The sequence below is a fragment of the Haemaphysalis longicornis genome, unplaced genomic scaffold, assembly GCF_048455015.1.
Source record: "Haemaphysalis longicornis isolate Haplotype H1 unplaced genomic scaffold, Haemaphysalis longicornis Haplotype H1 scaffold_6, whole genome shotgun sequence".
In the NCBI taxonomy this organism is placed as follows: Eukaryota; Metazoa; Arthropoda; class Arachnida; order Ixodida; family Ixodidae; genus Haemaphysalis; species Haemaphysalis longicornis.
In genome coordinates, this window is record NW_027526407.1 from 70619227 (window position 1) to 70763405 (window position 144179).

General features: G+C 46.5%; 1 long non-coding RNA gene across 3 annotated transcripts; it reads left to right on the forward strand.

The window, feature by feature from the left end:
• The first annotated feature begins 74592 nt into the window (after positions 1-74592).
• LOC144141632 (uncharacterized) lies at positions 74593-113846 on the forward strand. Of its 3 annotated transcripts, XR_013316662.1 has the most exons (8): positions 74593-74635; positions 81555-81681; positions 82884-83026; positions 83092-83174; positions 88654-88787; positions 97183-97224; positions 109584-109694; positions 113640-113846. It is a non-coding gene; the product is annotated as an uncharacterized LOC144141632 (long non-coding RNA). The 3 variants fall into 3 exon arrangements; XR_013316660.1 differs by lacking the exon at positions 88654-88787; XR_013316661.1 differs by lacking the exons at positions 88654-88787; positions 109584-109694; positions 113640-113846 and adding an exon at positions 97606-97784.
• Positions 113847-144179: the final 30333 nt, after the last annotated feature.

Below are 144179 nucleotides of genomic sequence, written 5' to 3' on the forward strand. Positions count from 1 at the left end.
GACTACGGCCAGGGTCTCGCGCCGATGCTCTGTGTACGGGCGACTTTTGTGTGCCACTGGTTTCTAAAAGTTCCGACCGTGGCCCGTGGGAGTTCGCGGTGCGGCAACGACTACGGCCAGGGTCTCGCGCCGATGCGCTGTGTACGGGCGACTGTTGTGTGCCACTGGTTTCTAAAAGTTCCGACCGTGATACACCGTGAAGCGACCGAAAGAAATCATTGCGGTGGAACGTTGTATGTGATGTGCTGCCGTGATGCTGTTCACCGCATTGACCGCGACAATTCGTGTAAGCGCGCGCACGATTTTAAATTTTATTGCAGTAAGCTAGACATCCACAAAGATTGTTGCAGACAGCAGCCGGCAGCATTTATTTACGCCGACAGCGTCATGTACACTGCGCAACAGTGCTCAATAGCACGCTTGCGCCGAAGTTTGTTTTGCGTGCGGGTGCTGGTGGTGTAATCCTATGGACAGTGCTTTTCATAGGCAGGGATATGCTTTGTAGCAACACCATGCAGTTGTATAAGTACACGCAAAACCTCTCTTAACAGCTGACAATAGGAGTTTCAAGAGCTGTGTATTGAAACATTAGTGAGTGACCCAGTCTACTCATTTGTCTGGGTTGGGTGTGTGCTAGGCTGATTGAGTGTGCTCTTGTTTGTGTCAGGAGTGTTCAAGCAGTCAGAGTGCACGCTCGTTGGGGCAAAGCAGATATACTGTTCTGTGTTGCTTCTGGGGTACACCCATTGTATACAATAGGCTCGTCACCTGCTGAGTATACTGGTGTTTGTGTGAAACTGACTCATTCTTTGAAATCAATCGGTAACCATTCCACATGGCCGAATGTGTACTGTCGGGAGCTAAAGTCTGAATTCCACGCAAGCACCAACCAAAACACACTGCAGTGCCACCTTGGGGAAGGGCGACTGCTGCCGAGATAAAGGCTGTGTCGCTTATTTTAACTGCACACATCATAGTTTGCACCTATGCGTTGATGCAGTGTTGGTAAGCAGAGTGACTGAATGGTGTTGCTTCAGCTGCACATGTGCCTCTTTTCAAAGGTGGCCCCAGTGAGTGGCTGAATTTGCAGTTGCTATATGTGTGCGCATTAATTGTCATCTGTGTTTTTGTTCTTTATTGTTACTCCGTCTTCTTCAGTCATCGTTGCACTTCCAATACAATCTGGGACTCAAGAGTAAAATAATGCATACTCTGGCCTTGTTTGAATGAAGCATGTCGTGTGCTTGAGTTCGTGATAAGGAGTAACAAGAGCGGCCCACTGGTTCAGCATATCATTCTACGCTAATTACATCGTTCATCATTGCTCAGCGAGAACACTTAGGGAAGGTGTGACACATGGGCAACCGAAGCGAAACAGCTCAGTCCTTTTTCGTACTAAAAGCGTATCAACTCAGGCGATCCAACGAAGGTGCATGCAGTTAAAATGGGACGCACAACCAGTGTGTCGACAGCAGAAGCTCTTTCGCATGATGGCCCTGCAATACATTTTGGCCACCACTTGTGTGGACTCCATACGTTTGCTCCCGACATTAATGAAATGGAAAAAGTTGGCTTGTTGCCATTTAGGAATCGTCATAGCACAGCTGCAACCTCGTGTAGTCTTCAGTGTTCCAGCTTTGTGTCTGCCTTGGAATTGCTGTGCTTAATTGAAGGAGTGGGCACTTTGGCTTCTTTCTGTGACTTCAAATTAAGGGAACGGCCGTTGTATACACAAAGGAGCCATGAAGACAGAATACAAGTTTGTTTTATTCGAAAGATTTCACGTTTTATAGTGCCCCCAGCGCTTGTCCGGCATCAAATGATGCCGTATTCACTGAAAAATTGATCAATTTAGGTTAAAATTTTGATTCTCCCGCCAAATCGTAGGTTTTCGTAATTTCAGCAATGATGTCATGAGCGCGTGTATTCAAGCGAAATTCCACTGCGTCATTCGGGTTTGCGGCCTTGCTGTCCGTCAGCTCTCCTCCCAGGTGGTACTACTATAGTCATCCACGAACCGTTGTCCGCCGTTGCTTTGTTTTTGAGCGTATTTGCACCTGGCTTGTTTTCGTTACTGTAAAAATTGATCACCTCGTGAAACCTGGGGTATCCTCGACAAACAGGGTCACGTAAGACAACGCCGCTTACGCCAACGGGCCAGTGTCCTGTAAGACCACTTCAAAGCGGCGGAGTGCTGTGCACCTAAAACAAGCATAGTGCGCCCAGTATCAACAGCAGTGCGCATCGGTACTTCTATGCTTACGTGTGTTTTCGTAACTTTCATTGTTTACTGCACCATTCTTACTGATGTAAAATGAATATGCATTACACTTAAGCGCAAATAGTTCGTTCCTAAAGCCTATAAGTTGTGCCTAATTTGCGTTTGCTTTTTCCGTCCTCGGCCAATCGCGCAGCTGGGCTCATATGACATCATAGGTTCTGTTGCGAGAAATGAGCTAGTGGGTCGCATGGCCATTCCGTTTTTTCCTAATTATGTAGCGTATTTAAGTGAAGTGTGCGTTAACAGTGGTGGCGTTACGATTCTAACGAGGCAATCTCTCGAATAAATCGAACTTGTGTTTTGTCCTCATGACTCCTTTCACTAGGATCGTGATTGCTCGGCTGCCTTCTGGCCGTCATGTGTTAACACACTCCTACTGAGAAACATTTTTCGGCAAAAGTGGTTTCCTCCTCGGTTGCCACCTGGACAATAATGAGCGTTACAAGTGTGTAAGCAGTGCCGACAACCTGATAAAAGCAGACTTGAATTTTGAGTTGTAAACTTTCCATGTGATGTGAGTGGTGGTGGCACAATGCACTTCTGACAGATGTAACAGCAATAGCTATGCTGATGTAACAGCAATAGCTATACCGTCGCTCATAAATATAAAGCTCTGGTTTAGGTTTGTCAATCAAACACTGCTGATTGCACTTGGCAGTTGCATGGTCAATTGCGATAATGTAGCTTTATGCCGTATTTATTGTTTAAACTCGGTGACTGGTATGTTGAGGATGGCCCTCACACCCACTGTTGTACCCAGCTGTTTGAGGTGAAACAATTATCGTTTTTAGCATAACTGTTAAGAGTGGAATGCTGTCTCGGCTAGTGCTTGGTGCGAAGCTGGATCATTCTTGCTTGCCCAAGACCACTTGTCAAAGCCTGCTTAGCCACCACGATATCATTACAGTGAAAAACTCATTTATTTACGAAGGGGTGGCGAGCCAAGATGGCGGACTGTGCTACCAGCCAGCTTCATCGTCTTCCTCCTCAGTATTGTAAAGTGACATCTTTCTCGCTAGTGTCAAAATTTAAGGCAGCCAATATCGCAAGGCCCTGGAGGCCATAACATTTCCCCCATCGAAGATGCAGCCCTCTCTGCAAGTCAGTGAGTGTCACGTGGTTCAAAGCGTTTCAAGCAAGGTATGCGAGCCACTTGAATTCTGCGACTACGCTGTCCTCAAGCAGTAAGCTGAACATGACATAGTTCGGACAACTAAGTCAGTCAAGGACCACGAATGGGCTGACTTAATGTGACGGTAGCTTTTTGCACAGTCGATGCTGTCGCTGAGGTGTCCAGAGCCAAACCAGGTCTCCCCACGAGTACGAATTTCCTGATGTCAGCTGTTGTAGCGGAGTTTCGAGCGGTCTTGTGACGGCAGTATGTGGAGACTAGTGAGTTTCCGAGCTTCTTCAGCAACGCAGAGGGTGTTTGATAGGCTGGCCTCATCATGAAAAAAGGGGAAGATGGTGTTGAGGTAGTTAAGGGAACACGTGCGTCAACTGGGTAGAATGGGCTATAACCCATTGTCTCATGCTTGGCAGTGTGGTAAGCAAGGGTAATAAACGGCAAGATGTAGTCCCAGTTGTGGTCAGAAGCAACAGGCATGACATTCATGCTAGTGAGTGTCCGGATAGTCCGCTCAGTGAGACCGTTTGTTTGTTTGTGATATGGCACTGAATGGCAGAATTGAGAATCACAGATGAAGTAGCTCTTTAACGACGTCAGCAGTGAACTGGCGCCCACGGTCACTGATGAGGACATGAGGTGGGCCATGTTGAAGTATACCATACCAGCCAGGTTTCCCGAATTGTCCGGGAGACTCCTGAAATTTGGTGGTTTTGTACGATTGTACGGCCGAAACGAAAATCTCCCGAATACACACCCGTGTCAGGGCAAACCTTTCTCCCAGTTTGGACACATTGCACCGGAGCTACCCGACAGTCTAATACAATCCTACAGCGATTGACATCGTGATAAGTGAGGAGGTTAAAAAGCGTAGTCGGCCATGCGTGCAAGTTAAGCTGCTTAGTTAACACAGAAACGCGAAATGTGAGAGACAGTTCAGTATGGTAAAGAAAAATTGCACCCAGTTCCGAGCACCCATCCTACCGGCGAGCGGTCGTAACACGTTCCACTCTGCGCAATGAACGTTTTTTCATCATCATCATGTCTAACACAACCCTCAGCCACGTTCTTTTGGCGAGGAGTCACAGGTACGAACATTGTTACGCTCTACAGTATTACCAGGACTTCCTGAAAAAGGTGGCGTCAGCCCCGCCAAAAATTTAGCATCTGACAAGTGGTGCATACCTCATTAGTTGTTTGGACGAAGCAGTGTAAATAATTGCACTCTGCTGCTACTAATCCCTTAGCCTCCTCTCCTTCCCCTGTCAGAGCTCCCTAATGCAACCTCGGAGAACCTGGCAGGTATGAGTATACGGCGACTGAGAATGAAGTTCGGCACTTTGGCAGCTGTTGTAGATGACAATGCAGCTGTCTTATTATGGCTTGAAAGGTAGTCGATGCCCACGATCATCCAATGGTTCCCATTCTTTGACCGAGGTAAAGGGACCATCAAATTTATGCTCACTTTTTAAACTGGTAAAGGGGGAGGGAAATTCGCAGGGTGGAGTCTTCCCGGCTGAGCAGTCGTGGGGCATTTGTTGCGTTAACACTGGGGGCAACTCGCCACGTACAGCTCGGTCGACTGTCAAATTTTCGGGCAAAAATAATGCTGTTGTGTGCGGTGAAGAGTGCATGCACAGTACCGATGCCCAGCTGTGGTGTAGTCGTGCATAGCATGAATTACAGAAGAACAATTTTTCTCGCACCACTAGGAGGTGCCAGGATCCCGTCGGCGAGTAGCTTTTCTTGTGTTGCAGGCCATTGTGAACACAAGAGGATTGGGTCTGACCGTACAGCAGTAAACACTGCTTTCACTGAACCCAACCCAAACGTTTTCCAGCATGTCGAACCTGAACTGTAACTAAACAAAAAAGAGAATAGCATTTACTGGCTCACGACAAAGGAGTCAGAACATTTGTTGTTGGTAATCCGCAGTAAATGTCATTTGATGCCCTCAATCTGGCAATCACCCATACACTTTTCCCCCGCAGACCAATCACAACACTACAAGCCCGCTATCTATGGTCGCTAATTGTCACATTTGTGGTCTTAGTTCTTGTGTGTCACTTAAACATGAAGCCGAATGAAGTCTTGAATAGCCATACGTACATTTGCTTCTCTTAAAAGAGTGCAGTATATTTTTCCCCCATTGCTTAAGTTTTTGTTGTTGATCTGTGGTAAAGAATGTAACAGGTTATCTGCTGTTCCACTGCGTACTTTTTTAGCTTGCCTAGATCAGTCCTGAGAATTGGTTATATCTTGTGAGGAAAATAAGGTATACAAAGAAGGTAGCACTAGCAGGAAAATATCTCCGGTTTGCCTGCAGTGTATACTGCACATCCCATTCCGGCTTTCCTGTGGGCAAAACATGTAGAAAGCAAGCTTCTACTGTTGGCATCACTGTGCGACAGATATAAACACGAAGCTGCCTCCCCATACTGAATTCAGATGTCATTCAAATAGCTTCAACTTCCACAACTGAGCTAATTATCAAGTGTTTTCATCATAAGAGATTCTGTCAGAGAAGAGAGCTACAGTTGTGTCCAGTGATAAGCTAAAACAGCTTCTGCATTGAAATTATTTGCCCCCAAAGTTATGAAACTAGGCCATCAGTTTGAATGGTTTGATTGTCAGCTGTACACCACAACATATAGGCCTGTGATTTTCCCCAAAAATAGTACCCTGGGGTAAACTTGTATGTTCACATAGCACTGTTACTAGTAGTGATGCCACAGGTTACCTCCACTTTGCCCTGTAAGTGTATGTCAATGGACAAAAATTTTGTTTCGCTTAAATGTGTTAAAGTGTGCACCCCTATATGTTGTGTAAGTGACAGGGGAAGAAGTTCGAGAACACTGAAGCATTTCTTATGGGTTTGGAATGCAAAAGCACTAGTGTCCCATTGCAGGCATGGTTTTCTCGACAAACAGCTGTTGGAACTTCTTGCCGAGACTGGCCTATACACTATTCTGTAGGTCATGAAGCCGCTTGCATCCCCCCACTTTCCTTTTTTTATCCCTCTGTTACTTTGATGCCCTTTGGCAAAATTGTGCAATAAATAAATAAGAAGAATGCCACAGAGTGTTCCTTCAAGTGGGTATGTTCACATCACAGCCAATAGAAACTGGTGAATTCACTGTAAATTTTAACAGCACCTTTCATCATCAGTCGCCAGTCCCACACTGTCGGTATGTGAGAATTTGGTTTGTTATAAGAGTAAGGGAATTGGCCATGGGCTTCTAACAGCGGTCATTGTCATTGTCACCTTTTGAGAGAGAGAGAGAGAGAGTAAATGTTTATTGAAAGGGAGAAGAGGCCGGCCTGAGAAACTGTACTTGGGCCTGCTATTTCCCATTGGGGGAATGAAACTGGGGACAAAAAGAGAACGGAATGAATATAGAAGGTATGAGGAATGACAGTGAAATCGACAAATGAACTGTGTACAAGCAGTACAACCAATAAACGTCTCATGTACAATGGGACGCTGAATCAGATTATTACAGTCCACTTTTCACCATAAAATTATCCTTCATAAAAAAATGAAACGTTATTCTGCAGTCAAATTTTGTAGCAACCTTAAGCCGAGAATCCACAGAGGAGTCGCTAAGAAATATAAGCAGGGCTTTAACGGCTAGGCTTTGTTTCCTGTTCCCAGCCCACGTGCCCAAAATCTTTTGTTCGGACAGAGGGCGCGTGACCGCTGCCTGAAGGATCTTTCGCTCACTAGAGTACTTTGGACAAGCGCTACGCAAATGTTCGATAGTTTCAGGACAACCACACAGAAGGCAGTCCGGGCAGTCGTCGCGTCCGATTGTGTGGAGACTTTTAGGTCAATGCTACTCGAAAACTCAGCCGGTGTAGCAATGTCTCTTGACTTCTGCGAAGCCGAGGAGCGTGAGCGAGCTAGAACTTTTGCTCTGGATCGAGCCTGTGAAGCCGTTCATGTCGATTCTGCAGGCCAAACGAATGAAAGGCTGTAGCTTGTTTACGTGCTCGGTAGAGTATCGTATTAGCATCTTGCCGTGTGGTGGGTATAGCCAAGAGAGTTCCATTGTGGTGTGTCTGCTGGGCTTCTGCATCTGCCAATGGGTTTGTGAGAACTATGGGTGGGTATGTGAAGTTGCAGCCAAATGCGATTTGGTGAAACAGCCAATTGGTTCTGATGACAGCTGTAGTCGTTGCTGGCTAATCCACCTGAGTTGGTATGTCGTCATGCCAATATTCATTTTACCCTGTCGTTACTACCGTAATGTCGACCCTCTTTACGTGCCAAGCAATGTCGAAATCACTGTACATTGAGCTCATGCACCAGTTGTCCATGTTTTCTAAGTAGAAAGCCACAACGCATTTACAAGGCCCACCTTCACCTGTAATCATAAAACACACTGGCGGCGGGGATGCGTAGTGGGGTCGCATTTTAGACGTGTGTATTATTCCCATCCAATCTCGGATTTTAATAAAAAAAATCTGAGAGCTGACACTATAGCTGATTAGCGATCGCAGTGACATAGTTTGTCTCGGGTGATAGATAGAAGTCAATCTGGCATAAAGCATGTACAGACCTACAGATGTGCGTTTAATGTTGAGTTTAAGTGCAAGGAAAATCAACCTTTGTCAGCCTGCAACCTTCAGTTAAAATTTTGGGAAATATGAAAGCCTAAAATTGTTAAGTTGAATGAAAAGGAGTAGAGCTTACACTAATTGTTGTCTTGAAAAGTGTTTTTGCTCCTCCTGCTAGTTTCTACCTCTAATTTTATGCGTGGTGAACAAAACTTCATGTAAAATTCATTTCAATAGCCAACACAACACGCCCCTTCACCATGTGTGTAATCATTTCCTTAGCCGGTGCAGTATTGCATTCTGGGTCAATTTTTCTTCTTGGAACTTCTGATTACGCTAGGTGGCAAGTTGAAGGTGAACGTGTGTGAGTTTGTGTTGTGGGTGCCCAAGAGTTTTTGTGAGGGCGTAAAGGTGGGCAGGTGAAGGGCCGTTCCACACTGGTTCCAAACACACTGGTTCCAAAAACATCTTTTTTTTTGCTTTCGAACCAATTATGATGAAACTTCACATGCTTGTTCAGTTTTTTAGCTGATTTCAAATATCTAATTAGTTTTGATGTGAGGCAAATAGTTTCTGTGTTAATTAAACAAATTTCTTGATTGTTTTTGAGAACAGTAGAAAAAAAACTATTCAACAAAAGATTGCCAGCAAGACATGAATAGATACCAGAAGTTGTGGAGAATGAAACATGGGAAGCAGTTTTTTTGTTTTGCAATCACATACAAGTTTACACCAATTCTAACTTCTAGGTTTGAACTACTACTGCTAACCAATTAAAAATAATGCTAATTAAACAACTACTGAAACACAAAATGCAAAATCTGCTTCCCATATCGCATGGTTTACACATTCAGCTTCACAGTGCGAAAGAAATTATCATTTCTAGCTGCACTACATGCTGGGATGTACTATTGGCGTCAAATGAAACTCGAACATGAAAATATGAACCAGAACGTGCAAAATTGAAAAGTACTGTTCGTAGAGTTCATATAATGGCTTGCTATTGGTATGCTTGGAAATCCACTTTTTCCAACTTTGTTTTTGTAACTAAGCGACGCGTCATTTTATCTTGCATGGAAAGAAATCGCGCTATTTGTGTGTTCAGGTTCATATTTGTTCGCGTTTCATTTGACGCCGATAGTACCTCTCGAGAATTTTGTATCTGCGATGCCAATCGAGGCGAAAAAATGTGGAATTATGGGAAAATAATTACTTCTTGATTAAAATCCAGCCTCTATGGCTTTTATAAGCCGGTGGCACTGTTCCACATATGGAATTCTTGGAGGAAAAACTGCAATTCAAGAGAAAAGTGATACCTAAAAAAATTCTTTTTTGGGGAATTTTTTGGTCCCAAAGACCCATGTGCCCCCTTAACATCAAATTTTCTTAATTCAGACGGTTTGACTGGAGTACAAGTCATCCTGTATGTGATGCGACTAAGCAGCAGGGCCTGTTTGAGCTTGCTTGCAAGATTCATCCTCTCTGAGTACTGCGTGTTGGTGTCTTAGACGTTGAGTGAGACAAGTAAGTTGCGAACGTGCTTTAGTGAGTTGGAGGCTAAGGGCAGCACTCGGGCCATCATGATGCAAAGGAACGCCAAGATTACACAAAACAGAAACTGGGGGATAGGAGGGTCTTGAATCGCCAGAGCAGAATTTGATGTGGTTTCGGCAGGTCTTTCTCGCGTGCGTAAGCGAAGCATCAGTAGTGCAGACTTCTCGGCTTGGCAGCGTAGCCCTTTTGGTATAAGATACGTGTTGATTGTATCTATAGCTTGCTGTAGGGTGTCGTGTCGGCCTCCAACTGACATTGAATTGTCCACAGTATGATGTCGGCATAGAGAGTGTAATGAAGGTCTGCGATTTGGTGAAGTCTTATGGGTGACTGGAGTAATTAGCATTGCAAAAGAGAGGTGATGTAACGGAGCCTCCAGAATTTTTTCTTCGCCTTTTTTGGCTGTAACAGCGCGCGTTGGGCGAACAGTCCAGTACAAAAGCCACATATGGCATAGGGATACTGTCCGCTTGTTCAAGGTGCGTGATTTGTGTACATACCAAGTGTTGAAATGTTTTGCCAACAGAAGAGGTACAGGCGTAGTCCTTGGAGGTTTGTGGATCTTCGGTATGAGGGTGATATCTGCTCGTCCACTGTGCAGGCAATTCAAACAGTGCTTGTGCGGGCCGTTGAGTTAAATAACAAAGCTGTTTTTCTTTGTAATGAATTCCTTGCTCTGGCTTGTATTTTTTTTGTGCACTTTCATCCTTTCATGCTCTTCCATTACCTTTTTTGGCCCCAATCCTCCCCCGAAATGAAATCCTGGATACGTAACTGGTGGGTGAATGATGTTGCACTAAGAAATGTTTTTTTTTGCACCCCCATGCTCACATGTCTTTCCCTTTGTGCTTCCATACCACTATAAACTTGTAGTCCCTGTTTCGCAAACAATGCTGGGTGCATTTCTGGAATTCCGACCTTCAAAGGCCGTCATCAGTGGTACAACTGACAGCTGGGCATTTGGGCACATGTGGACATTAAATTCGGGTTTTGCTGAATTTATTTCGAGTGTTTTATTATCCTTCTCTGTCACTGAAGTTCTCTGAAATATGCCCAATTAGCAATTAGCTCATGATATTTTGCAGCACTAAATTCACTTCAAGTAAATCCTATGGCTAGTTTAGAAAATTTAGAACTCCGATTGGTCTGTAGGAGGAGAAAATAACTTTATTCGATCCAAAGGGGAAGCCTATTGAGGCCTGTGGTGTTCTAGGCGACAGCCAAGATGCCTTGGCTCCTGGCGATGTCTTCCTTTGGATGGCCCACTGTTGGATTTCAGGCTTTTCGCTGTGCGGCACTGTTTCCCATTGCTCCTTACTAGTGATAATAAATGTTCCTTTCGAATTTTCGAACCCATGTCTCTGTATACTGGGGCGTTCCCATAGCATGCGAGCCAAGGTCGCAGGCTTAGGGCAGTTTTTACATCCAGCGTTGTGTATTTCCAAATGGAAGGGCCAGTAGAGCCTTGGGTTAGGATAAGTGATCATCTAAACACGTCTACACGCCACTTCTTGCTTCTTGGTGAGCGACGGGTCAGCAACCGGGTGGCTTCGTCTTTCCCTTTGTAGTGAACAAGCACGTCTCGATAAGTACAGACGCGATCCTTCGAGTTTTCTGTGGAATGTGCGCTGGGGCTTTTGGTGGGTGAGATCTCGAGCAGCCTCGTTGGCCCGTTCGTTGCCTTGTAGTGCCACATGTGTGGGGGTCTGGTGTTTTGGTTCGTCTCGTGGCGGGTAAAGATCCTGCGCCTTCCGCTGGAAATTCTTCCTATTGCAGATCGCTTGATGGGAATCGCTAATCATTTTCCGCACTTGGGTAGCTGCTACATAGGGCTAGGGCAAAGGCCAGTCCTTCGTCCTCCTTCGGGTGTTTGGGTGGAGCAGGGGTCAAGAACTTTGCTCGAGCAGTCGGTAGCGGCTGAAACCATAGCTCCACGTGGCTGTGTCAATACAAACCACGTGCGGATTTCCTCAAGTTCCTGGACTCACAGCTCTCTCCGCAGGGGTGGAGATGTTGTCGCCGACTGTCTTCTCATATAAAATGCGCAGGCTGTCTAATAGGTGTCTGCTCGCGGCTATCTTGGTGAGGTGCTCTAGGTGCGCAGTGTGTTGCACGGCTTGCACCTTGATTTGTTCTTCGAAAGTGTTGCGCGCACCCAACGCGTCATATTTTTCGTTTGGAGCGTACATGGGTATTCCTAGGGCTTAGTCATGCTCATTTCTTGATGAGGCTGCTTGGTTTGCAGTCATTTTAAAATATTTACGGAATTGTGGAGTTGTTAGGGGTTTGTGTGAGGGAGAGGCTGCAAGATGGGTACTTGTTGTTAAGGGGGGGATATGGCGATCCACCCGCCCCAGTTGACTGAATATTGCTTCACTACAGTTCGCAAACTGGGGTCACTTCAAATCTAAGCTGAATAAACTTGCGCAAGCGCTGTTGGGTAATGAAATTGTAGGTTTAAAACTGTATTATGACCCTTGATCTAAATTCCTGCGGAGGCTAAATAAATGATGGGAAGCGGCAGCGTCCCGCGGTGTCCTACGGCTACGGGTCGAATATGACAAGCGTGAGGTCGGCGGGGGAGCGCGGGCGATGCTACGATATGAACTAGACACTTCTAGCTTCACTGTACTATCAGATCCGTTCGCCCCTAACGAGATCCGCGGGTTGTTTGGTTTTAATAAACAGTATCCTGGAGTAGCTACCTAGCGTTGATAAATAAGGATATCTAAACAAATGGCGTAAACATGCACAAGCAAACCGCGGTATGTACGTGCGTTGCTTAAAATCAGCTGCCGACAGTTTTTACCTACGATTGCCTTTGTGCAGTCGCGCGGGCGCCGGCTGGCAGCTTGTTATGTAGCTTTGTGCTTTACACAAATATTGACGCCCAGGTGCAACATACGACGCGGGGCGCTGCGCGTTTCTCGCGCAAGCACGACCATTGCCCAGGTCAGGTTAGTTTTTCCAGACTGCTCTCACACTACTGAAGTTCGCGGAAATCCATATCGCGGCCTCTCAACGCCGAAAGTACACAAGAAACGTCTTCGAATCGAGCACGCATTAATAAAAAAAAAGTAAAAGCATTGCACGCACGTCATTGGACTCGCCGGCCAATAAGATGGCTCTAGCGGCGCCGGAGTGCGCGGTGTGCCGGAGAGACCGTTTAAACCCCTTCCGCCATCTGCCGGGCGTTGCGGCCGCCGGAATGATTTTGGCCGGAACGGAACGACCTCGCCGGAGGTACCGTTTATAGGCCTTTAGTGTTTGCTCAACGAGCTCGAACCGGTGACCTGTTTTATTGCTTTTTAAAACCGCGCTCAAACCTCCTTACAAGTAATACATCTCGTAACAAAACCGAAAAGTGGATTCATTGCACGGTTTAATAAAATACATGGCAAAAAAAATAACGCCATATCCACGGAATGAATGATGATAAGTGGGGCGAAGCTCGAGAGGGGGAGATCATCGGTAACCGTAACTCTCCCGTGAAAGTTCGTCCATTACATCATTAAGAAAGACGTAAGACTGTTTGCGTACATTGTACAAATCAACTTTTATTTTGTTCTTTTATTTTGTTCTTGTTCGTTTGTTGTTGTAGGGTTCGTGAGGCTGCAAGCAAGCGCTCGTATCGGCAGGCAAACCCCGATGAAGTGAGAGCTCGCGCGGCGGCTGCAAAACGCATCAGGCGAGCTCAGCCCGAAGCTGCCGACGCGCGGTTTAAGCGCGACTTTGTAGACGAGATGCTTCGGCCTCTGTTTCGCGCACGGCGGGATCCTGTCGGCGAGCGCGCGCTGCCGCCGCCCTGCGCAGCCTTGTCAACAACCACCTCCTCCATCCGGTGACTCGTTGCGAAAGAGGAAGCGCGTCAACAGCGATGGCCTTTTATAGTGTCAGTCACGTGCGAGTGACGTCATCATGACGTCACTCACACCAGCGCCACCTTCGAGTGAGTCATCGAACTAGGCGGTCACGTAGCGCCACCTGCGAGTGAGTCATCGAACTAGGCGGTCACGTAGCGCCACCTGCGAGTGAGTCATCGAACTAGGCGGTCACGTACCACGAGACACAAGGGATGGACATATCCATGGCTTTAGGAGCTTCGCCCCTAAAACTAAAAACGCACACGTAACGCCGCTATGCAGCTTATAAAGAAAAGGGACGCTTGAAAATATGAAAATTGTGCTGCTACTTGCATACAACATAGCTTGCGTATTGTAGCCTTCTGGGGCCGTACATCAGCTAAAACTGAAAATGTGTTTAGTTGTGGAAGTTTGCAATGTCAAGCGCATGTTCTCGGGGTCCACCTCGTCAGGAAATACTCGTTTAGTAACCGCTTAAGGTATTAAGTTTTCCCAACCGACTAGTTATTTATGCAACAGAATTGCTAATGTGAGATTACACTGTTTGTTTAATTATATTGTCACGTGGCGGCAAAACTAATAAGCCGATCCATGGTTGAAGAGAAAATGGTCTATTTAGAATGAGATGAGATGGACGTGTTTACAGTATGAACAAGGCGCCATGACACAGCCCGCGCTGGCTGTATTACTCCTGAGGTAGAGCACGACCATCCTGGCCGAGACCGCAGTAAACGGCTGGGTGCGACGAGGAGAAGAATGAGTGGAAACTTCTTACCGGCAGAGATGACGATTGGGAGTTCGGTGAGAAGTGCTTCCAAAACAGTGATGCTCGTCAACACAACAAAGAAACGTCCAAAGACCTATGACTCACGCCTAACAAATAAGCAGGGGATCGGCATCGTCGTCTTGTTGGGTGCAACTGGTCACGTCGGCAGGGCTCGGCGGGCCATTGGATGGGGATACCGAGGGGATACAGGGCTGGGGATGGCAACCTCCATGGCTCATCGGGGCTGGGGCGGAGCGGCGTGATCCAAAAGGCTCGGACTGATCTCTGCAGCAGGGTAGAATGGGCGAGTCTGGGGCCTGGGTCGGGATACCCCGCCATGACACCAAAGTCTCACGTGGCGACAAAAGTGATGAGGCGATTCATGATGGTTGAGAAAGGGGTCTATTTACAAGGAGATAAGATTGACATACTTAGAGAATGAACATGGCAGCCATGACAAAGCACGCGCAGGCTTGATGTCAGCCACTCTCTCGTTGCTGTCGTTATTGTCGATTGTGCGCCATGCCGCCATGGGGCATTGTCCTTCATGTTACGTAACACTATTTACGGCATTTTGCGGAAGTTTCTGTACAGAGCAAAAAACTCTGCTGGCGAAGACATTGTTCTCAAAAATGGTCTATATATTTCTTACTGGGGAAAGATGGCGCTTTTCGAAAAAAACGCCTTGATTCGCAGTTCACATGATTCCTAGTCTTCTTTGTAATCTGTACGAAACAAAATTATTCCTTTAGCGTAAGTGCCATGTCCCTTATGTTCGTCACAAATCTTAGTATTTAAAGTATCAAATAAATACCGGTCACCAGTTAGAACACCCGAAGCGTTTGCGTTATATAAGCGGTTTAGCAAGTGTATGCTGTGATTCTAATATTTTTAGTAAAACAATTCGGATAAGTCTTAAGGGAATAGTTTCTGATATGTCAATAGATGTTCAAGCCGTTCGGCAAGAACCCTGGTTTTAGCCGAGGTAAAATGACTTTTTTTAAGTACAGCATGCAGAGCATACAAAGTAGGATAAAAACGTTACTAAAGTTAAGTTCTCTAGCTTTGTAGATGACTCGTTATTGCCAACGTATATCTATTTTGGGTAGTGCAAGTATTGCAGAGTGCGCTATGTAGATTTATTTTCTTCACAAGAGCGTGACACATTGGTTAAAACATTGTACGACCTGTTTCTGTTTCTTATTGTGTAATGAAAAATAACTAGGACATCAGCGTGTCAAACGTTTGGCCACATTATCCATTCATATTGAAAATGAATTGTGAACTGCGGCTACGACGCACCAAGTAGACAAAGGTCAAGCTTTGGCAAGGAAACTGTAAATTTGAATCTTCCTACGCTCTGCGTGTTGGGAGGCTGAAACATTTTTGCAGTTTGATATTAAGTTGAGTCTGCGTGTAGGTGACGCTTTAAAGTTGTTGTGGCAAAGTTTCTATTAAAATGCCCCATGTGTGAAAATAAAATAAAGCCTCTTCAGCGCTTTGAATTTGTATGAAATGCAATTGAATTTCCGGTATTATAAAAAATTATTTTAACGACAAGCTGGATGCTCTCTTGTAAACTGCTAAATGTTATAAGGCGGCAAACAGTTTCTGTATACTATTTAAATAGTACGAGCGTGTGTCTTGCGCTCCAAAGCAGCAATGATGTTGAAAACCACGAAATATTGTTATGAAGCACTGCTCTAAACAGTTATGTAGAAGGAGAGTACAATTCACGAAAAGCCTAAGGGAACAATAAACTTGCATTTGTTTTCTCAGTGACGTCGGGGTAACGCAAAACATTACGTGGAGTGTGTAACACATTCACAGATTTTTTGTCAGCTGTTAGAGGGCCAGTGATTGTTGGTGCGATGTTCTAAATCAGTTGCTTTTAAAACAAATGCATAACATTAACGCACCATGAGTTTTACTATTTTGTGTAGAGATTATACCTTTAAAATAATAAACCACGTAAGGTTTCTTTATTTGTACAAATAATTTTGCGAAAAAAAAGTACAGAGAAATTTTATTTTTCTTCTGAATGATAATGATGATGATGATGGTGTAAGTTTATTGGCGCAAGGCCGACAAGGGCAAAGCTTGCCAGAGAGGAAGTTATTTAATGGTTGATGAGACAGTAAATACTAAAACTTGTGAGTAGAAGTAAAAGTGTCGCAAAACAAAAGACAATGGAGATGGCTGGTGTATAGGGCCAGGATAACTACATGTGATATGACAAGAGCTGCAGAAATTTTAACTCAGCCAAAAACATAAGAACACGTTGACTCGAAAACATTGGTTCATTGGCTAAAAAGTACGATGGGTGCAGTGGAATGTGTCGTCTGTATAATTCAGGGAAATTTTTGTGTCGTGTTGTGTCAAGTGCCTTCCGTGTGATTAGTATGTGGACTACGAATAGGCCTTTCCACACCTGCTACACATGGGTCCCGAAGTTCCAATGAGCAGGTGGGAGTGTGTTACATGTGTGTTGCCTATTCGAAGCCTAGCCAGGGCGGCTTCAGTGTATCTGTTGTGTGAGTCAGTTGTATATGTGTGAGTCAGTTGAGTCAGTTGCTTCGATGCTGTGCCGTGCGACCACTCTGGACAGAATAGCACGGCGAAATTTTTCCGCTTCCCAGCGCACGGCAGGTCAGCACTCTTTTTATTCAGTCAAAGTTATGAAGAAGCAAGCGCTATCCTTATCAAAAAAGCTGCAGAGCGAACCGAAAAATCTTCTGGTGTTCCTTTACAGTGAATTTCTTTTTCTTTAGTACAACGCATTTGTCAGTAATGTAAGCATGTGAGGCTACTTGTCGACAGTTTCTCATGAGCCTATTGATGCCAACGGAAAGCAGACGGAAATTTCGCTTCGGTATCGGTTTTTCGAGCGGTTGCTCTTCATTTTCTTCCTCCAGAGAACACCCTGGAAATTATGTTCGCCTAATGTGCTTACATGCTTCATCGACGGACTGGTTTGGATTGAAAGCGTTCCGACTATCAGTTTCTTATAGTGACATTGCCACTATTGAAGGCTTATTAACACAAACGAAGCCTCCAAAAATATTTACGTGGCAGCTGACCGCTTGCATTCCGTGTTTACGAGAAGTTCGAGTTACCTGCGCGATGGTCGAGCTGCGCTTCGCTTTTCAACCTGTACTAGGACACATTTTTTTACCTTGTTTGCACTCTCAGTATTTGTTTCGCTTTTACGTGTTGTTTATTGATATCCATGGTGGTATTTGTTCCATTTACTAGGTGTGACATTTACATTTACTAGGTGTAAAAGGTTTTTTGGGCTAGCAAGTATACGAGAATAAGAATATGGCGCGGTTGTTAATGGTTGCGAAATGAGTTGGTGATCTCACTTCATAATCATTTTGTTATTCAGAAACGCGTGTTTTTATAAAACATCGTTTCTGTAGAATTGTATTGTGTACAGCAAATGAACGTGGTGACCTCTGCAGCAATTTTCTGTACGCGATGTCTTCTGTATAAGATGTCTCTTATGTTTGTGTAACTGTCACAGAATGCGGACATTTATACTTAGTATACAAGATACACTTCTCTGTGCTATTGTGGCATGTGTGGAACTTCCCTTGCGATACGTTGCTAATAAAATCAGTGAATAAAACACATTTTCCGCCTACTACTTTTTTTGCCCCAAACAAAATTGTCACGCTTCAGGGCGGCCTAGCTCGTGCGTATTCAAAGAAGAAAGATCCCAAACAAATTTTTTGTGCACGTGCTGAGAGTCCAGGCAAATTAGCAACTGAAGGCTATCGAAAACAGTATGTGCAGCAGCAACACAATCTGAAAAACAAAATGCAAGCGGTGTTTGTTCCCGCTTGCGGCACGCTAAGACCGTCGCGCTCGTTCAGCCCACAGCAGACGATAAGCGGAACGGCGTTTCCTCCTCGCGCACCAAATAAAGCGTGGCCATAGTAGCATCAGTGCTTGTTTGTTGTTTTTGTTTTACAATTTTACCTACCAAACACCAGGGGACAAATTGGCGCTAGTGGCACAAGTATCGGTTACCTTGAGGGTATACCAACTGACCTAGCCGTGTTAGTACGTCGAGAATAGGGCCCCCGGCGGCGAAATCTAAAGCGCGGTACGCACATTGTACTCGCAATACATTGAAAAATATTTGTACATTGTAATTGAATTGGAATTAGAAAATAATTGACAAGTACATTGTACATTGAAAAATAATAACACGGCACAAGCAATGACGCAGCAAGGGCCGCGCGCCCAGTACCGGTGCAGCCAACAGCGCTCCTGGCGGTGCAAGAAGTCTACCTTACGGAGGCGGCCAAATAGGTGAAGAACGATGGGTAATCATGTCAGGGTGACCAAACACGCACAGATGTAAGCTCTCCCGAACTAGGGCCGTCCGACTACCGTCGCATGTGCAGCCCGAAAACTGCCGCTCGAATGCAAGTCTGTCCCGTCTGAACGGCGCGAGTGAAACTTGTGCGAAACGGACATGTTTTTAAACGGAGAAAACCTGAGACTACCGCCGTACATTACTTAAGATCGACCCAAAAAATAAACTGAGAAATTTGCTTTAGCTTCTAAAGAATTGTAGCGAGTGTATCTATTCAAAAAAAGCCAGAAAGAAGGGAATGCTCGGAACATATATTAAGCTGTTGCGTGAATATTTCTAATGTCGCGGTCAGAAAAGGGCAAATTTTGATTACCTACCTACATACAAACATTCATACTTTTTATTCCATTGGCAAGAAAAACAGATACAAGTGCAAGCGCGCGCAAGCAAATTCTGCTGATGACGTGGTCGGTCATATTTGTGACTCATCGGCAAAAGATCATGGCCCTCGCTAAAAAATGTGCAACTATTCCGGCTTTTCGCACAGCAAAGAAAGTCGCAAAAATATTACTAAGCTGTACGCAATATTAGACAAGCTAGGGCTCTTCAACGATTGAATATATTATGTGGGGCTGACATCAGTCAGGACTCTTGTTTCATCGCGTGACAGAAGACCTAGAAAAGGTGCGACAGCCAAACCAAGGTTTCTTGGTTTAGCTCTTATTTCGTATTCACCCACGCCTCGCTATCAACACGCCGCGTCAAAGCGATCTTTTGCAGTTGTACTGTCTTGTCATCATGCGCAGGCGGTACACGAGGGCCCGACGGTCAATGTTGCGATGATGACGTCCGCCTCTTTACTTTCGACGTAATGTTTGATAAACAAGTGTGGAAAATCCGGGAATTTCAAAGGCTGATTATCATGCGGCAAGTGTTACTCATGGCCCCCACTACCCGCCGTGAGCCGAAAAGCTGAACCTGAAAACCAAGAAAATGCTGAGCGCTTTTGCGTGCGTGTCTCGCGCCGACCACCCAACGTTCGCAGCGCAACGTTCCTAGCACACCCAATAAGGGAGATTGGCAGAGATTGTCCAAAAAAAGTCCAGCGTTTGCCGTAATCGTGGCAAGCCTTGCTCCGAACCCGAAATACACGTCCTGGCGTACGCCCCTCCAAGGTGACGTTCAATGATTATCGCTACCAAAAAAAAAAAAAAAGAAGGATGCTCACACTTAGAGCAACAATGGGCAATTAAAGTTTCTTCTAGCTGCTTAGAAGAAGAAATCGACTGCGATCGTGGGCCTAAACCATCGCGAAGTTCGTGCACGTTGCATACTGCTTAGCCGCCGTCAAGTATTTCGCCTTAGTGTAAGCTTCCTTATTTTGTTATCTCAGTGTCAGCGATTCAAGAAACACGCGCGTGGAGAGAAATCAGCCGTGCGAGAGGAGGGTGAGAAGTGGTCTTTAAGAAAGATCGACGCAGCACGCGCAAAAAAAAATTCGCGCCAATCCACCGTGTGAATGTGGTTGCAAAGCAACGCTGTAAACGGCACCCACAACTATTACCCATGTGACGTCACTTAAATTCACTCACGTCGCTCTACAAATAGTAAAACCAAAAAGAAATGAAATGTACTTAACCACGCCATGTATTACTTCAAAGAGATAATATTCGTTAGGTTAATCAATGCATGATGCATGAACGGCGGTTGGTTAAGTTGAATTGGTGTATAGCACACGAGTGGAAACTTTTTTTATAAACTTAAAGGAAGCTCAAACCCGGTGTTGGACGATCTCACTTCTCCGTCTCTGCCGCTGCGGACGGAGGCGACGACATCGGTGGCAGAGACGAAGGAGGAAGAAGTATTTCTTTTCAGATTTCTGAACTGCCCAGAGTGCGGCCCAGGGGAGTGGTTTCTTCTTCACTGCAGTCCATATGAGCTCTGTCGCTGCCTGTGCTCTGTCCACGAGCTGAAGCTGAGAAGGGTGAGAGGGGCTGGACAGTAGCATCTCCCATTGCCCTTGTTGGGTAGCTGACGGAAAGAGAGGAGGGTGCTCAGGGCTAAAGTCGCACACCCCGATTATGAGGTGGAGTGTTCCTACTTCTGAGCGAAATTTACATTCAGCGACGTAGCGATTCGGGTGCATTAAGTAAAGACACGTCGCGTGTGGGAAGGAGACGGATTGTATGAGCCGTAGGGTAGTTGGCTGTTCGATGAAAAGGTCAGGGTAGGGTAAAGGTAGGGTCTTTCTCAGCAGGCGATAATGATGGGTTTCCCTGAACAAGACAAGCGGATGAATATCCTCGTGCAGCTCCATAGCACGGGGGTTACAGCGCATGCTTGTAGGTGGGCGTATACGTTGCGCTTCATGGAAGCGTTACTGGGTGTCCAGATGAGCTGAGTGGAACACTTTGGGGAGTAGGCTTTCGATTAGGCTTTCGGGAGTTAGGCTTTCGGGCTTTAGATTAGGCTTTCGATTAGGCTTTCGGGAGTAGGCTTGCACACGCAGTGCACGTCGGGACACCCAATCCGACTGGTAATTCCGTAGCCGTGTTGGGAATCGGTGACTCACTTCCGAACCCTTGGTTGAGTGAGAGCCAAGGCGATGACTGCCTCTTCTGCTGCCGTCATGTCTTCGGTCTTGAGTGAGTCACACGCACGAAGGTTGGTTCTTGAGGTAGCCACGATGATGGCGTACTGCTGCCCTCGATGTTGGGAGGCGTCTTTGTAGATAACTGCATGATTCCGACCGAGGGTGGTGTTGAGTGCTTGAGCCCGTGCTTCTCAGCGACCCTCGTCGTGTCAGGGGTTCATATTTCTAAGAAAAGGGAGCATTTTTAGTTCTTGTCGCCAAGAGTCAGGGAGTACAAGCTGAGTGACATTCTGCACTGCCCAGCCAATCTGGTGAACGATGCGGCCACCCGCGCAGTCCTGCTCATTCGGAGCTTCTAGTTATAAAGATTGCCATCTACTAGCTATTCCACCGTGTTGTGTAGTCCCGTACTAACCAGCCTTTCTGTGGACGCACTCATGGGAAGAACAATGGCCTGCTCAACCGCCTTTCTAATCATTATATAAAGCATCTTTATGTCCTCCTTGCCGAGATGAAGACAGGAGGTTGATGTAAGTGATTCTTGAGAGGAGAAAAGCTTTAAAGGGACCCGCAACACTTGCCATCGACTACTAGTGCTGTATTTTGGGATAAAGTGTATTGTCCCAGAAATCTCCTCCCGCAAGAATTATGAAAATCCGTTCACAATTAACGAAACTACGCGCGATGAGAAATCGCGCATAATCGTTCCCTCTCAACTCGAGCGCGGACAAGGCGACGAAAGCTGCGCGCTCTCTCCCGGAGAGGGGGCGGCTCGCGGCGTTCTCTTCGGCGGCCTTCGATATATCACATGCCGGGTAGTTTTCTCCTTTTCTCCGCAACGCGGAGGGGCCTATTTCCGGTCTGGTGCCACAAAAAAGCAGGCATGGGTGCCCGCTCGCAAGTGTGCGCTCGGGCTGGTAGGGCGCCTTTGAAGCAATAAACGTTTGTAGTCGAGTGGTCCCGTTAAAAGGGATGTATTGAGCTCATCACTCAAACTCCGCGCGCACTCAAAACACAAAATAAACGGCAAAACTGTGCCTACAGGTTCAGGCATAGAAGAGGTTCGTACACAGCGATGACGACGACGGAAATGGGAGAACCTAGCCGCGAAGTTGACCAGTGACAGCCGATCGGGCAGCCATGGCCTATGTGACGTCCCTTAGGCCATGCATAATGAGGACAACTGAAGAGAGAGCGGTTTGTTTTTCCGCGTTTTTCACATCGATTTGCGCGCTCACCGCTTCACGTGCACGTGTAATATTTGGCTCAGGTATTCCTGGCAGTGTAATCTAAACGTCGCGCAGGTTTACTTGTACTGCTCAAAGAGTGTTGCAGGGTCCCTTTAATTAATCGGAAGGTATCGGATTCCTTGAGGTCCCGCTTCTTGGGGGAAACTCGCCTGATGATGTGTATGATTTGCTTGATGCTGTGTTTGAGGCGCTGCAAGGATTGGTGTTGGCATGGAGATGCAGGCCGAGGATCTTGATTCTGGGGCTTGGAGTGATGGCTTGGGAATCAAGGAGTATTTGAATGTTTTCTTTGGTGTGTCGTTTGGTGTGAGGGTGGACGACAAGGAGCTGTGGTTTTTTACGTGAATATTGGAGGACACAGGCTTTAGCACATAGGCGTACTAGAAGTGAGATGTTATGCGTTAGGGTGAGCTTCCTTTAATTTTTGTAATTCCTATCACACACGCAAGGCGCGCACAGTGCCGCTAGACGGGCCGTGGGTGGAGTGCACAGAGGTGCGAGAGGTCGCGTGACTCTATCACGTGGCATTCTGCGAGAATGCAGGGGTTAAACTCGCAGATGTGTTTGGTGAGTGCACCACCTGTCTTCGTCGTCTCTGGGTGGGCTCGTAGCTAAATCGGTAGGACAACGGGCTCTCGCTTTGTAGCGCTATAAGTTCCAGGCTCGATTCCTGGCGGTGCCAGTAAATTATTTTATTTGTTCGCGGGAGTTTTCTGTTGACACCAACGGTCGCGAAAGAACCCTTGGGGGGTAGAGGTAAAAAAGCTTTGTATTAAATCACGAACCCCAAAAGTAGGTAGTCCCCTTCCGCACGTGCAGTACGAGTCGCATTGATAGGTGGAGGGACCGATGGGAGCGAACAGCAGTTTGAATGATGACTAGAGAGTGGAACAAGCTTTGGAGGGTGCTGTCGAAAATATCAGCACAAAGTTATGCAGCATCTCAGTATTGTTTTTTTCTTTGTTGCTTGGGCTGAACACTCGTTATTGCGTTCGTGCCAATCGGGGACAGGTTTTTCGGTATGGATAATAAATGTGTACGACGAGCTACAAGATCAGCTTCCTGCTTAACACTTAATATATTAATCTATCCTTTACGGCGTCTAATCAGCGTTGTTAGACAATAGCAACACTGCTGCAGATCACTTTCAAAACGTTTATTTGGCTTCTACGAGGACGCTAAGTGCCAGGACAAGCTTCAATTTATAAAAACGAACCTTTTTTGTCTCACTGGTAGCAGTGTCGTAACAAACACTCACTGCTGGAAAGCCAACTTTACACAATGCGGAGGCACATAATAATAATAATAATCAATCAATCAATCAATCAATCAATCAATCAACCTTTATTTTTGGTGCCCAGGAACAACCCTAGGGTCTTGGTACTGGTACACCATATACAAGCATTCATAAAAACAAACTAAAATCAAGACAACACAACACAGAAAACCGTATATATGAAAGAAACAATACGATAAAAACAATGAGATAAAAAAAATAATAATAATAATAATCAATCAATCAATCAACCTTTATTTTCGGTGCCCAGGAACAACCCTACGGTCTTGGTTTTTTTTTTGTTTATCAATCAATCAAAGTTTTTATTGTACTGTACATAAATACATCTGCATGGAAATATACAGATGGGACCCCAGAACCCAAGAATGGGTTGTAAAAGGGGTCCCTACGATACATGAGGTGATCACAGTTTGTTTGAGCATTTTTCAAACAAAATACATTCTCCTGGTTTGGACAGCCGCTACAAAGGCTTGCAATGAAATCAGGTGTATAACAACACGAAAAATGTACAATCAAAAAACAGGAGAACGGTCATTGGCAAATGAAAAAAAGAAAAAAAAAATAGAAGAGTTTAGGGGAAAAGAAGAAAGAAAAGAAAAAAAAAAGAAGAAAGATCATAATGTGAAAATAAAGATAAAAGCTGTTGCAAAAACCAAAACTCTGGTTATATAAACACAACTACAAGTCCGTACGTCAGTCAAATAACATAAACACTTGTGCTTTTAGTTGTTTTTTATACATATAGAACGATGGTGTGGAGGTGACGCTGTGTGGGAGTTTGTTCCATAAGTGTGGAGCCATATACGAAAAGGAAAATAATCCATAGTTAGTTCTAATCTCGGGTATTGCTAATGTGGTTGAGCATGTGGTTCGAAGGGAGTATGTAGTGGTACGGTGAGTAATTCTAATCGAAGGACAGCTTATGATATTGTGAATTATCCTATACAGAAGCAACAGGGCATAATATCTAATACAGGTGTGTAAGGGCATTATATTAAGCATTTGATATGCAAATTTAACAGATTCTTGTCTATGCATGAAAAGTATTGCGCGGAGAGCTGAGTTTTGGGCGGTTACAATAGGCACAAGAGTGGTGCGATATGTTAATCCGTAGACACTGACTGCGTATGTAATGTGGGAATGTAGTAAGCTGTGGTACAGTATAATCATTGTTTTAAGAGGTAAGACATGACGTAGTTTACAGAGCATTGGAATTTTTTTGTAAATCTTGAAAGCAATTTCTTCAACATGCCTGTGCCATAAAAGTTGATTGTCTAAATATACACCTAAGAACTTTGTGTATTTCACATTTTCTAGAGTAACATTGTCAAGCTGTACGACTGCATTGTTTGTTAGAGGGGTGTTTTTTGCTGAAAAGACAATATAGTTACTCTTTGTTACATTCGCAACAAGCTGGTTGCGCTTTAACCATTGGGACAATTTTGATAGGACTGCATTAGCTTTTTTATAGAGGTCTGTTTCTTTTCTGGCTGTCAGGAAAATGTTAGTGTCTTCAGCATATAAAACACATTGTTCTGCCAAATATGCAGGCAGATCATTGATGTAACATAGGAAAAGAAAAGGTCCTAGAATTGACCCCTGTGGCACGCCACTGTTTGTGGTTAGTCTTTGTGATGAAGCACCGTTGACGACAACATATTGCTCGCGGTTTAACAGATAGCTTTTGATAAGTTCGAGAGGTGTTCCACGTATACCATATTTTTCTAACTTTGTTAATAATACTTTGTGGTTTATCACGTCAAACGCTTTCGTTAAATCTATGAACACGCCCATTGTAAGTAACTTGTTTTCAATACTTTGCTTGGTGTTTTCAACTATGTTAAGTAGAGCCAGCTCTGTCGACTTTCCTTTCAAGTAACTGTACTGCTCTTGCGCATATAGTCCGTTTGATATAAAGAAGTTATCTAAACGAGACAGCATCGCTTTCTCGGCAACTTTCGACAGTGGTGATAAGATTGATATTGGTCGATAGTTTTCTGGTTTTGTTCGGATTCCCTTTTTGTATATTGGCACAATTTTTGATATTTTAAGCCGTGTTGGAAATTTACCCGTGGTGAACATGTCGTTAATAATATGCGCTAAAGGTTTTTTTACATGGATTGCGCACGTTTTCAGCATTGAAACTGAGATGTCATCATCGCCTACTGATGCAGTGGGTTTTAAATTTAGAATTAACTTGTAAATTTCCTGTGCATCGACTGGTCGCAGAAAAAAGGATCTAGCACTGTTTGCGCCTTTTATGTGGTCAATTAATGCTTCCCCTGAAGAATTTTGTATTATTTTAGATGTTACCGTGGCAAAATAGTTATTAAATTCTTCTGAAACTTCGGTGCTATTTGTAACCATGCTACCATTTACAATCAGTTTTGTTACAGCGTTGACAGCGGTTGTTTTGTTTAATGCAGAATTAATTACCTTCCAGGTTGCGCTGGTGTTTCCATTCGCTTGCTGTATTCTCAGGTGGAAATAATTCCGTTTTGACACATTAATAAGGTTCGTAAGCAATTTATTGTAACACTTGTACTTGTTTTGTAGAGAAACTTTATGGGGATTGCGTTTTAGTTTTTTGTACATATTATTCTTGTGGTTGATTGATTTTAAAAGCGAAGTCGTTAACCATGGTTTACGCTTTACTGTGGTTCTAGATTGCGTAACAGTAACTTCACCGTGTTTTATGTGCTTGGCAAAGGAGTTTAGAAATTGATCGAACTTATCCTCAGTGGATAGTGCTTCGTACACAGGCCGCCAATTTTCCGTACATAGGGAACGTAAAATTTTATCGTGTTTGTAAACAATGCGTGATTTTGCTTGTTTTATGCTATAGCGTGGGGATGCTATTGCAAAAACTGGCTGATGATCTGTTATGTCGGACAAGATTGTACCTGTTTTGAATGTGGTTGACGAATAGTCTGTTATTATGTGATCGAGTATACTTTGTTTGCTACTAGATATGCGAGTTGGTGACGTTATCAATTGTTCTAAGCCTTGACTAGTCAGAAGGTCTATATAATTGAAGCTGGATGAATCGTTTTGCGAAACGTCAATATTGATATCACCCATAATTATTATTTGAGTTTTTGAGTCACGGTAACTGCAGAGTACTCTTTCTAATTCAGCTAAAAAGTGTTCTTTTTTATTTTGAGGTGATCTATATATTATACCTACGAGAGTAGACTTCGTTTTGTGAGGAACTATATCTCGCGACGTGTAGTCAGATGGCACTTCAACGAAGAGTGCTTCACACCATTCAGAAGAAATAGTAACGTCATTTCTAACAGCATAGGGAAGAGAAGAATCGATGTATAGGGCAACGCCCCCATGTGACGGCTGTGTCGGTAATCGACTTGGCTGTGGGCGTAACCGGCATGAAACTTCTAGCTGGTAGCCTGGTAAATTATAAGCACCGTCGCTTTGCCGTGATAACCATGTCTCCGAAAGAGCAATGAAATGAAATGCATGATTCAGATTTGTACACAAGTCATAGAAGGCGTCATAATGCGCTGGCAAGCTTCTGATGTTCAGGTGCAAAAGCGATAGTTGCGATGTATCTTTCATTTCTTGTAGAAATCTTTTTGGTTTGAGTAATTCGTAAGCCATGAGGGAAAAAAATGGAAAGGGCGCAGATACTGTAGTGCGACTTTGTTTAGGTGATGATGCGCAGGTCATCGTGCGACACTATCCTATGAACTTTGCTCGTCGGTTCTTTCCGAACCTTAATGACACCTTGATCGGTCCATAGGAACTGCCACTGCTTTGCTTTCTTTAGCTTGAGTGCTTCCGAAAACAGTGTCTTGTTCCTTGGCGTGATCATTAAAGAATACTGGAGTCGCTTCCGTACTCATCCCTAGATCTTTCGACGTCATACGAGCCTTTTTTGCTTTCTTCTGGAAATCATTCCTTTTGTCCCGAGAGACAAAGCGGATGATGATATTGTTGGCTGCTGGGCTGTTTGGTGTGGGGACCCTATGAACAATGTCGATATCTGATGGCGTGATGGTGCATTTCACCTTCGATCCAATGTCAGCAAGCAGCTGTGGAAGATTCTCATCTTCAGCATTTGGCACACCACGTATCTCGACATTGTTCATACGAGAGTACTGTTCTTGTTGGGCTACCTGTTTTGTCAAACTGATGTTCGAAGCCCTGAGTTCATCGTTGATGGCTTTAAGGGCCTTGCTCTCTGCAATCATGCCGTCACGTTCAGCCTTGATTGAGTCGTACTCCTGGCTTAAGAAGGTCAAGCTTTTCGTCGCTTCTCGCAATTCTGATTGATACGACACCATTTTTTTCTCGCTGAGAGCCAGTTCTGCGCGAAGTTCATTGACTAGCTCGCTGAATCTTGCTTCCATTGCCATTTTCAGCAGCCGAACTTCCTTATCTAATTCAGCACATGTGGGCGGCATTCTAGTATCTACCAAATGAGCGATCCGCAGCAACCACAAGCAGTAACTAAAACAAAAATGGAGTCCCCACCTGGGTAGAAGAGACGAATTAGGCGTTTGCCGCGTAGTGCAGCAGGCTGTGCGGATCGCTCAAATGGTGATGCGCCTGTTGTGTCTGCAGCTTAAGTAGGCTTGAAGATCTTTGGTGGCGCTCCGGTAGTTTGGGCGTAACGCAGCTTGTGGCCACGTGCGGTTGTTTCTTGCTGAGGTCATCCGGGGTGAGGGGCAGGAAAGGGTGCGGTCCGGGGCAGGCGATCTGGGTAGAAGAGACGAATTAGGCGTTTGCCGCGTAGTGCAGCAGGCTGTGCGGATCGCTCAAATGGTGATGCGCCTGTTGTGTCTGCAGCTTAAGTAGGCTTGAAGATCTTTGGTGGCGCTCCGGTAGTTTGGGCGTCACGCAGCTTGTGGCCACGTGCGGTTGTTTCTTGCTGAGGTCATCCGGGGTGAGGGGCAGGAAAGGGTGCGGTCCGGGGCAGGCGATCTGGGTAGAAGAGACGAATTAGGCGTTTGCCGCGTAGTGCAGCAGGCTGTGCGGATCGCTCAAATGGTAATAATCGATCAATCAATCAATCAATCAATCAATCAATCAATCAATCATTTATTTGCGTGCCCAGGAACAGCCGGGGGGGCCTTTGTGCTGGCGCACGGAAACAGAAACACACGAAACATAATGTACACATCTCTCAAATACAAAATAAAATACAAAATACAAAGGAAAAAAAAAACGAAAGGATAGCTTATATTGAAGTGACGGAATGAAAGTCATTTAAGTGCATGAACTCAAGGATAAAAGACAAATACAGAATAAGAGAAGTTGGCAGTTACGCCAATAAAAACTCACAGACATGTTTGCGAAACAGAGTAGGGCAATCATTAAATATATCAAGGTAATCCGAGTACCGATTGTACGTGCATTGCAGTCGGAACACAGGGCACAAGACACGCAGACAATTGGGGTTGCAAAAGGTTTCATGTTTCCTGGTCCACTTTTGCGGCACATAAAGACGAACATGTTGTAGCAGCTCACCACAAGACACTATGCCGTGCATAATTTTAAAGAGGAAGAGAATATCAGCCTTGTTCCGTCTGGAAGTTAAGCATGATAGCGTCAATGAAGAGGGCGATCCAGGGTTATAATTACTACTATCGCCAAAGCGATGGTTGAAGATAGATTCACGGCCACGAGTGACAGATGCTAACTTGTGCCGCCTGCCTGTCGTAGGTTGACGCCTTTTGCCCTGTGCTCCCGTGGCCTGGCTTGCCTGCTGCCGGGGACTCGACAATCAGCGCAAAGCGGCATCTGTTGATACATCGGCGTCCCTGCAATATCTGGGCGGAGCATCGCGTGACGTCACCTGTTGATACAGCACCCTCTGGCCCTACATAAGGAACGGAGCATCACCGCCTCACTGGGATTCACGGCCACGAGTGACAGATGCTAACTTGTGCCGCCTGCCTGTCGTAGGTAGGCGCCTCATTTTTTTGAGTGTGTATCTTTGTTTTGTTTTTGTGGCCGGTGATCCCCCTTCGGCCAATATGGGTATTGATCTGTGCTCTTACCGTGCCTGCATTGGCACTTTGGTCGCTAGCCGGGATCTTGTGCTCAGCTATGATGAACGCGCTTCCACTGGCTCTGCCTTGATTGGCGCGTTTTTTCCGAGACCATCCCTGGTGCTGCTTTCTATGTGTATTTTTCTGATGTTGCTATGCTCAGGAGACGTTGAGTTGAACCCCGGCCCGTCGAAGGTCGAGGATGTCATGAGCACGCTGAAGGATTTCATAGCAACGGCAGAACAGTACAATAACACCACTATTTCTACACTTAACGAACTCAGGAAAGATATTACAGACATAAAAGGTCGTGTTTGTGCCATAGAGAACAGCCTAAAAAGTGTTCCCCAAATGAAGAACGCCGTCAATACCGTTAGTGGAAGTGTAGAAGAAGTAAAGATGTCTTTGACCCGCTCAAGCGAGGAACTTGTCGACGTTGTCGATGACCTCAACAATCGTATGCGAAGGAATAACCTGCTGGTAAAGGGTATAACTGAACAAGAGAAGGAAGACTACGCAGTTACAGAACAAATCGTCCGCGACTTCTTTTCCAGTAAACTAAACCTTCAACTTGGCAATATTGAGCGCGCTCATCGCGTCGGCCACCCACGACCAAACTTTCATCGCCCAATCATAGTCAAATTTCTCGACTTCAAATCCAAAATGGAGGCTCTTGATAAAGGCCCTAACCTCAAAGATATTTCGCCTAAAGTGTGGCTGGAAGAGGACTTCTCCCCAAAAGTTTAATTTGCTAGGAAAAAGCTTCGCGAGTTTTCTAAAAGTCACTCAAAGAAAAACGAACGGTACATAGTTCGTTACAACAAGCTTCATTTAAACGGCATGACGTACCAATTCAATTCGGCTTCTGGCCTAGTTGTACAAATAAACAACAGTCCCCAGGTTCAGCCAGCTTCAGAATGACGTCGTGTGCCAAAAACACGATATCCTGCAACCACGCCCAAAGTTTCTGTGCTGATGGCGAATTTTCGTAGCATATTCCAAAAACTTGATTGTGTTCATGCTATGGCTCACACGTGCTCTGCGGACGTGGTAATCGGCACAGAAACTTGGCTTAGAAACGACATAGCAAGCTACGAGCTCGGTTTCTCTGATGACTTTACGGTATTCCGTAAGGACAGGAACGTTTCTCGAGGAGGCGGCGTGATGGTCGCTGTGAAAAATGCTTTCCAACCATCCATCGTAGCTTGTGACAGTCCCCTTGAGCTTCTTTGGGTAAAAATGTGCTTTGGTCGCTTCACCTGTGTAATTGGTGCATGTTACCGGCCCCCAAACAGTTCCCTCGAGTTTGTGGACCACCTGCATAACTCACTCGAATACATATTCGACAGATTTCCCCAGTGTAGTCTAATCCTTTCTGGAGACTTTAATTTCCCGACAATTTCTTGGGAGACACCTGTCACCCATTCCAGCGGTAGTGAATGCGCTCGTTTTGCGCACACATTAGGTCTATTTCATCTTTCCCAGCTCGTGCATGAACCAACGCGTGGCCCGCACATACTAGACTTAGTTTTCACGAATACCCAAAGTAACGCCAGTGCCCGAGTTCTAGAAAAAATCAGCGATCATCATTTTGTACATTGCCTTGTGTCATTTCCCTATCCTGATAAAACGAAAACTGACAAACACATTCTAAACTTCGCAAAGGCAGACACCGACAAAATGAACCGCATGCTCAGTAATTTTGCTGCTCCATATCAAGATTCCATTACCACGCGCACAACTAACCAAAAGTGGATAATGTTTCGAGATAAACTCAAAGAAATAGAAAACACTTGCATACCAAAAATAAATATGAAATCAGAAACCAATGCGCCTTGGTTTACGAGGGACGTTAAGACAAGTTTAAACAAAAAGAAAAGAGCATACCCAAAGGCTGCTGGAACCAATTCCGCCACTGATTGGGAAAAGTATAAATTGCTGTCTGCAACTTTGAAGGAAACTATCAAAAGAGCTAAACACCACTATTTCAACGAAATTCTCCCTAATATGTTAAAATGTAATCCCAAAAAATTCTGGCGTGCTGTTAATCCGAAGGAAAATCAGGCAGTACCTACCCTTCCTGACGAAAGTGGGGGCGCTCTGTCTCTAGCAGCTTCTTCAGAGCTGTTTAACGCGCACTTCAATGGCGTGTTTACAGACGAACTCCCTTTCGATACTCTGGTACCTCTTCAATCCCTTGTTATCCCTAATACTAATGAACCGATAATCATATCCAGAAATGATGTGGTGAAAGCAATTGACCGCCTTCCCCTCAGCTCTAGTCCGGGGCCAGATGGCATTAGCACAAAACTCCTGAAAATGACTGCTCACACGTCGGCCGCTCTATTATCACTCATTTTTCAACAGTCATTAGACACAAGACTCCCAACTTGGTAACCTGATCGGAGAGGAAGGAAATTCCTTCCAGAGCGTCCACGAGAAGGGCGCGGGGACAGCAGCTCGGCCGCAAGGTCAACAGGTTGGGTGGCGGGGGCTGTGCGGGGAGGGCTCGACGAAAGGGACGCTGCCGAAGCAGCGCCGCCGTAGTCGTCGTTAGGGCTAGCCAGCACACACGGCGACGAGGCAGACTTGCAGGCATTGCACACAAAACGACGCGCGCCTGACTTAATAGACTGTAGGTCCTCGTCCGGCAACGTTATGCACTTTGCGTGAGCACGCCTGTTGCACTCACCGCAACGAAGAAATTTCTGTTTCCCGTAGAAAACGCACGAGCACAGAACACACGCATCCTTACTGGGCGCCATCTTGGAAAAGATGGTGGTGCCTAATAATAATGATAATAATAATAATAATAATAACAATAATAATAATAATAATAATCAATCAATCAATCAATCAACCTTTATTTTTGGTGTCCAGGAACAACCCTACGGTCTTGGTACTGGTACACCATATACAAGCATTCATAAAAACAAACTAAAATCAAGACAACACAACACAGAAAACCATATATATGAAAGAAACAATAAGGTAAAAATAGTTAGAGATCCCAGAAAGCAAATCAGCAAAAAAAAAAGGAAGCCTAGTGTTAGAAGCCATGACACCCGGCCAGCAAAACGTTGAAGGCACGTGAAAAATTGAAAATACACAAGCAAATACTCAATGAACATGACGGAGATAGATTATACACATAAAACAAAGGTTTTGTAACAAAATGTTAGGAAGTTTCAAAATGGAAAAACGAAGTTCAGCGTTACAAGCACTGACACTTAAACCGACAGAAATTCAAGCAACACAAAATCAGGAAAAGTGAAAAACAAACAAGCAAGATGGTGATTTGCATAAAATAAATACGGAACAGAAATACGGCACATAAATGACATAAAGGCACTTAAGCTACAACAGTTTTCAATTCATTAGAGAACAAAGACAAAGAGCTCTGGAATATATCAAGACGATCGGAATATTCATTATATGCACATTGTATTCTGCAGATGGACGAGCGTCGTCTACTTAAAGCATCTGTTCTGAAAGTTCGAAATCTTCGGAAAAGTTTGTTCGGCAAGTTGACATTGATAAGTGCAACCAAGTCATCACACAAAATATTGCCGCGAACCATACATTGGGTTTGTTTATTTGTGTTTTCCTTTTACTGCCCGGCTGCGCCGGTCTGCGTTATCTCTGCGCCAAGGGAAGCGCGTGTTCCATTCTTTCTTTCTGTGCCGCATGTGTTATCTGGGGCGGTATTCTCGTAACTGTCCCTTTTGAAAACGTCCCTTTTGCGTCCCTTTCATCGTGACGTACTTCCGGTTAAGCAGTGGACGTGGGCAGCATGAAGAAAAGTTGGCAGTAGGTTTGCCGCGCTCGGGTTACGTCACTTCCGGTTGTTTGCTTTTAGCCAATCAGGACTCGCCAAAAGGGACACTTTTGAAAGGGACGCAAAAGGTACAAAACTCGAGAATACCGCCCCTGTTGTGATAGGGAGAGCATTCCGATCTAACGTGAACAGCCCAGAATAATCTTCTTGGATCTACTATGTTCTCGATGCGAATCGACGTTTCGAGAACCACGCGCGCCGAAAGATAAAAAGCCTGCAGTGCGGACGCCGGGGCATTCGATTCGACGACACTCGCCTGTGCAAGTCACTTTGTTGACCGCTGCTTCGCCGCCTCTGTATTCTTTTGAGTTGTTAGGGGAGCACAAGTTCGCTCCAATAAACGTATTTCTCATTCAAGACAACTGCTTCGTCCTTGTCTTCGTGACAATATCACCATGAAGAAGTTTATAAAGAAAGATAATGTCAGCTCTCATTCGTCGACACCATAGGGAAGGAATACTTTTGAGACAAGACATGCTGCCGTTTGCGTCTTCTTGTACATGACGGAAACGGTGCCTAAAGATAGAAAGGAACTTATTTTGAACCCTTTCGATGCGGTCACTATTGGACTTGCAAGTTCCATTCCAAAGAACAGAACCGTATTCGAGAAGAGGTAAACAGAGAGCCGATTACAACTTTAAAAAAGGAAGAGGACTTTTAAACTCTCTAGAATACCTGCAAACAGCACCCAGATATCGAAGAGAGCGTCCGGTAATTTGTGTAACGTGGGAAGAGAAAGTCAGAGAAGAATCAAATAGTACTCCCAAGTCCCGAATTTCGGTCACCCTCGGCAGTGCAGTGCTTGCTATTTTATAGGAGTATTGCAGCTGTTGAGTTTTCTTACTATAGGAAACAACTTTCGTTTTTGAGGGGTTCAAAATAAGTCGTTTTTGGTGCACCAACGATGGAATGACACGATATCAGCCTGAAGAGAATTACAGTCCTGAACATTACGCACTTCTCTGAAGATATTCATATCATCAGCATACAACAAAAAAGAAGAATTTTGAATGGCAGAAGCAACATCGTTAATGAAAATGGAAACAAGAAGGGGGCCCAGAACGGAGCCCTGGGGTACACCACTGGTTGCTTTGTACCTAAATGATGTTTGATAATTAACACTTACATAGCAATATCGCTCCTGGAGATAGCAACGTATAAGACCCACTAAAGAAGCGTGAACATCTAACAGAATGAGCTTGCCAAGCAATAACGAGTGGTTGACTACATCAAAGGCCTTGCTCATGTCACAGTAGACCGCATCAAGCTGGCTTCTACCAACGACTGCTGGGACAGCCTGCTCCATGAAGCATGCGAGGTTTGTGGAAGTTGAGCGACCACGCATGAAGCCATGTTGATTAGGAATGAGGACATGTTTAAGTGAGAAAGACAAGACCGTATGAAGAGATAACTCAAATATTTTAGAGGCAGAACAAAGAAGCGACACTGGCCTATAGTTCATAGGGTTGGTTTTTGGGCCTGACTTGAAAACAGGGAATACACGACAGATTTTCCATGAGCGAGGGTACGTGCCAGACCGGAGACAGTTATTAAATATTGAGGTGAACACAGGAACAAATATAATTGCATACGTTTTTAGAATTGCAGCAGGAATACCATCTGGCCCAGAAGAAAACGAGGGCTTTAGCCGCTTGATGCTGGTCCGCACGATGTTCTCATTCAATTGGAAACAAGCGGAGTTACCGTCCTGGTGACAAGAGACGCTGCCGTCATCACTACCACCGCTAAGCCCAAACAAAGAAGAAAACTGACGAGCAAAGCAGTCGGCCGCATCTGCAACCTCATCGCCGTTGGAATCCTGTAGACGAATAGATTCTTTCGTTGTACTAGATGTAGAATGAATGTACTTCCAGAAGGCTCCCGGCTGATGAGTTGCTTTAGCTTCAACTGACGCCAGGTACAAAGCATAATCACGCTTGTGCAATATTCTGCATAGGGCACGTAGGTGCCGGAACTCCTGAGCGAACTGATTCGCACCAGAGCGCTTCATCTTTCTGTGCGCACGTTCTTTGAGTTTCAGGGCATCCCGCAATTCAGAAGAAAACCAGTGTGGGAACTTGAACTTCTTTGGTAAATATTGCGGGATGTATTTCTTCATACCCAAAAGCACAATCTCAGTAAAACGGTCAACTTGTTCATTGACATCAGAGTGGTCAATGACTGTTGACCAAGGGGCAGTAGAAAAGTATCCATACAGCCCAACGTAGTCTACCCGGGCGAAAGCGTAGCGAGGTTGCGCATTGCTTGAAATTAATAATAATAATCAATCAATCAATCAATCAATCAATGTTTATTATAGTGCCCAGGAACAGCGGAGGCCTTCGTGCTGGAGCACTCAGAGGGGAAAATGCAGCACTGTAGTACATCAACAATTTGTTAATAAACACTCAGTGAGCAAAAAAAAAGAAAGACCTACAAAAACGACAAAGAAGATTAGAAATAAAATAGTGCAATCCAATCGATTTTACACAATCAAGTCGTGCTGGCGCACAGACAAGGTATAAGACAGCAATGAAATGCATCAACAGCTGGCAAAAGAACAGTGAGTGAGCAAAAAATAAGAAGAAACTACAACTTCAAAGAAGAATAAAAATGCCATAGTGTAATTTTAGGCAACATTACACCATCAATAGAAACTGTAATGTCTGGTCAGTTGCAAGAAGACATCTTACAATAAGCGTAACTATACGGAAGGGTGAGTGAAAAGAAGAAAGTTTTTACAAGATTCGGGAAGCGTACATTTTCAGTTTCAAATGGACGCATGAAGTGAATATGGCAACTTTTAATGATAAAAATGGCAGAAAAAGAAAAATTCTACGATAATTACAGTCACAGTATCAGCACAATACACGAATAACCAGGAACAAGAACAAGCTCGGTGAAGTCAATGCACACGTCAGGACGATAAGTGAAGAAAAATAGCACTGCCAAGATGAACCTAGTGTGTCAGAGCTGACAACCCGGCCAAAAACTCCCGAAGAGGACGCTGAAAGATATCGAGCTTCTCGGAGTGAACATTATGCAGATGCTGCATCCTTTGAAGAGGAGAACGTGTGCTGAGAGCTCCAGCTGCTTTAAAAGGGTGGGCGAGCCTTGTAGCTTTTTGTGGAACGCGAAACTGATTGATTCAAGTAGTTCCGGGCATAAAATAATACCATGAAGCAATTTGTACATGAAAAGAAGGTCTGAGTGGGTCCGCCGGGAACTTAGAGAAACAGTTATAGGGATAGGCTCCGAAGGAAAACGATGCCTAAATATTGATGAAAATTTGGTTTGTACACGCTCTATACGTTGACAGTTGGAACTACAGGTTCCATTCCAAACGACAGAAGCATATTCTAGCTGCGGAATACAAAGCGTTCTGAATAGTTTTAGGAATGAAGAAGGAAACCGGAATTCTCGAGAAAACCTGCATACAGCCCCAAGAGAGCGTAGCGCCCGCCTAGTAAGTTGAGTGACATGAGGTGAGAAAGTTAAGGCACTGTCGAAAAGCACGCCGAGGTCTCTGATCTCTTCAACTCTAGACAAGTAACCGCCGTTAATACTGTAGCAAAATAAAGTGCGGTTCGTTTTCCTGCTATAAGACATGACCTTTGTTTTTGTAGAGTTAAGATTTAATCTATTGTCTGAGCACCACTTGGAAAATGAGGATATATCTTGCTCCAGGGCAATGCAGTCATTAATGGACTCAATCCGTCTGAATATTTTAATGTCGTCAGCGTAAAGAAGAAAGAAGACATCTTAATTGCGGCTGACACATCATTAACAAAAATGGAGAACAAGAGAGGCCCCAACACGGAGCCTTGAGGCACACCGCTTGTTGATCTGTACAGAGCAGACGTCTGCCCGTTAACGCTAACGAAACTGAACCGGTTATCTAGATAACTACCCAACAATGCCACGAGTGGTGTATCAATTCCTACCTGTAAAAGCTTTTTAAGTAACAGCGTGTGGCAGACAACGTCAAATGCTTTGCTCAGATCACAGTAGACAACGTCGAGCTGGCCCCTCTCAGAAATGGCTGCCGAGGCCTGCTCCATAAAGCAGGAGAGATTAGTTGTTGTCGACCTTCCTGATATAAAGCCGTGCTGTTTACTTACAAGAAAATCTGTACAGAACTTGACAGTAATTTGTACAGCGCTGTCTCAAACAGCTTGGAACAAGCACAAAGGAGAGAAACTGCTCTGTAGTTTGTTGCATCCGATTTGGAGCCTGACTTGAAAATAGGACGGACTCGAGAAATTTTCCACGCGAGAGGGAACACGTTTGTTCTTAGACACTGGTTAAATATCACCGTCACAACAGGTACAAAAACGCTGCCGTATGTTTTGAGAATAGCTGGAGGTATTCCGTCAGCTCCACACGACAATGACGGTTTCATGCGCTTTAGGCTCTCCAAAACCAACTGCTCGTCCAAAAGCACTAAGCTGGAGCCCTGTACGCGATTTAACAATATGTTCATTTCAGAGACGTCACGCTGGCCGCATGTGGCACTGAAGTGCTGAGCAAAGTGGTTGGCGACATTATGAACTTCTTCCCCAGAGTAATCTACTAGAGGTGAGTTGTTCTTACGGGACCGGATGTATCTCCAAAATGTTTCAGGCTGAGAATTCGCACTACTCTCTACAGAATCGAGATAGGAGCGCTGGTCCCGCTCATAAAGGTTTTTACATAATTTACGGTAAGTGCAGAAGTTCTGTTTCCATTCGTCACTCCCGGTTTTCTTATACTTTCTGTGGCAGCGGTCTTTTAATTTAAGAGTCGTACGAAGTTCTTTCGAAAACCAATGTGGGTGCTTGGAGTGGTTTGGTTTATACTTGGGAATAAATTGGTCCATACCGCTTTTGACAATTTCGGTGAACCGTTCGACCTGTGCATTGCAATCAGGAAGTTCTTGAATTTCCGACCAATCAAACGAAGAAAAAAAGCTATACAAGCCAATGTTATCCCCACGTGCATAACAGAAGGGAGAGAGTTCATTATACTTTAGTGAGGTACCACAATGCCGAATCGAAACGGGAGCCGAAACTGAAAATGGAGGATGAAGCTTGTCGGGTTTGACAAGAGAGATATCCACCCTTGATACTTGCGCGTTCTGTATGTTTGAGAAGCAGAGGTCTAAGATATTTTCGGAGCAGTTTTTGATGTTATTCAGTTGTGCCATGGATGTGAAATCTAGGAAGTCTAAAACAATGCGAGATTTTTGCTGTACGTAATAATTGTAATGCTGGTTAGTTAGACTGTCCCATTGTACACCAGGTGCATTGAAATCCCCTAGAATGATAAACTGGCGATTTTGGTGTGAAGCGCAAACTTCTTCTACAGAAGTAAGTAGCTCATTGAACGAAGAAATAGGAACATCGGGGGGAATATAAAACGCCCCTGTTAAGAGCCTCTCGCCCCCAGTCAGTCGGATGTCCAGCCAGACACACTCATTGTCGCCCTCAAGGTCTTGACGCCTCTTACACTGAAGACCACAATCGACCGCAACTAATACGCCCCCTCCCTTTTGTTTAGCCCCAGTAAAATTCCTATCTTTGCGGAAAACTTGGTAATTTGGAGGGAAATAATCATTAGAGCTAATGTCGCTACAGAGCCAGGATTCAGAAATTACAATAATTGGAAAATTTGTAGAAAGTACATTAGCAAAAAATTTGGACGCTTTAGTGCGAAGGCCGCGCGCATTTTGATAGTAAATGTCCACCCTATTGTAAGTTTTTTTCATCGTGTGCGACATCAGTGGAACAGAACATTTCGGGATGCAGCTTTCTGCGGAAAGGTTTGAAAAGGCAGCCCTTCGGCCAGAACAAAGGATCGCTCAAGCGCTCGAAGGAGTCCTCATCGACCGTAACGCAGAAGGAAGAATATGAACTGTACTTGGTCTTCAGCCGCTGACAAGCCAGAGGTATGACATGTACCGTCGAAAGATGCTCCGTCAGTTGGGCTGAAGTGGTGGACGGTGACAGTTTAGACACGAAGATGTGTCTCGGACGCTTAGATGGACGAACGACGGAGATGCTACACGCATCTGAAGCACCCACACACACTGCACTCCCTCTGCGTTTGTTTGACTGGGCCGACTCGTTGGAATTTGGCTTGCCGGATGCATCATTTAACAAAAGGCAAGCCTCGGAAGGGGCTGGGGTCAGCTGCTCGTTCGCTGAAAGCGTAGACGCTGCGTTTATCTTCGCCACAACAGTGGCAAAGGATGAAAGGTCCACTCGCTGCGTGGAAGGGGTCGCCATCGTCACGTTGAGCTCAGGTGTCGAAGGGGGGGCAGGCCGCTCGGGAGGCAAGGGACCGGCCCGCGGTAACCGCGGGAGCCGCTCCCCTCGAAGGCTGCGAACCTCCGCCCGCAGAGAAGCAATTATGCCTGACTGCTGGGCGAAAGCACGCGCGTTCTCCCTGCTCAGGCGGTCGTTGGCCTCTCGTAGCTTTGCCACCTCGTCCGTCAGGAATGAAAGGCCCTCGAGAGCGTGGAGCAGCATTTCGCGGATGTCGGTCGCGTCCCCTCCAAGGTCGCCTGGTCGAGGAGCGCTGTTCTGAGGATCGGGTGGCTGCGTGGCCGGCAGGCTCTCGTGTACGGAATCGTCACTAGGCCTACTCACCACCTCCGACGCCGAACACAGGCACAGATTACACTGGAAGGGTCTCTCACCAGTCTTCACAGCTTGCAGCTCCATGTCGGGCAGCTGAATACATTTGGAGTGCGCACGTTTTTTGCACGATGTGCACCGAAAATTCTCCTGTCTGCCGTAAAAAACAGCGGAGCACAGCACGCAGACATCTGTGCTGGGCGCAATAATAATAATAATAATCAATCAATCAATCAATCATGTTTATTTACGTGAATAATCAATCAATCAATCAATCAATCAATCAATCAATCAATCAATCAATCATTTATTTGCGTGCCCAGGAACAGCCGGGGTCGGCCTTTGTGCTGGCGCACGGAAACAGAAACACACGAAACATAATGTACACATCTTTCAAATACAAAATAAAATACAAAATACAAAAAAACGAAAGGATAGCTTATGTTGAAGTTACGGAATTAAAGTCATTTAAGTGCATGAACTCAGGGATAAAAGCCAAATGCAGAATAAGAAAAGTTGGCAGTTACGCCAATACAAACTCACAGACATGTTTGCGAAACAGAGTAGGGCAAGCATTAAATATATCAAGGTAATCCGAGTACCGATTGTACGTGCATTGCAGTCGGCACACAGGGCACAAGACACGCAGACAATTGGGGTTGCAAAAGGTATCATGTTTCCTGGTCCACTTTTGCGGCACATAAAGACGAACATGCTGTAGCAGCTCACCACAAGGCACTATGCCGTGCATAATTTTAAAGAGGAAGAGAATATCAGCCTTGTTCCGCCTGGAAGTTAAGCATGATAGCGTCAATGAAGAGGGCGATCCAGGGTTATAATTACTACTATCGCCAAAGCGATGGTTGAAGATAGATATGAACTTATTTTGTACCCTTTCTACAAGCTTACGGTTTGTTTTGCTCGTGCTGTTCCAGACAACAGATGCATATTCAAGCTGAGGACGACATATAGTTGTGTAGAGCTTGAGAAGAGAAATCGGCTCCTTGAACTCCTTGGACACGCGACAGACAACGCCAAGCGATCGAAGAGCTCTACGAGTAATTACCTGAATATGTGGAGAGAAGCTCAGTTTACTGTCGAAAGTGACGCCTAGGTCATTAACCTCTACCACACGTCGGAGTAATTCACCGTTGATGTTATAGGGAAACAAGATGTTGTCAGTCTTTCTTGTGTATGTCATTACCTTAGTTTTAGATGTATTAATGAGGAGTTTGTGGCATGAGCACCAATGCGAGAAGGACGAGATTGCTCTCTGGAGAGCGGAACAGCTGGCAGAGTTGGAAACAGATTTAAATATTTTTACATCATCGGCATATAAAAGAAAATTACAATCATTAAATATTGTCGCGACATCATTTATAAAGATTGAGAAGAGAAGTGGCCCGAGCACGGAGCCCTGAAGGACACCACTGGTGACCTCATAGGAAAGAGAAGACTGTCCATTTACATGCACGAAACATGACCTATCACATAGATAATTGCATATAAGAGATATCAGGGATGGTTGTATATCAAGCTCAGATAGTTTTTTGGCTAAGAGCTCGTGGCAGACAACATCAAAAGCCTTGCTTAAATCAAAGTAGACTACATCAAGTTGACCTCTCCCTTGCACAGCTTCCGAAGCATGCAGCATGAAGTTGACGAGATTGGTAGTGGTCGATCGGCCCGCGAAAAAACCATGCTGTTAATAATAATAATAATAATAATATAAAATAATAATAATAATAACAATCAATCAATCAATCAATCAATCAATCAATCAATCAATCACTTATTTGCGTGCCCAGGAACAGCGGGGGGGGGGCCTTTGTGCTGGCGCACGGAAACAGAAACACACGAAACATAATGTACACATCTCTCAAATACAAAATAAAATACAAAATACCAAAAAAAACGAAAGGATAGCTTATGTTGAAGTTACGGAATGAAAGTCATTTAAGTGCATGAACTCAAGGATAAAAGACAAATGCAGAATAAGAAAAGTTGGCAGTTACGCCAATACTAACTCACAGACATGTTTGCGAAACAGAGTAGGGCAATCATTATATATATCAAGGTAATCCGAGTACCGATTGTACGTGCATTGCAGTCGGAACACAGGGCACAAGACACGCAGACAATTGGGGTTGCAAAATGTATCATGTTTCCTGGTCCACTTTTGCGGCACATAAAGACGAACATGTTGTAGCAGCTCACCACAAGACACTATGCCGTGCATAATTTTAAAGAGGAAGAGAATATCAGCCTTGTTCCGCCTGGAAGTTAAAGGGGCACTGACACAAAATTTTGAAGGCGAGATAACTTCGGAGATAGATTGGTGGGAACACACATACGTCATGTGCAAAATATCAGCAGCGAATACAGCCTAGAACATATTTAAAATCAATTTTGAAGTGTGCGAAACGCAACCGAGCAGCCAGCAGAGGATCACGCGCAATTGTAAATAAACAACATCCAAACACGTCACGAGTTTGTGTTTGCCGCTTCCGCACTACCGGCGTTTTCCGCCGGCTCGCCCGGCTCGCCGCTCCAATCGGAGGGCCAGAGGGCGGAGCTTCTGCTCTCGAGAACGAACGACCCGATCGTTGGCGGCGGAGGCGCCGTGATTTCGTCAGCTCATCGGGCAGTTGGCCGCGACCAAAGTTCTAGAGCGATTCCAGGCACTCTGTTTCTATTACTGTTTATTACCATTAGATGCGAAAACGCGCCGGAGGCACGAAACACTCACTGAGCTAGCCGCACGGTCGCTGTGCAGGCGGCGGCCACGGCCGCGAAGTGGCCCAGGCCGGCGCAGGTAGCTCGACTGATAGCTTGTTACCGCTGCACGAAATTGTCCCCAAGTCCCGACCATGGTGGCTTACATGAGAATGGAGTTAATGATGCGATGGCGGGTTGCATTAGAAAATGTCATCTGCACCGCTTACGAGAGCGGCACTCGAATATCCGCCGCAGTGCTGAGCCAAACACATCTGTAGGCGGACCTGTAGGCAGACCGGCCGGCTGCTCCCAGCGCGCGTCTTGCCGCCCACCGTCTCGAGCGTCGCGCGTCGTTCTTTAGCCGCGGTAGCATTTGCACTCGCAGCGCCTGCGTCACATCCACGGTCGCTTTCTAATTAAGCGCCTCACGAGATCAGTACGTGGGGGCATTCGCAGAAACTGCCGTCGATGGGGATTCGACAGTGCTACGGCGGCTCTGCCCTGTGATATCCCTCCGACGGTCACGTGGTCAGCTTTGTTCACACAAAATCCACAAAATCCATCGTTTCGCGGCACTCGCTGAAACCGAAACTGCGACTGGCCGCATTGAAAATGCCTCTAATTAAACAACCGTCGCACGCTGAAGCAAATGAGGTTTCTACAGGTTATAAGTAGGTCACTAGCTACTTATCGCAACGAAAAAAACAAGATGCAAATTTTTTGTGTCAGTGCCCCTTTAAGCATGATAGCGTCAATGAAGAGTGCGATCCAGGGTTATATTTACTACTATCGCCAAAGCGATGGTTGAAGATAGATATGAACTTATTTTGGACCCTTTCTACAAGCTTACGGTTTGTTTTGCTCGTGCTGTTCCAGACAACAGATGCATATTCAAGCTGAGGACGACATATAGTTGTGTAGAGCTTGAGAAGAGAAATCGGCTCCTTGAACTCCTTGGACACGCGACAGACAACGCCAAGCGATCGAAGAGCTCTACGAGTAAAATAATAATAATAATATTAATCAATCAATCAATCAATCAATCAATCATGTTTATTTACGTGCCCAGGAACAGCCAGAGGCCTGAGTGCTGGCGCACGGGTAGTTTCATGAAAACAAAATACAAGAAACATGTAGCAAGAAACAAACAAGCGACAAGACACACACAAATTGAAGTAGTGAAAATGACAGAAATAAAGCACAACGGAGCCTGGGTACAGGTAAAAAATAAAAAACATTCCCTCGCACTTCCCCGAGGGGGAGAGTGTGTAAGTGCGAATGCACGGTTGTTGATTGCGCGATTACGGTGGATATCGTGATCTTAATGAGTAGTCGAGAGATCACACACACGCACACAACTACAAAGAAAGATATTTCACTCGTTATTGCTGGTACTGTTGCCCGGTCCGCCATCATCGTTATCGAGATGCAGGACCAGCGACCGCTCTCGACGACGGCGCGCTCTCGACTAATACCCTCCCGCGCCACGCGGCCGCTACACGAGCGCCCTCACGCGTCGGAATGCGGAGCGCCCGCTACGCGAGCGAGAGCTCTCCCGCCCGAATCGGAGAGGAGGCGCCCAACACCCGCAGTCACTGAGCGGAGAGAGGAGGAGGAGAGTAGCGCCCGCCGTTACGGCGAGGGCTACACGAGCGCCCTCACGCGTCGGAATGCGGAGCGTCCGCTACGCGAAAGCTCTCCCGCCCGAAGTGGAGAGGAGGTGCCCAACACCCGCAGTCACTGAGTGGAGAGAGGAGGAGGAGAGTAGCGCGCGCCCATCTCCCCCCGTTGCTAGGGAAGACGAGGAGCGCGCGCACCCGCAGCTGTTGCTATGCGGACGACGGCGGCGGACGATTCAGGCTCGCTTAAGAAGTGCATTCGCACTTAAAAAGAAGATGCCTCTGTTGCTCTGCCTATCGTAAAGGCCACACGACAGGTAGAGCAACAAAGTTTGACAGTAATACAACAAAAACAACAGCAAGAGTGTAGAGACAAATGATAAGACGAACAAATGACAGTAAACAGTTTCAAAAATAGGCAACTATCAGTTAGATAGACACAACCGCTGAGAAACCAAATTCCAGAAAAAAAAGAACGACAGACATATCATAGGTGTTTAACATACTGTATTCAACAGCGCTGTACGGTAAATTGTAAAGGATTTCTGAAAGATGCCAAGGCGTTCAAAGAAGCGGTTGTAACAATTCTGTATTCTGCGCACAGGAGAATGATTGGAGTTGCGCGCAGCGGTCAAGAACGGGCGATGCGACCTGGTGGGCCTTGGTGGTACACTAAACTCTAAACAGTTAAGCAGGTCTGCGCAAGAAAGGTCACCATGAACAATTTTGTGAAGAAATGTAAGGTCTGCACGCATACGTCTGCAGTTCAAGGAAGGGATGGAAGGGACTATGGGTAAGTCAGAATCAGGATGAAAACTGTGAGTGTGATGACGGTGCCTAAATATGGATAAAAACTTCTTCTGCATACGTTCTATTATTCACTACTAGATTTGGAGATGCCGTTCCAGGCAACTGAAGCATATTCTAACTGTGGTATACATATAGCATTGTATAGCATTAGAAATGGATCTGGAGAAGAGAATTCCTTTGTAATCCGACACACATTTCCAAGGCTTCGGAGTGCTCGCCGGGTGATGAGCCTAATATGAGGAGAAAAAGAGAGGGTACTGTCGAAAACACCCCTAGGTCCCTAATCTCTTAACCCTTTGCAGAGGAGCTCCGTCAATACTGTAGGAAAACAGCAGACGGTAGGTTTTCCGGCTGTAGGTGACAACCGTTGTTTTAGTGGGGTTTAAAATTAGGCAGTTTTTCTTGCACCAGACCGATGATTCCGACACATCCCTCTGCAAGGTACAGCAGTCCTGATCACCGCTAACGTGCCTAAATAGTTTGACATCATCAGTATAAAGAAGAAAAGAAGAGTTTGTTAACACTGTTGACACATCATTGATAAAGACAGAAAACAATAATGGACCCAGCACGGAACCCGGGGGTACACCACTTGTTGCAGGGTAAACACTAGACTTTTTGTAGTTAACATCTACATAAAAGGACCGGTCAAGGAGATAGTTGTACAACAAGGCAACAAAGCTTGCGTCTACACCGGACTTAGCAAGCTTGTTAATTAATAACTGATGGTTCACCACATCAAACGCCTTACTGAGGTCAAAATAAATAACGTCCAACTGGCCGTTTTCACAAACTGCAGCCGAAGCCTGTGTCATAAAGCTTGCAAGATTTGTGACCGTCGATCGACCCGATAAAAAGCCGTGCTGATTTGGTATCACAACGTTCTTGACGCAGGCAGCAAGAACATTGTGCAGAGCTGACTCAAAGAGTTTTGAGGCGACACAAAGGAGTGAGATCGGGCGATAGTTAGAAACGGCTGACTTATCACCAGACTTAAATATTGGAAAAATTCGAGCGATCTTCCATGCACGACGAAATTTACCTAAAAGTAAGCAGTTATTATTTATGGAAGTTAAGACAGGCACAAAAATGTTGCCGTAAGCCTTCATGAGGGCTGGTGGAATTCCATCTGCACCACAGGAAAATGATGGTTTCATCCGTTGAAGGCTATCATTGACAAGTTTTTCATCGAACATAAGTGTGTTAAAATTAGAGTTATTAAACGATAGGCGTTCGTTGTTTCCATCTGGCAGTTGAAAGACAGAATGAAAGTACTGAGCAAAACTGGTAGCAACATCCTCAACCTCTTCACCATCGGAATTAAGCAGGCTAACGTGTTCTTTAGACGCCTTAGAACAGCCGCGTACATATCTCCAGAATTCAGCCGGTTTCTGAGACGCAGCAGCCTCTAACGATTCTATATAGAGCTGGTGGTCACGCCGGTAGAGGATTTTACAAAGTGAGCGATACCGACTAAACTCCGCTTTCCACTTGTCAAGCCCAGAACGCTTGGCCTTTTTGTGGGCGCTGTCCTTAAGTTTAAGCGAACTTCGAAGTTCTTTAGAAAACCAGTGGGGAAATTTGGAAAGAACAGGCTTATAACAAGGGATATACTTTTCCATGCCACTTCTGACGATTTCGGTAAAACGTCGAACCTGTTCGTCAACATCATTGACATCCAAAACACTAGACCATTCAGCAGATGAATAAAAGTGATACAGCCCAGCATAATCTCCACTCTTGAAAGCGTATCGCGGGACTACACAATTGTCAACACCGCCAGAGCGATGCTGGGTCGCGACCGAGACAGAGACAATAAGAGGGGGGTGAAACTTGTCGGGGTGCACAAGGGATATTTCGGAGTTACAGACTTGTACGTTTTTTTAAGTTTGAGAAGCACAAATCTAGAACATTACCATAATAATAATAATAATAATAATAATAATAATCAATCAGGTTTATTCACGTGCCCAGAAACAGCCAGAGGCATGAATGCTGGCGCACGGATCGTTACATAAAAACAAAATAAAAGAAACATATAGCAAGAAACAAACAAGCGACAAGACACACACAAATTGAAGAAGTGAAAATGACAGAAATAAAGCACAGGCGGAGCCTCGGTACAGGTAAAAAAATAAGAAAAGAAGATGCCTATGTTGCTGTGCCTGTCGTAAAGGCCACACGACAGGCAAAGCAACAAAGTTTGAAAGTAATATAACAAAAACAACGGCAAGAGTGTAGAGACAAATGATAAGACGAACAAATGACAGTAAACAGTTTCAAGAATAGGCAACTATCAGTTGGATAGACACAACCGCAGAGAAACCAAATTCCAGAAAAAAAAACGACAGACATATCATAGATGTTTAACATACTGTATTGGATAGCGCTGTACCGTAAGTTGTAAAGGATTTCTGAAAGATGTCAAGGCGTTCAAAGAAACGGTTGTAACAATTCTGTATTCTGCGCACAGGAGAATGATTGGAGTTGCGCGCAGCGGTCAAGAACGGGCGATGCGACCTGGTGGGCCTTTGTGGTACACTAAACTCTAAATAGTTAAGCAGGTCTGCGCAAGAAAGGTCACCATGAACAATTTTGTGAAGAACTGTAAGGTCTGCACGCATACGTCTGCAGTTCAAGGAAGGGATGGGAAGAACTATGGGTAAGTCAGAATCAGGATGAAAACTGTGATTGTGATGACGGTGCTTGAATATAGATAAAAACTTCTGCACACGTTCTATTAATTCACTGCTAGATTTGGAGATGCCGTTCCAGGCAACAGAAGCATATTCTAACTGTGGTATATATATTGCATTGTATAGCGTTACAAATGGATCTGGAGAAGAGAATTTCTTTGTAATCCGACACACATTTCCAAGACTTCGGAGCGCTCGCTGGGTGATGAGCCTAATATGAGGAGAAAAAGAGAGGGTGCTGTCGAAAATCACCCCTAGGTCCCTAATCTTCTCAACCCTTTGCAGAGGAGCTCCCTCAGTACTGTAGGAAAACAGCAGACGGTAGGTTTTCCGGCTGCAGGTGACAACCTTTGTTTTAGCGGGGTTTAAAATTAGGCAGTTTTTCCCGCACCAGACCGATAATTACGACACATCCCTCTGCAAGGCGCAGCAGTCCTGAACACCACTAATGTGCCTAAATAATAATTAATAAAATAATAATAATAATAATAGTAGTAGTAGTAGTAGTAATAATAATAATATAATAATATTAATAATAATGATGTTGCTGAAACAAAAACAAAGTGCCTCGCGTGGTCGAAATCGGACGTGGGTTTCTCGCGTTATGAAGCCGACGTCAATTCGATTCTGCTATCCTCTCATTCGGGTCACTCAGCATTTCTTTGGATTGGCTGCGCCGGTGTGGGCTTCGGACTGTGGCTGAATGAAAGAATAATTTGGCTTCGGACTTCGGTAGTTTGGATTTCTAAATTTGGGAGCGTTGATATTACTGCTATAGACTCAGTTGCAATGGCATAGTTACGTGAATACAGAGAAATGTGAAGAGCACCCAAGCTTGCGTCATACTTTCAACCAATCGGAAGTGGTCATGCTAGATCGCGCCATCCAAACCTAAATCTCTGGCAATTCGCCATTTGATTTGCGCATACAAGAAAGCTTCGAGTTTACATCAACGTCATGATTAGACGGAGGGAAACGGAACGTGTAGTGATCTTATAAGCGTTTTTGGCGGCAGTGGATATGCCGTTGTTCTCTATCCACTGCTGACATTGGGCTGACATTGGGTTTGATGTTTATCCTATACAGCAGTGAAAAACAATATATCATAACAAAAGCAATGACCATATGCTTACGAACTTTAACATTGTGCTGAACAATGATACTTTTTCCATCCTCAACCTAGAAATTTGAGCAACAATTTTGATATCCTTCAAAAAACTAGTACACGTCCAAAGCTAACCATGCTAGAAACCTTTTTAGGCAACTGCGCTAGCATGTCCGAAATAGAGTTCAAATATTGGAATCTTATACTGATCAAACATAAAAATAAATAGCCCGCTGCAATGGATATTGAAGAACTTGTACAATATTTATCGTAGACGAAAAGGTTGGGTAACACAACACAAAAAGAACCCACATCTTCCTAGGGGTGCATATACGCTAGATCATTTGGTTTGGACTCGAACATTTCTCCCAGCGCATGGAAAGGGCAAGCTGGCATCGGGGTTTCTTGTTCGGCATTTCGTACACGGCTTCGAGGAGTTGACTTGCAAGAGCTATACGCACCTAAATATTCGAACGCTTTATCATAACATCATAGCTGCACTTTCGAAGACGAGATGGACAATTTCCACTTGAGGGGCAGGGAAACTACAACTAAATAAACCAGAGAATATGAAACCCAATGGAAGGAAACACAGAACTCAAGTCAAGCTTGTTCGGAAAAGCAACTACAAAAAGTTATGTATTAAGGTACGGTACCCCACACCGGTGCTGAAGAACGCGAAGTCAGCATAAACGTTTTGATTCATCGGGCAGACAGTAGCAATAGTTTGTTTAAAAACACCAAACCCTCTGGGTAGAGAAACCAAACATTCAGGAAAGCTTGCACTTACGCGCAAGACTTGGATGGCGAAGATGTTGTTTACTTTTGCGGAGTAGTATAGCTCCCCGCATATCCTCTTTCAAGTGCACAGGGCCTGCTCAATCCCGTCTATATTTGTACGTAGTAGGAACGGTAGGTGATAAATAGTTGTGTCAACCTTTCTGTAAACCGAAGGCTATAAACAGGCATAATTCTTCATTGGATATTTTCTTCCGATATGACGATGCTGCGGAAAATACTGGCCTTGACCAAAAAGGTCTGTAACGAGCACAGCGAACATACGAGGGGAAAAATGAGTGATGGAACAATATTATCGAAATAATGTAGTGTGACGTATGTTTATTTCAAAAGGCGCTAAGACTAACATTTTTGGCACACAACGACCTATGACTAAACATGCTTTCATGTGCCGCTAAAACTGTCTTAAAAATAGGAAGGACAACGCACGCGAAGATCCTTTTTGGAAGTGGCAATTCGAAAGGTCGATCTCCTATTTTGGCAGATTTTATCTGTTTACGCTATCACAAACAGACTTCAAAAGTGGGTAAAATTTTGACATAACACGTACCTCTAACTGACGTGCAATGAGTTCTACTTTCCTTCGCACGCCATTGGGGTCGACGTTATGGCGATTAACATTAGTGGTTACGGGTGTGTATTGGCACCTGTACCTCAAGGTTTATTGTTTTGCGCGGATTCCAATAATCAGCCAGCGTTGTACCCCCGCAGACAATCAAATGCCCAATTAGATGCCTTGAAAACACTCGAATTTTTTATTGCTTGGCAATTCCCAAACCGCTCATAGTTATCCGGCTACACATTGCAGTTCAAAGTCACAGGGGCCTATTCATCAATGCTTTCCTCGTGGCTTTCCGTGTCAGGTGTTTCCCAAAAACACATGCACGGAAACAAACGTATCACTTCTCCGATATATTCCCCAACGCTAGTGCCAGACAAATGTACCTGACAGTGCGCATGCTTTTAATATAACACCAGAGACAGACCACCTTAGAGGGGCGGCATAAACTACGTACATTATTCAACACTAAAAATACATGGGTAGCTCAATGCCAAATAACTTCGTAGTTTGCGTCGGCGCTTCGCGCAACAGTGAAGACTGCATATACAATTTACACTTTCTAGGAGCACTTTGGGCTACTGTACAGGTACAGAGAGAGAACATTATTTTGGAGGATACGTCAAAAGGACATTCCGGTACTCATTGTGCGGTCCCAGAGACCTACCTTTTTCCGGTGTAGTACTGATGTGGGATACCAATCCGGTCCAATAAAGCTCTTCAAAATCATAACGAGGCGAGGCCCATTCCTAAAACCTAGAATGAAATTGAATGGTTTAATTTGGTTGCAGGGAAAACGTATGGTGGCTTGTAAGTATGGGCGTATCCATAGGGCGTGTTCATGGTTGGCCGCAGCATGAGCATGTTTGCGTGCCTGTAAACTTGTCCCTGTTGTGTTGAATGTGTGGCGTTGGTAAGGTGCCGGTTTGTGCATGTCAAATGAGGGTACTTCTGGGTGAGCAAAACGTATCTGTAGATAGCCTGGTCCTTTCTTTCTTTGTTCACGTCTCGCACGTACCATTCGCTGGTGGAATGCATTTCTGGGCGGCGCTCTTTTGGGCCAGAGAAGCAAGGCCATGGTATAGGGGTACCCGGAATATGAAGAGCAGCTTACGTGTCCAGGGATGAAGACTACAGTCGTACAATCTTTGGATGCTTGTGGATCATATTCACGATTGCGTGGCACACGTGGGGACATATGATCTTCTCTAAAAATATGAATGTTCGTCAGAAATTTCTGAGACTAAAAACGGGGTGGTTCCGTGAGCAGAAATAGAGAAAGCTGACCTCGCTTTCGGAATAAATGTTCTTCCTGAAGTTTTTTGTTATACGACGCAAACAACACTGTTCTGTAGAAAAAAAAGGCAGTTACCGAAGTACAAGGGACCAACAAAGGGAGAGCGAGAGAGAGAGAGGGAATAAACATTTATTCCAGAAAACGGTAGTGGTTGAGCCTTCACTAGGACAGAGATATAGAAATGTATTGCAATGCGGATTCAGTTTATTCCTCAATCATATAATGGTTTCGTGCAGAAGGAATGACATCTAGAAGATCATTCAATTAGCTATGGACAGAGGTGTGTGGCCGAGGGCGAGGTGTTTCACCTATTATTTGAAACAAGGTGTCGTCTACACATGCACTCAAAGTTGAATTGATTATGTTCACGTGAATACATGCATGCTGGGGTGTCCAGGATTAGCTGTGATAAGTTGTTGGTGTAAACGTGTCTCTGAAACAGAAACACAAAGCAACTATGCGGCAGTTTATTATGGCTGTAATGGAACGCTGCGGTTTATTTGTGTTATGCTTGACTTTCAATCAAAGATGCGACAAAGGAAGTGAACACGCCTGATGTAAAGTCATTCGAGCGGTTTAATTACTTTGATCAAGCAACCATATTGACGCGGCGGCTCCGCGCTAGGGGCGGATGGGGGTTCATTGTACAATTTACGCATGGCGGTTTGGCCTTGCCCAAGTTGCGCGGCAGTTATCCCAACGTTTAAGGAAGGCCTTAAAACAAGCACTAGGAGTGCCGCAATTTACATCGATGCAAGCGCTCCAGGCCACCGGAGTCACCAACACACTGGAGGAGCTCCTAAGTGCGCAGCGCCTAGGACAGTTCCACCGACTCCATAGCACCGACCAAGGCAGGGCCATCCTGCAGGATCTTGGCTACTCTGCGGACCCGCCATCATCCGCATCGAAGGAAAAAAGATGCCTCTCCCTTGAACACCGATCACGCATCACCATCGCTCCCCTGCCAAAGAACATGGACCCCGACCAGCATGCTGAACGGCGCCACATCAGGACTAACGTCCTCTCGAAAACGCTGCAGTGCCTCGGCCCCGTCAAGCACGTTTACTACGTTGACGCACATCCTGGGGAAGATGAGGGAGGCATCACGGCTGTCGTCGGACCCCTCAACTATGAACTAGTCACGCTTGAACCAGATGTACATGATATAGACGACCTAGAAACTCGATTTATTGCACGAGCCATATACGCCGCTACCACCCAGTAGTAGTAGTAGTAAACTTTATTTGGTAAAAAGGGGTGAGAGAAAATGGGGAGAGATCAAGGGTGGGATCCGAATTTCACGACCCCAGAAGCTAGTTGGCCATCCCTGGCCCTACTAAGCAGCGCAAGCTGCTGTGCAGGGTCCAGGCTGGACAGGGCTTCCTCCCAGGACTCTAATGAGGTTAGGTGGGTATTTTTGTCCAAAGTAATTGGGCAATTCCAGACTGTATGGAATAGATCGGCCTTCTGGTGACACTGCTTACAGTCCTCATTATACTTTTCTGGGAACATAAGTGATAGTCTGGACTTATGTAAGTAGGTGTTCGTCTGTATTTTTCTAAGATTTCTCGCTTCTTCAGCAGTTAGGCTGGGGTGTGGCGTAGGCATTGATCTTCATAGTTCGTCCGCAACCACCCATCATCATCGTCACCGATTCGCAAGCCGCCTGCATACCATTGATCAGAAATGTTCTGCATCACCACACAGCCCGCCTCATCAAAGACGCGCTCGACTACAAACCGTACACGTTCCACATTATTTGGACTCCTGGGCACGAGGGTTTCGCAGGAAATGAGCGGGAACATACGGTCGCCCGAGCAACTATTTACCGGGCACCTGACCAGCTCTCGTCAACCTTAAGCGGTACACAGCCGTCCTTAAGTGATGCCCAGCCGTCTTTTATCCCGCGCGAATACATCGAGTCTTTTCGCGCACAGCGCAAGGTACATCCCTCCCCCCATCGTACACTCACAAGGCGGCAGTCCGTCCTCCTCCGACAGATTCAGACAAACACATTACCCACTGAACATCGCACACATCGCTTTGGAAATTTACCCGGCACCCCTACTTGCTGATTCTACGGAGGTTACCCAAACACATTCCACACAATATGGGCCTGTGATCTACATCCGAAGTTGACCCCCATCCCGAATCCAACTCTAACATCATGGGAGGCAAGTCTGGCTGACCCCAGCGCTGCGACACAGCTCCTGCTGACGTCCAGAGCGGAGGAAGCCATGGCCACGGCTTCCGAAGACGGCACCCCGGACTAAGGGTGCTCAGGAAAATAAAGTTTACTTCCTTCCTTCCTTCCTTCCTTCCAACGTTTTAAACGTTTTTTTTGCCGATTGAAGTAATGTCAGTGTGCCGGGAAAGTTTACGGGTGGAAATAATACCTAAGTAATTGTGGATGGTGTTTGAGATATTTCTTGTTATTTAGGAGGCAACAAATATCAATGATAGAATTTTCCAAGAAAAAGAGACGGTTCTTAATGTAGTGGTTTTTGAGGTCATTTGCTTGAAGTGACATCCGGCAATATTTACTTCAAGGTATTCTCGTATGTTGACAGTCCTGGGCAATGTAATTGGGAATAAATATTACTATCGTCCGAAAAATAATGCCCGCATGGCAAATTGGTAGTTGTTATTTGTACAAAAAGAATACGTAAGGAATCAAGATTGCCACTCTGAGTGCACTAAAGGCGGCTGGGTTAGCCTTGAATAAATATGGTTTTCGATGCGCATTGCAAGTGGTCACATGAAACTGCTCAGCCGCGACTATACGGAGAGCTGAAAAGGTCTAATTTAGACAAGAATGAGCTACATGATGAAACTCTCTTGAAATGTGGAGCAATCACTTTGTTCGTTATTGTCCAAGTTAAATATACTTTGACGGTGAATTCTAGAACCGAGGTTACACAAGACGACAGCTTATCCCCGCTAGTGTTGATTATTGCAAAAGGGATTATTTTTTAAGTGTGGCTAAAAACCTTCTGCTATATAATATCCTCGAGTAATATGCAGCAATTATGCTCTAATTTATTTGGATGGTAGTTCGCACTTGATGTTTTAATGTCCGTCCTAAATATAGGAATAACGTTTGCAATTATTTATTGGGTGGGTAGCTGACGAGAAGCTAGACATCGCTTCGAGAGATAACGCAGGGAGAAAGAAGTATTTCAGGAGGGGAATCCGCTGGGCTTGGACAGCGTGGGTGGGCGGCGCGTTAATGTTACTGTCTGGAGAGGGGGAAATGCAGCTTGCGGAGCAGCGCAACAGATGGCGCGTAAAGCGCGTTGCCACAGTTTACATCATGGAGGAAAGAAAGGTTAGGAGAGGCCCTGACGTCACATTTGTGAAGCCGAGTGCCGCCATGACTTGAGCCCACTGAGCCCAGCACTCTATCCCATCATTCTTTGCTATCTCCGGTTTGATTTGACTAACATGGCGTCGCCCTGCCCTCCCGCTTCGCAACGAAAACAGCTTCGTCGCTAATTCCTCGGTACGATGTCATGTTCTAAGCTGTTGATTTCGCCTTCAATTTGCCCATTCTAGCCCTCACCCAAAGTTTCAATCGAAAAACGGCGTTCGTTTTTGAGATAGAAGGACGATTTTTCAGCTCTTAAGCCTGGCAAAGTAGCGTTTGTCGTCGTCATAGCAACAGACTCGCGGGATGGCGAACGCATACCACGCATACGACTTAAGGCCGCCTCCGACGGCGGAGTTTTCAAACTGGTCTAATCTAAAAACGTTTGTCGTAGCGAGTGTACTGGTTTGCAAGCGTTGCGAGGCAGCCACATACTAAGCGCCTTAAAAATTTGTCCGTTTTATTTGCCCAAATTTGGCCACCGCAGTTGTAAATAAGTAAGCAACATTGTCCATGGGCTCAAGAAAAATGACGCCACTTCCTCCACACTTTTCGCAATGCATTGGGATGCTAGGGGCCTCTACTGAGTTTCTTTCCTCCATGGTTTACATGCACTACTACGGGCGCGACTCACAAAAAACGTAATATCATCAAAAATATCTTGACAATTGCCAGATTCCTGACTGTAAAATAGATAAATAAAAGTGCTGGACATTTTAGCAGCAGTTATTAATAAACACTGCCCTAGTTACAAGCCGTAGCGCGCTTGAAAAGAAGCACTGGAAGGAATCCCGGAGCAGACAACGTCTGCCGACGCTGCCTTTCCGCCACGAGTGGTTCGCGCACTCTCGCCGCTCTCTCCTCTCGCGGGCGGCTTCTCAGATTTTCGCGCGCTTTTCATGTGGCACAGGCACGGGGGGGGGTGAATTTAGGGCAGTTTAAATATGAACTAATGGTATTGAAGGTAAGAACCATCATTCACAGGAACTAATCATACCTATATTCTCAGCCATGGGATTTTTATTGTAGGTTCATGTTCTAAAAAAATCAAAGCCCCTTCGTCCTAGGAAAAATGTTTCAAAAGCGATGGGGGGCGCTGTGATCGCCGAAGCGTGCAGACGTGTTTGCATCGGCTTCGCCTTTTCTGATTATTTAGGCAGTGCTCATCAACGTTAATTTGAGTTTTATTACTACCAATGTGTCCGTAAATGTGCGGGACATCGACCGGTACCAGTTGTTACCGAAAGGTACGGTTTTTTGCCACCTTTTTTGGGACTTTTAGACCGAAGTGATGCGGCGGCTTCACTAAGCCTAGCCGTGTAGCTGGTTAGGCCAAGCTCTGGCGCGCCGAGGAATCGTCGCCCCAGGGCGGCCCACATGGAGCCCGACATGGAGACGTCCGTTCGGGATTCGGCCGAATCCGGCTGCAGCCGGATGTGCATAGAGGTGGAAGGAGACGACATTACACCCGAGGAGTTCTACGAAGACTCAGGATGGCAGACTATAGTCCCCGGTACAAAGGCAGGACACGTCAGTCATCAGTCGAGGTCCGCAACTAAGAAGTATGCCAGGAACGCGAGGGCTTCGGCAACGAAGGCTGCAAGGATGCCCGACGCAAGGACACCAAGATCGTGGTGCGGTCCGGGGAGGCCTGAACATTGCGAAGACCGGGATGATTATCGTGGCGTCGGCTATAATGGTGGCGGCGAAGGTGCCAAGAGCGGAGGGAGCGGCGGATTCGTTCTGCCCGAACCTACAGCAGAATATTGTAGTGGGGAGTACACCCGACGACAATCGGGCAAGAATGTACAACCACATTAAGTCCATTTGCATAGACGGCAAGGAGCACGAAGTCGGCGTGTACCGGACCGCGCTGCACGGAACCGTGAAAGGAGTGATGAGAGGGATACCAGTAGAGGATACTCAGCAGGAAATAGAGCACAACATCATAAACTCAAGAAATCCGCTGGCCCTGGGAGCACAGAAGATCGGGAACTCGACCACCATCATCGTGGCGTTCCAGGGCCAGAAGGTTCCAAACTACGTGTGCTATGGTCCTGTAATAACCAAGTGCAACCTGTACCGGAAGCACTTTGACGTGTGCAGATTGTGCGGAAAGGTAGGACACCGTCACGACGTGTGCCCGACGCCCAACGCGAAAGTGTGCTTCGCCTGTGGAACGACTAACCCCAAGGAAGGCCACGATTGTACGCCGAACTGCAGGCTGTGTGGGGGACCGCACGAGACAGGAGACAAAACGTGCAAGAATAAGTACAAGACGCCGTACGTCGTTCGGAGAAGACAGTGGGAGCGCAAGATGGCGGAGGAGCAGCTGCAGCTGCGGGCGCAGTTCAGGTCGGGTGATTTTCCGTCGCTGACGTCATCGCTGACGTCATCGGGGGAGGCCGCCGCAGCTGGCCGGCGCGCCTCGCGCACCCCATCGAAGCCCAGGAACAGCGCGAGCAGACAGCGCAGCGCAAGCAGAAGGCGGTCGCAGTCACGAGACAAGGTGAGCTGGGTCAACATTGCCACGAATAAAAGCAAGAAGATCGAGGGCAGCGAAAACAAGAAGAAGGAGGACGAGGCAACGAGAGCCATGAGGGAAGCGAACGATGCGCTCAGGCGCGAGAACGCCGAGATGAAAGCAATCGTCAACAAGATGTCGAAGGAGATCGAGGACATCAAGCAGATGTTAGTGACCCGTACCACCACCGGTACCGAAACGCCCGAAATGGCACCCTGCGGGGCCGGCATGGGCACCGGAGGCTGTGCGCCAGTGACCCCCGAGACGAAGGGACCGGCAGCCAAAAAGCGGGCGATGGAGAGTCCACGGGACAGTACGGTGAGCGAGCAGATCAGCATCATCGAGGATCGTTTGAATCAAATTGAGGCACGCTTTGACAGTTTAGAGGCAAGCATGATGCGAACTTCACCAAGCTGGAAGAGTTCATCAAGACAGCGATCTCGGCAATGGAGACCGAGAACGTAAAGAGGCTCACCTTCATCGAACAAACACTACGACCGATGGTGACTCACCCGACATTTGCGTCAGTGATGGCGCAGCACCCCTACAAACAAGAGACGACGCAGCAATTCACGCTGATGCAATCATGGCCGCTCCAGCAACAGTAGAGGGACTTACCGTGTGGCAATGGAATTGCCGTGGGTTCGCGAGGAAGAGGGCAGTGATTCAGCAGCACATCGCACAGTCAACGAGGAAACCAGACGTCATAATGCTACAGGAGACGCTCCTCGACGCTCCATCGCTCCCCGGATACCGAGTCTATGCGAAGGCCCCGGCGGACAACGGGAGCAGGGGGATCTGCACGATGCTCCGGATAGGACTCACGTTCGTGGAGCACGAGATCGCGGCATGCAACATCGAACACGCGTTCGTCGAGATAATCCCGTGGAAGAAACGCAAGGGTAGTGTGTACTTGCTCAACATCTATAGTAACCCGTCGCAACGGAAGCAGAAGTTCAAGACGCTCCTGCGCAAGGCGTGCACCGCTGCAGGAAGCCACACGCTGTTAGCGTGCGGCGACTTCAATGCAATGCACCCGGCGTGGGGCTACAGCAAGCACACGGCCAAAGGGCGAGATCTGTTGGAAGTCGCGTCGGACCTCGACTTTACACTGATAACGGACCCAGCGCATCCGATGAGACTCGGCAACTCGGTGTCCAGGGATACGACGCCGGACCTAACGTTCGTGAAGAACGACGAGAAGGGCGCGACTACCTGGCGCAACACGGGGGACGATGTCGGTAGCGACCACGCCATCGTGGAGGTCATAATACCGGGGAACGACGAAAAAAGGAAGGAATATAGATGGACGGACTGGGTGGCGTTCCGCGACCGACTGCCGTCGGACGACGAGGGCGAGATCGAGGATATCGAGGAGTAGACTCCGAATATCGAGGCGAGGGTGAAGGCGGCAACGAAAATGATAGAGTTGGAAGCGGAGATCCCGGGGGTCGACAACCAACTGGCTCACCTCATCGAGGCCAAGCAGTCCATACTTAGTAAGTGGAAGACGCAGCGGCTCAACCGGAGGTTACGTAAAAAAGTGGCGGAGCTAAACCGAGCCATCGAAGACCACTGCCGAGTGCTCTGCGCGCAGCAGTGGAACGAGATCTGCAACGCGGCGGACGGGCAGATGCACTGCGGCAAAACTTGAAACCTGCTACCTCACCTGCTTGACGAGACGAAAACTAAGACCCACCAGCGCGACCACCTGGCCAAGCTCATGCACCGGGCGGTTCGGGATCACGGAGAAGCAGAGGTCGTCAAAAGAATCGACAACAAGTACCTGCCGGTAACGCTCACGGAGTGGCATCCCCTTACGGGGTCGAAGCAAACGAGAAACTCGACCGGGACATAGACGTCGAGGAGGTGAGGATGACTCTGCACGAGCTGAACGGCAAGTCCGCGGCCGAACCGGATCACATCACGAACAAGGTGCTCAGGAGCCTGAACGACGAGGCAGTAGAGAAGCTGAACAAGTACTTCAACAAGTGCTGGAAGTCGGGGCGCTGCCGAAGCAGTGGAAGACGACCAGGACCATCCTCATCCCCAAGCCGGGTAAACCTCCGAGCACGGACAACCTCCGGCCCATCTCGCTCACGTCGTGCGTGGGCAAGGTGCTGGAGCGCGTCCTGATGAACCGGTGGCCGGACTACCTCGAGCGGTCTGGGCTGTACCCCGCGTCGGTCATCGGGTTCAGGCAGCACCTGAGCACGCAGGACGCGATGATATTACTCAAGAACGAGATCGTCGACGACAAAGTCAAGACACAAGATAAAAAAGCCATCCTGGGACTGGACCTGCAGAGCGCTTTCGATAAGGTGAAGCACTCCGCGATCGTGGCCCAGGTGTCGAGACTCGGCATGGGCGAACGGTCGTACAATTACATACGAGAATTCCTGACGGGTTGGACCTCTGAGCTTCGCGCCGGCGATCGGCAACTGCAAGAGAAGAGGCTTGGTAGCGTGGGGACTCTGCAGGGGTCCGTCATCTCGCCGCTGCTATTCAACCTGGTAATGATCGGGTGTGATGAGGTACAGGACAGAGTGGTGAAAGCTTTAGAGATCATTTAGCAGAGCGGAGACAATCACCCTCTGGGGGTATGTGCCGTAAGTGTCGCCTCAAAGTGAACCAGGAAAATAGCGGGGGCGATAATGTGACGTCGGAAAAGGAAGAGGAGGAAGAGGAGATCGTTGCGGGGGACGCAACACAGTGGGAGCCCGAGGAGCGATGATTCGGAGGGCTATCCCCAAGGTGCGGTAGCTGTCGTCTACCGAGGCCGTCGTTAATGACGCCCGGAGACCGAGCCAGGCTGCAGTGTCAGCCGTTGCTTGCGTCGACGACCGCGCATTCAATCGCCGGCGTCGGCTGTCCGCAGTGGTGCATTCCGAGACAGATACCAAGAGGGCGAAAACAAGCACGGGTTTTCAACGTCACCGCATCGAGTGCGCCCGACAACGTGAGACGTTTTACCTATACAGGGTGTGTTTTCAAACAGAAGTGGGAACTGTTATCTCTTCTAAGCCTTATAGAGCTTAAACATTATAGACATTATAGACATTATAGAGCTTAGAAGTGAGACATTTGATTCCTTACCGGTTCCTCTTGGAAGTGAACTTAAACGTGGTAGTTTTTTCCTCTAGTGGAACTCTGTGTGTTCAGGATTAACTTGTGTCGCAGTATGGTAGTGACTGTACCTTCATATCGTCCGCTAGTTTCACCCAGATAAATATTCGTCTTCGTCTTATACGCCGGTCTCTAGCGCCTGTCTCGTTTGTGCGACCCGAATCCCGAGGCCTTAGCCACCAATATCATCACAACTGGCGTCCGCGACAGGACCTCTTCTTTACCATCTCGGAGAGGGGAAAGGGTAGATTTTGGGATAAACGGAGCCGATTCGAGGCATGGACATTGAGAGGAGAATGACACTCTGAAGACGAACATGACTGTCTACTAATATCTTGTAGACTGTGACTTTAACGAGCGAAAGAGACTCGCAGGTTTGACCTTTTCGATATGGGAATTGAAGAATTGGAAAGGCTCGTTGCGAAAGGAATTAAATCAGGATTGAAAGGAGCAGAACTTCATAGTTGGGTGGACGGTGAGCGTGCAAAATTGAAAGCAGAGCGCGAAGCAGGGTATGAAGCGGAAAAGGAAGCACAGGAAAAGGAGAAGGAAATGCTAATGCAGCAGTTAGCAGCTCTGGAGGAGCGGAAAAAGACAAGAGCAGTTGAACCAGCTTTGGCTACAGACGCAACGGCACCTCATATGAAGGTGGAGGAAATTTCTGCCACATGAATTCCACCTCACTTCCCTACAGCAGATTTCCCGGTGCATGCATCTCGTGGACGCTTCATGAATTGTCCCCAAAAGTAAATTAAAGAACTAATTAAGGACAAAGCCGAATCTCGTTCGGAAGAACAATCCTTCATACCTGAGTTTAGCCGAACACCCCCTCAAACCTTTGAATGTAACCTTCAGCAAAGTAGCTTGCCACTGGTTGACAGGCCATTACTGCCCACGGTCAAATTGAGAGAAACAGCAGCAGATACGGGTGCCGCTGCCACACAAAAGCAATGACCTGCAATACAAGCGTCCACAGAGGAAGCCCCAAATTCCGGTACCGGCGAGTAAAAAGCATCAACATGAATGCAAGTTCAAGAAGTCGCCTGTTTTGACTATGGGTGCAGCAAACCGGAAAGATTTTCAGACGAACAGAAGCCACAGACTTCGGAGGAGAAAGATTTCTTTACCTTACTTATCGAATCGGAGGCGGCTGCAGTTTAAAGCAAGTATCAAGACGCCGCGCAAGTTTCGCTCCGCACGGCTACAGTCACAGGAGTGGTCAAGACAGATCAGCTTCCCGACTTGACAACCGATCTTCTCCATGTACCCGACCAGGCATTCCTATTCAAGTATCCGTACGGTGAGACTGTGTCAGAAAGAATCCAAGAACTGGTCTGGGCGACAGCAACTTCTTGATGCCCAGAAGGATGCCAGAGGACACTGCATGAGCAAGAGGACTGACTGGGTTTCGATGAGACCACACCGTCTCAAGCTTCACGGCCTGCCCTGTTGGAAATACAGGAAAAAAAGATTAGCTTCATGACTGGATCCTTTCGCCGCGGTTTAGACTAAACGCGACGTGTTATTTCGTTTTTGGGCTTACGGAAATGAGGACTTGGTGGTTGAACTGTGCTTTTAGGACTTTGCCTTCTGGGCCATACTCAGAAAGAGTTTGCGACAGTTCGTTTTGCGCGTGCCCATGGCTTTTCCTCATCGTGTGTGTTTTTTTATGAAAGTGTGTTGTGTATCCCCAACAACTTTCTTAAGTGGGGAGCATTGTGATGAGGTACAGGACAGAGTGGTGAAAGCTTTAGAGATCATTTAGCAGAGCGGAGACAATCACCCTCTGGGGGTATGTGCCGTCAAAGTGTCGCCTTAAAGTGAACCAGGAAAATAGCGGGGGCGATAATGTGACGTCGGAAAAGGAAGAGGAGGAAGGGGAGATCGTGGCGGGGGACGCAGCACAGTGGGAGACCGAGGAGCGATGATTCGGAGGGCTATCCGCAAGGTGCGGTAGCTGTCGTCTACCGAGGCCGTCATTAAGGACGCCCGGAGACCGAGCCAGGCTGCAGTGTTAGCCGTTGCTTGCGTCGACGACCGCGCATTCAATCGCCGGCGTTGGCTGTCCGCAGTGGTGCATTCCGGGACAGGTACCAAGAGGGCGAAAACAAGCACGGGTTTTCAACGTCACCGCATCGAGTGCCCCCTACAACGTGAGACGTTTTACCTATACAGGGTGTGTTTTCAAACAGAAGTGGGAACTGTTATCTCTTCTAAGCCTTATAGAGCTTAGACATTATAGACATTATAGAGCTCAGAAGTGAGACATTTGATTCCTTACCAGTTCCTCTTGGAAGTGAAATTAAACGTAGTAGTTTTTTCCTCTAGTAGAACTCTGTGTGTTCAGGATTAACTTAAGTGTCGCATTATGGTGGTGACTGTACCTTCATATCGTCAGCTAGTTTCACTTAGGTAAATGTTCGTCTTCGTCTTATACGGCGGTCTCAAGCGCCTGTCTCGTTTGTGCGACCAGAATCCCGAGGTCTTAGCCACCAATATCATCACATCGGGGTGGCCCAACGGCTAGAAAGATCGAGGGCGTCAGGCACACCATCTACGCCGACGATATTACGCTGTGGGCCCCAGGAGGCAGCGACGCTCACGTTGAGGGCAAACTGCAGGAAGCAGTCAATGCGATCGAGAACCAGCTCGACGGTTCCGGCCTGATATGCTCACCGAGCAAGTCAGAGCTGCTGGTGCTACCACCGAGAAGTGAGAACCGAAGCAAGTACAAGCCAAGACAGTACGAGAAAATCAAGGTCGTGACGAGGAGCGGCCAAGTGATCCCCGAGGTCAGCAAGATCCGGGTACTGGGCATGGTGGTCGAGAAGCAGCGGAGAAACGGCGAAACCGTCGCCCGACTGGACGCCAAGGTGGCCAACGCGATGCGACTCATCAAGAGAGTCGCCAACCGCAAGGCAGAGATGAAGGAGGAGAGTCTGATCAGGCTCGTCGAATCCTTTGTGATGAGTCACATCGCGTACGTCGCAGCATACCACAACTGGCTGCACAGCGAGCGCAACAAGATTAACGCCATCATACGACGCGCCTATAAGGCGGCGCTCGGGCTGTTCGAGGGCACGAGTACGGCCAAGTTCCTGAGCCTGGGCGTGCACAACACGCTCGAGGAGATCGCAGAAGCATAGCGGACCTCCCAGCTGGAGCGACTATCTAAGACCGAGGCAGGCAGGAAAATCCTGCGAGACCTGGGGTACGAGGCGGCCGCGGGGAACGCCAGCAGCAGAGTCCCCATCCCCGATGAGACCCGGTGCCGGATCAGGGTGGATCCACTACCAAGGAACGTCAATCCGCAGTACAATAGGGGCAGAGGAGCGGTGAGGGCCAAGACACTAGTCGATCTACACGCAAGTGACGGCAACGCGAGGTACGTGGACGCGGCCGAGTATCAAGGAGAACGAGAAGCGTTCGCGGTGGTCGTCATCGATGCATCCACTGGTGCTACGAGGGCGGCGGCGAGCGTTCAAGTAAAGGAGGCGTCCGAAGCGGAGGAGGTGGCCATCGCCCTGGCCATTGCCGATGCCGGGTGCCAGACCGTACTAAGTGACTCGAGAAATGCGGTGCGAAATTTCGCCAGTGGCCGAGTATGCAAGGAAGCCGAGCGCGTGCTGCGGACGGCAAGGTTAGAAGAGGAAAACAGGAGCATACGTCTCAAGTGGTTTCCGGCGCACGCAGGCGAAGACGCGTCGGCAACGAACAACCACAACGAGACGGCCCACGTGACGGCGCGAGCGCTAACCAACCGCGCCGCCGCAACCGACCGTCCGGAGTGGAGTGGAGTCAAGGACCGCATGACAGACTATAACGAGGTCACAAAATTCCACCGCCTGGCTCGAAGGACTCTCCCGCCCCCTCACCCGGGGCTGAGCCGTGCAGAGGCAGTGTTGTTACGACAGCTGCAGACAGGGTCGCTACCCACCCCGGTCCTGATGAAGCACATATATCCAGAAGCCTTCCCGAGCGACACGTGCCAGGTATGCCAACGGGGGAGGGCGGACTTCGTGCACGTGTTGTGGGACTGCGTCAAGTTTCCAGAGCGAGCGTCAACAAGAAGAGGAAGGCTGCCATCGAGGCTAGAAGCAGCGATGGCGAGCTACGACCAAGAAGAACAATCATGGGCCGTCCAGCAGGTCCTGGAGGCTCTCGAAAGGCAGAAGCCGAGCGAAAACGACGGGGAGGCGCCTTCACGGGCAACGAACCGCGAGAGTAGCAGAAGCCGACGCCGAGTAGAGGACCCCACCAGGATGACGTAGAGGCCCGCGTGGCGGCGCTCTAGGGCGTTGATCTGCAGGCTTTCAATAAAGTTGCCTCCATCCATCCATCCATCCATCCATCCATCCATCCATCCATCCATCCATCCATCAAATGCGATGATTTCCTCCGCCGCAAACCGACTCCAATGAAAGTCTAGTCGCGAGAGGGAATCGTCGGAGTCCTCTGCCCACGGTGGCAGGCGGCTATGCACTGACTGACCTTGAACCGGCGAGCCTTTTCCCTTTGGCGCCTCGCGACAGAGGGCGCGTCAGTGCCGTGCCCGGCGCCGCGACTTTATCGCGCCGCCGGAGCAAGCCCATTTGAGCCTCCTCAATAATTCTTGCTCCACGGATAAGGTAATGTTTGTCTTCAAATGCATATTGTGTTATGTTGTATCCTAGCCTTGCCTTCCTCAACACCACTAGAAGTGGATATTTTAAGATTAGCATACAGAGAAGCAATGCTTTCAGCGGTGATGTCAACTTTTTGAAGGAAAAGCAAATCAAGACAAGCAGCAATAGCCACATAAGAATGCCTTTTCTTGGAGAAAGTAGACCCGCGTTCAAGGAATATAGCACGGCTCGTCTCGAAGCGACATGTTGACATCGTCTATCCAGCAGATATGATTGTCTTTAACACCAGGCGATATTGTTTTCGTAAACTTTCTGGGTCGTTTCTTCATATTGAAAGAAAGAACGTCATTTAAATATTTTCTTTTGTCCTGCTCAATGAAAACTAGACACTCCAAGAATGTATGTGTACTTTTTTTCCGTAAGAAAGTGTAGGATTCCATTTTGGCGTATTGGTATGATAATAGCTATGCCAATTCTACGCGGGGTTGTTGTCTCATGGCTGGGGTTAGCACTGCCCGAACGCCCACGGTAGTTCTATTCTTTCACTTCTAGTGTTTTATTTCCTGAGATGAAGAGCAGTATTTATGGCTGCCTATTCCTCATAACTGTAAATTTATTCATATTAATTTCTAGCCTGACGGCCATGCTTTGTTATGGTAGTTTCTCAAGCAGTGTTTGCAGGTGTTCTGCAGTCTCACTCAGCAAGACGAAGTCGTCTGGAAACCTCAAATGGCTCACGTAATCCCCGTTATTCAACAATCTTGTCCTCTCCCCCTCCCGCTTTCTAAATACCTCATCCTCACATGTCATGGAAAGTCCTGGCGAGATGGTATCTCACGGCCTTACTCCTTTTCGCATCGGTCATTTATCGCTTTGCTTCTGGAGTGTTATCCTGCCATTGCATTCTTTATAATCTCATGTAGAAGTCTTATGTAGGTATTCTCTATTCCACGGTGATTCAATGCTTATAGCACGGCTGCGCTAAGTACACAATCAAATGCTGTGTTATCATTTTTAACTGTCATTTATAGGGGTTTAGAGTACACTGCGGATTTTCTATCACTTGATTGACGAGATGGATGTTATCCATCGTTGAGTATCCTTTCGTAAACCAAGCTTGATTTCTGAGCTTTTAGGAATAAAGGTTGTCGCCTCTATGGCTAACTATAACTTTGGTAAAGAGCTTGCAAACTGAGACTAGGCTGACGGGTCTGCAATTATTGAGGTCCTTGGTATCTGCGTTCTCATGAATCATAGCAATGTTGGCGTTGTTTCAGGAAATGAGCATTTTTTGACCCCTGTAGCATTGTGAAAATAGAGCTGCCAGCTTTTCCAGTGCAATATTTTGCCCCTGCTTCAAAATGACCACGGTTATGCCGTCACCACCTGCAGATTTTTTTCATTTCTATGCATTTGAGAGCCTTTCTTACTTCCTCGTTGGTGAGAAGTGGGACGGACATCGCAAGTTATGCTTGTACGATCATTAGTTTCACCTGGTCTAACACCGCTGGCATACAGCCTGGTGTCGAATCGTCCTAGTACCTTTATAATCTCGTCAAAGTCGTGCGTAATGTTTCTCCGCTCGTCTTTGAGTGCGTACATCCTGTGTTTGCCGATGCCTCGCTTTTTCATAGTTGCTTTCAGGTTTTCCATATTTGCAGTATTTCCACGATCTCTTCCACGTTATATGCACGAATGTTTTTTGCTCATTCCTTTCCGATCCGCCGTACTTCACAGTATTAAGTTCTTACGTTTGGCAGTTGCTTCCTTCATTTTGTTGGTTTCTCAGTTTTTTTCCTACATGTTCCTTCGCCCACAGCTTCTGCGAATTCTCTTATTGCATTGTTAGGTTCTCATTTACCCTCTCTACACGGACTTCGATCTGCTCGTTTAGAAGGGTGGATTTGTTTTGAAGAGTTAAACTCCTGCGATCTGGCTCTGTCGGACTCCATCCGGGGGCTGTTAGTTACCAGGAGGTTTCTTCTTTATCATTTGAGATTCAGGCTTAGCTTGCATATAATCATCCTATTATACCAGCTCCGAATCTTACCTGGCACCTCTACGTCTTCCACAATACCTGAGTTTTCACTTAAAATGAAGTGAATTTTACTTTTGTTGTACTTTCCGGCTTTGTAGAAGAATATGTTTGTAGAAGAATATGTTGTCATCAGCCTAGGGTTATTGCTTCCAATCCCACCAATGTATCTCCTCGACCATCGCGATTGTCCGTTCCGAAGTTTCCCAACCTTTCTCCAAGTGCTTCTCACGTACCTTTGCCTCAACGTGTCCTATCCCAATTGTGAGCATTTTGTTGCTTTCTTTATTGCTGATTTGATGTCCTCGTAGAAGGTGTCTACGGCTTCATTATGATAGCAGGTTGTTGGCACATTTAGCTTTATTATCTTTAAGCTGCATCACTCGTTTAACTAGACCACAACAACGGTGACTTTCTCGATAATCCTGAAAATCCCCTCCACATTCCCTGATATTTCTCTGTGGATTTCAAATTCCTCGCCTTATTGCTTCTTCTTTTTGGATCCACTGTAGCACTTAATATGCCCTCTAGTGAGCTTTCCTACGCGTTCTCCTGTCATTCTAACTTACATTAACCCTATAATACACCACTTATTATCCGACAGCTCCTACAAACGTATACTCATCTTCCCTCTCTAGAGAAGGCGTGTGTGTTGAACGTTGCCAGGCTCAAGATACGAATATATTCTTAGCCGCCTCTGCTGTGTCGCTATTGTGACCGCCGCCATGGTCAGGTTTTCTGCTGCAGCTGGGGACTGAGGGCCCACAGTTGAGTTGGCCAGTCATGTGAGGTGACGGCCAACTACTATCAGTGGGGCCAGATCCTTCTCTGGTGAGGGAGTGGTGTTTGTGTTCCCCCAAAACCTTCCTAGTATGGCTGAAGCTTTCTAGTGTAGCCTGTTACGTAACTCCGAAGCAGGCAGCACTCCATACCTCAATGGGTTGCACTCAGAGAGCCATACAACCACACTTACATACATACGCAAACGTCGAAGTATTTTGCCTACCCATAAAAATATAAACGTGTTTAGAACAAACTGGACTACTCTCACAAGGTCATCTGAGCTACACAGTACATTTAGAACAAAACTACGCGTGAAGCACGCAAACCAATTCGTGACAACGCAGATTCTCGATGGCGCCGAAAAGTCTATAAAGCGATCCCCGTTGCCGTGCGCTGTCCTAGAAGGCCCTAGTAAAACGAGGATTTCAGGCAAGTGGGAGAAGCCAAAACTAGGGCGTGGTGTATCCTTCAGTCATACCCACATCAGATAACATCATATCGTTTAAACGGGAATATTTCTTCGGTAGCTTGTGCTTCGTGAGGCAAAAAAGGAGCATTAACATGCCATACAGACATTCATGAATTCATACACAAACACTCACGAAGTCTGCGAAAGAGACGTAGAACATAAAGCTTGCGAATAGGCCACACGCATACAGCCCGCTCCTGTGTAGCATTGCGGAGAGTGCGTACGCATGATTCCCACTTTAAAGCCACACTGAAGTGATTTATACACATTGTGGGATTACTTGCGGGAATTCTAATCTGTAGTCCAGAGTCCGTCGGTCATCCCATATATTCACGACGACAGTCATCCCGAACAGACGACGGGCATCCCATACATTAACGGCGTCTCGCAAAAACTGAAAAGGATTGTGGAACGTTCAGGGGAGCGTGTTGGGTTTTCTACTCCCAGGAAGTTATGCGGCCTTTGCAAGGTGGTTAACTCAGAGGAACAAAGGCGCAACGCTTGCAACAAGGAACCCACAAGGCGTTGCATGGAGTGCACGACCAGGGCTGTGTATGAGATCTCCCTGTCCTGTGGGTGCTCGTATATAAGACAAACGGGACGATGTGTAAATGATCGGCTTCCCGAGCACGCTAATGCTATCAAATCCGCTACAGGTAGCAACCTTATCGCACATGTTGCTTCCGCGTGAACGAGCCCTCGTCGAACCCTTGTTTCAGCAATGTCATGTCCTCAAGCGCTACGGTGACCTGAGAACACGCGAGCGAGAACTTTGAGGCATTTTCGATGCACGAGCGAACGGGCGCATTCTTCAGCAAACCGTCAGTCTGTGATGAGTGCAGCGCAAACAAAACTCGGACAAGAAAGGGCAAAGGGCGGAGGAAATACATGTAGCAGCCAACCGTCTGTCATGGTATCAGACGCCGAGATTGCTTTTTTTGGAAAAAAGGTTGATGGAGTGTGAAGCGTCGTTATTCGGGGTTTGCATACGTGTCGTGTGATTATATGCAGCGTTTTGTTTGTTGTTTCCCCGCCGTCTTTCCGGGTGGTAGATTGTAATGTACACGTTGTGATGACAGTGGCTTTGAATGTATGTATATATATATGTGTGTTCACGATTAAACTTTCAGTTACTAGTAGCGCTCCGTCGTGTGTCTTTGCTCGTTTAAGTTTTCTTTGCGCTGTAGCCATCATGCACCTTTACCAATACGCCCAACTCGCAGTTGTTATTAAACCGTCAGTCGACTTGTTGCCCAAGGAGATAGAATTTCTGCAATCTTATCTCTATCTCTTTTTTGTGTTCTTTCTGCATTTTCTTATAGTGCTTGCGCGCAATAAAATATTTATTCAGTTGTTAGTCAGCGCCCCACTTGCTCTCTTGTCTTCCGTTCTGTTTCTTTGCGCTTTTTTTTTTCATGGGTTTACTGCTGTCGGTGCATTTACGAAACTATATTTAGAATAAAAATCGATTCAAAAATGCTGTCCTCTTCTGTGCTTTGTCATTTCCGTTTACCTAAGACATTTGGTATGACGCTTACTCGAGGCAGCTTCGCTTGACTGCGCTACTGCGCGGCTGGACGACACCCGAGTTGGCCTATCACGGATTTGTCGTGTTCACGAAAAACTAAGCCACGACGCGATTTGTGCCTGAAATAATGAGCCTTGTTTTTTTTTTTTTAATTTGTCCACTCTATCAAGCTTAGTAAAGTTCAGGATGTCGAAGTAGCTCCACACAAGTTCACAGGCGACGCTGTGTTGACTGGCACGGCAGTAGAAACTCTGAGGCCAATTAAAGGCGAGAGAACAGTCAGCGAAGTTAATATAGGTATAAGCCAAATAAAATCAACCGAAACAAGCCTTGTATTATCCGAGGAATCCCTACACACCGCTATATAGGATCTGTACAAGATGAAAAACTCCAGCTTATTCCCCAGGCGCAGTACTACACTACATAGGCTCTATTTAAAACGTACCTGATCCAAATTATCATGTATGATTTCGAGCAAGACAGACAATGAAATTTATTGTTTTTACAATGAACTTTATTGTTTTGGAGCAAGGCTTATAGATAATTTTTCGCTGCGATATGCACGGTGTTTTAGTAAATTATTGGCTGACCATTGCGGCACTCTCTAATGCGAAGTTTAAGCGCAAAGCGAACTGCAAAGTATTTCTCGGTGACGGTGCATAGTGGCTGCATCGGCGGCCCGCACCTCTGGATTCGCGCGTCAGCGGCGCTGTTCCTGTGTTCGGGTTAAGGTCCCTAAAATTACTAACGAAGCGCCAACTGCTCCTTCCTTCTCCGCTGCCCTCCTCTTTTTTCTTTACCCTCACGCGCGGCGCCGTGGTTCCTTTAACTCCGAAGCGGTGCCCCATTTCTGTTGGCTGCTTTAAAGCAGACGCCCTCGCAACGCTTCGGGCCGCTCGCTGCAGTTTTTCGTGCAGTTTGCTCTTGTTTTCGCGCCGCAATCGCTCTTTGGTAGCATTTATAAGATTTCTGAAGCCCCGTTTTACTAACGCGCACCGGGTGTTGGTGTTTTATTTTATGTTTTTTCTGCAAGGGGATATTTGCGGGGTGGATGCCGCTGGCGCATACGCACAGCGCTGTTTTTGTTTATTTATTTATTTATTTATTTATTTATTTATTTATTTATTTATTTATTTATTTATTTATTTATTTATTTATTTATTTATTTATTTATTTATTTATTTATTTATTTATTTATTTATTTATTTATTTATTTATTTATTTATTTATTTATTTATTTATTTATTTATTTATTTATACTGCAGCCCAATTTGGCTATCGCAGGAGTGGGTTGGTACATAGAATGCAAAACAATTTTCTGCGCGGAATAACACAGATAAAAACACAACACATTGAAATTCACTTATTCATAAAGTATAGACATAAGAGATAATAAGTACAGCAAGACATTGAAATTATGCAAAAACTGACATAACGCAATCAATTTAAATTCTGCAGAAATTTTTCCAAAGGCAATGACCTAATTTCACCTGGTAGTAGATTCCATTTTTCAATTGTTCGCGGGAAGAAGCTGTACTTAAATAGATTAGTTCGTGGATGAAAAGTTGCAAGGTTGAGTTTGTGGCTATTTCTAGTAGATTTAAGTTTATCGGGCGACAAATAGCTGTTCTGTAATGAGTAGCGCGGAGTATTCGTAAGAATATGTAAACGTTTAAGACATTCCCGTTCACGGCACTCCGAAAGCGGTTGTAATTCTGGTGTAGCAAGGTGGGATGACGGCGAAAAGCTCCAATCGAAGCGGCGAAAAATAAAACGAATGGATTTTTTCTGAACAGATTCGAGTGTGTTAATTTCAGATACTTTATAAGGATTCCAGATGGTACAGGCGTATTCTAAGATGGGTCGGATGAGCGTTTTATATGTTAGCAATTTCGTTTCGAGTGGAGCTTCCCGCAATGTACGATTTAGGTAGCCTAATTTTTTTAGAGCTTTGTTGCATGTATAATCAATGTGCCTTGACCAAGACAAGGTAGGCGTGAAGATGACGCCCAGGAGCTTATATTCGTTCCCCCGCTGTAGGGAAGAGCCGTTGAAAGAATAATTAAACAAAGAAACGGAATTGCGTGTACTGAAAGACAAAGTGACTGTTTTCGTAAAGTTAATATTCATTTGCCATGTCTGGCACCACCTGCAAAATTGAGCAAAAGAATCATTTAGTAAAATATGATCATCATCATAACACGCAATCGTCAGCATAGAGGCGGATGTTTGTGGATATATAATTAGGCAGATCATTTCCATACAATAAGAACAAAAGTGGCCCCAGGACCGAACCCTGGGGAACTCCGGATGACACATGTACTACCGACGAGTTTGTGGAGTTAAACGAAACATACTGGGAGCGATCATGTAAAAAGCTAGCAATCCAATCAACTAAGGCCGGGTTGTTAAGTATAACGCGAAGTTTATGAAGAAGTTTTGAGTGGGTAACGGTGTCGAAAGCCTTAGATAAGTCTATAAAAATTGCGTCAATTTGATTTTCTTTGTCTAGAGCGTGGGCAATGTCATGGGTAAATTCAACAAGCTTAGTTATTGTACTAAAGCCGTGACAAAAACCATGCTGGACGTTACACAAAATGTTATTACCTTCAAGAAACTCCATAATATGACTGAAAATTATATGTTCGAGAAGTTTACATGATTGAGACGTTAATGAAATGGGACGATAGTTCAAAGGTGACTGCTTGTTGCCGGATTTAAACATGGGAAATATTTTTGCCAATTTCCACACTAACGGTACAGTCGCAGTAGATATAGATTTATTAAAAATTACAGTCAAGTACCGGCTCGTCCAAACACAATATCTGACCAGAAAAGCATTGTTAATTCCATCAGGACCGCAGGATTTCTTATTGTCTAGGTGCAAAATTAAATTTAGAACCCCCTCGACAGACACGGTTATATCGCCAATTGAGTAATACGACTCGTGTGGGAAATCGGGTATTTCGAAGTTGTCTGTTATGAATACTGACTGGAAGTACTCATTGAAGGCAGTGGCAATAGTTATTGGGTCACTAGACGGGACATTGTTAACTAGGATAGTATTAGTAGAGGCTGAAGAGGGTATAATTGAACTCCAAAATTTCCTAGGGTTAGTTTTCAGTAAACCTTGTAATGTAACCTTAAAGTAAAAATCTCACGACCAACTGAACAAACATACCGTTACTGTATCTTTACCATAGACGTTACTTGTTTTGCTCCATAAACCTCCATTCTGGTTACAAACCTATATAAAACCAACACACAGTGGGTTATCTCTAACTCAACAGACAGGTTTTGCGGCCCATAGTGCATGTCGGCATACTTTCATGCTATTACAACGTAAAGTGATGAGATATAATACTTGCGATCGTTCGGCGAGGTTGCAAAAATTGTTGTTTTTCTTCGATATGACTACCAAAATCGTAATGCCGTCTGCCAAATCCGACAGCCCCGAAGGACTGGTATTTGTTTTGGTCTTGCATTTTCGCGGTTGTCGGTTATTAGTAGCTGGACGCTCCCATTGTTCTAAATATTTCTGAACAATGAAGCTGACGCTTACTCTGACTCTTCGCGCTCCGCACAGGGCCGGCTTCGCAAAAACTGGGGCGGCGCCGGCAATGTTTCTTCCAGAGCGGTATCAAAAACTATACTTTAAATAGCGCCTTCAGCTGGTGTAATCGATTTAAAGTGTTTTATTTTGATAAAACGTTACGCACATGCAAGATATGGTGCGAACAAGCATCATACGTGAATTGAGCGCGAAGAAACAGCAGGGAGAGCGAGCCCGAGTGAGCAGACGACAAATGCACGGAGGCGCGCTTCGCAGCGCCGCCCGTGGTCGCGCTCACCGCCAATAAGGGCTACACTGTACCCAGTATTTGCGACATGAACCTGTAAGCAAAAGCTGCGTCGGCTCCCTTTGCTATCACACCGGCCATTGAAAACGCTGGTGAGTAGCAAGTTGTGTCCGCCAAATATGTCCTCATTGGTACTAAACTCACCTTCCAGACGGTGGAGCTAGTATGGTGTCAGATATACAGATTACGGACTATTACTACTTATTGAAACTTAATGTAAATAGAAGCTCTGAAATTAGCTGAGCGTATAACAGGGGCCCGTTGTGCCTCGCGTGAATATCAAAATTCACCCAATGCATTTTCCGCTATTGAAAGTTCCCTTGGTAGTTTAGCATTGTTAAAAAAACTAAGGCGTGGGCCTCCAAATGTAAACACACCTGCGTCTGCTTCGGAAATAATTTTCATCTCGGGAAACAGATGACGTCCAAACTGAGCTATGCAGCTGCTCATGGGCGCAGGCGCTTTTTATAAAACAAACAAGATCTGTGTCAGGCATATGGCACTTTTATGCTGCTATATTTTTATGAATTTTTTTATTATAAAGGTTGGGTTGGAATTGAGATTTCTGTATTGCAGTTGTTTTTGGGCTGCGAACAAACAATGAGCTCGTTCTAAAAGTGATCACTATAGGTAAGTGATTTCTTCTACGACGTGTGGTAGGTTTCGGATGGCATCATTACATGTTCAGCTTTGTATGCTTACTGTAGAGAAAAATCGTGCTTCGCCTACTCACCTACAACGGGGTTTCTCCTGCACTACTGGAATCAAAACTTCGCCCCAGATTGTTCGCCCAGTCCTTCAAAAAGTCATTTATCTCTATCTATGCAGTTCCTGTCCCGTCATTTTGTATCATAATATAGCACAAATCTCAATTGCATTGGCGCTGCTAATAAATTAGGACCGCTCTGTCAATTGTCTCTGCACCTTCGTGGAAGAAACGTCTATTTCGCTTTGTTCCAGAATAAACTGAACCGTTTTGCTATATAGCTGGCCAGTTAAGTTACCTAGTCCTCTTCTCGTGCAGCCTTACTAATTATTATTACCTGTAGTTTAGGATGCAGCGAAGAAAACAAAGTTCTGGTTGTTTAAAAGCCTGCTTTTTCCGGATAAAAATTTTACGATTTTCCTCCGTACTTCGTAAAAGCACCAAGAGATATGAAAGAAAAAACGTGAAGCAGTAGTGACCCCAAAACAACTTTCCGGCAACTTTTTTTGACGTCACATCATCTTGTGTGGACTTTTGGCGGCCGCTAACTTGGAGTTATCACACTGATAGTTTGGCCATTATTACGTCACGCCTGCCCACATTAAGTTACTGTAGCGTGAAATTTGCACATTTTGCTGTACTTCTCGCGTTTTTCTGTTAAAAAAAACTGGGGTTGATTCCTCTGTGATAGGAATCACTAAAACACAAAAGTGAAATGTGCAGTGAAATCTGTAGCTGAGCATGATTTGCGGGTCGGCGTCTGTCTTGTGGGTGTGCTTGGCGAGCGACGTCCTGCTGGCGGGTTGCTTCGCCAAAGGTGTACTGGCGTTATTTTTGTGTCGGATATGACGTCAGGGAAATCTTGGGGTATCGCAACATAAAACACTTTCGTGTTGAAATATAAAACCTGAAAATGAAAAACCGTAAGTATAACCTACTCTTTAGTACTAAAGGCTGCCTCCCCACAAGAAGGCCGCGTGTGCAGGGGTGCACCCTTTACAGGCCGCTTACTTGGTTGTACTCGCGTTGCTTCCATGACGGATATGACGTCAGCGAAATCTTCGTGTATCCGGGAATAAAACACTTTCATGTTAAAAACGACTCCCGTGGCATGAATAACGCTGAGCGAGGTACTCAAGCCCGCGCTCTTCAATATACACCAGTTGCGAAACTCCGCTTCAGAATGTGGGTGGCGCTGACCACCCTGCTCCTTTGACGCGCACTGGGAGCAGCCGACCGGTCTGCCTACAGGTGTGCCTACAGTCGCTAGGCTTATTACTGCGGCGGATATTTGATTTCCGGTCTCCTAATCGGTGCAGATGACAATCTTCAATGCAATTTGCTATTATATCATTATATCCATCCTCGTACGCGCAGTTTTGATGCGCCATGAGACACATTTAGTGAAGAGGTAACAAGCTATCACTCGAGCTACCTGCGCCTGCTTCCACCACTTCGCGGGCTCGGCCCCCGCCCTCAAAGCGACCGTGCTGGTGATTTACGCGGCTCCCTCGGTGTGTCTGCTGTGTGCCCGTCGCATTTTCGCGTCCAGTGTTATAAACAGAAATATAAATAGAGTGCCTGGAATCGCTGTAGGATTTAGGTCGCGGCCAGCTTTCCGATGAGCCAACGAAGTCCCGGCCCCCACGCCGGCAACGATCGGATCATTCGTAGCTCGAGAGCAAAAGCTCCGACTTTCGATCGAAGCGGCCGGCCGGCGAGAAACACCGGCAGTGCGGAAGCGGCCAATACAAACTCGGGATGTGTTTGGGTGTTGTTTATTTACTTCACATCCAACATGGATGTCGACCTTTCGAGGACCTCCACTGGCCGTCGGTTGGGTTACGCCCATTTTATCATTGATTTTTAATATGGTCTAGGCTATATTTTACACTGTTATTTTGCAGATGATGTATGCGTATTCACAATAATATATCTCCCAACTTATCTCGCTTTCGAAATTTTGTGCCAGTACTCCTTTAAGGCAATCTTTCGCAGTGGCTAGCACAGCTGACGCTTTTATGGGCCATTCACGCGAACGAGGGGAAATTAAAAAAAAGCATAAAATAAATAAAACGCGGAAATGGGGGTAAGCGCATCTACGTCTCCGCGCCAAGGAACGAGAGTTTGTTAGTGTAAGCTTTTATTTGAAAGGAAGGCCATTGCCAATGAGGGGGTGGTTGGGGTTGGGATGGGAAGGGGGATATATTTAGTATGATCAGTTTCAGTGAACTTAGTCCGCACTTCTCACTTCACAGTTCACCCTTAGTTCACACTCAGTTCACATTTCGCACTTAATTGACATTTCAAACTTATTCACACTTCACAGTTTTTGAGTCAGCGTGACGGACTAGGCGTCACCCTGCTAGACAACTCGCGCCAGACCACTCTTAATTGCGAAGCTAGCAAGCTCCGAAAGAAGCTCAATGCGGTACATTTGTCTGATATATCCGAGAAGGTAAACAGGGTGTTGCGGTGATAGAAGTTTCGTTCGATGCTTTTTGAAGTATACGCATGACCAAATAAGGTGGTCTAAATCTGATTTGACGCCCATATTGCAATAAGGGCAATGTTCCGGTCCTTCAGGTCTGCGGGTCCATTTCTGAATTATATGTGAATTATACGTACCGTCAGCACAAAACATATTTATGAATACTTCAGCCGCTCTTGGTTGCGTGCCAACATTGAAGAGTTAACCTGTCGGGGAGGCCATCCGGTGTTCCGGTTGTCTTGCCTTCTTAAGTCGGAGCAGGAGAAGAGCCGGGGGTGCGAAACAGGACAACGAGGAGTTCGGGGGAGAGGAACGAGCGATGCTCTCCTGCGCCTCCTGGTGGGCAGCCCGATTTCCTGTGTTCATGTCCTCATGGCCCGGCGTCCAGTCAATACGGCCTTGTACACCCTGTCCTCTGAGGAGTTCCATTTGCATCAAAATAGAGTTCACTTTTGGGTTGGATGAGAAAGGCTTCCGGAGTTCTTGTACAGCCTCAAACGAATCTGTGAGGATACGCACGTGTCTAGGGGGCCGGGTGTCGAGATCATAACATAGAAGACTAAGGGCAATATTTATAGCGTACAATTCACCTTCCAGACTGGTGGTATTATTATAGTTGAGCGCAGAGCTGCCATTTAAAGATGTTTGTTCCGGGCATATCCTTGCAGTGCCAACAATACTCGGTGTAATGCTTGCATCTGTGAAAATGTCCACTGCCCGTTTGAGTTTGGTGTTCTTTAGGTGCCGAATTCACCGTTTTCTTGCATGGCACTTGGTTCGTGGTATCGCTCTGGAACTGTGTCCTAGGAAATTGCCTATGAACGTCCAAGGTGCCAACGCAGTCGGTAGAGCGCTTCCGGGGGCGGCTTCTGGGAGTCCCATGCCATACGTTCAATGCCCTGCCTTATGAGGCTGCGTTTAGCCTCAGCCTGACATCGCGTACCTTGCATAATAGTTTCTATTGGAGGGATGAGAATAGCACGCTTGAGGACGTCGATTTGGGTGTGTTTTGGAAGGCCGGGAATTGCTCTCAAAGTAGCTCTATGTAGAGCACGAAAAGTTTTAAGGTTTGTCATAATAGGTTCATAAATGGGAGCGCCATGTCATTGCGCCAATTGCGACAGCTCGAGCCATGGAGAGGCATGCACGTTGATTTGCTCCACCGTACTTCTTGGACCAACGAACAATAAGTGCGAGGATCTGTTTCTATTTCTGTCTTAATTGTGACAACCAGGCCTTGCGACTGCCACTGCTACAGAGGTGGAGGTCAAGGAGCCGAACTGATCCTCTCGCTGCCTCTATGACCCTTCCGCCAATATGCAGAATGGCATCCTCTGTGTGCGCGTTTGCTTTGAAGTTTGTCACAACCAGAAGCTCAGTTTTCTCCGGGGCTAGTTCAAGGCCTAGATCGGGTAAGACATCCTCGAGAACGCCCCCCCCCTTGGATAGAGACCCCCGGAGAGAGCAGCCACCTCCGCGAACCCCCTAGATAAAACAAAAGAAAACTAAAAACAAGAACCACCGCGGCATGTCACCTGTACATCAGTCTCATATGGAAAGGAGAGGCACACAACGCTGCGCGCAAGAACAAACAAATAGAGAGATGTACTGCCCCGCCGGTTTATGAACTGTGCTCTAAGTTGGGATGGCACCGACGTCAGTACAGAACACGGCGCTGGTTTTGGCCTCGAAACCATTCAAATCTAAAGAGAAAGAACCGTCGCGTCCATGCTTTATTTTCCAAATTATTGGCAATGAACCGATTCAATGGTTTTTTATTTCGAATTATCGAGCGATTTCATTAATTGAATTGCACATAAAATTACCGAGATCAGCGCACCACTTTCAATTACCCGAAAAGTACAATCAGGCGCTATGTGCACGGCTCATGCCGTCTATATGCGCCTAGCGCTTACGGGAAACGATGAGGAGGATGAGGATTCGCTCTCGCTCGTACCGCGGCCATCTTCCCCGACTTGTGACTTCTCCTCCTTGAACTCCTTTGCTGTAAATGCCTGACAATACACCGTTATTTATTGTGCGTTCCTTGTATCACCATATGGTGGAGGTTACGGTGTTATCCCCGTCGGTAAGCTTCACTCAACATGGAACTACGTAGCGGTCGCCACATCGGTCTTCAGACCATGTCATCGAAAGAAGAAACGGCTTAAACGGCACCGATCATCATTGTGTCCCTCCCAAGAGAACCCTGTACGTTCCGCGGCACGAATAATGTCGACGTTGAAGACTGGCTCCGCGGGTATGAGCGCGTTTGTTCTCACAATGACTGGGATGACACTTTGATTCGAGGGAACGTCTATTATTCTTTGATGGGCGCAGCAAAGAGTTGGATTGTCAACAATGCGACCACGGCAACAAGATGGGACGGCTGCAAGCAGGACTTTCGTGACCTTTCCGGGCAGCCCATAACTAACCACATTGCTGCCAAAAACCAGCTGGCCTCCCGTGTGCAAACGTCCACTGAATCGTATGTTGCGTACAGTCAGGACGTTCTCGCACTGTGTCAAAATGTCGACAACCAGATGTCTGACGACGACAAAGTAGGGAACATTTCGAAGGGCATCGCCGGTAACGCTTTCCACCTACTTTACTCCACAAATGTCGACGCCATAATTAAAGAGTGCCGTCGCTTCAAACAGGCAAAAAGACGCCGCATCCCACCGCTGTACGCCCGGCTCCCCAACAAAACTTCGTCGTGTAAGGACTTTTCCCCATGTCCTGCATTGGCAGCTGAGGTCAGTCCTTCCCCAACCAGAAGCATCACTAAGGTCGTACGTCGGGTGCTGGGGGCTATGGCTCCGGCACATTCCAACCAAGCACCTGATAGTGGTCTGAATATACTGCGCCTCGCCCAGGCAGTAATCTGGCAAGAAAATGCGCTTAGAAGATCTGCCAGTTGGGCTTGTTGGTACAGATTCATGATTGTAAAAGCGCTACTTGAAAACGACGACGAAGGAAGAAACACAACAACAACAAGCGCTTCGTGTTGTGTTTCTTCCTTCGTCGTCGTTTTCAAGTAGCGCTTTTACAATCAAGAAAATGCGAACATGGCTTTTCTTAGCTGCTCCTCTGCGAATTGCCACAATGTCCGCTACAACTACGTCTTCGCCGAGCCACAGGCTCACTTCGGCCTTCCTCGCTCTCGGACATGAAACCTCGCTGAAGTGCGCACCACGGACAATAGGCCCAACCGCTTTACCTGCAGTCTGGTTGGTCGTAAGCCAATAGACCAATAGACCAATAGCCGTAGACCAATAGGTAGGGTGCCCATCTCGGCCTCGGAAGGTGGTTGGTTCGAATCCCACCGCCGGACACCCAGCGGTATAGAAAATAGGGTACACGCGTCCCTTCGGCCTGGCGCCCGACTCCTCCAAGGGGTGTACGGTTGGGAGAAGCTCCGCTAAACCCAGCCGATGCCGGAAAGGGCTACTCAATTTCGAAGGAAATATCACCGACGTCAGAGCGTGACTTGTACAGTCCTTGTAATAGAAGTTGCCCGTTACTTCCTGTAGGAGGAAAAAACTGAAATATACTGTTACCATAAAATGTTCTGAATAAATCAATAAAATCAACCGTCATATTCACATCAAACAATGTAGTTGTATTAAGCATTCAGGGCTACGTCATTAGACACATCTGACGAACGCACGTGGACACATGTGCATCGAATTTTTCTGAAGTTTCCTGCATTCTCATTTTGTAAAGAGGTGCAAGTCATGCGTGGCTAACAATTAGAACTCGTGTGCATAGCTGTCCAGCTCGCCAATGTCGCATAGAAGATGGAGAGGAACGGGTCTTCTGACAGATGATTGGTACCACCCGACAGACGTGGCAAATCACGCGGTCGTACTCTTTTGTGGCGCCAGCTAGGCTAGCTGATTATTTCTCAGCAGAGGTCATGCTTCCCCTATAGGAGGGTGCTGGCAGGTGCTTCAAAGTTTACCCGAATATTAAAAGGTAATTATTAGGCGATCACCTTGTGGTGTAAAAAATTCGAGAAGAATGCACCAGGTTGTTTCGTTCCTTTTTTCACCACCTATCGCGTCGTTATAGGCATATACGCGTAAAATACAAATATTTTATATGAGGTTTCCTGCGTGCACTGAAGTTATCAACCCAGATGTGTTAAGATTGATGTCATAATTATGTCGCAAGCGACATGTCCTTCAGACTACTTATTTCTAGATGTCATCTGTATGTTTTTTTTTACTTCGATATAGTGAACGATTCAGCTTACGAGTTATTGGACTCGGACGTTATCATTTCTTGAACTTGGAAAATACAACCTGAAAATACATATTAATGAAAAGTGCTTTTATACTATCTTGCAGAAAATTGGACATGGCAGGGAGAAATTTGAAGCTCTTAATATTACTTATACTATTATGTTTATCCGACGCGAGAACGACTAAGCGGCGGGGTTATCCCCCTGATGATGCAGAGCGTGACATAATACGGGTAAGTAAGGCTGCGGGGGGAAGATCTGCACTGGAGGACAGCCAAGGGGCCACTACACAACCCAAAATTCTGTTAAATGTTCACAAAGGGGCCATAAACTGATAAAGCGCATGATAACAACATGTGTATCTAGTAAAACAAATGATTGATAACCGCGGTGGCTCAGTGGCTAAGGCGTTGCGCTGCTGAGCACGAGGTCGCGGGTTCGATTCCCGGCCGCGGCGGCCGCTTTTCTGATGGAGGCGAAAAGTAAAAACGCCCGTGTGTACGAGATTTCGGCGCACGATAAAGATCCCCTGGTGGTCAAAATTAATCCGGAGCCCTCCACTACGGCGCGCCTCATCGCCTGCGTTGCGTCGGCGCGTTAAACCCCACAATCAATCAAATGATTGATAACGAGGAAAGACAGCCAACTGTAAGATTTGAACAAGGTTCTGGCGATGGCTACCCATAAGCGAGACCTCTTCACCGCGAGCAAGTGTTTCTTCATTTTCTCTTTTAACAACATCATACAACAAAGCGCAAGCTCAATCTGGTGGTTCATGTGAATGAATACCGCGGCCGTGCCGTTACCAAGTCGTTAAAACTTGTGGTATTTAATCATAACAAATTACTCGTTATTTTCAAGGCCCTTTGTGACACCCTTGTGAGATCGTCACACACTTGAGTGGCTGGGTAGCTTAGGTGTTACATTTGATCAGTATGTTGTGGCGCTTATTTCGAACCACGTTTTTGTATTAGAAGAAATAATTAACAAGTTCAGCTACTTTTACTTTAGTTCGTAAACCCAGCATCCTCAAAAGTGCGTTACTTGTCAGATATATGTCACCCCTACGTAGCAAATATGATTGCCAGACGTGACCCTGTGATAAGGGCGAAAGTACTCGTACCCGATTTTTAAAAATGTAATATACTAACACATGTGGTTGTAACAACATGAAGACAATTAGTTCGTAAGTTACTGGCAAGGTAGGTTGCGGCGTTTTTGGTCTTAATCACGACTGTGAGGTTTTTTCACTCCTGAGTAGGTCTTTTGCTAGTTTGCGAAAGCTAAATCCTCATCCTTATGGACCGCTGCAATCGAGCGAGCTGTTGGTCGGGCCTCACCAAAAGACCTAATAGACATCTGTTGGCAATGAGTTCTACTTCATTTTCTGTTTAAGCTAATTGAATGTTTAGGTACTGTTGCATCTTTGTTTCAGTTTTACGCCACCCCGTACAATATTTGGACCACAAATGGAACCCTGATTGACGAGTGCGTCACGTGCAAAGTTGACAAAGTAATATTGCTCGAAGAGCTTAAGTATGTTTTTTTCTGGCGTTTTTATAACATTGATGAACTCCGGTAAGCTCGAGCTTTCCTTTGCGCTCATCAATGGTCCTGCATGAAGCCTTTATTTTCGTTTCCAGAGTAATATTACAGTTAAATGGAACATTCGTGTGGCCAGAAGGACGTACAGCACCGGACAGAATGATTGTCACCGTTGTGAATGGTATAAGCATTTCTCCTTTGCCTAAAACTTTGCTAAACAAGGAAATCCGTCACATCTTTTTTTACAACGGAAGCATTTGTGCTTTGACATGATATACTGCAAAATTTATTTTAAAGACCTATTATATCGAAATGTGTTTTGCTGTTTCATTACGTGTGCTGGAACTACTCTGATATTTCTAAACGTCTCCAGCGATAACATTGCAGAACTTAAAATAACCAGCCAGCGACTACAAATGTGCTTTAATTTCTGCAGGTACACGTCATCTGCAAATCTGAATGCACCGAGGCTGTTACGATATTGTTGAGAAACAGTGACTTTTCCATATCATCTCTACTAAGTAATGTCTAACCGAAATTTATTGGAAAATTAGCAGCTTAACTTGTATTGAACAACCGTAAATCATGTGTGGTTCAGTTAGCATGACATGAACAATTATGAAATCAAGAAACGCTGTTTGCTCAATTTGTTTTTTCTACTAAAGCGATCCACAGGAAGGAAAATAACCCGTTCGGTTGAGCCTTATATTTTCACTTGGGAGCAAGTACCGGACAGCGCCGAAAAATCGGAACGCCGCTTTTTTACATGTAGTTGGAATGTGTATAATAATACCATAGTTTTCAATGTAAGCAATAAACCTTTCTTGCTGTTTTATCTTTATGTAATCAGGAGTCGTTAAAGTGCGTCAAAGAAATTGACAGACAGCTACAATTCGCAATTCGAAATAACATTTGCAAGTTTTCCTTATTTTTGCTTTGCATAGAACTTAGCACGGTATCATGTGCTTTCGCATTCTGGAATAATTTTTTTGTTTAACAAAGTTTTGAAAACATCTTAGGGCTCAATTTTTCTGTATTATAGCCAATCTTGTTATTGATTATAACCAATTAACACAGAAACTCTAATGGTGAATTCGGATGCCCTGCAGCAGACGCGTACTCATCGCGGTGAGCAGGCCCCGACCCCTCCTTGGCAATGGAAGCTAAACCTGGTCAAATAGCTCGACCAATATTGTCACGAAGCCAAAGACGACGCAGTTGTTTTCAAGGAAAACACGTTTATTGGAGCGAACTTGTTCTCCACTAACAACTCAACGAATACACAGGCGGCGAAGCAGTAGCCAACAAAGTGACGTGAGCAAGCGAGCGTCGGTGAGTCGAATGGCGCGGCGTCTGCTCTGCGGGAATTTATTTTTGGGCGCGAGTGTTTCTCGACCCGTCGACACACATCCAGAACATTGTAGATCAAAGAAGATTACTCTAAGCTGGTGACTTAGGGTGGAAAAATCTCTTTATCTGAATGAGATTGTCCGCGTGGCATAAAAATAAAGAATGGAACACGCGCTTCGCTTGGGACACAGATAACAGAGCCGGGCGCGGCCGGGCAGTAAAAAAAACCATATATAAACAAACCCCTTCATGGTTAGCAGCAATATCAATAAATTGGAGATATTGACAGATATTTTTTGTTCCTAGCTACATGAAATGTACACGATTTGCGTATCTGGTCTCAACACCATCCTCTTTTCGGCGTCCACAAAAAACAAAAATGACAGAAAAGTATACGAAAGTCAGTAGGGTTCGTCCTTGGCATCTCGAAGTTTTTTTTTTCAAAATTGGAATTGATACAGTGTTTCTCAGCACCTTGAGTGTTCACTTTGAAGCTGAATTGCTGCAGTCTGTAGATTTGCATTTGTTTTCTATTGGCTAATGTTTTCAAGTTCAGCCCATGTACTCTGGAGGAGGTTCGAGATTATCACTCAAATAAACGCCGGCGTACGCCGCCACCCATCCACGTTTTTTTACGGATCGGTCATGCCCTGGTATCTCAAACTCTGAACACATTCGAGCGTTCAATGTTCCTATTCTCCAACAAGCGAAGAGAGCAATGCAAGCAAACCTTCCAGCGGTTCATGCAAGTGGGCGGAATATTTCGATGTTTAAGCATTCAATGAAATTTCGTGCACTACGCTACTTTGTCATACAAAATTTTACTAGCATTGTACCACAATTTTCATAACTTTTGTTGTTGCGTAATTATTCGTAATTCACTTAACATACCAATTTATTATTGAAGTAACCTATTTTAGTTCCACGGTTTGCTCAAATACACCTCTCCATCATCCCCCCAAAAGTATTGTTTCACATAATTTCATTAACTCATGCCCTTATTTCTCTTTGAATCTTCCGACTTTATTTTATTCACCTTTGATTCCTCTTAATTAACATTATTATACGATCCATAATTATTTATTTATCTTCATAATACAGTTTGATCTACCTTAGTTCACTTTTGGCTCTTGTGATACGCTTTATTTGTCTTAATTCCTAAGCCTTTCAAATAATGTACTAACCAAAGACTGCGATATCATTTATTTTGATGTTTCTTGATTCGGATGCATTCTTCCTATTTTTAATTGAACCGTTTTAATTTGCTTTCTCCGTCTTGCGCATTCACTTCAATTTATCTTAATTCTCTTTTGGTCCTGTTGGTTGTGTTTAACTCAAACTTCATTGAATTGGACATTTATAAATTTATTGAATAATCTGGTTTATTCACCAAAAAGGAATGAATTCCCTTTCATTCCCGTTTTTCATCTTGATTCCTTTCCATTTGGTTTCCCTTCTTTCGTACGTCGATTTTAACCCTTTTAAAGCCACATTTATCTACCTTGTTTTGTTGGTTCGTTCACTTTAGGTTACAAGTATTCTTCCTAATTCACAGTGATTCTCCTTTACTTCTTGTGCATTCTTTGTTAATATACATGAATTTACTTTTCTTCACTTCGGATACAGTTGATTCACTTCGATATCAGTTAGTTCCTTTAGTCAAACAATGCACTTATTTCTGATTGTTCTCTATTGATACGATTCCTGCTAATTTGCTTTGTCCTACTTACTAAGTCAATTGGATTCATCTTCATTAATTTTTATCGCTGTTGATGTTGTTTCATTTACCTTGGTTAGCTTTGATGCAGTTCAATTGACTAAGCAACCCGCTTTAATTCCTCTGATTCAAGCGAAGTCCCTTTCAATACGCTGAATTCGCCGTAATTTCTCTCAATTTTCTTTGTCTTCTTGCGAAATTTACTTTGGTTCCCCTTAATTCATGTTTCTTCCTGTGACGCATTTTTATTTAAACTTAGTTCTTTTTTTAGTCACTCTGCGTAACTTTGATATCTCAAAATTCACATAATTTCCTCTTAATTTGATTTTCCTTTTTTTAACTTCGATTCAGCGAATACACTTAGAATTCTGTTAAGTAATGTTTTTTTTATTTATTCACATTGATGCTTCTCAATGCACTCAATCATAAACTTCAATTTACTTTGTATCATTTAACTCACATTGATTCCTGTAAATTTGCATTGTCTTCCTCATTCACTTTTCTTCCCGGTATTACACTTGGATTCCTCTTAATTCACTTTTATTACTCTTAATTCCTTTCGTCATTCTTACTAATTTGTAATTTTATATGCTCGTCCTACGTCATAATTTGGTTCACTTTGCCCTTACCAAGTAAAAGGCGTTGAACGTTTCTTTTATGACGGGTGTTGACTGCCAGTTTTCGCTCTGACTTTAAAGGTCTCCCGAATGACACGACATAGTAAGCTTCCCCGCTATCTCAAAATTACCATAATTAACTGTTTGGTCTTATCACATAACAAAATTATCACATTGTTATTGATTTTAATACGTTGGTTTGCTTATTGCCGGAACAAAGGTCCTTTTTAGTTCACTCGTTGATTCTTACAAAGATCATGGTGCGGCCTCTGGCGCGGCCCGTCGGGGACCACACCTTCTCTGTGACGCCCCGGTGCGCGACTCCCGCACACCGGCTCGCATTCCTTTAACGTCGGCGGAGTAGATCCGAGGCGTCATGTAGCGGTTGCCAAGGGAAGTGCTGCGTACATTCCGCCATCCTCCATTACCGACCATCCCGGACGGAACCTTCGTCTGCGTCCGAATCGGAGCATTGCGGGTTGATGTCCTTCACCCAAAGCTTGTGCTTGTCCCTTGAGCGACGCTAGAGTATTCTCTGCGTGCCTTGCGAGTGTTTTAGCGTCTCTGATTCGGTAGCATTCATTTGAGAGCTTCTCAGCTATGACAGACGGTTCCATATATTTGTCTGCGAGTTTTCCATATTCCCCGCTGGCTGAAGGTTCCCGCTCGAATAGAACGATATTTCCCTGGTGTAAACCTATACTTGATCCCGCCTCTCGTTTTAATGTATTTGCTGCTTATTTTGGTCCTTGCAGAAGTTTGACATAGGTGCAGCGCCTTTTCTTCTCCATCTTTTTGCCGAAAAGTTCCGTGAGTGAGTCATCCATGCAGTCACCCGTAATGCTGCCTAATCTCAAGTTGAACAAAAGTCCAAACTGCATGGCCTTCGTGGCCTGGTGCACGGTGTTATTAGTTTCCCACTGCACCTGAGGCAATTTCGACTTCCAATGCCGATCCCCGTCTCTTTCGGTCGTGCTTGCAGCCGCCGGAGTTATGAGGTTGTACCGCTACACTTCCCCGGTTGCTTGTGGCGTAGCACTCGCAGACTTGACCTGCTTATTCGAAAGCGTTGACACATTGCCCTCAACTTCGCACTTTTGAACGCAGTTTCTCTGTCTGTGATTACCATATTTTGTGGCGCGGAAACGCTAGAAATGTCCCGAAGAAACAGCACCGCTGGTCCAGCTGAGGTGTTACGAAGTAATACGACCAGCTCATAACATGACAAACTGCGTGATGCCATGAACAGCCACAATTACATACACATTGTCCGACTTTCTCCGAACAAACTGGTCGAGACTGTCAATGTGGATCGAGAGAAATGGCTATTACGCCTTCTGGATGCTATGGATCTCGCCTGGTTTACTTCCCGCGAGCACCTTGTGAGAAAGCCATTCAACGCAAGCGTCTATGTATCGCTTCCCGCAGCGCTTCAAGCCTGGGCACCAGTAGGTCTCTCTTAACCTTGACAGCTTGTCTTCCAAGGCGAGACGACCGATCTCATCGGGAAGACGCTCCAGAACCCTTCAAAGTGTCTGGCATAAAACGACCTAGACGAGCCTTTCCAGAGAACCCGCGTCTTGAAGCTCCTTGGACACCTTCCCGTTGCGCAACGGATATTCGCATTGCACGCGCCGATCTTCATTGTGAGGGCTTGCTTTTCTTAATCTCTGTTTTAATGGCATTATTTTGGGATCAAAAACTTGAGCGATAGCAAGGCTTTCTTTAACCTCTGAGTTCGTAGCGAAGATCTGGAGACCGCCCACAACGTCGGTCTGCTAAGGAGAGTTGTGTGGTGAGCGGCATAGTGCGTCGACATGCGCCATGGTTGTACCCTTTCGATACTCATTATCGAAGCTATTCTTTTGTAGTTGAAGCCACCTTCTGCCACTCCGATGCAGAAGTGTTCTTTTGCTCATGGTTTTGCGCGCATAATTGCAGTAAAGCACCACTGTGAAGTTTTTTTTTTCTTTTAGGTAGGAGCAGAACGTCTTCAGCGCCCACACAACTGCCAAAGTGTCCAGCTGGTTTTAGTGGTATCTTTACTCTCAGTCAGTCGTCTGCCTACTGGCGTACACGGCTGGACGAACCTCCCCGTTCGCTTGCTCTTGTAAGTGAATATCCCCCAGTCCATCTTTTCTGGCATCTGTGAGAACTTCAACCGTGAGTTATTAGCCAATACAGTATAGCCCACTTATAGCGAACCCGGTTTTAACGATATAGCGGTTATAACGAACAAATCTTCATTTCCCGTTACCATTGGTATACATAGATTTTCTGTCCAGATATAGCGAAAAGCGGATATAACGAAGTGATTTCGGTTTCCCGTTGTGTTCGTTATAAGCGGGCTCGCCTGTACAGGCTTTTTGATTTGTCTCCCTTGCAGCTCGGCCAACGCGAAGTCTTGCTCTCCAGCCCACCTCTCGGTTTCAGCCTTGGAAGTCAGTTCCGGCTGAAACTTAGCAATGGTTGGGAACCTCTCGGCAAATTGTGGGAAGTAGCTTGTCACTCCCAGAAATCGGCGGACTTTGTGTACAGTCGTTGGCTTCGGAAATTCAGCGACACACTGAAGTTTCGATGCTCCTGGTTGGACCCCTTTCGCAGAACTGCCGTAACCAAGGTAGTCGACTGGATCACAGAAGAAGTAAGAGTTACTCAACTGCAGCTTAAGTCCCGCTCTCCGTAGAGCCACAGAATCTTTCGCAAGTGGGCGTGCCATTCGTGTAGAGTTGCAGTTGGGACCACGGTGCCGTCCATGTAGGCGAGTGCAAAGAAGTCATGCAGAAGTTACAGAAGAGCGTTGATCATCTGGAGGAAGACCGCTGGTGCGTCGGCCAACCCAAACGGCATTCGGATAAACAGTACGCGTCAGTGGTGAAGAACGCTTTCTTGTGTCTCGCTCCTTTTCAAAGGGATTTTTTACTAACCTTACGCCAAGTCAAGACTCATGAAGTGATTTTCGCGAAAGCGGTCGAGCAGGTCATCGTTTAGTAACAGCGGGTACCTGGCCTGGTCGTCCCGCGGTTAGGTGCAGGGTAATCGATCCAAATTCGCCGTTCTCCTTTCGTGTTTACTACAAGGAGGATAGGGCTGGCGTGTTCAGAAGTCGAGTCAACAATCATTCTGGCTTGCTTTTGCTCTTCGATCATCCCTTTCATGTGAGCCCTGTCCGTGAAGGAAAGTGGGTTGTGACGCAAGTTCACATGGCCATCGACGTCTCTTCGATCTTCATTTCTGCGGCACGCGTGTGCCCAATCTCCGTAATGTTACATGTGAAGCAATCGCAATACTTATCGATAAGGCATTCCAGCTTGTTTCGCTGCTGCGGAGTAATGCTCGGTCCCGTTTTAATCTCTTCGCGTGGCATCGGTTGTCACTGACTGACGTGGTATTTAAGCCTCGCTCCAGCATTCGGTCTGGATCACAGATTTCCGCTCTTTGTACCTGCTCGGGTTCGTTGAGATCAAGATTATGGTTTGACTTGTTGATGAAGGGTAGGCGTGGGTTGTAGGCCTCATCGACGGTTTCGACGCACCGTGGTATGAAGCGCTCACGCCCTTTTTAGCCCCTAAATTTTGCGCCGACCAATACATCTGTGCTAGGCATGCTGCCCCTTGGGGTAGAGCTTGACGAAACCCCCATACTTCGATGGAATAACGGTTGACGTCTTGGCCCACAGGCAGACTGAACGTTAGGGACGATCGGGGGTGTTAATGAAACGTAGCGTGCCGTCGTTTTCATGGGCGTTTCGTTCCCCTCAAAAACCTCACTGTATGTCACCGCGTTAAAATCGTTACGTGAGGCTGTTCCGTGGACCGCTGCTTATCAGGTAGGGATGCGAATTGCAAGCTGTGTGGTATCACGTACATCTGAACGTCGGCTGTCGCTTCGTCGATAGTCATGGTAGCACTTGCTTCGCCGCAAGGTGAGACGCGTCCCGGTCTATACGCTCCAATAAAGAGCAGTTCGTGGGGTTTCGTATAGGATACTTTTGCCTGTCCTGCGTCTTCCTGACGTAGGGTTACACACTGGCACCCCAAGCCGACGCAGGCGCGTATTTCATGTCCGTTGAGCTTCGCTGCCATGAAATACTTTTAAACACAATACAGTCAAACCCGGCTATAACGAACACGGATAGAGCGAATTATGCTATATACCGAACAAAAATATTTCAGTTACGGAAATACATGGGAAACATATTCCTTATAACGAAGTTCACATCCGATATATCGAACTCTGGGCGCCTAGAATGGCCGCCGAAATGCATGATCTCGGAGCGGCGATTGAGATGTGGATTGGCCGCGACCACGAAGCAAGAGCCGCGACTGAGACATTGCGTCTCGCACGGAGAGAAGTGACGCCCAATACTTTCCGTAACTGTTTCCGACCCGCGGGACTCGCACCGGAATCCGCCCTGTCAGCGAGTCCGGAATGACAGCAGCATCGGTGAACTTTGGGAAGAGCTCGCCAGCATTCCCGATGATGTCGCGAGTGAAATCCATCCGACGGTTATAATGAAGCGCTTTCGGCAGTCGATGTGCCCCGCCAATGCTTCTTAGATTTTTGAGGACGCAGACTCGAACTGGTGCAAACAATGTTTCGTGTAGAGAATGCTATGTTAGTTGAAGCCGCCAAAACGAAAGTGAAAAAAAAAATCACCGCTTTTTTTTTTGCAACGTGGGCAGTTAAGGCGGAAAGTAGCTTTATTACTTGCAATAAATAGATTATTTTATATGGTAATGGCTACTGTACTGTGTTCGTTTCTGCATACGCGTATGGCGGAGTTGGTGAGGGTGGGGAGGCGGGGTCGCTCCCGCGGATTGCGAACTCGTAACAATAAGCTCGTTATAGGCAGGTTCGGCTATATCGAACTATTGGATATATCGAACTAATCGCGGTGCATATTGCAGTTCGCTATAAACGGGTTTCACTGTACTCTTCTTTTGGCTACTTAAACCCAGAAATTTTGGTATGTGTGTATGTCTGTCTGTCTGTCTGTGACTCGATTCAACCACCCGGCCAATGTGAAACGAAGTCTGCGCAATAGTCTGATATACTCACAGCCAAATCAAAACGTCTAAGTCCGGTGACAATGCTCATACTTGTCACCACTGGTGAACAAGAACAAGGCATTACGCAAATATAAGACAGAAAATTAATACACAAGGGATATGTACAGTGTTCCTTTATAAAGAAATTCATAAATGTTTCATTTTTGTGAAATAAATACAACATCCACTGGACAAAAAAAAACACTGTCGCCTGCTGTCGCGCGCCATACTAGAGCTTCTGGCGGCATTGTAAGAAATCAAGTGGCGACAGTTACGAAAGGTTCCAGTAGATAGGTTCCACGTTCTGCTTGGAACGCACATGAACTAGGGAAACGCGGTACTATAAACATCGAAGTAGGCCGCCTCAATTCCCGCCCGTCTCCGCCGTACGGCAGCGCTGGTATCAAGGCAACCGACTTGGTGCAGTGAAAGGCGGTAAATTTCAATAGCCTTGAGGAAACTTTTAGCGTGTTTACCTCGGGAGGAGCGCGACGCAAGAGGAACAGCATGAGAGGTGAGCGGGAAAGCGAATTGAGGCTTTTATTTTGCAAATGTTGACAAAGACTATCGTCTTTTGTCGACATTTGCAACGAAAGGAGCAGATACACGGACGATTTTTTGTTCACTGCGTCGGTAGCATGTAGTTTGGATTTCACAACGTTTTGAGCGACGCGTCGCTCACGTTCCTCCTTTGCTCCGTCTCTCTTGTTCCGTGCCTCCCCCCCTCTCCCCCCCGTCCAGAAACGCTGGAACGCGCTTTCTGTTGTTCAATGAGGCAATTGCGAGCCACATATGACGGTAGTCGTTGCACTAAAATCACCGCGACTCAGTGGCGGATCCAGAGGGGGGGCGGTAGGGGCGATCGCCCCCCCCAAAGCCTGTGTCAACATCCCCCCCTCTCCCCCCTCCCTTCAGTGCCCGTGGCCACCTCCTTGGTCAGGTTGCCCCGACACGACTTCCCTAACCGCAGAGGAAGCCGAATGGCTAGAACGGCTGTTATGATCGGCCTTCACTGCTTCAGAGGTAGCTACACGGCAGGCGTAACCGAAGTTAGTCTCCTAAGCGTGGTTATCGCAAACCGAGCTAGGCAAGCACGGTTTACCCTTACAAGCCGAGGAGCTGCAGGTACACCAGCCGTGAACCGGCCCAAGTTAATCGACAGCTTCGAGGAGCGGCGGGGGGAGCAGCCGTGCTTGGGCTTTCTCTGTGCCCCCGCTTTCTTCGCGCATGCTGTCGTTCAGGAGATTTAAACAAAAAGAGCAGTGACCTGGCACATTTTTGTGTGTTTTTGTATTTATTCAGACGGTGCAATAAGCTGCGGCCGCCGCTGCGTAGCCGGCATTGCTACAGCCGCTCTGACCGCTCTGTTTTTTTTTTTTTTTCAATCAAAATAAACAATTGTAGTGGACGCGCACTTCACGGCTCACTGAAGGTGCCTTTCTCACGCTTGCTCGGGCGGTTCGCGTTACCTGACTCGCCGGATGTATGACACGTGGGATATCGTGTTCCAGGCCTGCGCTGCCGCGCCATCGGGGACCGGGAAAGTGGATGCGGGGGGGGGGGTCACCATTTTTCTTCGCTTAATAAAGACACTTGAGTTCCAGCAACCGATCGGTGTGTACGCTTTTATCGTCATTCGTCAGCCGACGAGGCAAGAAGGTTCGGTAATTCAGTTGGTTCAGTACTGCGGCACAAGTTGAAGGAGATGTGACATGTAGTCGAAGGTGACGAAACACTCACGTGATCACTACATGACCAGCACGTGATTTCGTCGGCCGAGTCGCATGAATCTGAAGACTGGTACTGTAGTAGCCACTTGATCCATCCTGACGACTCGAGGTAAGCGTTGGCCACGCGCACATATGTAGCTTGCATTTAGAACTTCAGATTTGATACCCGCACCTCTTAATTGTTTTGTTTTTGAGTACAAGAAGACTTGAAACGTGCCTATCATTGCTAGCTGCAGTATTCGAGATGCCAGTCACGCCAGTATTCAGTCAAGCATACCCTGGAGGTTGTAGTTACTATACTGACCCTTCTAACGCAGTTACGAGGAATGTACCAAAATCCTATAGAACCCGCTACGACGATATGCATCAGTGATTGAATTAAGTACTTTTTGCAGCAGTATAGGTTATTCATATAAAACTTCAAGGTACGTTTTTCTAAACATGCGTTTACAAAGAATACGAGGATGTGTTGTTTCATATTGATGAAATGAACACTGCCCACGATTTTATGCTGGGGAGTTTCAAAGGTAGTGAAGCAATGTCACATAGACTGAAATAATTTTGCTAAAGTACAAGCGATTTGATTATCGCAAGCCGATACAGCATCTCTTGCTCAAGCTTAGCACGACATCATGTCGCTACGCGCTTTGTGATTCATTCTTTCGATTACACGATGAACAGTTCTTTTTAAAGTATTACGCTGAAAGTCCCCTGTAAGGCTTACGTAAATATGCCTAAGCACTGCGCCATTTGCTAATTTTCGTCGTCTGTGATGCTTCTGCACGTTGAAGTTGCTCTCGCTCTCTTTTACTCGTTAAAACGATGCAACGCACGATTGAAGATGAGCAAGCAAGTAGAACCACTGTGAGCAAAAATTAACAGTATTTATTCTCTGACGGGGTTCCTTTGGTAATAGTAACTACTAAAGACAAAAGTCACCCTCCCCCTCTTCATTTGTACTTCAAGTGACCGCCCCCCCTAAAATGAGTCGCTGGATCCGCCCCTGCCGCGACTTATCTTTTTTGTTTAAGAGGGTTCTTCCTCTGTGTGCGCGAGCGAATGACCCGGCGATCGTTGGGCATGTTGACGCCGGTTGCCTTGGTAAGATCTTCGGCCACTTCAAAGGGCCCCTTAGGAATGTCAATGGAGTGCTTGGCGGTTTAGCGGGAATCCGGCGAAACCTCGTTTTCTAGACTGTATTCTAGGCGCTTGGGTCAGTTAAGCAATTGTTTGGGTGTTTTGTTCGTGCGCACGCACACTGCTTGAGTTGTGTCTGAATCATTCAGGGTCGGTGATGATGTACTCAACGCAGGCGTTGTCGCTGATGTTGCACCGGTGATCTTAGGGAGTTTGATACAAGTAAGACTCAATAGGTTCACCTCGGTTGCGCCAATTGGCTTCTATATCACAGTAGAGAAGTTTCATTCCTGATATTGACGTAAATTCACGTTTTAATCTGTCTTTCCACAGCACCAATATTTTGTCCACTGATAACAGGAAATCGTACTAAGGTTTGGCCGGGCGTTCCAACCTGGATAGTTTGTTGTAGGAGGTCAGCCTTTCCGATCAGCCGTAAATGTTAGCCAAGTCAAGGACTGGCCGAATCGGCGCGTCGACGGTAGATGAGCCTGAAGAAAGGGGTTCGAACGATGGCACAAGGCGCTAAGTCTCTGCCGCATACGCAACGCGGGGGCCAGGTGTCTGTTGCGTTTGAACGAGCACCATGCCATTGATCGCTTCTCTCACGGCTGCTGGTACAGCTGGTAGGATGATGGCTGTCCCGTCCAACGCTGTGTCGTTGAGTCACTCGGTACTTAGTTTTCTAATTGATTGTCCCTGCGTGCCCCGCGTCACCTTTGGTCTGATTGACGCCACCTTCATCTCCATTCGTTGTATCTTTATATTATCCGTTTTGTGTCACAGGCGCCATCATAGTTTAAAGTGGCGGCTTTCATGTTGGACGTTGTGATTTGGTCCCGGTTCTCAACCAGTATTGATCCTGATATTTTGGTTCGCTGATTAACGAAAAAAAGTCGTTTGTGATTCGCTTATCGACTCACACAAACGCCGTGGTGTGGCCTATCGCTTTGCCCATCGGGGACCAGTCTTCCTACTCTCTGACGCGGCGTTACGCAGCTCCCGCACGCTTGCTGGCATTTCGTAATTGCCTGTGCAGTAGATCGATGGCGTCATCCAGAAGGAACCAACAATAGCGCCGGGTAAAATATTGATCAATATTGATATTGACTATACTGGAAAATACACACCTCGATGGCGAACAACCATCCGCTCACTCTCTGTTCAGTCTGGTCATTCTCCTCAAATCATGGCAACTTTAATAACGACAAAAGCACCTCTAAGAAATCAAACCGTCGCCGCCGTCGACCAACTACCAACAACGGTGCATAAAAGTACATCGCACTACACGCGGTGGCACGTATCTTCTGACAGAACAATGACGAGTTTTTTAAACGAAAGTGTTTTATGTCGGGGACACAAACCTCACCGACGTCATATCCGTCACGGAAATGATATCACCAGAAAAAGTTCCATTGGCGCGGCGGCGCTAGGTTTCGAGCCCACGATCACTATATCCGCAACGGGAGGTGTTAATCGGTCTACGGACTGAGCCATGAAATCATGCCCGGGTAGCTGTACGAACGCGCCTTATGTCCTTCCCTCTGACTTGTCCATTCAGATGGTGCTGCCATCTAGGAGAGGTGAAGCAAAGTAGTTTGTCATGACGCTAAGGAGCGAAGATAGTTGGCGCCTCGATAGGGCAGTGTGTAGCAGCGGAAGTGCTGTGTTCACCCGTCCGCCGCCTATGTGGAACACCGCTCAGATTGTGGAACGCCGCCGCCGCGTTCCACAAGCTGTAACGCAAGCGTCTCGCGTACACGCCACGGAGCAGGTCCATTGTGTGTGATCACATCTTTGCCTAGGCGACCCGCCAGCTGGACGTCGCTCGCCGAGCACACCCACAAGGCTGCTGCCCACCCGCAATTCATGCTCCTGTTGTTGTAGCGGACTTTGACTTCCCCAAACGACTCGCTGACAACCCGTTCGGTTTCTTTCGCACATTTTGCGAGCGCCTGGGGTTTCAATCGGATTTACGGAACGCACCGGCGCGTGTAATCCAGTGTCTACTGTTGGTGCGTGTAACGGTGCTATACCAACGAAATATAAAACAGCGATGTCGAAGTTTATATCGATGCCCAATAAACATTCAAATGCTCCTGTGAAGGCACCTTTCACTTTCGTGTTTTACCGATTCCTATGAAAGAAGAAGCAGCCATTTTTTACACACAGACACAGCAGACGGAGGAAGACGCAGCAGCGGCGTGCGCTGAGTAAACCCCGCTCGGCATGCGCGTCGCTGTCAGTTCCGCCAACAACGCTCCTTGTGGCCCAAGCATCCTCTGTAGGAGCGGTGGCAAAAAACTGCAACAAAGGCAGGCTGGTCGTGTAAGGGTGGCCAAGAACGCGCAGATGCAAGCTAAGTCGAACCTGGTGTCGCCAACAGAAGTATAGTCCGTTGAGCCTGCTGCACGCCACTTGGGTATTGAGACCAGCGTGTTGTCGTGTCTACATCGAGAATATGTACAATTCTGACCGCATAAAACACCTCGCCGTACGATGACATTGTGCAGGTCCGGAACAACAGGGCTATAGATTTGTTAAGCAGATATGTAACACACTTTCTTGTCTCCTTTCTATGTTTCAGAAACCTTCACAATTGACGATAAGAACTACACAGCTCAAACACGTAAGCATCTTTACTAGCTATTTTTCCCTGTGCGAAAACGTCTCAGACAATCGTAGGTGTAGAATACCGCTGAGAATCATACAATGGTAGAGAACTAACTCTCAGGAAGATGTGACATATACATACCACTAGAAATACTATATGAGTGCGTCGAACATTGCTGAAAAGGTATAGCGAGCAACAGGCAACTATTTTGAAGATGCACGAAGGAACTATTTTACTGTGATTTTGGTGGGCTTATATTAAAATGGTTTATGTAGTTTTTGGTCTGATTTTGCATCGCAGAAAGCCTAAACAAATGTCAGTTGGGAAGAGAACAACTGACTTTGTACTGAGCATCGTGTCACATAAAAGAAAATTTGTTTCGCTGTACATTTGCAGAACATGCCGTAAACTCAGCTATATTTCCTGGCTTGGTTTCCCCCGAAGTCGTATATTGTTTCGAAGACCCATATTATATGAAATAAATGTTAACTACGCACACTAAGATTGTCAAGCAGCTGCTTTTATACAGGACCTGAAATATCTCGGCTTACTTTACGACCAATAAAGAGACAATTAATAAGCATAATATAATAAGTATTCGTACTTCTAGACGGCAAAGCGGTCTCTAAAGAGTAGTTTTAGCGGTGTTGTCTTAAGATTGTCTTTACAAAAATGTTCCTTTTGAAAGTATGTTACAGACTGATTCCTACACATGAGAATCGTGCAAAATGGACAACTTTCTTGTTGTTATTGCTGTACGAACGTACCTTATTTTGTTTGTAAACGTATTGTAAGTGTTGTTTTTGCGTTTATCGCCTATACCAATTGTGACATAGTTCTGGGACAAATAGAATATTCATATTCTTAAGTTCTTCTAATAATTTTGATATTTTCCGAGAATTACGCAGTCCTCAAGTTATTTACGAAATGCAATATATGATTAGCGCGTCTGGTATTTATAATAGCGTTAGAAGAGGGAGATTGAGCGATGTTAATTTGGTAATTTGGTAAAAACTGCGACTTAGCCGTGGTACAAGGAAAACAGGACATCTTTCTTAAAGAGTGTGGAAAGGGGCCGGGCGACTTTTGTGAAGTCCTGACCGAAACGACAAACTTTTCGGCAGAGCCCGATAAAACTGCGTACGTGTTTGGTCGTGCGCGGCACTATGAAATGATTCGCAGCAAATATTTTGTCAGGATGAAGCTGTACTCCTCTAGCGTCAAGGAGGTGACCACGAATGGGTATTTCACGAGGGCCGAAACGGCACTTGGAGTAGATCAGCAGCAGGCCTGCACAGATAAAAAATGAGAAAATGTTGAGACAGACGATATGGGAACTGAATGAAGGGGTAAAGCAACGACGTCGTCGAAGTAACCAAGACGGATCGTCCATGATCGTTCCTGCAATAGAACATGAAACATTCTCTTGAAATTCGCGGGAGCATTACACATTCCAAATGGCTACACCTTAAACTAGTACAGGCCATTGGGTGTGATAAAATCAGATTTTCCAGCTCCATTTTGTAGGCGAAAATTTCCGAATAGCGTGTTCTAAAGTCGATAGATCAAACGTACAGGGCTCTGTAAAGACACGACATTACGTCATCAATACTGGGAATGGAGTACACGCCCTTCTTTGTTACCTCAGTCAAGTGGCGATAATCCAACCAGAAGCGCCATGATCTCTCCAACTTTTTAACAAGTATGACACGTAGGTTCCAAAGGATGGGGGATGGTACGATGATGTCCCTCTGTGCCATCTTGTCGACCTCCTTTTGGATAACCACCCACACGGCATGGGATGCACTGTGTGGACGTTGGTGAATCGAGATAGCGTCACCAGTGTCGAAACCGCGCGTTACACCGTAGGCTGGGCCCAGCTTTCGTGAAGTGACTACTGCAAACCCCAGTGTGTTGCTGACACCTTTTCTAATGCGGAGCATAGTTATCGAAACCTTTCGGGCTTTCTAATCTCTAACAAAGGTATGAACGCTGGCTTTTCCCGGCACTGAGCGATTTCTACACTGCGGTACACAGCACATGCGATTGCTTTTTGGCTTTGCGTTCTCAATCACCACTTTCCGAACGCTCCGGGTGCCTTCGCCCGGGACGCCGATCATCCACAAACAGCTTGGGAAAAAAGGCGTGCGGCGCCGCCGCCGTTGCTGGAAAGTGCGAATACACATCAGGTGTTCAGAGGGCGGAATGCACTACAAGAAAATATTGTCCGATGATCACATCATGGGCACAGTGTTTCCAAACAGTGAAGTGAAGTGAAGGTTATTTTCTTTTCATAGAAAAGAGCGGACCGAGGCAAAAGGCGGTTAAGCCTGACGAGGCCTGGGTACCCTAAGCCTGTAAGCAGTACAGATACAAACGCAAAAAAACACTTAATACATATGAGGGGCAGCAATAAAAATACACAACTAATATATAAGCAGTAACACTTGCTAAAATACAAAACATGTGCACAATCATGGGCGAATACAAATTGATACTTGTACAAGTACAATTTCGTACATACGGATAAAGTAAAGTAAATCATTCGACTCGAGTACTTGTGTGAAAAAGATAGAAATATAGATATATACACTTACATCCACGTACACACATACATACACATACGCAGATGAACAAACCGGCAGTATGGCAGTCACTGATCGTAACAAGGGCTATTCAAAGAGACAACGTACGTAATTTCGTTATCGGCGACATCGGCGTAACATGTAGCAGGTAGGACTTCTTTCCGAATTTGAGATGGCCGGTGTGAAATTATTGCGCACACCAGAGTACCAGTGTCAATGGTGTGTGCACGGGTATACCGTCCACATGAACATGGAGTAAGTTTTGCTTGTTAGTGATCGTATACAGAAAATTTCTTGGTAGGGTCGCAAATGCAGCGTCACCTCCTTGCGCTGATTTGCCTAGTTTTCCGGTGAACTGGGCGCATATTTGGGGTGCGGAGAAGGGCGGACACGAGAACACGACTGAGGGCGCGGTGGCAGTGGGAACGACTCCCACCAACTCAGGAGGTGGGAACGACTGTGTCTAAGGGGGGTGGCTGAGTGGTAGGGGTGAAGCGTCGTATACGTCGTACAGAAATTAGGCAGTATTGTTCTGGCACTGAGAAACCCAGTGGCTCCGGCAATACCGAGCAATATGGCTGCCACGTTTACGTTGAAAGAAGATTGGTTTATTGTTCGACGTGGCCATTCTATACTGTGTTTCGGGACGGATCTCTGGGTGACCATAAAAGCACACCCAGGCGCATTTCCACATCGGTCATTATTTATGGGCCCCTAAGTGTAGTGTGGACATCAACTGGCAGGAACCTTCGATTCGATCACGATATAATTGAGCTCACCATTCGAAATCGTCCTTACAACTTCAAGATAAGTCCGTCGTCTCTCCAACTTAGATGCCTTTCCGAAACCCGATTCTTCGTGCCCCATATAGACCCCAACCAGTTTTTGATGTGATCGAAAAGATAACATTAATTAAACAGTCAGAGAAACACATTATTCCTACCAACTTTCAAACCACTCGCGTAGATGAAAATTTTTTATCCGTCACCGACTAAAACCCGTCGCAGACTCAAAAAGCCATGTTAACGATAAAATCGTACCCGGAAGCTCCACCTTAGAATTGCAGTGCCTAAACGCCAATCGCCACTCCAAAGAAAATTGCCTTGAGAGATGTGACAGCATCCAAGGTACCCTCACCGCTCGCAGAACATGTTTGCTCAGGCATCTCATTGACCCACATTCCACGAAAGGCGAAAGCCAGCACATTATGACACGGACCTTGCAATCCTGCCACAGCTCACCCCAAGATCTCCCCGAAACGTTAGCGCCCAAAAATCTCACCACCTGGCGTTACTTTACCCCACCTCTATACACGGTATCGGCACGCCATGACTTGCATAACCATTTTCAACTTTATGAACTCTAGTACCTCAGTCCGAGTGCAATAAAAATATCACTTCTAGAACACGAGAAACCACTTACAGGCGTCTTGCCATTTTTCCATTATTTATAATCGATCTTTTTAAATAACCCACGCAGGTTCTCCCTCGTTGCAAACCTTACAAGTAATAAAGATCTACTTTTAAACAAAAACAGCGGCGTTTCAGTCCCCGAATCTGAATCCGCAGAGCTTCTAAATTAGGCTTTTTCTTATGTTTTTACAAGAGAAGATATTTCATCCACTCCGTTTTGAACAGTTCATACGGTACAGCTATGCTGGAGATTACGCTCAGCGAAGCGGGCCTTTTGTGCTTTTTGCAGAAACTGAAAATTTCTGCAACCGCCGATAATACAGGATTTAATGATAAAATCCTTAAATTCGTATAACTGTTTGTCAGTCCCTCCTTAAGCACTTTGTTTCTCCAGCCGTTGTCTACTGGAACTGTTACTGTAGTCTAGCTAACAGTTAAGCTTGTTCCCTCTTCAAATCCAGTGACTGCTCTTTCCCGCTGAATTAAAAGCCCACTCCCCTGATCAGTACCATTTTGAAGCTCTTAGAGCATGTCATACACAGACAAATTATGAACTATTTGAAAAAACCAGCATCATTTCTAATTGTCAGCACGGTTTCCGTAAGGTTTATTCCTGCGACACCAAAGTGGCCGGTTTTGTTCATGATATTCATAAATCTATGGATGCCGGTTATCAGGTCGATGCTGTTTTCTTGGATTTCGCTAAAACCTTTGACCGTGTTCATCAAGACAGTATATTAGTAAAGCTAGCACAACTTAATCTTCACACGGATGTTCTTACACGGATAAAAGCTTTTCGTTTCTCAAGGTCGCAATTCACCTTCGCTATAAATGTAAATTCTATCTCTCTGCGGGTAACCGCTGACGTCCCCTAGGGAAGCGCCCTGGTGCCTCTACACTTCCTCGTCTATGTTTAATGATCTCCCCAACTTTGTGTCTTCCAAAGTTAGACTGTCTGCAGACGACTGCGTAGTATACGGTGACACTTCCTCTGATTCCGACTGTTCTACCCTGCATTCTGATCCGGACGAAATTAATCTCTGGTGTTCAACCTGGCTTATGACGCAAAATGTTTCTCAGACTAAGCTTATGTCTTTAACTAACTCTGCTAACCGTATCCATACTTATTAGGCTTTGAGTAATGAGCCACTCGAGTGCATATCTTCTGACAAGTACCGTGGCATTCACTCTCAGCGGGGTCTAATATGCAAGCATTACGTCGAACTTACTCATGCAAGCGCTGACTGGTCTCTCCGGTTGCTGAAGCGTATTATAAAACACACTCCATCACAGTTAAAATATATGCCTTTCATCCCTTTAATTCGCCCTATACCGGAGTAAGCTAGCGCCTTGTTGGAGCTTCATCAAGCTTACATGGTATCAAATATGGAATCCTTGCAAAACGGTTCTGCTCGTTTTATTTACTCTGATCATTCTTCTTCTTCCACCATCCGTAAATTGAAAAACTGCTGAGCTTGTGGATTTGGCCCTTCGTCGTAAATATTCGCGGTTATTCCCTTTTAACAAGCTTTACAACCACCCCTCACCGCATGAAAGTTTTGTTTGAATGTCCCTCTCTTCTCTTTGGACGACGGGATCACGTCAACAAAGTGAAACGCCCACTCTGTCATTCACTTCGTTTCGCCCAATTATTCATGCCGCGCACAATTGTTGAGTGGAAGTACTTGCCAGCACATGTTACCGCAGAAAAATATCATAATAAACCCTTGGAGCCCTTGCGCGGTACCTTCACTAACTACATTTTTTTAAAATAATCCTTTTCCCTGTACTTTTTAACCATCGAATTACTCCTTATAGTTGAGCTTGCATTCATTGTTCTTTTTTTTTTGGCGCAGGCTTGTTCAGGATATACTGCCACTTCTTATATTCTTTTTTTGTTTTTACGTTATTGTCTTTAAACAACCAGCCCATATTATCTTCAAAAAAGATTCAAATTCTTAGAGCTCTTGCGTGCTATCTTCACATTTATCCTGTTGTCTAGCGATTGCAAAACGCCGTATGGCTGTAGGTTGTATTTATGGTTTTTCCTTTTGTTGTATCTAATTATTGGTTAAACTCCGTCCTGTATTTTTTCCGTATTTTCGTATTATGTTCTCTTGGCCCTGGCCCTTATGTAATACCCTCGTCCAGAGGGCCTTTAGGGGTAACCCGGAGAAATAAAAATAATAAATAAATAAATAAATCAATAAATAAATAAATAAATAAATAAATAAATAAATACGGCAACTCGCAGACAAATAATGAATTCGAGCAGCACAGAATTGGAGCTCTTCGATACTTCAGAAGAGAAGAGCGACCAAAGAGCGCGCTGAAGAGAGGGGAAGACGACAGACCGTATAAACGCCACAATGAAGTAAGACCATGTGAACCTCGGGGTGCGCTTAGTGAGGGCAATGCTCAAACGAGCACAGCGACGATGCTATGGTGACGGCACGTCGCCGGCTCTGCCGGCGCCGTGGGGCCCGCGCCGTAGAGCCGGCCACACGTGCATGCCCCGTCTTCAGTCACCCAAGTTTGCGCCGGATAGCCCGGGTGTATTTTCCTCATTCGGGGGCCGCCATGATCGGGCGGACTATACCCGCTTACAACTTAAGAACGCACCTTGCGCCTCATCACCGCAACCGGCTGTTCCTCCGCTCGGCGCAAAGAGTGCGTTACTGGGACTGTTTTTGGAAGCACAAAATAAAAGAACCCCAAAAAACAAAACAAGTAAACTGAATGTTCTTGGGATTTTAAAATTTCCATGTGAGATACATTACCACAACTACCGTGTATCAAACCGTAAAAATATTATAAAAAATTGCCATTCCCAGTCAAAACCCGGTGAAAAAATGACAAAAGAGAGCATTATTAAAAAAATAACAAAGTTCAGTTTACTTTTTATGGCTTACGTGTTGTATTTTACACACGTATGCATTATTCACTAGCTTTGAAATTACGATGTGTTAGCGTATAGTGGCCCCTTTGCTTCACGCATTGTATTTTTGTCCCCACATTTTCCACCATCTCATTCTCCAAAATGGACGTCTCGTACGAGGTCGATTTTTTGGCGGAGCATGACTACGCAGTACCACCTGCAGCCGCATTTGTTACTGTTTCTTCGACTCCAGATTCTTCGTCGCGTTTGCGGTCTGGGGCGAGTCACCTCCCCCTCAGAGCCCATCAACGCCGAAGTATCTGTACAGGAAGAACTGCAGCGGCATTGTTCTTTGTCGCCACGTTCAGCAGACACTTTTGAACGTCTACATGAAGCTGCGAGGGGAGCACCAGCACGTTGGCGTGAAAGAAACGTGCCGCAAGACAAGTGAGTACACCGGTGTCAGTTTCCGGAAGATTTTGTACATCAAATCCAAAGCGAAGGTGACGGGCGGGAAGCTGACAACACCTTCGCGGAAAAGGCCCGGAAGCGAGAACCGCAAACGCCGCACTGCGATGTATGACGGCTTCACTTTGTGCGCGCTGAGAAACATTGTGCACGACCTCTTCCGGCGCAACGAGCCTCCTACTGCACAGAAGATTGCGCAAGAATTTCGGAGGAGTGAGCATCTTCCCAGCCTTCGAACGTGGACCATCCGCCGCCTCCTGAGTGACATCGGCTTCGTCTTCGAGAAACGCGAACGAAATTCGATGATGATCGAGCGTCAGGACGTGCTGATTTGGCGGCAGAGGTACGTTCGTCAGATCGCTGAGTACAGGCAGCAGCATCGCAAGGTATTCTACACAGACGAAACTTGGGTAAACGCTGGCCACACCGTGACGAAGGCTTGGAGGGACGATACAGTGAAAACGTCTGAGGACGCTTTCCTGCGTGGTTTGACGATTGGGCTCAAACAGCCATCCGGAAGAGAAGCGCGGCTGGTAGTCACCCACATCGGCAACGAGGACGGCTTTGTTGACGGCTGTCTGTCCGTCTTCAAAGGAACGAAGTCAGGAGACTATCACGAGGAAATGGACGGCGAGCATTTCGAGGCTTGGTTTGACTCCGTTTTCACTAAGCTGCCCCATGGTAGTGTTGTCATCATGGACAACGCGTCCTACCACTCCAGGTGTCTGGAGAATGTCCCGACCATGTCCTGACGCAAGCCTGACATACCAGCCTGGCTGACATCAAAAGGTATCCCGTATGATGCAACGCTGACAAAGAAGCAGCTTCTTGAACTGGTGGCGCCAGTGAAAGACCAGTTTGTGAAGTTCAGAGTTGATGTCGCGGCAGAAAAGTCTGGGTGCGATGTTCTGAGGTTGCCACCATACCACTGCGAGTTTAACTCCATCGAGCTGATCTGGGCGCAGATGAAAGGTGAAGTTGCTAGGCTGAACACTGACTTCAAGATTGACAGTGTGCGGAAGCTCCTCATCACAGCAGCTGAGAATGTATCTCCAAGCAACTGGGCCAAGGCTGTTGAGCACGTCATTGGCATTGATGACAAGTGCCGAGAGGCGCGTGGGTTCAGCGACCATGTGGAGCCAATCATCATCAGCCTTGTTGAGGAAGACGACGACAGCTGTGGGAGTGCAGATGACGACGTCTCCGGCATCGAGCAAATGGAGTGAGGCTTACCATGTTGCAGTCTTCAGCTCCGAAGCTCCAAACGGCTCTTTTAAGAGCCCACCAAATGTTGAATAGCGGTCTGGCCTACAGCGAGCTTGCCACCTTTGTACCGTCCCACTATGTTTGCTTTATGCAGCAAAATTAACTTTTTGTGCAACAATACTTAAGTTGTTTACATGGCTGGTCAACAATGTAGGGCTGAGGATCATGAAACATAAAACTAAGGGGGATGGTGACACAATCTTGCATTATTGAAAAGACAATCTTGTAATATTGAGGCGACGCTTTGTAACTTTATGCTCGGCTGCCTTCGCCTACCTATCTTTGTGGCCTCACGCTCAATTCTTGCCTTAAAATAGTTTCATGCGGCCACGTCTGCAGTGTTGGTTTCAAGGTTTCCAATGGTCTTGTTTACTTATTCTACGAGTTGAGGTTTGTGAACAGCGTCAGGATTCGTTATCTGGTGATTGCTGGTCTTTCTTTCGACAAGAGCCAAGCTGATTAATGTGGAGAAAGAAAAGACACTAGTCCATGGTCAGACAAGACGTGCGACACCGCATCTAACCACCCACTGCAAGAAGTCCCCGGTAACGCAGAAGCGGTCCAGGTGAGCTTGAGACGTGCCATTCCGCCATGTGTTGCGGGGCGGCACCCCACTGACGTCCCGGGTCCACATGGATTCTATCACTGTCCCACAAAATGAACATTAGTGTACAAGCTGAGAGTGTCTGGCTCTGCTCTCCCTTGTCACTGACACTTTACGCAGTTAATATCCCCTCACAAAGAAGAAATACTTTTTCCGTTACATTACGTGGTACTGTTTGTGGGGAAGCAAACAGGTCAGTACGAGCTTGCGCCTTGTCGGGGGAATGCACGCAAAGGAAACAGAAAAACTTCCCGCTCATTTTTGCATCGACCAAGGGAAAACCACCATCTGCCCAAGCTTGCAGTCAACAATTTTAAGGAAGTCTCTTTTTCTATAAGAATGGCTGTTCTGTCCGCACGACTCCATTTAGCAGGCTAACTTACTGTCCAACTAACAAATTTTTGACGTTGCTACCATGTGTGCCCTGCCTTTCCACAATACACTCTTTTACCCTTGGAACGAATGCCAACATGTTGCAGCAATGCACAAGATAAGCTGAATACCACCCCGGCAAGGCTGTCAGATTAAGTTATCGGACTGCCTGAAACTTTCAGCGACAAGCTTCAACGAGAGCACTGTGCCTCGCGGCAGTACAGAAAATTTTTTTAAATGGCTGCTACGATAACTGGCTGCTGTACAAAATGTGCTCATGTCGTTTTGTTCTCTTTACGTCTAATTTGTGGCGTTGTGCCTGATGAGTAGGAACCTTCTGCGCATAAGCTTGAAATTGTCTTGCAGCATTGCGTGACCTGCAACTATATTTCTCGTTGTTTGGTGATTTTATTTTATTTGACACTGCTGGGAATGAAGATTTGCCGAGGTGCTGAGGCAAAAAACGACTTGTATAACAATCTCACTAAGCCACTTTGCAACGGCAGCATTTGAAAGTAAGGTATAAAGGAAATCCGTGCAGTGTTCTAAGTGGCATCATATGCTACTTATGTGCTTGAATGTGATTTCAAGTCATAGCTTGCAGTGTAATTCAATGTATGTAATATGTAATTAAAAAATTACAATTTACGGTGCAGTTGCAATTTTGCAACACATCCCTGGCTTGGTGTCGTGTTGAATGGTATCAAAAAAGCAGCCGTTGCGATTTTCGTGCATGTAAAGTACACTGCTTATAACGAAAGCATGTATAATAATCTCAGGCTTATTGTAAGACACGATAAAATGTGACTCATATTACGGGCATGGGGAGGTCATTGAATGCAACTTTGTTTTCATTAAATGCAACTTTGTTTTAATGTGATAAAGAAGACTGAGTGTGAAGTTGGTCGAAAGTGCCTCACGTATATAAATAAGCAGCTGAATAGAAGTGTAAGCAGCTGTTTCAACATCTGGACTGTAAAGCATACTTCAGAGAGAAATGTGAGATATCGAGGTTCTTAGCAGTGCGTTATTGTGATAATGTGGAGGAAACATTGAACAAAAGTGTGTACGGGCACTGTAAATGTCTTCATGCACCTGTGGTAGTGCCCTAGTGGTAAATCCAGATGGAAGGCCTGCCGACAATCACCTGTCGCACTCTGCATTCTGCTGTTCAGTGAAGCTCCATGTCAAAACCACACAACCACACATCACGTACGTATATACTCTTTGTAACATGGTGAGTCTCATATAAATTAACGACGCACTCGCTCCTTTACGCCCTATATAAAACTTATTTGTTCATTCGTATGTCATAATTACGAAATCTCGCACCGTCCACGAATTGGTGGGGTGAGGTGTGGACAATCGATCAGTTCTGAAATGAGAGACCCAAGATAAACAACCGATCGCAATCACCGCCAGCGCACGTACACAATAACCACACCGAACACGAGTCGTTTCCATGACTTTTCGGACTTAATCTGCCTATAAATTACTGCAGTGACGACAAACAAACTCGGTGAGAAAAACAGATTATGCCACGCATTTACCGCGATCCTCTTTCAAAACGCGCGCGCCCTGACGTCACGGGTCCGGCGCTTCGGCGGAGTGATACCTTACATGCAGTGGTGCCGTGCTTAAGTTGTAAACGGGTATACCAGCCACTCTGCACGCTAATCGAGGCACCTGTGCTTTGCGCCAGGGAGCCTCGGATCGCGCTGACTACTGTCAGTCAAAGCAACGCAGCTATGACGCCGTTGCGCCCTCTGGGCGAGACTCCAAGCATCTACCCTGCGGCCATGGGTCACCGATAGCAGGGCCACAAGAAGACATCGCAGCAACTAGCTATGTTGAACCTTTCTATATATGTCTTACCCCCGTGTCTATACAGTTCCGTGTTGCTACGCTTTCATTGCCCGACACGTGCGCTATCCTCGGAAGTAGAAACCATCCTGCAATAACATTGCAGTGCGCCATGTAGCCAAATCTCCGCTGGGTACACAGAGTTACTAAATGTTTGGCGTAAATTTACCTCTGTTCAATTAGGAATGTAGATTTTGCCACTTAAACAGAAAAGAAATACCAAATTAATCTAGGTTTTTTATTGGGCAAAGAAATCTAAAATGCTTCCGCAAAAAGCGATTCCGCACATTATCCGCGATTTCAGCGTTATTTACAGAGCATTAAACAATATTTTTATTTAGAGGGCAAATTTAATTTAATAGGGGAGTATACAAGTGTTGTTGGCGCTACAAGCAACCTTTCTAGCTACATTTCTACATGAACACAGTGGTATAACACGTGCCAATTGTACTGTGAATATTTCAAAACAACTGTTCAAGAGAGCTTGGAGATTTTGTGGGATAATTCAAATATCTTTTTGCCAGGTAGTGTGTTCATGAAAAACGTTTTACGGGTATGTCTAGTTTTCCGGCGCTTAATCTCATTAGCCAACAGCGTCACAATGGGATGAAATGGAGGCGCCGTCAACACAGCTTTATAACCTTCCGTAACACTCAGACTGAGAACGTACTTTTTTAGGAACATCAAGTTGTTGAGCTTCATCTTACGCGAGCAATCGAGCTTTATTCGACGCGTATTAGTCGAAACAAGGGACCAATAGTGCCTCTTTGCCTGATGGCACAGCGACTGCGGTTTCGTGAATAAGCAGGTATTTCTGCGTGAACCCATTCAGGATAAACTGAAATGGGAACCTGTTGCATGTCGAAGTTCGTAATGTTTATTTTTTAATGGTGAAATGTATGTGAGCCAAAATATTTTTTCTGCAGGAGAGACGGCTCATGAGGAGGTGTTGCTATTCGAACACTTTGAAGGAAATTGCGGCGTATTCTTGAGCAAATTTCGAATATACACTAAACACCCCCTGCAGTACGATGACTGTAAGTCTGCTACTTCCTTCGATGCGAAAAATTTGTATTTACAACATTCGAGGACCGCCGTATATTCTAGCAAAAGTGAACACAGAAGGTTGCTCCCTCGCTGCGTATTGAGACAATATTCTAGCTTATTATCGATGCAAATAAATTTCGAAAGATCCGTGGTACTTCTGCATCCTTCTTCTAGTGGCAATGTATAGTATTCCTGAAATGTATGCAATAACACCAGACTATTTTTTTTTTCATTACGTCAGGGATATTTTTAGCCATATCCAAAGCAGTTTCAGTGTGTTAAAATAAAAGGGCGTCTGGAGGTTTCTTGAGTCAGGCGCTCATGAGGAAGAAAACCCCCGCGGGTTCTTCTCAGGTATACAGCGGCGACTGGGACCTGCCAAAGTGCCAATAACTTGACGAAGGCGCTTGCAGATGGCACAAATGAACATATATTCTGAAAAAACAACCACAATACGCATCAAAGTACAAAGAATTACACCCGTCAGCAAACCAGACATCAAATGTCCGTCAAATATACGTATATATAACACTGAAAAATACTAGTTCTCAAGAAAACATCAAAGAAACCTCCCCACCAAATGTTCAGAGAGGTGAGGAGTTGGCCACAGGACGTTATGGGTGCTATAGCGACGATGCGAAGCGAGGCGTTTCGGGGCTATGATGACGTCATGTGCCGGAACTTTGACGAAGAAGACGTACCGTTGTCCTCCTATAGGGAGGCGAAGCTAAAGTTTGCCGGGCGAGGGCAGCGCTGCACTCTCCCCTCCGCGGGAGTACGCGGGGGCGGCCGCCCCTTGGGCGCGTGGTTTTTTCGCTGCGCGCGTGCTGCAATTATCGCGCTAAGACGAGGGCTGGGTAAAATTTTTTTTTACTTATAAAACCATACGCGCCAGCACGTGTCCAGCAAGTTCGGTTTAAACGTAGAGTAGTTACTGAGTTCATTTTTGTCGACGTTTGTCTTATCGTCTGCCAGAGACCCGCCGTTCGACCGGCAGACTGCCCCGACGATTTGAAGGGGGGAAACGCGTTGTTCGGTGGTCGCCGGCTGCTGTCTTTTCGTCTGCAAGGCGACAGCTGTTCAGCTTGTCACAGAGTACTTTTCTCTTGTTTGTTACTCCCTTCGCGTGCTCACGCTTCGGACATCCAGATTTTCTGGACTGCAGCAACACTGAGGCTTGCAAGAAATGTAACATAAACGTGATTGATTATGGTAATATGTTATTTCTTACTCTTGAAACAATCAGCTGCATCTTATAAAAACGCATTAGAAAGGCACACGCTAATTAAGGGGTGCGGTGACAGCGCCGCATTTCCATTTTACTTGTCCATGAAGACATTTTTGTCCGCAATGTTTGTCACCCGCTTGGAGTACAAGTATGGGTTAGAGTGACAGTTCGTGGAAACAACAGAACAGCTTGTGGCGTATAACTTTTAATTACTATTAATATACAGAATTTCATGTATACCTCTTTTAATTACCAGTATTTGTAAATGTGGGGAAAAAAACGAACAACGCTGCAATCCCGTCCAGAACACAAGTCACAATGACAAGACGGACCAGAGCTACTACAGCCAGGTAAATCGCTAGAAATATTCACCCATGCAAAATGTCAACCAATTCTGTTATATATGGACGATATCGAACGGCACCATGTTAAACAATTTCGAATTTCATTTATTATAGCGGGAAACAATCATTGGCAGCATGCATTAAAAATGTGTAGAGGGGAGAACCCCCCACCCCCTATCTATTTTCAGGCAGCCCGAGCAACAGAGAACTAGTGTTCTCTTCTGCAAAATCCCTTTTTTCTCATTTAGCTTTCCCCCTCTGATTAGCACCAAAAGCAGCGGAGGCAGCCTTGGGAGCCAAGCTGTTCTGGACGTGCCATAGCTGTTCTCCACTCTTTGGTCTATGCCGTGCCTGACTGAAGGGCCATATGTTTTCGTTTATGCACGCAGCAACACTGCACAGGTGGAAATAATCACCCTCGTACCAGCTGCACCTTCTGCCTTTCTTTTTTGTGCAGACGGCGAGAACAACAACAAAAGGGCAAAAATCTATCTGAATCCGTCCCAGCTTATAGCAGTTTTGCTTACTGCACACAAGGCAACCATGTTTTGCCGCAGCAGTGTCTACATGGTCATAAAACACGGGAACATAACAGAAAACAGGCGTGAACGTTGGCGGAGTCCCGAGTCCTGACAAGATGTTCTGTTGTTCCCGCCGCAGTACCACGCTCACTCCCAGCGGGTCAATCTGTGGGACGAACGTTGCGAACAAAATTCCTTCAAAGATAAGCAAAATAGAAATGCGGTGTTGTCAGCGCACCCCTTTAGTAGCATGTGCCTTTTTAGTGCGTCTTTCATAGGAGGCAGCTGATCATTTCAAAGGTTAGAAACAATGAATTAACGGGAATTCTTGTAAGCCTCAATGTTTCTGTCGTCCATAAAATCCGGATGTTCAAATTGGGAGCACGTGAAGAAAGTAGCAAACAAGAGAAAAATCCGCTCTGTCAAGTTGCGCAGCTGTCGCCTGGACGACAAAAAGACGGCAGCTGACGACCACCCAAGAGCACGTTTTATCCCGTGAAACCGCCTGGGCGCTCGGCCATTCGAGCGGCGCGGAGCAGACGACGCGTCTCTAGCACACGACAAGACACGCACCTGCAAAAATGGACCCAGTAGCTACTCTACGTGTAAACCGAACTTGCTGGACACGTGCTAACGTGTATGCTTTCATAAGTCGAAAGAAAATTTTACCCGGACCTCACCGTAGCGCGATAAATGTAGCATGCGCGCAGCGAAAAAAGCGCGTGCCGAAGCGGCGGCAGCCACCGCGTACTCCCGCGCATAGAGTTTCATACAATATGCTCCCGCGGAGGGGAGAATGCAGCGCCACCCGGCGATCGTTCCGGAGCCTATACAACGGTCTCCTCGGCACCCGCTCACGATCGGGTGCCATGTAGCAGCAGGCAGGAGGCAACCGGCCACTGCCGGTCGACGAGGGGCAGAAGGCAGCGAGTCGTCCAAGGGCGGAGTACGCCAACGTTGCGCGCCTCCACGACTCAGGAGTCGCGCCTCGGCCCCAGTAACCCAAGGCGCCAGGTAGACACTTCTCTAGCTCGTTTCTGTCCACTCCTCCGGGCGTTCTCCTCCGTTCCAGCCCGGTCTCTCCAGCTCCTTGAGTCTGGCCACTTCTTATTGGCCCACATCATTCCCTCATGTGTCTTGCCGCTTCTTCTTTCTCGCCGCAACCGCACTAAGGGCAATCCCCGATGCGCCAATTCGCCCCACGAGTACTGCGTGGGTATGTTCCTGCCACGTTGTTGATGCCAACACGAGCGCCTCCCCTTACAATTGCCCCCACCCCCCTCAGAAAAGTTTTTTTTTATGAAAAAAACTTCACACGGAGGTGAAACAAAAGCACTCGTAAACAATCGTACTGGCGTATTCTGTTCACAGCCCCGTCCCACACACTCTGGGAACACCATACACCGTGGCATAGTTCTGGAGGTGCACATTAACACAATAAATGGTTCACGTAATCGCATGTGAAGCACCCCCCGAAAACTTGAGTATAAAGAAGCTGATAGCGTTACATTAGTAGGCCAACACATAAACGTAACGACTGTATTAACACAGGGAAAGAATGATGATTCATGGTCTAGAAATCAACCAAAAGGTCAGCCGGCAGGTAGTTTGTTCTTTTTCCGACCGTGGCTGTGTTGCCACTCTCGGAGCCTTTCGTAGACACGTCTACCAGATTAGGTAGTAGCCTTCCTATTACTATTACAAGCCACGCGAGCCGATAGGAACACACGATCAATATGCCGCCACCGTGCGCGATTGTGAACATTTATTTTCGTAGAACTTTCATTGCCCACTGCGTCGTGGCAAATTTGTTTTTCAAAATAATTTTGCTCTTCTCTGCAGACATGTTCAGTCAAGAAGAGAAATCATGTGAAATACGTGTCAGATACCCCGGAAGGCCTTCACCACCGAGTACTCAATGCTGGGATTATTTTAAACACAATTGCCGCACAGAACCGCACTTTAATGTATATCAGGACTTTTGTACGGTGCCCCCTTCGCTTTCTTCTGGCCCACCATTGGAAACACCCTTTGATCGAAAATAACGAATAATTTGTAGCAATAAATATTTGTTATGACGCAAAGAAACTAGCGGCTGTAGGATGTCATGTTCGTGATTGGGGTGAATTGTACTGTTGGAGCTAAGATTTATTTGATAAATGAAATGGCTAAACTATTGTATACGTGATTGCACAAAACGTCTTCGTTATAAGAGTAAACCTGCTAAAACTAAACATTTATAGACGTAGCGCGGTCTTCTAAAGCACCAGCTCGACCATGATGATAAATATATGATAGATATATGATGTATGGTCGAATCATCATCATAGATATATGGTGATGATCCGACCAAGAATGTAAATATAATGGCAATGGCGTGGCGGCGCTGCTAAACTTGACTGTAGATTTTTGCCCAGACAACATTTGTGGCCGTCAGAAAAAACTATGAATACCGGCCATATTTATAAGACTCTTCATCATTAAACTAGATGTTGGGGTAGTTTAAAAAAACAATTTTGTTTTCTGCCACAAAATATTTGGCATTGCAACATATTTCAGTGAAAGATCGCCTCTTATATTTTAACATCAAATGTACTCACGCAAGATATGGAGGACGGAAAGCCGTACCTTGCGCTTGTTTATGAATGGTAGCAGTGTTTTCTTACAAAAAACGTGAAGGTCTGTCACCAACCACAGATAGCTGATTAGGCCATCAGTGACTAAAATTTGTCTTGAAAAAATCTGCCCCCATTTGATTTTACTGCGTTTAGTTTGTGGCGTTTTCTTGTGTGTTATGGTAGTGTCTTCGGAGTTGCCTTTCGATCACTCAGTTTGTGTCCTGGTCGTATCAAACTTTCAAGGCGGCTACGACAAGGTTCAGAGCGGTAACGTAAACCATAATGGCATACTCTTTCCAACACCTGAGAGCAAAATATGCTGAGCTTGTGGACTCGGAAACCCCAATGATGACCGTCAGTATACAGCCAAATGCAAGCTATGCGACAGAGAGCACCCGACTGCTGACAGAACGTGTAAGGCTAAATATAAAATTTCCTACGTTGTGCGCAAGCGCCAGTGGGAGTGTCGGAAGGCCGAACGCCAGCTGCCCTCGGAGAGCGACTTCCAGCCGCTCGACACGCCAGTTGCTCGCAAATCAAGGACGCCCTCACGAAATTGCCCACAGTCCAGGGATAGCAGTCGCAAACTGAGTGAAAGCAGAAACACGCGTAATGGAACAAGAACAAGATCACCATCGCGCTACCGTGTAAGCTGGGACGACGATGCAGCGCTAGCAATGATACAAAACATCCCAAGTGATAACAACAATGTCAATGCTAAGAAGAATGACAAAACCTCGAACATGGAGCACTAAACCATTGAAGCCTTTTGGGAAGGAAATGCGGCTCCGCGTGCCACTGTCCACAACCTTATCAAGGAGATCGCGGAGATCGGAAGCGAACTCCGCAGCATCGAGCAACAAAGCCCTAATCCAAACAGCAACAGCAACAAGACAAAAGAAGTTATGGTTAACCATGAGTCGACCGACAAGGAGCCGGCATCGTAAACACAAGGGTAGCAAGATCATCGACAGAGGCCACAACCTCAAATTCAAATTCGCCAAGCTCGAAGACATTAATGACCCGAACCATCGAAACCTTCGAAACGGAGAACATAAGCAGACTCACCTTCCTGCAGAGAACCCTACAACCAATTGCATTCACCCGACGTTGGCACCCATAATCGCGCAACTAAACCAAGGAACACCAGCTCCCTCTTTCACGATAGAACAATCAGGGCCTCCAACGCAAAAGGTTTAAGTGTGTGGCAGTGGAACTGCCGTGGCCTCAGCAAGAAATTTAAAACATCCCCCTCGCGAGGGGCACGATCAAATGCAGAGCATTTCCGCGGGGGGCGCGCCTGCAAGTCGTATGGATTACGTATTGGTTGTTGTAATTGTTGTCTTCCAGCGTAGACATTGTCGATGAAGTCGCTGGTGAAACGTGAAACGTGCCGTGAACCCCCTGCCGCGGCTATGACGCAACGTGGAGCGGCTATGACGCAACGTGGCGCGGCTATAACGCAACACAATCCAACACAATCCACTTTAATCCAATCCAATCCAAATCCAAACCAATCCAAGCCAAGCCAACCCAAGCCAATCCAATCGAATCCAATCCAATGCCCCTCGCGAGAGAGTGTTATAGCGCCAAAATCGCGCCACCACACGAACGCGTGATGTTGACGTCACGATCACGCCACAGATGTTAGCGACCGGAGCACGCGCGAACGACATATGTGGCTTAAGCGCGAACCGACCGCGGCGAGAGAGCGCGATGCGAGCGCCCCCACCTTTTCTTTCGCGCGAACCGACTGTTGATCAGCGCGAACTCAACGCGGCGAGAGAGGGTGTTGCGCACGTCCCCACCTGTTGTGCGCCCGAACCGAACGCGGCGAGAGAGGGCGCTGCGAGCGGAGAGAAGGCGAGGAGGACGCGGGGGAGAGGGCGCACCTGTGGCCGACGGTTGAATGGGTCAAGGATATAAGGCGTGTTCGTAACCTTCCATTCTGTGTCGGCTTTGTGGTGCAGTGGGTAGAGTACCATGTACCTTGCGTTGCGCCCGCAGAGTCGTGGGATCGAAACCTGGCGCCGGTAAGTATTATTTTTTTATATACTGTAGGGGGAGCGATGCGGACTACGGACGCCAACGCGGGTGACATCGTGAGTTACTGAAATGCTCTGCATTTAAAAAAGGCAGTCGTCCAACAGCACATCGAGCATGCCGCGGGCCAGCCGGATGTGCTTCTACTCCAAGAGATTCTGACAGGTACACCGTCCCTTCCCGGCTACAGAGTGCATGCTGTCCCGACGAACGGCATGAGCCTCTGCACCCTGGTCAGGAACGGACTCACCTTCGTCGAATACAGGTTGAACAACACCAAAATTGAGCAGGAGTCACTGAACTTATACCAACCAAGAAAAGGAAACCGAGCAGCCTCCCACTAAACGTCTATAGTAATCCATCGCAGAGAAAGCAGAAATTCAAAGCCCTCCTCCACAAAGCCAGAACCGCGGCGGGCCGTGACACGCTGATCCGGTTCGGTCACTTCAACGCTATGGACCCTGCCTGGGGCTACGAGAAAAGCCCAGCGAAAGGCGGCAACCGAGCTCAAGGCTCAACAGAACTAGTCTTTACCTTCATAACGTACCCGGCGCTCCCGACGAGAATTGAGACCTCTGTGCCCCGTGACAACACTCTGATCTCACGTTCGTGAGGATTAACAACACGGTTACGATCACCTGGAGGAATACGGGGGTGGACCTAGGCAGTGACCAGACAATCATGGAGATTGTGATTCCGGATCGCAGCGGCACCAACACCAGAAAACACAAATGGATCGACTGGAAAGACCTCAGAGGCATCAGAAGACAGAACACCGAGGAAGGAAGCGAAATCGAAGACATCAAAACCTGGGCCACCGAGATTTCCAAAGACGTAAGAAACTCAACCATGCAAATGGAGACGGACGTAGACACCAGCAGAATGGACAGCCGTCTAGCTCACCTCATCTAAGCTAAGCAGTCGATACTGAACCGGTTGAAAAAACAGCGTCTGAGTAGCAAGCTAAGAAAGGAAGTCACGGAGCTCAACCGCGCATTCGAGGAACACTGCATCACGCTATGTGTGCAGCAGTGGAACGAGATCTACGACGTAGCCGACGATCAGATGCATAGCGGGAAAACATGAAACCTACTACATCTGCTTGACGAATTCAACACAAAATCAGTACAGCGAGACAGACTGGCCCAGCTCATTCACCAAAGTTTCGAGGCATGAAACTGGCAATGTAACCAAACATATCAGCGACAAATATTTGCCAACTACACCCACGGAACAACACCAACTGTACTGCCAAATACCCAACGAAAGACTCGACAGAGACATCATTGACGTGGAGGAGGTCCGCTCAGCTCTGCAAGACCTGAACAGTAGGTTGGCGGCCGGCGCGGGCCTTGTCACGATCAAGGCGACGGAGAACCTCGACGACAAGTCGATCGAAAACCTGGCGAATTACTTGAACAAATGCTGGAGAGTAGGCACGCTGCCGAAGCAGTGGAAGAAAGCCCGAACCATACCGATTCCAAAACCCGGAAAGCCACCCGACACCAACAACGTCCGGCCCATCTCACTCACGTCTTTGAAGGCAAGGTACAGGAGCAGGTCCGGCTTAATGGATGGCAAATCTACCTCGAATGGGAAGACCTCTACCCGGCGTCAATCATCTTATTCTGACACGCAAAATGCCATTGCATCTTAGGCACGCAAGATGCAAAAAATTCCCCCGCATTTCCCCGAAGGGGGGTATGAGGAAGTGCGAAGCACGGGGTGATGCTATGAGGGGGAGTTTGTTGAAGTTTGGTGGCATTTTGCCCGTTAGTTACATTAACACCCCCTCGTGATCACGTTCGGCTTAACACGCCTCGTTTGTCCCTCTGCGGAAATCTTGGTGAATTAACGTGTATGTTCGAGAGGGAATGTAATCACGCACACACACACACACACGCAAAGTAAAGTGAAACGACAGTATTTATTTCAGCACTTGTTTGTGTTGTCGTTGTATGCGACGGTCATTACGACCGCCTTGTGGTCGCTAAAGTGGACCGTTAAGGGTTGTTGCACACGCAGTTATCAAGCCGCTATAACGCCGCTGAGTCGCCAACGCACGCCGCTGACGACGTAGTTTGAATGCGTTAAAGATATAAGGCGCGTTACTAACACTGATACCATTGTCGCGTCCGTGGCTTAGTCGGTAGAGCGTCGCGCTGCGGCCGCAAAGTCCTCTGGTCGAAACCTGGCGCCGGATGCTGTTTCTTTTTTTTTAGTGTAGTGGCCTGGCTGGCGCGCCGAGAGAGGGTTTTGCGAGCTGGAGAGTAGTAAAGGGGCTTTAGGAGAGTAGGCGAGGGGGGAGAGGAGGCGCTATGCGAGCGCCCTCACGCGTCGGAAATCCGGCGCCGTTGCTAGGCACGGTAGCTAGCTCCGTTGCTAGGCTGCGGGCGGAGGACGGCGGTGGAAGCAGGAGTAGGCCCGACTAAGAAGTGCTTCGCACTTAAAATCCTGAACGGCAACACCGACGACAACAAAGCGATAGTGGGCCTCGACCTGCAGAGCGCCTTTGATAAGGAGAAGAACTCGGCGATCCTATCCCAGGTCTACAAGCTCAACATGGGAGTAAGATCCTACAATTATATCAAAGATATCCTTACGAACAGGACCGCCGAATTACGGGAAAACGACCTTCAAAAGAAAGCGAAGAAGCTCGGCAGCACTGGCACGCCACAAGGGCAGGTAATCTCGCCGATGCTTTTCAACTTAATAATGATCTGGGTGGGCGAGACGCTCGCGAGCATCGACTATGCCAGACATGCCATCTACGCGGACAACATAATGGTGTGGGCGGTAGGCGGCAGCGACGCCCACATCGACTCCACACTACAATCGGTGGTCGACGCAATTGAGGATAAACGTGAAGGCACCGGACTGACGTGGTCGCCGAACAATCGGAACTCCTGGTACATCCTCCCGTCAGGAAACGCAAACCCAAGATCAATTCACGAGAATGCGAGGAGTTCAAATATCACAACTAGATCAGGCAACGTAATTTGAAAGGTCAGCAAGATCAGAATACTAGGTATGGTAACAGAAACGCATGAAAGGGCGACATCATCACCCGGCTCATGGAAAAAGCAGCGAACGCAACGCGACTACCAAAACGAGTAACATCCAAAAGAGGCGGCATGAGAGAGGAGAGCCTAATCAGGCTCGTCCACTCGTTCGTTATAAGCCACGTCGCGTACGTAGCCGTCTACCGCAAGTGGTTGCAATACGAGCGCGACAAGATAGACATTCTAAACCAAAAAGCATTCAAGACAGCACTGGGGCTGTAAGAAAACACGAGCACGACTAGTCTCTTGCAAGTGGGAATACAGAAGACGCTCGAGGAAATAGCGGAGGCACCACGCGCCACCCAGCTCGAGCGGCCATCTACAACCAGGACCGGGAGACAGATACTGGAGAACCTAAGAATAGGATACCCAGACAGGACGGAAACGAAACTCCCCGCAACATCCAGGAGAATCCAATACAAGGGAAGAAGGACAGCGAGGGCCAAGGTTCTGATCTTCCTGCACGCCAACGACAGGTACGCACGCTACGTGGACGCGGTCGAGTACACCAATCTGAAGGACGGCTTCACGGCTGCCGTTGTTGAGAGGACCGGCGTCTTGCGGATGGCCGCCAGCGTGAGATGTACCAAGTCTGAACAAACGTCTGAGGTGGCCGTCGCCATGGCCATCTTGGACCACGGCTGTCACAGGGTGCTGTGTGACTCAAGACAGGCAGTAAAAAATTACACCAAGGTAAGCGCACGGTATCAAAGGAAATGGCACGCATACTGCACGCGGTTGCCGAAAACGGCAAAAAAGTGAGAATCAAGGGGTTCGTGCCACACGCAGGCAACGGGTCGGACCGCAACCAGACGGCACATGCCGAGGCGCGAACACTCACGAACCGCACGTCGGCCGACCGCCCGATGTGGTTGAGCATGAAAGATCGTATGACCAAGTAAAGCGAAATAACGAAAGCTTTCCGCTTGGCTCGCAAAGCCCTCCCGCAGCCGTGCCCGGGGTTCAGTCGAGAACAAGCCGTTTTATTTAGACAGCTCCAGACGGGATCGCTACCCAGCCCGTCACTGATGCATCGCATGTACCCTGAGAAGCACCTTACCCGCAAGTGCAAAGTCTGCCAGGGAGAGACGGCAAGCTTCACGCACGTCCTGTGGGATTGCACCAAATACCCGGAATAAGCCAAGTCAGGAAGGATCCCACCGCGACTAGAAGCAGCCTCACGGAGCGAAACACCCAGAAGAGCAGCACTGCGCCATCGAGCAGGTCCTGTAGACAATAGCACAACAGAGGCCCGTCGAGCCGCCAACGGCGAGCAAGGACCCAGTGCCCGCTGAAGACGCCCCGTAGACGACGTAGGCCCCGTCGGAGCAGGCGAGCGGTCACTGCAGGCACAAATAAAGGTTTTCCAACCGAACATCTGAGGCCCAGCAAACTAAAAGTTTGTTTTAAACAACAGGCCAGTGTTACGGACTCAATAAAGTTTTTGCCAAATTTGTAATGGCAAGAAAATAACCAAGTTTTCCGAATATAGGTGGCGTTCGTTAGTCATTTGAGTTTTGCCTGTTTAGGTGTTATGCGCAAGCGCAATAAATCTTTTGTAGTACAAACCGAAGTTTTATGATCCGGAACACCGGTTCCTGAAGGGTGCCATGATAATGATGCCGGATCAATTATGGCTTTAGAAGTAATCCTTCTTGTCATAAGAGAAGTGTTTAAATCTATAATTATAGTGATGTAATGGAAATATGTGCCAGTAGTGTAAATTGACTGAAGCTATCTATATAGAGTTGTTTCCGCGCCGTTAAGAAACAAAACGTTGACTGGGGTTAACGATAACAAAATGGCTGCTGCTTAGCTAAGCAAACCCCAGATACGCAAAGCGAAAGCTGGAATAAGCCTGGCTCCCTTGGATTCACTTGTTTAAATTTCGATTTTGATGCAATGATATACTATTATTCTGAAGCCTGCGTTTTTTTAAGCTTCTGCTGAGCACAAAGACCTGGGTTTGACTCCCGGCCATGGCGGCCGTTTGTTTTTTGATGCAGGCAAAAAGCAAAAACACCCGGGTGTTCGAGACATGGTCAAAATTAATCCGGAGCCCTCCACTGCGGCGCGCCACATAGCCTCTGAAGCGTCGGCGTGTTAAATCCTACATTCAATTAATCTTTATGGTTCTGGCCTCGCTGCGTGGGTTTTTCGAGCCGAACGGATCGCTCTTCCCCACTTTTGAACGCTAACATCCGGCGCTGGACATTCCGCGGACCCTCTCCTTCCGGGCAACGTTCCAGGCAAACGGTCCGGACTCTCTCCTAGCCATGGCCAAGCTCGCATGCACGCGGCGAGTCACGTGGTCAGGGGGCGGCCCCAGGAGAGGAGAGCGCATGCGCGCATCCAGAAGAGGCGGTGAATGGCGAAGGCAGTCGTCGGCGGAGCTCGGTGGGCGAGTGACGTGATGCGATGTCCGTGAGATAATGGTAAAATTTCGTGACACGGTGAGAGCACTCGACGATTTTTGTAATGGTTTGCTTTAACAACAAGAAGAGATGAACCGGGCGTGGACTATGACTGCATACTGTTTGCACAGGCAGCAAAGGTGACAAATATTAAAAAGCTCTCTGTAAAAACTATGGTTCTCTGTGTGAGAGGAGAGTTTTAAAACAGTTCCTGCGCCCCTCTAAGATAACGGGGGTTTGATTGTAAAAACCATCTATTCTGCCCCAACATCACTGTAGGTGCATGAAAGCTCAGGAAAGGCTGTCTGTTGCATTACAGGCCATGCACGCAAGCCACATATCGAGGATTGAAACGCGCACCTTACGTTTGTCTTGAAACCTATTAGTGTCCCGTTCAAACAACAAATGTCTGTGGTCTATCATAATTGGGTGATGGTGGCTTGAGGGTTCAATTTTGCATGCTTTGGGAATCAGCAATTCGTCCATACTTTTCACCCAATGAAGTTCTCAAGTCGTTTATATGCCAAGTGGACACCGAAGTTATCTGAACACAAGCAGTATTTGTGTCTTGCATACAGTTCAGTGAATTTCTATTGGATCAGATGCCATCTTCGCCGAAAATAAAAGGGCTGGGGACACAGGCGGTGTAGAAGACGTGACTGCGTGGGTGCCACGAGGGAACAGAGTACCCTGGTGTAGGAACCAGGCCATCATCTCATTGGCCAAATCAAGAGTACGTAACGGAGAAAAATGGGTTTGTTTTATTTTAATTCAGTTTCGCAAAAAACATGTTGTAGATCTCCGGCGATATGTCATAACCCACCACAAGCACAGAGAAATGAATGGAAACTGCGAGGGGTTCAAAGTTAAATTTCCGCAGTATCAAAACACAACTGCTTTGATACCTTTTAATGCAGGTGCTTTCAGAGCATAATATCAGTGTAGTGTGATTGCGCTGGTACATTCACGACAGTGGCCGCAATCGACCTGCAAACATTGCATGGGATTTTTATGGAAACAGCAGGACAATTGGCCAAGAGCGAAGTGTTATAATTTAAGCAAATGGCTGTGAGGCCCTCCCTTAGGCAATATCCGGCACTCCTAACTTACTCAAAATAATAAGAAACGTGTTTTTTTCTGATTTCACCGTTAATCAGAGGAAGTACCGTACTTCATTCCTACTACAACAATGTCTTTTCTTGTTTTTAGTTCCAAAGCACTTTGGCGGCCGTTACCAGGGTTTGGCGGCGGCGATGGCGACAGTAAAGGCTACGATGATGACGTCGTAATGAAGTAGGCGAACGAAGGCACGTAGAAAACGGCGGAGGAAAATATGGTTAAAGTTTTCGAGGGGACTGAGGCTGCCCCAGACGGTCGTCGGAACCTGTGGAAAAGTTGTCAGTGAGAGGGCGGCACATGCTGCTATGGCGCCATCTCTCTAACTGCCGTTCCTCTTGCACTTTCAGCCGACGCTACTGAGCCATTTGACAATTGCGTGGGGAATTCAAACACAATGTGAAACAACATGGTCGCCGCCGGCGGCGACATGCTTCGCGATAAGAGCACAGTAGCGAGCGCCGCCGTGCGTTCGCTGATCACACGATCACTTCCTGAGATATAGTAGATATGCGTCGGGACCGAGAACGCAGCAGTTCACGCTACGCACAAATTTCGCATTACGGAGTATAGTAATCGGCAGTGCATACTCGTTTCTGGAATAAACCCGAATATTTTAACATGTACATTATCAAACTATCCATTATTGCTTTTTTTTACAAGAAAATATACCCTTTTATTTTGGGTGCCAGTTACCATCGGATGCACCAATATTATAACGAACACAGCAAATGAGCGGCGTTGGGGCTCTTCTTGTTTCACGGGTGGTTTTTACCCTGTGGAGGATTTCAGGATATCATCCCGCTCCTGCGGTGTGACGCCCTCAATAAGGGGATAGCATTACACTACCATCTAAATGGGTCCACACGTAGCTGGGAGAAAAGAAGGCAAGACAAGTTTGGCTATAAAAACAACTAAATTAGCAATGATGTTGGGCTTGCGACGACGCGCTCAACCGGCGAGAGAGAGAGAGAATCCACTTTATTTGGAACTCTGGTTTTGGGGTGGGGGAGTGGTGGTGGCCCAGAGGGCCGCCGCGACGTCCAGGGCCCGACCGGTGACCAGTTCTTGGCGGTCGCGGTCCGAGCACCCCAGAGCCTGTTCCCAAAGGGTGGGGGAGGTTAGAGAGGGGAAGGGGTCGTGCGGACATTCGCAGAGTGAGTGATAAACCGTGTGCGGGGTGTCACACAAGGGACAGTTGGCAGAAGAAAACAGCTGAGGGTACGTGTGCATTAATAGAGTGCGGTGATGAAAGGAGTGCGTCTGAAGAAGGCGATGATGGAACTCGTAGGAGGGGGTCAGGAACACGGCTGGAGATGCACCTCAGAAACGGGGCCTCTTGCTCTGTGGCCAGGGTGCACCGCGCTTGCTTGCTCTGTTGACCCGGGAAGGTCGGGACCCCGTTCCGGGGCACGGTGATGTCCAGGCATGCTACACGGCCGTGGCGAGAACTCGAAGTGCTGCTGCCGGCTCGCTGGTCTGCGTGGATGTGTACGAAAGACGATCGCTACCTCGATCGCGGGCGGGATTCGGGAGCGTTTTTGGGATGTCTCCTACGGCGTCTCCCCAGACGGAGGGTGGCGAGAGAGCGATGGAGAGTTGTGCCTTCTTTCTTATCACCTCCGCTGGAGCGTGGAGGGAAGACGAGCTGGGTTCTGGGTCGGGGAACTCGTGGCAAGACTGTCGTGGAGCGCTCCGCGCGCGAAGACGGTGGCACAATCGGTGGCACACCGTCGGCATCCGGTGTCAATTCCGAACATCACAGTGGCGTCATCTAAAATTTATGGTAATCCATTGGCACGTATTTAAAGAATTCGACCCCAGGAACCACATTTTCAAGTAGTGTAGCGCGTGTTAGTTACATTTCAAGGACAAGAAAAGGTATGTCGCATGCGGTCGGACCAATTTCACAGCGGCTTCAGGCACTTCGTTTAGGTCTGTTAGGTACATGTGACACAATCTCGGCCAGAAATCTGTTGATGATACTAGAGGCGTATTCAGGATTTCATTTCCTCGGTGGCCTGGCTACCACTTTAAAAATACACAAATCAGGAAGGTAGGAAGAAAGTACAATAACAGCAAAAGGAAAGTAAAAAAATCAAAGCAAAATATTTTCAAAATTTAAGCCCATTCCAGTCTGGTAAGCACGCCCAACATAAAGGACTCAAGTTTTATTTGTTGTTGTTTAGTGGCAGCGCGAATAGCCTACACTACTAACACAGCTTCCCACACCCCCCGGCTTAGAAAACTTTGCATAGTGACGAGAGGAATACCCGTCCCCCCGTATACCACTCAATTTTATTCCTTGTATTGTATTATATAAGTAGTGTGTTGAGTTCTATAATGGTTTTTCGTAATTACTTACAATGAGCCCTGTAACGCAAATGGAAGGCAGCCAGGGTAGCACAGGAATAACATTTGGGTGAGGGGGGGATGTAATTTCTCTGATTAGCAGTTCCAGTGGGATTGAGATTTTTTCTGCCTTTGGAAAATATTTGCTACACATCAATTTACACGGATAAAATTAGAAATGCCGCAAGTTTATTCTACGTTTAGGGCTTGGTAGGGCGACCTTTTCCTTCAACTAAATTGGCCGAATGGAAAACGGCGAAGAAAAGTTAAGTAAATTAATTATCACCGAGGAGAAAGCGCAGTTGAAGTTCTCAGGTGATTTGACTGCGTGAACATGGTTTGGCGGACAGTACATTTACAGCATTCTGCTAGATCCAGAACATCGTCGCCCAAAATGGAAAAACCTCTCGGAGTGGCATAAAAGGATTTACCATTTAATTATGACTCAAGACATCCACGTTTAGGCGGGCAACAAAAACAAGCTGATGTTGCGCTATAATTGAAATATAAGCTCGCAATAAGCTTGCAATAGCCTTAACAATACATAAACAACAAATGGCACACCGGGTTTCATGGCCGGACATTGCATTAACAGCCTTCTTCATGGTGCATCGTGCTTAGGAAAAATCTGGGTTGCTGGCAAAACAAAACAAAGTTATTATTTAGAGCAGTACTTCTTAAGAAAAACCATGGACGAAGTGGGACGTAATACATTACTTTGATGTCCCGAAGTGACTATCGCAGCATTCCCAGAGAGAATATCTATATCTGTCGGATGAGTCGGCTAACACGGATTGCATTCTCTAGGATACGAACTATCACCCCAAACACAATCGCTACGGTGTCGTGGGATGGGGCTCACTCCAAAATCGAGCTCGTGGTTTACTTCGGTTCTTAGGAGTCAAAGGTTATATTGTCTGACAAAATTCTATGTTGCGCTATTTGTGCTCTGTCCGTGTGCGTCCTTCCTGTCCGTCGGTTTTGATTGCGCTATTTATCCCTAAAATATGCGCTAACCTCTATCATAGTGATCTGCGTGTGTGCGCTCCATTTCTGTCCGTCTTCTTTGGTTCCGTAAGTCACCGCCTCAATTACACTTGAAGGCGTCTACTGGCCTCCTGTTATGATACTGATATGAGCCAGCTAGCGAGCCTCCCCCGAATGATCCAGGTATTGTTATACACCGGCGTATACGTTGTTGTCATCAACACTGCATAACGCTGAGGTCGTTATCGACTACTTTTTACGCAATCTTGACTGAAGATACGACGGCTCAGAGTCGACCGCATCCGTCACTATCGGTGAGTGAATACCCTAATCAAGCAAAACGCAGTTCTGGAGTGCTATGTCGTCCTCTTGCAGCGATTGCACACGCGCGGCAACAGCCCTGTGTTCCTGATGGCCTGGTTTTCTTGAACCGGCGTTGGGCATCTTTGCAGCGAAGCTCTATACGTAAGAAAACACTTGAAATGTAAAATTAAGGCGAAGGATCAGCTTGTCCGCCCATTGACGTACGTGACAACACCCTAGACACGTGTACCGCAACTCATCTTCTGACAGCCTCGGTAAAGAAGACAAACTGGGATGGATAAAACGAGAGTACTTCAGGCCTCGTCTGTCAGACCACGTCCACCATTGCGTTGTTGGGATGAGCCACGCAAGAAGGAGGACGTGAGGGACATACACCAGTTGCATCACGCGTTGCTCAGCAACTAATCCTGGGTGCTACATTTCTGTGAAGCCGAACTCGCTCGCGGGTTCTGTGGATGGCAGAGATTGTAAGAGTCTGCGTCGGCGACGCGCACTGCGTCTTAGGAAGTGAACGCACATCATCGTCGAGCGCACCATGGAGCGCGCTGCTATGGCGTCATCATGCACCACGTCGCCACCACCCAGCATGCCTTAGTGCCTCACCCTCACATTTTTGCCGTGCCTCGCCTCAGAGGAGAGTCTCGGGTGGCGTCAGCATACTGCCCTCTCCCTCACTCTTCTTCCACACTTGCCTCCACCGTTTTCTTTCTCTCTTCCTTCTCTCGGTTTCGCTGTCGCCTTTCATTGAAACCACCGTAGCGGCCACCAAAGTGCTGCGCCCTAATACAGCCTCGGTATACGATTTGTGAATTCTCAACTGCACTCGTTATTCAATTTGACAATGACTTCGTGCAAGTGAACACGTTGTGCCAAACGTTTTACAAAAGCATGAAAAAGATATTCTGTTGTGACAAGAAAAAGAAATGTAAATTACCCCATTTGTCAAGGAAGTCATTTGAGTACACTGCTCCTACCGTTTGACTTGGGAAAATTACTGCAAAAGTGTAAAACCTCTCCCATACCTACCTACGTATAGTGGTGTCATAGTCAGGTCTCCGTCAAGTTTAATATAAGGAGACACGCGAAAGACACGCTGTCACGCGTCACCTCGGTAGAAGAATGGAGTCCGGACCCAAAGGGATCAAGTTGAGACAATACTTTAAGGTTGGTAAAGGTATTGGGAAGTTAAGAGAAATAGACAATAAAAGTGTTTGAAATACATTACACACAAAACATACCCCAAATGGCTTTCAGTCCTTAAACTACAATAGTGTTCTCACGTAGGTTCTTCAAGGATATTTTCCTACCGCACTTTTGTTGTTGCGTTGCACCCGATCGTTGCGGCACTCGTGTGTCAGTTGTCGCTGAGGTGGCTCCCTGAGCGCAGCGTCGTGAACATGGTGACGGGGCCAGTGGGGCGAAGCCACTGGTGCGTGTGTGCCCGTGCAAGCCGGTGCTGAAGCCGGCGAAGTGGAGCCGCCGTTGCCCAGGAGCACCCGCGTCAAATGCTTGAGAAGGCCAACGGGGCAGTGCCGCTGGTGCCTTGCGGGTTCCCAGACCTCGGGTCGCGCCTCCTTCGGTCGCCTCAAACCACGATCTCTCCGTGCATTTGATCTTCCTCTTCCTTCTCCTTCTTCCTCTTCTTTTCTCCCCCAGCTTCCAGAACGTTCTCGCTTCTTAGTCTCTTCTTCTTCGTCGTCTCCGCCGTCTTCGCACCTTGACTCCTGACACACGCCACACGACCATTGAAAGCGGTGTAAAATGTTTTTTGGCACTAAGCGACATTGTGTGTTCTTGCTCTTCAACTAAACAAAGGTTACCGTAGTACTTGACGACGTGTGTCCTGTTCCCACCCCTAAATATTTGGATGTATATACGAAAATTCAAAGCACGCTTGATAAGTATCAGCAAGACCTTTGACAATGACTTCGTGCCAGTGAACACGTTGTGCGAAACTTTTCACAACAGCATGAAAAAGATATTCTGTTGTGACAAGAAAAATAAAAGTAAATTACCCCATTTGTCAAGGAAGTTATTAGAGTACACTGCTCCTACCGTTTGACTTGCAAAAATAACTGCAAAAGTGTAAAAGCTCTCCCATACCCACCTACGTATAGTGGTGTCATAGTCGGGTCTCCGTCAAGTTTAATCTAAGCCGACACGCGGAAGACAAGCACACGACCATTGAAAGCGGTGGAAAATGTTTTTTCGCAATAAGCGACATTGTGTGTTCTTGTTCTTCAACTAAACAAAGGTTACCGCAGTACCTGACTACGTATGTCCTGTGCCCACCCCTAAATATTTCGGTGTATATACGAACATTCAAAGCACGCTTGATAAGTATCAGCAAGACATGAGGTTCAGTTGGAGAAAGACGGCAGTATTCAGAGCGCGCACACAATAAAATCGTGTGAGCTTATGGTGAGGACTGACCAGGATGCTATCCGTTGCTAGGGTGAGCCGACTAGGAGAGGCAACCACGTCTACAAGTGTTTACTCGTTTGTTTATAAGAAGTAAATATCAGTTTTAAGCACTACTGTTACAGGCGGTTAACATGGCTCTTTTCGATATGTTTATATGCCATTGGTAAAAAATTAGGTGTGCTCCACCGTTGAAACAAGGCGCAGTCCGAGAAGGATTCGTGCCCAACTAAACAGAATAGTTAGTCTGGTTGCCAAAAGGGAATTGTATTTGGGTGTTTTTTGAGTAAACTATTTATGCTCATGCCTTAAATTGAACAACTGAAAATGATTCTATTGGAAAAGCCCGTATAGTCGGCTCCTGAAGCAGGCAAAAAAGCAGACGTGGAGCTGGTTTGCAGTTTCAAGACAGGACTGTTTATTTTCCAAAGATGCGTGCTAGAGCACTGCACGGGCCGGATTTTAAGGCCCGAGCCCGGCCCGAGCCCGCTTCGCGAAGCCCGAGCCTGACCCGGGCCCGTAACACCTAGCCCGAGCCCGGTCCGGGCCCGGGCATTCATAAGTGAGCCTGGCCCGAGCCCGGCCCGGGCCCGCCATCTCAAGCCCAGGCCCGGCCCGGCCCGGTGATTTATTTTTTGGCCTAGAGAGGGCCCGCGCGTGTGCGACCAGGCCAGGTCTTTGACGCTGAAGAAAGTTTGTTTATTATATTCCGGGCGACCAGACGGAGCATCTAGTCTGTACAAGCACATCATGAACTGAACGCAAAAAAATAAGGGTTTAAAAGTGCACGTAGTTTAGCTTTCACCGTCTGTAGTTCACGCCACATCGGCGTAATAATCGCTCGTATTCTTAGACGAGAGACATCATCACCTTTGATTACCAGACTCCTGGCAACTTCACGTGGTTGTCTCGGCCACAAGTTGATATTGCAGAAATTTTTTTATCCGCATTTGAATCAGCGAGTATGTACGCGTGTTGAAAAACTTCACCTGCAGTGGTCGTTAAGCGGTGGTGTTTCTCTGGCATGCGTGTTTGATTCCCGGCCACGGCAGCCGCATTTTGATTGGTGCGACATCTAAAACACACGTGTACATACATAGACATAGGTGCACAGCTCCAGGTTGTCTGAATTAATTCCTTCCCCTCTTGGGCATTCCTTGTAATCGTATCTTTGGTATGTTATACACCAAAATATAAAATCTTGATGCAGTACAAGAAATGTCATTAAAATTGCAGTATAGTGGCCATCAGACCTAGCAAAACACGTTTTTAAAACAATGAGTACAACTAACAGCAACAAGCGCGCAAAAATAAACCAAGAATATTCATTTTGATGCTCTTTTCTGCACTTCACGTCGGACCTATTAATGGTCGTGCCTATGAATTCAAGCCCGAGCCCGGCCCGGGCCCACGGCGTCAAGCCCGAGCCCGGCCCGGGCCCACGGCATTGAGCCCGGGCCCGGCCCGGGCCCGCCAAAAATCGATTTCGGGCGGCCCGGCCCGGCCCGCGGGCCGGGTCGGGCCCGGGCTTTCGGTCCGGCCCGGGCCTGTGCAGTGCTCTAATGCGTGCGCCGAGAGCTTTTCCTGACGAGGGAAAGAAGGGTAACCCCCGCGTCCTTCAAAAGACAGAGGAAAAAGGCCACCCGAGCGAGCAGACGAAAATGGCGCAAGGACTAATGCCAGGAGTCGGCTGGACAACAAGTTAAGCGCTCCCTCCGAAAGCCGACCATTTAAACCGGGGGTGGCGTCCCCAATACGCGTCTTCAACCAAGGCTGACTGTCGTCGAGCCGGCGGCAGACCGGGGAGTAAGGAATGCGTGCTGGTGCCGAGCGGCTTCCGCTACACATTAAAACATGGACATACTAAATATGCTCTCATTGAAACCTGATGTTACGGAAAACACGTGTTGGTTTTGTGTTTATCATGGCTTTGGAAGGCAGTTTATTCATTAGAGCAGTGTCGCGCAGCATCTCGCCTCAAGCATTTCACCATGTTCTTCCTCGGGTGTCCGTCCGATATTTTCCGAGCGTGCACCACCAAGAGTTTTCAGATTGAGTGGGTTCACTAGCGCTTCAACATCAGCGCATAAACAATACACTGATGTAGGCTGTGGAAGTTCCAGTATTCAAAACGGTCCATTGAGATGTAGTTCACGTTTGAGACACGCGACAATTGCTATGAATTCATCTATGCTTCTTAAAGGCAAAATTTTCGGTATTGGGCATTCATTTTGCGAGTACTAGGGAACGAACATTTTATGCTCTCTTTCATATTAAAATATATCGCCGGCCGCCGTACGCTATGTTTTCATGAAAAGAGCGACAAGTGTGACAAAGAGAATAACTTCTTTCCTACAACTCAAGTGCAGAAAGAGTGCCTTGTTGTCATTTAGAAATTGTGCACCTGTTCTGATGTTATTGCGTAGTTTTGGAGCTTCCCATTCTTTAAACGCAAAGTAATCAATGTGAACCGTGGTGATTTTGCAGCGGCGATGCCTAAAATTTCCCTGGTATTGCAAAATGCCACAGAAATAAAGCACAAATGTCTATTTTGCTGAGGGTGTTTGGGGTTTTTATTTAGTTCGCTTGTTTCATACATGAGCATACGAGGGCATCAGTAAGACAAAGACAACCTACGAGGTGCAGGGCAATCTTAAGTACGAAGACAACAGTGCATAAATATATATGAACACATACAGTAAGAACAATAGATTTTAATTATATAATTGAGAAAAAAATGCCGCGAATGTCGAAGGTATATCGCAAAAATTGCCGACTAACGGTAAGTACAAATCTACAGCATTACATTAAAGATGGGGTAACTTTTATACACTCGGGCAGCAGACTTCCCAAACAGAATAAAATCGTGGTCCCCTGTATCCTTGAGATAATAATGGTAACCAATTGCGTGAAACTGGAGATATTTGCGTGCTTGGCCCCTGTATATACCGGAATAGATCAGACCATAAAAGTTTGTCCACAACGCTACTTGTCAGCGCAGAATTAACTCAAATATATTACGGCTCCATTCACAGTAAAGAGTGGCTTCAAAATCTGTTCGAAACCACATATCAAAGTGTACATAATAAAGCCACAAATAGGTTGCCACACCTGTGTGATCATGAGCATATTGGCAATCCAACAAAAGAAACAAGTTGCTACAAATAAATGGTCATGACCATATTAGAAATAGCCACAGATATTTAAGGCTCTGAAAAAGGACACGGCCACAATTTATGAACAATATGCAGATGATCACGCTCTCCCATCTATGCCTTGCGTGAGGGCATGGCCCGCGAAATTCCAAGGGGCGAGCCTTACCGAAACTTTATATCACTTGTAATTTGTTTGCCTGAAAGCTTGACGTTTACAACCAAACACCTTTATTTCGCCTGGGTGCAGATACAATATGAGTCCGCTCCTCATGCATCGTCTAATCTCGGAACTCTTTAGAACTAAGGGCGGTGTTGCCAGCTTTCACAGAACTCTACAAAGGTTCACTGGAAATTAGAATACAATGTGTTCGGAAGTGGCGTAAGGCCATTCACCTCTTCCTTCCAATTACTTTTACAATCAGATTCATGGTTTTGAACAGCGCGCTATACCGGTGCACAATAACAGCTTTTTAGGTACCACTATCTGCTCTATCTTACCGCAAAAAATTACCTTAAGAAACTATATATAACTTACCCGCGATTACCGACCAGTTAATTTTGTCATAAACCTAGGAACGCGGCCTGCTTGTAGTATAAGTTAAAAACGTTGATGGCAAACCTAGCTTACAAAAGCTTTGATACACTTCAAAGTAGGGTTCTTGAGGGCAATAATATTTAAATTGTTCCTCGCATTTCGTGCTTGGTCTCGGAGGTGTGCTGTTGGAACGAACGCGTATTTCACATGACGGGTGACCTTCAGTGTACAGATCTGCAGAGAAGAGCAAATTTATTTTTCACAATAGAGAAAAAAAGACACAATTCTCATGTGACGCATATTTACAAAAGAGCAGAAATTTTTATATAAGGAAAGGGTAAATATGTTACGAAATTTTGAGCGATCTAGTGAACAAAGTCGACACATATGCTTATGTCATTTAGAACTACAGGTGATCGAAAAGTGAGCGCGGGAGCAGATAACCGCAAAATTGAGTGCCATCCCAATCTATAAGTTGAAGGGCCGCAAATAGTGAGAATTCGTCGGAATTCGTCGGCCAGAAAACAAAACTGCATCAACTTTTGGTACCATACGGTAGAACAATTCAGTGAGAGATAATCACTGCGTATAAAGTACTCAGGGTCTTCTTCACAAAAAAATGATTTGTCACTAGTATATAAAGATATAAAATCATAACTATCAATAATAGTTCAATTAGGGTTCATTTACGAATCCATATTAGAAGCTGAAGTGAAAATAATTTTATCTAACTCGTTACTTAACTCGCGTATTAACTATTGTCATCTTGTGTGTGGCAATACAACAGCAACAAATCTACACGCAATCCATGCCTTGCCGAATTTTGCCTGCGGTTTAACTCATTTATGCCTGGGTGTGCGTAGTGAGAGGTACGGTTAAGGTTATTCTTTAGTTTGGTTCTTTGTACGGTCACGGTTACGGCGCTTGTCGCGGAGTGCGGCTCGTTCTTCCTCCGTCTCCTCGACTCGCGGCCTCCTATTGGTTTCGTTCCCATGACCAAGTCTGGCTTCTTTCAGTCTCTCCGGTTCACTTTGCATATCTGATGACGAATCCCACCGAGCCGCCCTTTTTATACATACGCCTCGAGTGCTGCCTGTAGGGGCACCACTGAAATCCGCCTAGCGGCCCGTTTCGAAAGTAGCCGCGGGAGATTCCGGCCCGCTCCCCATTGACGCCGCTGCTTTTGCGGCGGGTTCACGGTTGAGATTTACCGTTTGTATGGGTTCGAAATACATATTTACGTGGAGAAGTCACTATTTGCAAATATGGTGTATTTACGAGAGTGATAAATGTTTCTGACACTGTCTTGGGGCCGTATTCTGAGTCCCTCCTCCGCTCCGTTTGCTCCCTCCACTAGGCTGAGGAGAAGATTAATGCTTATTTGATTTTTATTTCTTGGCAAAACCAAAGGGAGGCTGAGACTAAAGGCGAACGTGGCCTGACAGAGGCCTCAGCCACCCGATAGGGAATAGGGAAATTGATTTCAACGATCTCCACAGGAGGCTCGAGTTGCGGAAGGACACAGAATACAAGGATTAGTGCGATACGTCCGGTCTTAATAAGCGCCAGGTGTGCGTCAAAGGCCGGAGTCACGAAACCGGCAGACGCGTGAAGCTGATTGTAATTCCACTGCCTTGAAATTTACTAACATGTAGTGTCCCCGTAAGCAGCGTTCCGTCATATGGTCATGCTACGGTTACACATAACGATATAAATAGTGTTTGTGTGTGTGTGGGCTTACATAATCTAGCGGAGCACTCATACCTGACAGCACGCCACTTACGCTAGCCGGTATCATACATCAGATACTAATTCACTACCCTGAACAAGCCGATGTGGCATAAATTTCACGAACACTCTACAAAAGAAGTACGATAGATAATGGAAAATATACCCGTGAATCAGCACACGACAAAAAATTTAATGCTGGGTCGTCTTGTCGTGAGGTGAGGGCTCGCAAAAATTCATGTTACATTTATCCTCTGCGAACAATGCGGAGACGCGCATATAGAGTAATCGGCGTCCGCGGCTAAACTCTTCTTCAAAACAGCCGTCATATGACGCAGGGACCCTGCAGAATCTAGCATTAACTGAAATGAGCGGGCCTTATCAGGCACCGGGCTCTTCTAACGACACATTTCATAGCCTGTCAACTGCCAATCTTCTATTGTTGAAAAAAAAAATGCTTCCGCCGAGTGATCAGCCGTTCGTTGATGTCGAAAAACCAAAGGAAAGTGAAACCTGAGCTTGCGTGTGTGTGATTACTAACACGTTCATTTCTTGATTTCGCTCCGCATTGGAACGCAACGATAATTAAGTGCCCCCCCCCCCCACCCCCACACACACATTTCTTACGAAATAGCACTACACACTACATTTCGCATCTAGTTGATCTGGTGAGTCCTATCTGGTGCTTAGGTTATACGAACGTGTTTAGCATTTCCGAAGCTACACTGGGTTTTTTTCCCTTCCCTTACGAGCTATTCCGAATCTTCCAGACTTGAAACCATTTATTTTCCGTGGTTTCATTAACTCACCTTGGTTCTTGCTATAAGGCGTGAGTGGGGACATGTTTAGCGACTCACAGCCTTTGAATATACTTAACAATTTCGCGTGGCGCATATTACCATAAAAGACGGAAGTTATTTTCAGGTATTTGGTGCTCACATCCCCTAAACATATTTTTCTACGACGTATATATTCGAAACAAAGCCGCATTTGTTGAACGCACTGCAGAACGAAACCAACCTTTTGTGAACGTTTTGTTCACAGATGTTTCGATTTGCACGGTGCTCTGCGTCTCTCTCTGTCTCTCTCTCCCTCTCTCTCTCAAACATTTTGTGAACCTTTTATTTGGTTCTTGTTAACCTTTTGGGAACTTTTTGCTCCCAGGTGTTTCGATTTACACAGGGTGCTGTGCCATGAGCACGAACGCCGGATGCAGGACATGCCTCGACCTTAAGGTGCGTCGCCCCTAAAACCCGTGACGGGTTCAAAATGGCGCAGAAAGTCTCCAGAACCTCCGAGATGAAAGGAAGCACAAAACTAACAGAACTGCGCTTGTGCTGTTCCAGGCAGAACAAGAAACAAGGTAAAAAAAGGATACGTGCTGTCACCGCAGATGGCGCAACACTGCGGAGGCGGGAAAATTGAATTGTATTGAACCAACCTCTGTTCAATTCGCGAAGAGAGGAGTGAGACAGAGAGGGGAAGAGCGTGAGGGGGGTAGCAAAGAGCGGGGAAGGACGCCCTTATAGTCAATCACTTCTCTTCCCTTTCTGCAGCTTTCACTTTCAGTGCAACTGCTTCAATTTCAGATGCGGAGCACCTCATGCTCGGGGCTGTGTCCCTCCCTCCCTTGTCGTCCGCCGTCCGCACTCTACTACGCATGCGCGTCTCTTCAGCCCCGTCAGCATTTGGGCTGACTTCAGCGCAGTCCACTATAAAAAAAAATCACGCCATATCCACGGAATGAATGATGATAAGTGGGGCGAAGCTCCAGAGGGGGAGATCATCGGTAACCGTAACTCTCCCGTGAAAGTTCACCCATTACATCATTAAGAAAGACGGAAGACTGTGTGCGTATATTGTACAAATCAACTTTTATTTTCCGAGTCAATGCTCCCAGGCCCAGACCTGGTGAAAGACCCCGCGCCATCGAGGACTACCCCGCACCTCCACCACAATTTGTCACGTAGGATGGGACACAACGGTAAAGAAAGAACTTTTATTTAGGGCGAACTTGTGCCCGAACAAGACGAGAGGAAACGAGCAAAGGTCCTTGCGTCTCGTTCGATCTCCGAGAACGACTGCCTGCGTTCGTGGCGTGATCTCTTGCGTGATCTCCCCCTCGCAGTGCACGTGCGCTTGCGCCTCCGTTGGCGAACACAGACAAGCTCGCGCTCCCGGTGCCGAGTTTGCGCTGCCGGTTGCAGCCGGTTCTTGCGCGTGCAACGCGGCCCACTTTGCGACATCTCCGAAAGCATGCGGCGGTCACGTACCACGAGACACAAGGGATGGACAGACCCATGACTTAAGGAGCTTCGCCCCTAAAAGCAATAGTCAGTCGGCGCCCGGTTTTGATCCCACGACTCTCTGGCCGCAACGGGAGGTACGTGGCGCTCTTCCCCCTGCGCTACAAACCGAGACGGGAGCATGTGCTACGAACGCGCCTTATGTCCTTCACTCGTTCAAACTACATCAAGAAGCTACTGATACAACGAAGGCACGCGAAGCTGAACGTCAACGCAAATGACGAACTGAAAACTAATGGGAACTTCAGTCGACCCCATGAGTGCTTCTCATACTACTCAGGGTTCCCCTGCGGGTAGATGGTGTAATTTTCTTTTTGTGAGCGCCACACGTAACGAGAGTCCATGCGGAAGCCTGGATAAGTATCTGAGACTAGGCTCCTGCCCTGTTAGCTTTTCTTTTATTTGAGCACACACACCTCACCCTTTTGTTCGAATTCTCTCCTGTTTTTATGTGGTCTTTCCTCACTGAGATGCTTAAGTTTCTAATTTACAGCTCTTTGTATCGGGCGCATTAGTTCGCCTCACGCCAGCTTCCTGGCCAACTGTGACCTGAGCACGAGCGCTCGACGTTTTCTTGGTACTTTGTACATGTATGGACGACGCAAGCAAGATCTTAAACAGGCCTGTTGTTAATAGGACCGATAACTGGAATAGCTTTTATTCATTCCGTTGTTTCTCCAAATTATGTTTAAGATGTCACCGGCTATGACAGTTAGTTCTTTTCAAGATTGGTATTGCTTGACAACACGGGCAATGCTCACTTTCCTGTAGAGGGAGGCGATGCGGTTACAGACATGTCCGCTCCCCATGTCGACTTTCGTGGTGCGACATTTTATCTGTATGTGACTACCACTAACGGTTATATGAATTGTTTTTGTGGACGCAGAAGACTGAAAAAAACATGAGTGCCGTCATTCGCAACACGCAGGCTCAGAACTCGATGACGTCGACAAGTTTTCCAATGCTAACATCTGTCCTTTGGTGCACCGCTGAGATCCACCGCAGATAATCCCCCGGGCTGCACAACGATTGCAAAATTGTTGTAAGAGCAATCTGATACCGATTCTTCTCTGGGACAGGTAAAGTGTTCTGAAGCTGAGATATTTTTCTGAGTTCGATAATGTTCGCAATTACAGCCGCTACGTGCGAGCAAAGATCCATCCTTCAACGGTCGAATAAGGCCTTGGCGCCGGAGATATAAGGTTACGCTGCCGTTTGGAAATGTATGAAGACTCAGAAGTTTATGAGCCACATAGCCAGATATTAATCCGAAGACGGCATGGTTTGTAACAAATCCAGATTGAAGATTAGACGGTCTTAAAAAGAGAAAATGTGACCTAGCCGAAATATCATATTACCGCAGCTTTATTGTAAGTGAGAGGAGGTGGTTTTGGCAGGCTCAAAAATAGACGAGCCATTTGGGGGAAGATCTCGCGTGCCAAAGAAAATTAATGGAAAAAGTTTTGCACCCTTTGATATTACGAAGAACGGTGTCCACCGACGCTGGGCGTGGTCCAACGCGTGCAAGACGCAAATGACGTTTGTTTGTATTTTTCAATTAGGCATACTTTATAGCTAATTACATGAATGAAACAAGCAAGGACTCAAGCTTTATTCTAGCGGACAAACATTGGGCTGTCGGTTTCTCTCCTGCGTCGTAGGCATCTTACTGTGTGGGTAACACACCAACCAAAACCTGTAGACATCGGAAAAGAGCGGCCAGGTGGAATTGCGCCGTGAGACATGCTCTTTTAGATCTCCCACAAACACAACGGGCATGTCAACCGTGAGAGCATAAACCCTGCTTGCGCGCCCTGCCCCTTTCTGCCATCTGCCCCGTGCACATATTAACAGGCAACCTGTGATATGCACTTGCTTAGACGTTAAACACACCGGCCTAAATGTCACTCCAAAAGCCCTTGAAGCCGAACAAAATTATTGCCCCATGTCGGTGTCCCAAGAAGTAAAGTTGCTCTTTACAGGGAACCGATACGTGAAGAGGTGGAACTTTAGGAGATAACGTCGGCTTTTCACGATTGGCGGCAGCGGCTTTTCGTTCTTTTCTCGCACATTCACGCAACTGTGCGAGACAACGCTCTCTCCATTCCCGCTCTTGTTCCTCCATGCCAACGACGCGTAAGTAATATAGGGAGTTATAGGCGCAACAGCTGGTAACGTAGCTAGTGCCGTTGTCACGTATTGCAAAGCTTGTGTAAAATGCATCAGTAGGGGCGAGTGATATAAAACTTATAAAACAGACGTAAATGGTCCTGGTGAGAAGCAGAGCAGCTGCACGAATCAAAGCGACTTCACAGGAATTGAAACCAAGGGGTTACCTATACACAGCTTCAATGTAAAACGAAGAGGCATTGAAAGGACATTGGGGGCAGAGCAGTCAACTGAAGAGGCAGAAAGACGCATGATGACGGGTGAATTGTCCACAGAACACAAACGACCAGGCGACGTCAACGCACAATCGGATCTTCCTCCTAGCGTTGAAATATGCCTAATTTGAGTACGCCGCTGCAGAGCTGAGAAACGTGAGCGTCCGCCGTAGCTGGCAACAATCGCCGGCCCAAATTCAACGTGTAACCGTTTCCTTGCGGATGACAAATTGTGGGCATCAGCATTATTTGCACCGCTGTTCCCCTCCGCAGAATGTGGCTACCGGAAGATAACGTTACCGCTTGAACAAGCGTAGATGTGGCTCCGTAAATTTCACAAAATCGTGCCTCGTAAAGCCCACGTACGTTGAAGTTCTCCGGACTTTCGGATTTCAGAACAAACTTCAGCCTGACCGCGTTGTTGGGCACCATGTGCCACCTCTCTGGCGAAGTTTCTTCTCGAAGAAGAACGCCCTTTTCTGGATAGACACCATCCAGTGTTAAATATGTGAGGAGATGTCCTTCCGTGCGTCAGTAGGGCCGCTTCTCATGATGCACGTGTTCTGCACACACGAACGCTGCGGTCTGAAAAATACAGCGACGGCACCCGCCCGGCCGCATCGCGAACGGACGTTCACTTCTTACACCGAGGTCACGTCCGGAAGTAAAGCGCCATTCGGCAGTTTTCCTACTGCGGTTCGGTGATTTGCCCAGCAAAGACGAGCAGGCAGAGATAAGGGCAATAGGGATTTCGCAGCCTACTTATAAGGCAGTCCCTACGGGAGAAAACAGCACAGGCAGGTCAGCAAACAGTTCTTTGGTTCCGTCGGTTAAAGGGACACTGAGGTGATTTGTAAACATTACGGGATTACTAGCGCAAATTGTAGTCCGGGGTCCATAGGCCATGTTTCCACCACTCTGAGCGCGTTTACGCAAATTTAATTAGTAGAAAAATCTATTCGAAAAGGCTGTCCTCCAATATGCACCCTCGCCCGTTTTCTGTGGCGTTCTCGTGTGACCTCATGAGATGAGTTGGCAATTGGCTGCGCTACTGCACGGCTCGCCGACCTTCCGACCGAGTCAGTCGGCGCAGCGTTTAGTCCGCCGGCCGCCGACGGGTCGTCGCAATTCGCTCGATCAGTTGAAACCTAGCCACAACACGTTTGTGAATAGAAGAATGTGCCTTTATTTACTTTGTTAGTTTGTACACTGTATCAAGATCCGAGTCCGCGTCGCTCCACGCAAGCACTGCACAAGTGCACATGCAACGCTTCGCTGACTTTACGCTAGTAGGAAAATCTAATGCCACTTGAAGGCGGGAGAAGAGTCAGCGAAGTCAATATAGGTACTAAGGAAATAAAATCAATTCAAACTTTTACCGTACAGCACAAACCTAGAGAGCGGGAAGCACTTTTTTGCGCTGGGTGAACAAGCACAGCGCTCAGCAGCACGACCACACATCTGCGGACGCTTTTCCGTCTAAGAAATGCAATTGCTAGACATGAGATATTCTGGAAGTTTGGGGGACTTTACTGCACGAGCGCTATACAACAAATAGTCACCTAAAGTATTTGAAATACCAAAACTAAATAAACGTATACACTGGTCGTACATTATATACCTTATGTATCCCTCTTCGGCAGAGCTGGCTCGTGGCCGAGTGCTGTTTGAATTTGAGTGCTGTTTGAGCCCTACTGGCGTGCGCAAGCTAAGGAGTTGCGTGAGAAAACGAATAAATGAAGAGCCAATGTTTTGTCTATGTTTTCTAGGACAACTGTGCGCAACATTTTTCTGGCTAGAAAATTATGGTATGTTATGCAAGCGCTGCATTGTTCTCGTGTGAATATGCAACGACTTCACCACGTGTTCGCTGTATTTGTATGGGCTTCTTCTTGGGAGAGGACCAGTAGAATCAAGTTGTTTCGACGTACCCGCGATGGCTTGTTAGGGCTGACGCAGCTGTTTGTAAGACAGCTCGTGAATCGATTTTTGTTTTTGCGGGACGTTCAAGTCCCTTTTCTGCGCACAGTACTTCAGGTGCGGCTAATGCGGGCTTTTCCCGAATTCGTAGTTTCTACAAGCAGTATGACAGGGGGCATCTATGGATACTTTAAAGAGATTGTTGCGTCATCCCGTTTTTGTTTGCTCGATTTTGGATGCACTATTTGGCTAATGTCACGCGGAAAAAATTATATTAGGATGTATCCGATGTGGTCTTACCAGTAGCAATGTACAGAGTTATATACTTGGCAGGCCTAAGACAAGATGTTCTTACAAGGGTTAAGCGAGTGGAAGTATCACCAGGAGCGAAGTCTCTTTTCTTTAAACTACACACGGGCACGCCTTCAGTTGCAACATGGATGGAGGATAAGGGGATTTTTATGACATGGGGAACTGACTTCTCTATTTGGAAACAACCGGAAACGGTGGATCATGTATTTCTCCATCGTTGAGCAGCAGTGTTTCTATGGGATGTCCTCCAAAGGCCACTTCGAAAAGACTTTCCACTGAACCGCCATGGAATATGGTTTTTGTGTATAGAGAGAAAGCATGAGGCGCCGTACGACCTCGTCATGTTGTTGGGCCTCCACAGTATTTGGCGGTCGCGCATGGCATGGCTCAACTGTGATGCCGACGTGACAATATTTTCGCGAAATTGTTTCCCAGTTCATTGAAGTTCAGAGAGCGAAGTTTTCTGTTCCTGAGTGATTACCAAGGGTGGAACCCCTCCTCATGCTTAGGGAATTTTAAATGACAACGCCAGTCCGCCAGGGCCCTATTGTAGATTGTGTGTTTTCCGTTCTACCTTTTTCTTGTGTGGCACTGTCGAAGACCGGCAATGAAGAAAAAAGAAAAAAAAAGCTCGTGGTCGAGTGTTCTGAAGCGCTGCGATTTTTGGCTTGCAATTCGGAAGTTCGAATCCCAGAGGGTGCATGCTCTTTTTGTAAGTTGATTTTTTCGTTTGCGGCCGATGTTTTCTAACCTGAGTTCACCATTTCTGGGCCGTAACGTTCACTTCTCCACGAGCAAGTTCGCACAACGCGCGCAGACGTACAATGACGCGCTAGCCAGTTCTGTTGCCAAATGCACCCACTGCTTGCGGGCAGTGGGCACAGGCCAGAATCAGCACACACTTGGCCTGGTGCGAACATGCTTTTTACGATACAGGCGTGAGTGAGGCAAGCTCCGAATATGCGGAAAAAGCGCATTGCTTTTAAGCGTCTGCGGTGACGCGGAGGGCGTTCATCCACTGCGTAGGCCTCGGATAGCGATTTCTACGATGCCAAGCCGTCCTGGGAGGCTTATCTTAGGCATATTATAGCCGACAACATGGCAGAAGCATGGTACGGCGATTACTGAGATATCGACAATGTCCATCTAACGCGGCCGTCAGATGTCAAGCATGTTGTTTTACAGAACCGAAACCGAAACTTGTTTGAATGCTAACCTTGGACATCGTCCAATCACGGTGCCATCTCCTCCCGACGTCACAGGCTTAAGTTGGTGCGGCCGCCACAGACAGCGCATGGTAGTTTTTCTTCTTTCCCGCTTTATAAAATAATTACCGACTTATCAACCGGATAAACGACGTTAAGTGTGGTAATTTGAGCCAGTCTACGCAGTGCAAGCAAAACCGGGAGCTTGACAAATTCACTTTAGTGTCCCTTTAAGACCCCTTAGAGCCCTCCAAATGCATCCACCATATCCGCCACGGTATCCTCCCTTTCGTCGGCAGCAGAAACTTGCTCTTTGACCATAATCCTGGCAGTGGTGTCGTAGCCGTATAACAGATCGGGCCGCTTACATGGTGACTCAACCAATGCGTGTTCCACGCGCTTTTCTACGATTGTACCATTATCCCGTGTAGCCAAGGTGGCAGGCATGCTGCAACCGCCAGTAACTTCGCTTGATCTCCTGGAAATCCTCAAAGCGGTTGGGTGTGGTGGCATCCCCATGCGACGCGTAGGTGGTATAACTCCGAGAGAAGGCTCGCGTTCTGGAAGAAGTTTTGGCTGGGAGTACAAGAAACGCAAAATAGAAGAGATAGAGTTGACGAGCCGGTCAGCCAACGTCGTCGTCTTCCACCTTTCTGTTTAAATGAGTGTTTACCTCCCCAATTTCAAAGTATTTCACTTTTCTGGGACTAACGTAGTGCTCGTTGGTGCCTGCCGTTATTGATCGCGGCGTACGCTCAGCTTCATATAATTTTGCAGGCCAAAACTGTTGCCTGTCCTCAATCCCTTCCAAGAGTCTTAAAGCGTAATCAGCAAAAAATGCAGCATTCGCTAACCATTTCAGGGAAGAATCTCTGATGATAAGGGTGTAACAGCCGCGCTTCTAATGTGTTCGGCGACAGAATTTTGCTTGGAAATTCTTTCAGCTGCAAGTTTAGCATAACCTCTTATTGGGCTAGTTAATTCACAGGCTTCACGTACAAAAAGGTGAAGCCAGGGTGCGACACATTATATTACCACTCTACAATATATTAATGTCGGGTTTCTTAGTTTTACATGTGCCCCGCTGTAAACTAGTTGCTTTGGGGAATCTTAGGCAATGGTGCCTTTTATAAATATTGTAAAGGCGAGCTCAAAACATTTTTTAATCAGTAGACGCTAACATATTTTGGATATGTCGAACCATATCTGAGATGTGCTTGTCTATAAGGAAGTATATAAATGACCTTATATTATCCTCATATCAACAGTATGATAAACATACTTATATATACAGAAAGAGGAAGTAGGCGTGATATACGTGACATTTTACATTGCATCGAAAATAAAGCAAAGTATTAGTTCTGCTACCGCAGGACACACTTTCGTTTTTTATTTGCACTACAATAAACAGTTTTTTATATTGTTTAAATATTAGAGTGTTGCATATGATGAAGTACCGGACTTACAGTCATCTCCGTAAGATGGTTTATCAGTGTATAC